At 44.8% G+C, this 137820-nt stretch overlaps 2 protein-coding genes across 2 annotated transcripts; one reads left to right on the top strand and one right to left on the bottom strand.

The window, feature by feature from the left end:
- Positions 1–18108: 18108 nt before the first annotated feature.
- SEC23IP (SEC23 interacting protein) lies at positions 18109–89514 on the bottom strand. Its single transcript, XM_082268046.1, has 19 exons — positions 89313–89514; positions 79212–79732; positions 75588–75810; positions 75171–75364; positions 74999–75088; positions 74673–74790; positions 73250–73339; positions 69846–69987; positions 67788–67996; positions 63919–64040; positions 59330–59473; positions 58077–58172; positions 55646–55816; positions 53291–53446; positions 52341–52443; positions 52058–52240; positions 51012–51171; positions 34861–34953; positions 18109–18298 (listed from the first exon to the last, which is right to left on the bottom strand). Exons 1-18 carry the CDS (start codon positions 89449–89451, stop codon positions 34872–34874), a joined length of 2943 nt encoding a protein of 980 aa, XP_082124172.1. The 5' UTR covers positions 89452–89514; the 3' UTR covers positions 18109–18298; positions 34861–34871.
- A 158-nt stretch (positions 89515–89672) lies between these two features.
- Positions 89673–131434, top strand: MCMBP (minichromosome maintenance complex binding protein). The gene is made up of 16 exons (XM_082269297.1): positions 89673–89866; positions 96464–96546; positions 106479–106619; positions 107043–107084; positions 107684–107776; positions 108007–108145; positions 110010–110149; positions 110613–110710; positions 112973–113151; positions 113229–113352; positions 113572–113689; positions 113785–113950; positions 126377–126510; positions 128769–128933; positions 129549–129637; positions 131150–131434. The coding sequence occupies exons 1-16, from the start codon at positions 89782–89784 to the stop codon at positions 131274–131276; spliced, it is 1923 nt and encodes a 640-aa protein (XP_082125423.1). The 5' UTR covers positions 89673–89781; the 3' UTR covers positions 131277–131434.
- The last annotated feature ends 6386 nt before the right edge of the window (positions 131435–137820 follow it).

Genomic DNA, 137820 nt, shown 5'->3' with positions numbered 1-137820 from the left:
TCTCTCTCACATAGTGTATGTCAGTGCGCATCTCTCTCTCACATAGTGCGAGTCAGTGCGCGTCTCTCTCTCACATAGTGTGAGTCAGTGTGTGCATCTCTCTAGGTCTCATATAGTGCGAGTCAGTGTGCGTCTCTCTCTCTCTACGTCTCACATAGTGTGAGTCAGTGTGGGTCTCTTTCACATAGTGTGAGTCAGTAGGTGTCTCTTTCACATTAGTGTGAGTAAGTGTGTGTCTCTCTCTCACATAGTGCGAGTCAGTGTGCGTCTCTCTAGATCAAACATAGTGAGAGTCAGTGTGCGTCTCTTTCACATAGTGCGAGTCAGTGTGCATCTCTCTCTAACATAGTGTGCATCTCTCTCTAGGTTTCACAAAATGTGAGTCAGTGCGTGTCTCTTTCACATTGTGAGAGATAGAGAGTTGCACACTGACTCGCACTAAGTGTGCGTCTCTCTAGGTCTCACAAAATGTGGTCAGTGCATGTCTCTTTCACATAGTGTGAGTCAGTGAGCGTCTCTCTCTCACAAAGTGTGCGTCTCTCTCTAGGTCTCACATAATGTGAGTCAGTGCGTGTCTTTCACATAGTGTGAGTCAGTGTGTGCATCTCTCTCTCTCTCACATAGTGTGAGTCAGTGTGCGTCTCTCTCACATAGTGCGAGTCAGTGTGCGTCTCTCTCACATAGTGCGAGTCAGTGTGCGTCTCTCTCTCACATAGTGTGCGTCTCTCACATAGTGCAAGTCAGTGCGCGTCTCTCTCTCACATAGTGTGCGTCTCTCTCACATAGTGTGCGTCGCTCTCCCTCACATAGTGTGAGTCAGTGTGCGTGTCTCTCTCTTTCTCTCACATAGTGGGAGTCAGTGCACGTCTCTCTCACATAGTGTGAGTCAGTGCGCATCTCTCTCTCACATAGTGGGAGTCAGTGCGCGTCTCTCTCTCTCTCTCTCTCTCACATAGTGGGAGTCAGTGCGCGTCTCTCTCTCTAGGTCTCACATAGAGTCAGTGTGCATCTCTTTCACATAGTGTGAGTCAGTGTGCGTCTCTCTCACATAGTGTGAGTCTCTCTTGGTCTCACATAGTGCGAGTCAGTGTGTGTGTCTCTCTCTCTCACATAGTGTGTGTCAGTACGCATCTCTCTCTCACATAGTGTGTGTCAGTGCGCATCTCTCTCTCTCTCTCACATAGTGTGAGTCAGTGTGCATCTCTCTAGGTCTCACATAGTGCGAGTCAGTGTGCATCTCTCTAGGTCTCACATAGTGTGAGTCAGTGTGCATCTCTCTAGGTCTCACATAGTGCGAGTCAGTGTGCTTCTCTCTCTAGGTCTCACATAGTGTGAGTCGGTATGCGTCTCTCTCTCTCTCTACGTCTCACATAGTGCGAGTCAGTGTGTGTCTCTTTCACATAGTGGGAGTCAGTGTGTGTCTCTCTCTAGGTCTCACATAGTGCAAGTCAGTGTGCATCTCTCACATAGTGGGTCTCTCTCCATGTCTCACGTAGTGCGAGTCGGTGTGCGTCTCTCTAGGTCTCACATAGTGCGAGTCGGTGTGCGTCTCTCTAGGTTTCACATAGTGCGAGTCAGTGTGCGTCTCTCTCTCTCTCACATAGTGCGAGTCAGTGTGCATCTCTCTCTAGGTTTCACATAGTGCGAGTCAGTGTGCATCTCTCTCTAGGTCTCACATAGTGTGAGTCAGTGTTCGTCTCTCTCTCTCTCACATAGTGTGAGTCAGTGTGTGTCTCTCTCTCTCACCTAGTGTGAGTCAGTGTGTGTCTCTCTCTCTCACATAGTGCGAGTCAGTGTGTGTCTCTCTCTCACATAGTGCGGGTCAGTGTGCGACTCTCTCTCTCTCTAGGTCTCACATAGTGTGAGTCAGTGTGTGTGTGTCTCTCTCTCTCTCTCTCACACATAGTGTGAGTCAGTGTGCGTCTCTCTCTCTCTCTCACATAGTGCGAGTCAGTGTGCGTCTCTTTCACAGTGTGAGTCAGTGTGCATCTCTCTCTAGGTCTCACATAGTGCGAGTCAGTGTGCATCTCTCTCTAGGTCTCACATAGTGTGAGTCAGTGTTCGTCTCTCTCTCTCTCTCTCTAGGTCTCACATAGTGTGAGTCAGTGTGTGTGTCTCTCTCTCACCTAGTGTAAATCAGTGTGTGTCTCTCTCTCTCACATAGTGCGAGTCAGTGTGTGTCTCTCTCTCACATAGTGCGAGTCAGTGTGCGACTCTCTCTCTCTCTAGGTCTCACATAGTGCGAGTCAGTGTGCATCTCTCTAGGTCTCACATAGTGTGAGTCAGTGTGCATCTCTCTAGGTCTCACATAGTGCGAGTCAGTGTGCTTCTCTCTCTAGGTCTCACATAGTGTGAGTCGGTATGCGTCTCTCTCTCTCTCTACGTCTCACATAGTGCGAGTCAGTGTGTGTCTCTTTCACATAGTGGGAGTCAGTGTGTGTCTCTCTCTAGGTCTCACATAGTGCAAGTCAGTGTGCATCTCTCACATAGTGGGTCTCTCTCCATGTCTCACGTAGTGCGAGTCGGTGTGCGTCTCTCTAGGTCTCACATAGTGCGAGTCGGTGTGCGTCTCTCTAGGTTTCACATAGTGCGAGTCAGTGTGCGTCTCTCTCTCTCTCACATAGTGCGAGTCAGTGTGTGTGTGTGTCTCTCTCTCTCTCACACATAGTGTGAGTCAGTGTGCGTCTAACTCTCTCTCTCTCTCACATAGTGCGAGTCAGTGTGCGTCTCTTTCACAGTGTGAGTCAGTGTGCATCTCTCTCTAGGTCTCACATAGTGTGAGTCTCTCTCTAGGTCTGTGTGTGTCTCGCTCTCACATAGTGCGAGTCAGTGTGAGAGTCTCTCTAGGTCTCACATAATGCGAGTCAGTGTGTGCGTCTCTCTCTCTCTCTCTCACATAGTGCGAGTCAGTGTGTGCGTCTCTCTCTCTCTCTAGGTCTCACATAGTGTGAGTCAGTGTGTGTCAGTGTGTCTCTCTCTCTCTAGGTCTCACATAGTGTGAGTCAGTGTGTGTCAGTGTGCGTCTCTCTCTCTCTCTCACATAGTGCGAGTCAGTGTGCATCTCTCTCTAGGTCTCACATAGTGTGAGTCAGTGTGTGTGTCTCTCTCTTTCACATAGTTAGTCAGTGTGCGTCTCTCTCTGGGTCTCACATAGTGTGAGTCAGTGTGTGTCTCTCTCTCACATAGTGAGTCAGTGTGTGTGTCTCTCTCACATAGTGCAAGTCAGTGTGCTTCTCTCTCTCTCTAGGTCTCACATAGTGTAAGTCAGTGTGTCTCTCTCTCTAGGTCTCACATAGTGCGAGTCAGTGTGCGTCTCTCACATAGTGGGAGTTGGTATGCGTCTCTCTCTACGTCTCACATAGTGCGAGTCAGTGTGCGTCTCTCTCTCTCCCATAGTGTGAGTTGGTGTGAGTCTCTCTCTACGTCTCACATAGTGCGAGTCAGTTTGTGTGTCTCTCTCTCTCTCTCACATTGTGTGAGTCAGTGTGTGTCTCTCTCTCTTTCACATAGTGCGTCTCTCACATAGTGGGAGTTGGTATGCGTCTCTCTCTACGTCTCACATAGTGTGAGTCAGTGTGCATCATAGTGCAAGTCGGTGTGAGTCTCTCTCTACGTCTCACATAGTGTGAGTCAGTGTGCATCATAGTGCAAGTCGGTGTGAGTCTCTCTCTACGTCTCACATAGTGTGAGTCAGTGTGTGTCTCTCGCTCTCTCTCACATAGTGTGAGTCAGTGTGCGTCTCTCTCTAGGTCTCACATAGTATGAGTCAGTGCGTATCTCTCTCTCTCTCTCACATAGTGCCAGTCAGTGCGCATCTCTCTCATATAGTGCGAGTCAGTGCGCTTCTCTCTCTAGGTCTCACATAGTGTGAGTCAGTGTGTGTGTCTCTCTCTCACAGTGTGAGTCAGTGTGCGTCTCTTTCACAGTGTGAGTCAGTGTGCATCTCTCTCTCACATAGTGTGTCGGTATGCGTCTCTCTCTCTCTACGTCTCACATAGTGTGAGTCAGTGTGCATCTCTCTCTCATATAGTGCGAGTCAGTGCGCTTCTCTCTCTCACATAGTGTGTCGGTATGCGTCTCTCTCTCTACATCTCACAGTGAGAGTCAGTGTGTGTCTCTCTCTCTCTCACACATAGTGTGAGTCAGTGTGCGTCTCTCTCACACAGTGTGAGTCTCTCTCTAGGTCTCACATAGTGTGAGTCAGTGTGTGCGTCTCTCTCTCCATCACATAGTGTGAGTCAGTGTGCGTCTCTCTCTCACACATAGTGTGAGCCAGTGTGTGTGTCTCTCTCTCTCTCACACATAGTGTGAGTCAGTGTCAGTGTGCGTGTCTCGCTCTCTCACATAGTGCGAGTCAGTGCGCGTCTCTCTCTCTCTCTCACATAGTGCGAGTCAGTGCGCGGCTCTCTCTCTCTCATATAGTGCGAGTCAGTGCGCGGCTCTCTCTCTCTCAAATAGTGCGAGTCAGTGCGCGGCTCTCTCTCTCTCATAGTGTGAGTCAGTGTGCGTCAGTGTCCATCTCTCTCTAGGTCTCACATAGTGAGAGTCAGTGTGCTTCTCTCTCTCACATAGTGTGAGTCGGTATGCGTCTCTCTCTACATCTCACATAGTGTGAGTCAGTGTGCATCTCTCTCTAGGTCTCACATAGTGCGAGCCAGTGCGCGTCTCTCTCTAGGTCTCACATAGCGCGAGTCGGTGTGCGTCTCTCTCTAGGTCTCACAGTGTGTCAGTGTGCATCTCTCTCTCTCTCTCTCTCTAGGTCTCACATAGTGTATGTCAGTGTGTGTCTCTTTCACATAGTGCGAGTCAGTGTGAGTCAGTGTGCATCTCTCTCTCACATAGTGTGAGTCAGTGTGCGTCTTTCTCTCTCTCACATAGTGTGAGTCAGTGTGTGCGTCTCGCTCTCTCTCACAGAGTGTGAGTCAGTGCACGTCTCTCTCTCACAGTGAGAGTCTCTCTCTAGGTCTCACATAGTGCTAGTCAGTGTGCGTCTCTCTCTCACATAGTGCGAGTCAGTGCGCCTGTCTCTCTCTCACACATAGTGTGAGTCAGTGTGCACCTCTTTCACAGTGTGAGTCAGTGTGCATCTCTCTCTAGGTCTCACATAGTGCGAGTCAGTGCGCATCTCTCTCATATAGTGCGAGTCAGTGCGCTTCTCTCTCTAGGTCTCACATAGTGTGAGTCAGTGTGTGTCTCTCTCTCTCTCTCACATAGTGTGAGTCAGTGTGCGTCTCTCTCACACAGTGTGAGTCTCTCTCTAGGTCTCACATAGTGTGAGTCAGTGTGCGTCTCACATAGTGTGAGTGTCTCGCTCTCGCGTATTGTGAGTCAGTGTGAGTCTCTCTCTAGGTCTCACATAGTGTGAGTCAGTGTGTGCGTCTCTCTCTCTCTCTCACACATAGTGTGAGTCAGTGTGCGTCTCTCTCTCTCACACATAGTGTGAGTCAGTGTGCGTCTCTCTCTCTCACACAGTGAGAGTCAGTGTGCGTGTGTCTCACTCTCTCACATAGTGTGAGTCAGTGCGCGTCTCTCTCTCTCACATAGTGCGAGTCAGTGCGCGTCTCTCTCTCTCTCTCACACATAGTGCGAGTCAGTGCGCGGCTCTCTCTCTCTCTCTCATATAGTGCGAGTCAGTGCGCGGCTCTCTCTCTCATAGTGTGAGTCAGTGTGCGTCTCTTTCACAGTGCAAGTCAATGTCCATCTCTCTCTAGGTCTCACATAGTGCGAGTCAGTATGCTTCTCTCTCTCACATAGGTGTCCTTTTATGAACGGGTGAATTTTTTTCTCCATTGGCTTCTCTACAGTTCTCCGGGGAAAATGATCACATCTGGCACCCATTTTATGAATCGGAGAACTTCAGTTCACCCAGGGTGATCAGAGGAGAACGGTTTTCTCGGAGATCTGTGTAGAAGTCAATGGAGCGTCTGTAATCTCGTGAGACAAAGCGAGATTACAGTAGTATGAAAATCCCTCGCGCGCTTTAACAAGCAGAGATAAATTATCACTGCTGAGTACACGAGGTTATAAATAATAGTCCCCTTACATAAATATATATATATATATACACTGAATACACACACACATACATTGTATATATATATATACACATTAAATATATATCTACATGTATGTGTGTATATATATACATGTATATATATACATAAATATGGCAGGGGGACATGATTACTGTGTTGGGGGGTCTGAACGAGGAAGAAGGAAGTCCATAATCTTCCTTTTTCCCCCTCAGTTCTCCCCCGATTCTGTCTTCACTCCCCGCTTCACAAGCTCCAGGCTGGTGAACCCGGGAGTGTGAATTCTGGCACAGATCACCAGTGAAGTGCTGGGATCGCAGCTTCATAGCCTGGCCATTTCTGTGTCTGTCAATGACAGATTCCCATGTGAAGAGATGATCAGCGGAGAACATGTTCTCCTGCGATCATTTCTGTTTCATAAACTGAGAATGATCGGAAATGAGCTGTGATCAGCAGGATCACTGCTCATCTCCGTTTCATAAAAGGACACCATAGTGTGAGTCGGTATGAGTCTCTCTCTACGACTCACATAGTGTGAGTCAGTGTGCATCTCTCTCTAGGTCTCACATAGTGCGAGCCAGTGTGCGTCTCCCTCTAGGTCTCACATAGTGCGAGTCGGTGTGCGTCTCTTTCTAGGTCTCACATAGTGTGTCAGTGTGCATCTCTCTCTCTCTAGGTCTCACTAGACATATGCCGGTTTTCGGTAATTCGATATATCGCGGTATTGCATAGCCACGGTATTGTTATTGTGGCATTTTTAAAATACCGAGTTTCTCTGTCAAGTCTGCCTGACTTGTGAATTGATACATTTCAGTGAGCTGGATGACTCATTCACTCACACAGCTAACCCCTTTCAGCATTAAGTCTCCTAACTATAAACAAAAATGATTACATTTGTATCTTTTCCTTCCCTCTGCCAGGGAGAAAGGAAGTTTAACCTCTTAAAGACTGGATCTTTTTCTGACACTTGTTGTTTGCAAGTTAAAATCATTTTTTTTTGCTAGAAAAGTACTTAGAACCCCCAAACATTTTATATATTTTTTTAGCAGAGACCCTACAGAATAAAATGGCGATTGTTGTAATATTTTATGTCACACTGTATTTGCGCAGCAGTCTTTCAAACGCAATGATTAGACTTTAATGAATAATAAAAAAAAAAAAACGTAACAGTAAAGTTATCCCAATTTTTTTTTTTTTGTTACACAGAGAATCGTGAGAGAATCGTGATCTTTATTCCAAGCTAAAAAATCGTGATTCTCATTTTGGCCAGAATCGTGCAGCTCTAATATATATATATATATATATATATATATATATATATATATATATACACACACACACACGCATAGCAGCCCACATTACATTATTATATAGCCATCAAGCAGTGTCTACAAAAAATGCAGAAAGCTTGCCAGAGCAGGAACTGCAGGTTAGTCGCATGGTGCAAAAGCAGGATGGATTTCAAGGCCACTGAATTTTAAAAAAATGCTGCATGCACCTTTTTTCTGCGGAAAATGAGGGCATAGCAGCCCGTTCAAATCAACGGGCTGCTATGCCTGTGCAAATGTGGGCCGCCAACCCGCATACATGTGAACCACCAACCCGCATACATGTGAACCACCAACCCGCATACATGTGAACCAGGCCTAAAGCAATAGTAAAGTCATTTATAAACAACACCTCCTTCAGGTTTAACCACTTCTTGACCACAAGGATTTGCCCTCTTAATGACCAGGCCATCGGATCGGAGCCGAGCGCCAGGACCAGTTATCACCAGTTAGGCCAGACACTGCTTGATGACCTATTTTAGGCCTGGTTCACAGAGTCTGTACTGACTGACTATATAATAATGTGCATAAGTGAACCAAAGCCCCTAAATTCAGCAATGAAATTGAAGTGAGGTGGAAATTTAATAATTTAAATTTAATAATAGAATACCGTGATAATACCGTATACCGTGGCAAAACCTTAATCAATTAATCGCAGCATGAAAATCTGATACCGTCACAAGCCTAGGTCTCACATAGTGTATGTCAGTGTGTGTCTCTTTCACATAGTGCGAGTCAGTGTGCATCTTTCTCTCACATAGTGTGAGTCAGTGTGCGTCTTTCTCTCACATAGTGTGAGTCAGTGTGCGTCTTTCTCTCTCACACATAGCGTGAGTCAGTGTGTGCGTCTCGCTCTCTCTCACAGAGTGTGAGTCAGTGCACGTCTCTCTCTCACAGTGAGAGTCTCTCTCTAGGTCTCACAGAGTGGGAGTCAGTGTGCGTCTCTCTTTAGGTCTCACATAGTGCGAGTCAGTGTGTGTCTCTCTCTCACATAGTGTGAGTCAGCGCGCGTGTCTCTCTCTCTCACATAGTGCGAGTCAGTGCGCCTGTCTCTCACACATAGTGAGAGTCAGTGTGAGTCTCTTTCACAGTGTGAGTCAGTGTGCATCTCTCTCTAGGTCTCACATAGTGCGAGTCAGTGTGCTTCTCTCTCACATAGTGTGTCGGTATGCATCTCTCTCTCTACGTCTCACATAGTGCGAGTCAGTGTGCATCTCTCTACGTCTCACATAGTGCGAGTCAGTGTGCATCTCTCTCTACGTCTCACACAGTGTGAGTCAGTGTGCATCTCTCTACGTCTCACACAGTGCGAGTCAGTGTGCGTCTCTCTCTCTCTCACATAGTGCGAGTCAGTGTGTGTCTCTTTCACATAGTGTGAGTCAGTGTGCATCTCCCTCTCTCACATAGTGCGAGTCAGTGTGCGTCTTTCTCTCTCACATAGTGTGAGTCAGTGTGTGTCTCTCTCTCTCACATAGTGTGAGTCAGTGTGTGTCTCTCTATGTGTGAGAGAGACACACACACTGACTCACACTATGTGAGAGAGAGACACACAATGACTCACACTCTCTCTCACATAGTGTGAGTCAGTGTGCGTCTTTCTCTCTCACATAGTGCGAGTCAGTGTGCCTCTCTCTCTCTCTCTCTCTGACCTAGTGTGTGTCAGTGCCCATCTCTCTTTCACATAGTGTGAGTCAGTGCGCGTCTCTTTCACATAGTGTGAGTCAGTGCGTGTCTCTCTCTCTCTCACACATAGTGCGAGTCAGAGCGCATCTCTCTCTCTCACATAGTGTGAGTCAGTGTGTGTCTCTCTTTTACATAGTGTCAGTCAGTGTGTGTGTCTCTCTCTCTCACATAGACACACACAAACTGACTCACACTATGTAAGAGAGAGACACACACTGACTGACACTATGCAAGAGAGAGACACACACTGACTCACACTATGTGAGAGAGAGACACACACTGACTCACTATGTGAGAGAGAGACACACACTGACTCACACTATGTGAGAGAGAGAGAGAGACACACACGCTGACTCACACTCTCTCTCACATAGTGCGAGTCAGTGTGTGTCTCTCTCTCTCTGACCTAGTGTGAGTCAGTGCGCGTCTCTCTCTCTCTCTCACATAGTGCGAGTCAGTGCGCGTCTCTCTCTCTCTTTCACATAGTGTGAGTCAGTGCGCAACTCTCTCTCATAGTGTAAGTCAGTGTGTGTCTCTCTCTAGGTCTCACAGTGCGAGCCAGTGTGCGTCTCCCTCTAGGTCTCACATAGTGCGAGTCGGTGTGCATCTCTCTCTAGGTCTCACAGTGTGTCAGTGTGCATCTCTCTCTCTCTAGGTCTCACATAGTGTATGTCAGTGTGTGTCTCTTTCACATAGTGCGAGTCAGTGTGCATCTCTCTCTCACATAGTGTGAGTCAGTGTGCGTCTTTCTCTCACATAGTGTGAGTCAGTGTGCGTCTTTCTCTCTCACACATAGTGAGAGTCAGTGTGTGCATCTCGCTCTCTCTCACAGAGTGTGTCAGTGCACGTCTCTCTCTCACAGTGAGAGTCTCTCTCTAGGTCTCACAGAGTGGGAGTCAGTGTGCGTCTCTCTTTAGGTCTCACATAGTGCGAGTCAGTGTGTGTCTCTCTCTCACATAGTGTGAGTCAGCGCGCGTGTCTCTCTCTCTCACATAGTGCGAGTCAGTGCGCCTGTCTCTCTCTCACACATAGTGAGAGTCAGTGTGAGTCTCTTTCACAGTGTGAGTCAGTGTGCATCTCTCTCTAGGTCTCACATAGTGCGAGTCAGTGTGCTTCTCTCTCACATAGTGTGTCGGTATGCATCTCTCTCTCTACGTCTCACATAGTGCGAGTCAGTGTGCATCTCTCTACGTCTCACATAGTGCGAGTCAGTGTGCATCTCTCTCTACGTCTCACACAGTGCGAGTCAGTGTGCGTCTCTCTCTCTCACATAGTGCGAGTCAGTGTGTGTCTCTCTCACATAGTGCGAGTCAGTGTGTGTCTCTTTCACATAGTGTGAGTCAGTGTGCATCTCCCTCTCTCACATAGTGCGAGTCAGTGTGCGTCTTTCTCTCTCACATAGTGTGAGTCAGTGTGTCTCTCTCTCTCTCACATAGTGTGAGTCAGTGTGTGTGTCTCTATGTGTGAGAGAGACACACACACTGACTCACACTATGTGAGAGAGAGACACACACTGACTCACACTCTCTCTCACATAGTGGGAGTCAGTGTGTCTCTCTCTCTCTCTCTCTCTCTGACCTAGTGTGTGTCAGTGCCCATCTCGCTTTCACATAGTGTGAGTCAGTGTGCGTCTCTCTTTCACATAGTGTGAGTCAGTGCGTGTCTCTCTCACACATAGTGCGAGTCAGAGCGCATCTCTCTCTCTCTCACATAGTGTGAGTCAGTGTGTGTCTCTCTCTTACATAGTGTCAGTCAGTGTGTGTGTGTCTCTCTCTCACATAGACACACACAAACTGACTCACACTATGTAAGAGAGAGACACACACTGACTGACACTATGCAAGAGAGAGACACACACTGACTCACACTATGTGAGAGAGAGACACACACTGACTCACTATGTGAGAGAGAGACACACACTGACTCACACTATGTGAGAGAGAGACACACACTGACTCACTATGTGAGAGAGAGACACACACTGACTCACACTATGTGAGAGAGACACACACGCTGACTCACACTCTCTCTCACATAGTGCGAGTCAGTGTGTGTCTCTCTCTCTCTGACCTAGTGTGAGTCAGTGCGCGTCTCTCTCTCTCTCTCACATAGTGCGAGTCAGTGCGCGTCTCTCTCTCTCTTTCACATAGTGTGAGTCAGTGCGCATCTCTCTCTCATAGTGTGAGTCAGTGTGTGTCTCTCTCTCTCTCACATAGTGTGAGTCAGTGTGTGTGTCTCTCTCACATAGTGTGAGTTAGTGTGTGTGTCTCTCTCACATAGTGTGAGTCAGTGCGCATCTCTCTCTCTCACATAGTGTGAGTCAGTGTGCGTCTCTCTCTCACATAATGTGAGTCAGTGTGCGTCTCTCTCTCACATAGTGTGAGTCAGTGTGCGTCTCTCTCTCACATAGTGTGAGTCAGTGTGCGTCTCTCTCTCTTACATAGTGTGAGTCAGTGTGCGTCTCTCTCTCACATAGTGTGAGTCAGTGTGCGTCTTTCTCTCTCTGACTAAAGCCCCGTACACACGTACTGATCGTCGGCCAAACGATCGGCCGTCTTTTGTCCAAGGTCTGTCGTGTCTGTTGAAAACTGCAAAAGACTGCACACAAATTTTGTCGGCCAACAACAGCTGACTGCAGAAGTGATGTCATGTCATGGTTAACTTTCCTTGTCTTTTTTCTTTTCTGAGCATGCCCAGTCTTGCAAATCTGCTGTCTGTCGGCCGAATTCTGTACTGACTGGCGAACAATCGGCCGTTCTGGTGTTGGCCAACAAAAATTTTAATGCCTGCACAACAGATTCTGTTCGGCCGAAAAGTCGCTGTCGGTTGTCGGAAGCATCATACTAACAAGCCGACAATCGGCCGATCGTTCGTCGGCCGAATATTTACGGCCGACAATCGGTACGTGTGTACGGGGCTATAGTGTGAGTCAGTGCACGTCTCTCTCTCATAGTGCGAGTCGGTGTGCGTCTCTCTCTCTCTCAGTGTGAGCCGGTGTGCGTCTCTCTCACATAGTGCGAGTTGGTGTGCGTCTCTCTCTCTCTCACACACATAGTGTGAGTCAGTGTGAGTCTCTCTCTCTCAGTGTGAGTCAGTGTGCGTCTCTCTCACATAGTGTGAGACAGCTGAAGTGACACAAAGGGTAGAGGCACAGTGTTATGCACTTACTGATGCAGAGAGTGACCGAGTGTGACTCTACTGTCTATTTCTGTCACCCAGAGTTTGAGAGCGAGGGACACACAGTGTGAGAGAATAAGTGACACTCTCTGCTGACATCACAGAAGTCAGTCCAGGCACCGCGTCATCACGACAATTGCAGTCGGGATCCGCCAGGTGCCTAGACCGACACCCAGCTCAGGCTCTCAGCAAGCTATTGAGAGCATGAGATGGCTGCTCTGTCCCCTCCACTGACAGTCAGCAGCTCTCTGCTCAGAGAGCTGTCAGAACCAAGCGATCGGCAGTGTTTGATCGTTCAGTTCTCAGTGCAGAAGAGCCAGGGAACAGATGCAGCATCAGACCAATACTGCATCAACTTGGGTAAGTATAATTGGAGAAAAAAAAAAAAAGCCATACATCTCTTTTAAATATCACACAGAGTGATTACCATCAGATGTTCCCAACAGAGTGCCCCTTTACATCAGTGTCCAGATATACTTCCATTTGTCCCCGTCAGAGCTGTGTGTACATGTACTATACTCACAACAATATTCCCGCAAATTCCAAAAAAGAATAATCCCAAAAATAAAAGTTTTCCGGCACTCGCAGGCGCAGAGAGCAAGGCAGAATCTGACATTTAGAGATTCTACACCCTCCACGGTTTGCCTCTTGTCGGATAATGCCTCTGAGAAGTGTCAGTCATGCCAGCTGATGGGGATATCAGCTAAAGCGGCGTTAAGTACTGCGCATGCGCAGTTTGTTGGGAGGCATTATTCGATAGAACACCGGCGGTGCAGAGGATGGTGTATATGGACAGCTTTACCCCGGATGCTTGCATGCTTAGATGTGCCTCTTTTAATCATCAACCATGTGAGTTCTAAATGTTGAACCTTCATTAAAAAGTAACCATATTGCTACACTTAGAAGCACCTCTCTTCTCTTTTATACCCTGTAGCTCCTGCTGGATTTTCCCCTTGTGGAGGCGCCCTTTGTGAATGGACATTTTATGGTTACACAACAATCACATTGTTATAATCTTTTTATATGGACTATAAACTGAAGGATTTAGAAATAAATGGTTGTGGATAGAATCATCTTAGTTTCCATTATTACTTATAGGGAAATTCGCTTTGATATAAGGAGAGTTTTGGATTACAAACATGTTTTCCGGAACAAATTATGCTCGCAATCCAAGCTTTTTACTATAATATACATACACACACACACACATATATACATACATACACAGGGCCAGTGCTTCCACAAGGCAAACTAGGCAGCCGCCTAGGGCGCATTGACACCTAGGGGCGCAGCCAGGAGTCGGCACTCTCTCTCCATCATGAATGATTATTGTGAGCTGAGGGGTGGCGGTGGGGTAGGAAGAAGGGACAGAGGAAGATGCCAGGTTTCTTGGGCAGTGGCAGAACTACCAGGCCCTGGCTTTCCACCACTGTTGGAGGGGCCCCAAGAGGCAGGAAGGGAGCCCACCAGAGTGCTGCCTGCATGATGATCCTCTTCGTCTGGAGCTGAGTGGCCTTAACCCCGGGCAGGAAGTGATTTTCTGCACTGAGCTGGTAGGCAGCCGTTCATTTCCCTGGGTTGGTATTAAGCAGGGAGCGGAGGAGAGCTGAACCTGAGCCGAAGCTCAGCACTGGAGGGCGGAACCTTTACTAGGGCAGAAGCGATGAGGCACCAGAATGGTCTGAGGAGGTTGGTGATGAAGGACATGCGGAGCTCTCTGACTGCTGCTTTTCCCTCCACCAGGAGCTGGTTGGGGCTGTGGTGAGCACTGTGGTCCAGGAGAGGAGCGTCCTCGGAGAAGGAATAAGCAGGCTCACTGTGAAGGAGGGCAGAGTGTGGGCCACTCTCTTCATACCGCCCAGTGAGTGTCCCCAGAACAGGGGATCGGGTCCCTGGGTGTTATATGGAGCATCACTGGTATGAAAGGGAATCGGGGTCGCCCAAGTGTGACATGGATCAGGGTCACTGGGTATGACATAGAGGAGTTTTTAATACCTTCCCTTTTTTTTGGGGGGGGGGGGGGGGGGCGCAGGTAGCTGGTCTTGCCTAGGGTGTAAAATAGTCTAGCACCGGCCCTGTACATACATATATACACACACACACACACACACACACACACACACACACACACACACACACACACACACACACACACACACACACACACTTTACTTTTTAATTAAGATCATGAATTTAAATGAATTTGAATTTGTCGGCCATTATTGGCACCTTTAGTGCAAGAAAAACTCAAGAAAAATATATCCGATATATCGAGGACCAATATGCACTTTCCCCGATATATCGGAATCGGCCACCAAGGTGACCGATATTGCTGATATTTCTGGAAAGTGCTGTACCGGAGTGATGCCTGCAGCTAGAGGCATCACCCCGATACCGGTGTCCATTGCCAACGGTCGGCTGTCTTGCCCCCCCTCCAGCCGCCTTCCGCGGCTCACCTAGGTCTCCCGTCACACCCGGAGACCCCGGGCAACCAGCCTGCACGGCCGCCAAAGACCCAATCAAAGCCGCATTTGGCTCTGATCGGGTCTTTATGCAAAAACCCGGAAGTGATGTCATGAGTGTCATCACTTCCTAGTACTGTCTGGCGCCAGATTCAAAAAAATTACAGTATTCAAAACAGCCAAACTTAGCGTTTTGAATGCTTTTAAGTGCAGAGGAGCGGTTTGGAGATCCCTCCACAAAAGTACCTGTCAAAAAGAAAAAAAAAAAAATATATATATATATATACCGTATATACTCGAGTATAAGCCGACCCGAGTATAAGCCGAGACCCCTACTTTTACCACAAAAAGATGGGAAAAATCATTGACTCGAGTATAAGCCTAGGGTGAGAATGCAGTGCGGCGGGCATGGTACAGGAGAATGCAGGGTACTGGCATGGTGCAGGAGAATGCAGGGTGACTGGCATGGTGCAGGAGAATGCAGGGTACTGGCATGGTGCAGGAGAATGCAGGGTACTGGCATGGTGCAGGAGAATGCAGGGTACTGGCATGGTGCAGGAGAATGCAGGGTACTGGCATGGTACCAGAGGATCCGGGGTTGTGGGCATACTACAGGAGATGCAGTGCTGTGGGCATGGTACATGTGGACCATGCCCGCAGCACTGCATCCCTCGTAGTGTGCCCGCAGCCCATGGCAGGTAGTGAAGCTGTTTCACTTACCTGTTCCAGAGGTGCCTTCATTTTAAAAATGGCGCCGCCCGGCGCCGACACGTCATTGCGCACGCGCCGCCGCTCGTATACTTTCGGCTATTCCCGGCCTCTCCCGAGCGGCGCCGGGAATAGCCGAAATTACACGAGCGGCGGCGGCGCGTGCGCGGTGACATGTATGCAACGGGCGGCGCCATTTTTAAACCTTAAACCCGTCGGAGCGGACAGAAAATTTTTTTTTTTTTTCCTTGACTCGAGTATAAGCCGAGGGGGACGTTTTCAGCACAAAAAAATGTGCTGAAAAACTTGGCTTATACTCGAGTATATACGGTGTATATATATATATATATATATATATATATATATATTTTTTTTTTAAATACTGATGCATTGGCCATGGGTAGATCAGTTCTATATATATATATATATATATATATATATATATATATATATATATATATATATATATATATATATATATATATATATATATATATACATACACACACACACATATATACATATACATACATACATACATACATACATACATACATACATACATACATACATACATACATACATACATACACACACACACACACACACACACACCAAAAAGACAGTTTTGGGCACCTTTTTTTCTTATAGGCAAAAAGCCAATATAACCTTCTTCGCCCGATATGTTCCGGTCGTCGACATTTTGGAGGATCTCTACTTACAGCGATTCTGCACTCCCATAAGTACTGTTTATAACAATCCCATACTGGAACTAGCATATTTGCTTTTAGGTTTTCAACAAAGCTTCGAAAATACTTGATAGAAGGCTTGCTGTAGTTCTTACTATTTCACATACAGCTGTTGGTTTGTACAAGGTCTTAGGCTGGCCGTACATGTTCAATTGTATTGTACAATTTTCCTTTAGATTTGCCCTAAACTATGTAGTGTAAAGGTCTGTCTAATTGGATACAATTGAAAGTTGTTTAGGTTTGACCTCATATTTGGTTTTTGGGAAATCTAAATGAAAATTGTACAAGGTAATAGAACATGTATGGCCAGCCTTAGTGAATAGCACTGATAAGGTCACCTGGACTGCGTATAGAGGGCAGGACCTGGTGCTGGTACAGGAGAACCAGTGTGGGAAACATCAGAGCTAAACCAGATCTGTAAACCATTGCAATCAGATTCCTTGCTTTGAAACCTGGACAAGCGACTGTAGGCAATAGCTAAATCTTTGTTTAATTTTTTTTTTTTTTTTATGTACAGGCGGTCCCTGGGTTACAAACCTTCGACTTACAAACGACTCCTACTTACAAACTGAGGGAGATAACAGAAAGTGAGGAGCCCTAGCCTTTCTAGCCCTAGGAAGGCAAATTTACTCCTGTAAGAGTTCTCATGGGAAAAAGGTGTCTCCACTGAAGTTACCAATCCTTGCTTCCACAACAACCCAAAATTTTCAAAATCCAGTTGTCATCAGGACAGAAAGTGAGGTGAAATCTTCTGAACAGGGGTAGAGACAGCAAAACAAAATGGTACAGGGGTGTTAACCCTTCCCTATGCAAAAAAAAAAAAAAAAAAAAAACTTAAAAACTATTCTTTTGGCTGGAGCTAAAAACTTAAAAAATGTACCTTTTCCGACTTACAAATTCGACTTAAAGCGGAGTTCAACCCTCAAAAATAACTTTTCCCCATCCGCTTCCTCTAAATTACCTGAAAAAGAATTGGATAATTAAAAAATGTTTTTTTGATTCACTTATCTTGTTTTTAAATTAAATGTACTTACCTTCCTTCCTCTTCCTCCCTCTGCCGACACAGCTTCCGCCGTCACTTCCTGCTTGCATTGACTCCTGGGAGAGGAGCGTCATCGATCCCAGGAGTCAATGCGCCTGCACCGGTGTCCCTCGTCACTTCCGAGGCAGGCACGTAATTTCCTGCTAAACAGCCTCTGGGCATGCCCAGAAGCAGTGCAGGGATGACGCACCTGCCCCGGAAGTGATGAGCAGGGCATTCTGGGACTCCGACGTCACCGAAGAGGACGCTCCGGCTTCAGCTGCCCACACCTGAGATGGCAGCACTGGACAAGACATTTTCTTTCAAAACAATTTATTAAATTTCTTGGTAAACGCAAACAGGTAAATAACAACAGGTTTACAATGACCATATAATACAATACAGAATATTGTTAGACAAGTAACATGGCCAATAAACAAAAGGGGAAAAAAAAGACAAGACATTTTCAAGGTAAGTATTTCTTCTAGAAGGCAAGTGAAACCGGGGACAGTTCAGAAGCTATCGTTGCTGAAATGCACTAGCCCTGACTGTCCTGGGAGTATTTTTATCTAAAAGATTTTTTCAGGCTGGAACTCCGCTTTAAGAACAAACCTACAGACCCTATCTTGTTTGTAACCCGGGGACCGCCTGCACCAGTTTCTCTGGATTACTGGAATTTTGGCACACACTTCAGACCAGCAATCACTAAAACAGACATGGCATGGACATTCTGTTCTTCTTATTTGGTCTCTTACTTCTGCTATAAAATAATTGGAAGAATCTGGTGGCTGAGTAAAGCAAAAAATATTTCATAACACACAGCTGACTGTAAACTGAACACCAATTATGAAGTTACGATAGGACCGCAGTGTCCTGACCCGATAAAACCAGCAGCATACACAATGTAGCACAGAGAATTGAACTCTCCAGACTGTAAGAGATCGAGCCTTTATTTCAAGTAAAATAATTTCTTCTATGCACTGTACAAGATTGGGCTCTTTTTCACAATAATAGAATTTTGTTATAGGATAAAACTATGATCACAGTTCATTCATAAATGGCCGCCTCCTTTCCACAAAGAACCAGGAAAACACGTCTTCTTCAAGCTCAGAATTTCAGCATGATCAGCAACCGAAACCTGCAACAAAGTGACTCAATAATTAGAAGCCAAAGAACAGATTCTCAAAAAGAATAAAAAATATACATACAATAAAAAACCCAGAAACCCACCAATTAAAAAAACAGCAACATAACATTTAGCTAATTGTACACGCTTCCATGAAGCAACACTTAGCAATTGACATATTCAGTTCATTTAGTTTTTAAAGCGGTATTAAACCCAAAAACAAACATTATATTGGAGTTTACCAATTCTTCGATGTAATGGCTGTGGGTTTATTTTTTTAAAGGCTTTTCTTCTATTCTAATCTGGTGATCTGGCCAGTAAATCTGTTGTTGCAGAATGTATCTGTTTACATGGATGATACGAACTAGTGATCGACCGATATCACTTTTTCGTTGCCGATACCGATATTTTGGTCAATGCATATAAGTATCGGCCGATATGTTCGTACAGTTAAAAACATTTTTTTTTTCTTTGGCAGGTACTCTTGTGGAGGGATCTGGGGGTCTAAAAGAACCCAAACCTCTCCTCTGCACTTAAAAGCATTCAAAACGCCAAGTTTGGCTGTTTTGAATGCTTGTCATTTTCTGCATTTGGCACCAGTACCCAGAAGTGATGTCATGACATCACTCCTGGGTTTTTGCACTGAGACCCGATCAGTGCCGAATACTGCTTTGATTGGGTCTTCGGCGGCCGTGCAGGCTGGTTGTCCGGGTCTCCCGGTGGGACGGGAGACCCGCGGAAGGCGGCGGGACTTCCCCTCCCTCTCCTTGTAATGACAGCCGAGCGGCTTCTCAGCCGCATCGTTGGTCATTACAAGACAGCCGACCGTCGGCTATGGATGCCAGTACCAGGGTGATGCCTCTAGCTGCAGGCATCACTCCGGCACAAGCACTTTCCCGAAATAGCGACAATATCGGTCACCTTGGTGGCCGATTTCGATATATCGGGGAAAGTGCAGATTGGCCCTCAATATATCGGCTTTACTGATAATCGGTCGATCCCTAATACGAACCTTTGCACGCTTGGCAGGGGTGCTTAAATGATTAGCTTTTATTTATTCATTAAAAAAACGTTATCCTAAAAAGAAAAGGGGCTGTTTGCTGTAACCAATTGTAAACTATGAGCTGGGGGTTGGCTTCAATTTGTTTGTGTAATCAAATTTTCTAACACATTTAATACTTCCCTCCCCCAGACTGAAAAGGCTGCTGTCTGCTGTCCCCCTTGTACTCCTTCATCCAGAGTGGTGTCTCACAAATACCGGTGCTGTGGGTTCTGGCCAATTTAACCACTTACCGCATATCAACGTACCGATACCGATACGTCGGTACACTTTGTGGGTTTATACCGGGATGATGCCTCTAGTTAGAGGCATCATCCCGGTACCGTGGTTTGAAGCAGACGGTCGGCTTTCCGTCGGTAACGACCGATGCGGCTCGGGAGCCGCTCGATCGTTACCCGGGGGGGCGGGAGGGGGGGAGACGTCCCACCGGGAGCCCCGAGCACCCAGCCGGCACGTCTGCCGGCTGGATGGAGTCCCGATGAATGCCGGAAACGGCATCGATCGGGGCTCCGATGACGTAACCCGGAGGCGGCGTCCATGACGTCACTTCCGGGTTACTGTGCTGCAAAAGGCGGCAAATTTAAAAAACGGCTGTATGCAAAAATGCTGTTTTCGGCGTTTTGCATACAGGGAAGTGTAGTGGAGGGGTCTAGGGTCTTTTAGACCCTCGATCCCTCCATAAAGTGTACCTGTCACACATATTGCTGTCACAAGGGATGATTACATTGCTTGTGACAGCAATAAAAGTGATCAGATTTTTATTTTTTTTTTTAAAACCTGTAATAAAGTTAAAAAAAAAAAAAATAATTTTGCCGCCCCCGTCACCGTTAGCTCGCGCACAAAAGAAAAAACGTATACGCAAGTCGAGCCGCAAATTAAATCGCTGTTCAAACCCCACATGTGAGGTATCGCCGCGATCGCCAGAGCATGCGCAATAATTTAAAAAAAAAGAGCTACACTCTACCTCTAAACTGGTAACCGTTAAATAAATTTAAAGCGTCGCAGATTGAGATCTCTATTGACCGTAGTTTGTCGCCATCCCACGGGGGGGCGCAATTTTAAACCGTAACATGTTGGGTATCTATTTACTCGGCGTGACATCATCTTTCACAATATACAAAAAAATGGGCTAACTTTACTGTTTAGTATTTTTTAAATGCAGTGAAATGTGATTTCTCAATTTTTTTCCAAAAAAATGGCGTTTTAAAGACCGCTGCGCAAATACCGCTTGACAAAAAGTTTTGCAATGACCGACATTTTATTCTCCAGAGTCTTTGCTAAAAAAAATATACATAATATTTGGGGGTTCTAAGTAGTTTTCTAGGAAAAAATACTGCTTTTAACTTGTAAACAAAAAGTGTCCGAAATAGGGCTGGGGCTTAAGTGGTTAAAAGGTGAAAACAGAGGGAAAAATCAAATAAAAAAAAGAAATGCAGCCACCATATCTAATGATTGCAAAATATTACATTTTTGGTATCAATGTACATTGAAAGGATTTTAACAAAAAAACTTTGTTGCAGATTCCTACCTGTTTCTGCTCTGAAGGAATAGCTTTGTTAGATCAGGTCTTGTGTAGGACTGATTGTGAATGGGAGTGACTAATTCATTACAAGCAGCTGATGCACTTTCAGGGTTCTGTTGTAAAAAGTAGCATAGTCTGTGTACCTTTAGAAGTGATTAACCCTTAAGGAGCATCCCCCCCAAAAATGATTTTTTTGCTGCAGAGGGCTAAAAACCTGAACTGTAGGTTAGTGCATTTATCTTCACAGAAGCAGGAAATGACAATTATTGGGGTGTTCTGTACACCAATTACATACAGAACATCTCCAGGTTATTGTAGTGCATTAAATTAATAGAAAAATTACAACAGCTGCAGTTTAAAAAGGAAAGGTAATTTTTCTACTGCGGCAGGGCGGGCTTTCGGTGCGAAATCACAAACCTGTACCTGATTTGACACAGGGGGAGAGCCAATAAGCGAGTCCGGTGGCCCCGAAGTTCGCCGGCACCCGACGATCGTTCTTAGGAGAGAGCCAGAACGGCGGTCTGCCTATGTAAACAAGGTAGACTGCCGTTCTGTGAGAGGGGAAGATGGAGATCTTGTGTTTCTGCTAAGCATGGATCAGCGTCTTCCTCCAGTCAAAGCAGCTCCCCCCCACTCATTGTATTGGTGTCAGTGGTCCCCATAAAGTGTCACTTAAGGCCTGTACACACGTACCGATTGTCGGCCGTAAATATTCGGCCGCCGATCGGCCAATTGTAGGCTTGTTAGTATGATGCTTCCGACAGCGCATTTTCGGCCGAACAGAATCTGTCGTGCAGACTTTAAAATATTTGTTGGCCGTCACCAGAACGGCCGATTGTTCGCCAGTCAGTACAGAATTTGGCCGAAAAACAGCAGATTAGCAGGACTGGGCATGCTCAGAAAAGAAAAAAACCACACGGAAAGTTAACCATCACATGACATCACTTCTGCAGTCGGCTGTTGTTGGCCGACAAAATTCGTGTGCAGTCTTTAGCACTTTTCAGCCGACAGGACAGCACCGGACAAAAGACGGAGCGATCGTTCGGCCGACATTCGGTACGTGTGCACGGGGCTTTAGTGTCAGATTTGTCCGCCACAATGTCGCAGTCCTGCTAAAATTCGCTGATTGCTACCATTCCAAGTAAAATTAATAAAAAAACAAAAAAAATCCATAAATATTTTCCATAGTAAGTTGACGCTTATACTTTTGCACAAACCAATAACTTTAGGCTTATTGGGATTTGGTTTTACCCCAAAAACACGTAGCAGAGTACATATTGCCCTAAATTGATAAAGAAATTAGATTTACATTTTTTTTAACCACTTGCCTACAGTGCACTTTCACAACCCCTTCCTGCCCAGACTGATTTTCAGCTTTCAGCGCTCTCACACTTTGAATGACAATTACTCAGTCATGCAACACTCTACCCATAAAAAATATGCGTCCTTTTCTTCACACAAATAGAGCTTTCTTTTGAGGGTATTTAATCACTACTGGGTTTTTTATTTTTTGTGCTATAAATAAAAAAAGACTGAAAATATTGTGAAAAAACGCATTTTTCTTTGTTTCTGTCATAAAATTTAGCAAATGAGTAATTTTTCTTCACAAATTTTGGCCAAAATTTATACTGCTACTTATCTTTGGTAAAAATAACCCAAATAAGTATATATTATTTGGTCTTTGTGAAAGTTATAGAGTCCACAAGTTATGGTGCTAATCATTGAAAATTGATCACACTTGACCACACCTGATGTACTGAAGGCCTATCTCATTTCTTGAGACACTAAAAAGTCAGGAAAGTACAAATACCCCCCAAATGACCCCTTTTTGGAAAGTAGACATTCCAAGGTATTTAATAAGGGGCATGGTGAGTTTTTTGAAGTTGTAATTTTTTCCCACAACTCTTTGCAAAATGAAGATTTTTTTTTTTTTTTTTTTTACAAATTGACGTATTAACAGGTTATTTCTCTCACACAGCATATGTATACTTGCAACTACACCCCAAAACACATTCTACTACTCCTCCTGAGTATGGCGATACCACATGTGTGAGACTTTTTCACAGCCTGGCCACATACAGAGGCTTAACATCCAAGTAGCACCGTCCAGCATTCTAGGAGCACAAATTACACATATAATTTCCTGACAACCTATCGCACTTTTGAAGGCCCTGGAGCACCAGGACAATGGAAACCCCCATAAAATGACCCCATTTTGGAAAGCAAACAGCCCAACGTATAATTGTTGAGGCATAATGAGTCTTTTGAATATGTCATTTTTTTCCACAAGTTTTTGGAAAATGTGGAAAGAAAATGAAAATGCATTTTTTTTTTTTTTTTTTACACAAAGCTGTCCATTTATGCAATATTTCTAACACATAGCATGTACATAGCAAAAATTGCACCCCAAAATACATTCTGCTATTCCTCCTGAGTATGGCGATACCACATGTGTAACACTTTTACACAGCCTAGCCACATACAGAGGCCTAACATCCAAGTAGCACTTTTCACAAAGTTGTCCATTTATCCACTTTAAGACTGAGCCTATTTTTGACACTTGGTGTTTACAAGCTAAAATCATTTTTTTTTTGCTAGAAAACTACTTAGAACCCCCAAACATTATATATTTTATTTTAGCAGAGACCCTAGAGAATAAAATGGAGATCGTTGCAATATTTTTTATCACACCATATTTGCGCAGCACTCTTCCAAATGCAATTTTTTTGAAAAAAATTCACTTTTTTGAACTAAAAAATAAGAAAACAGTAAATTTAGCCCAATTTTTTTCCATAATGTGAAAGATAATGTTACGCCGAGTAATTAGATACCCAACATGTCATGCTTCAAAATTGCACATGCTCACAGAATGGCGCCAAACATTGGTACTTAAAAATCCCCATAGGCAACATTTTAAAAATTTCTGCAGGTTACCAGCTTAGAGTTACAGAGGAGGTCTAGGGCTCAAATTATTGCTCTCGCTCTAACGATCGCGGAGATACCTCACATGTATGGTTTGAACACAGTTTACATATGTGGGCGAGCTAACGGGGGACAGGGCGCTTTAATTTTTTTTTTTTCCTATTTATTTTATTATTTTTTTATTTTTACACATTTAAAAAAAAAAAAAAAAAATGTTTTGATCATTTTTATTCCTATTAGAAGTAATGTAAACATCCCTTGTAATAGAAATAGGCATGACAGGTCCTCTTTATTGTGAGATCTGGGGTCAAAAAGACCTCACACCTACACTTAAAAAAAAAAAAATTGTTGAAAAAGGAAAAAAAAAAAAAAGCGGCCCTTTAAACCGGTTGCTAGGCAACGACTTGACGTAGCTCCAGTCCTCCGAGATCATAGAGTCGAGTGAGGGCCATCTTGCCCTCACTTGACTTCCTGTCTCTGAGGATCCGGGATCGGATAGTTTTCCCCGCTGCCGGCGGGTCCGGTAAGCTGGGAAAACGTCTGGGACGCGGCGGGAGGGGGGCACCTCTTCCTGCACCGTAAGGGTAATTCCGCGGTGAATCCGCCACTGGGACCACCCTTATCTGAAAGCCGACCGCCCGCCGTTTAAAAAAAAAAATACCGGGGTTATGGCAGCTATCTGCTGCCATAACCCCAGTATTTAGCTTTTAATGGCCGACGCATATAGTCGTTAGGCGGTCGGTAAGTGGTTGCATGTATATGGCAAACAGGTGACGATGACTGATGGGGTGACAAGTGACGATGATTGACGAGGTGACAAGGGACGATGATTGATGAGGTGACAAGTGACGATGATTGACGGGGTGACAAGTGACGATGATTGACGGGGTGACAAGTGACGATCACTGACGTGGTGACAATGATTGATGGGGTGACAAGTGACGATGATTGATAGGGTGACAGATGACGATGACTGATGGGGTGACAGGTGACGGTGACTGATGGGGTGACAGATGATGGTCACTGATGGGTGACAGGTGACGGGCGATAGTGCACGGCGGTACTGATGGCAGTCTCTGGTGACCAGTGAACTTTAGGCTATGTCCACATGTGAGCGTAGCGATCGCGGGCAGCATCACTGCGATTCTGCCCGCGATCCAGAAATCATTGCAAATCGCGAGACGCCTGTGCGTTGCCCGTGATTTGCAATAGCACCCCAAACGCTGTGCGATGTTGCTGCGATTTCCGCCTGCCGAATCGAGGTAACATCACGCAAACAACGCATGACGCCCCAAAGAAGCTCTTGTACCTTTTTTGGGCGTCATGCGATGTTTGCGCGCGATGTTACCGCGATTCGGCAGGTGGAAATCGTGGCATCACACAGCGTTTGGGGTGCTATTGCATATCACGGGCAACGCCCAGGCGTCCCACAATTTGCAATGATTTCCGGATCGCGGGCAGAACCGCGGGGATTCTGCCCGCGATCGCTACACTCACATGTGAACGTAGCGTTATGGGTGTCAATTTCTGGGCACTGATGAGGTGACTGTTGGGTGACAGGTGCAATTGGGGGGGGGGGGGGGGCTGAGGACTGTGTGGGGACATTTATTTTTGTGATTTTACATTGGGACATGTGTACAGAGCAGTAACTCACCATTTCTAGCTCTGCTCTCCTCACACTGGAAACTGTGTGAGGGGAGAAGAGCTAGTAACAGTGAGTTACTGCTCTTTGTTTACATTTTGTGATCGGCTGTGAATGGATTCACAGCCGATCACATAGTAAACAGTCACTGTCAGTGACTGTTTACTAGTGCCAGTGACAGCTGTGTTCCTAGGAAACACAGCGCCACCGACATGACCGCGCTGCGCTCCCGATCGCGCATGCGCGGTCATCTTCCAGACTCCTGTATTGTGATCGGCTGTGTCATTGGAACACAGCTGATCACGTGGGAAACAGCCATGCCCATTGGCTGTTTCCCCCCTGCCGGTGACGGGGGGTGTCCCGGGGACACCCCGACACCGGCAGGGCGGCGCGCACACGATCGCGCGCCTGCCCTGCTTTTCTGGGATCACGTCATATGACGTCTTCCCAGAACAATGGCCGCACCGTCCCGCCGTCAATTGACGGCGGGCGGGCGGCAAGTGGTTAAATTGGTCATGTTTTATAGCAGTGGTCCTCAACTCCGGTCCTCGGGGCCCACTAACAGGCCAGATTTTAAGTATTACCTTGGGGAGATGCAGACTAGAATACTGCAATCACTGAGCAGCAAATGAGATCACCTGTGATGTAATTTAGTTATCTTGCAAACCTGGCCTGTTAGTGGGGCCAGAGGACCGGAGTTGAGGACCACTGTTTTATAGCAGAAAATTAAAATGTTTTTCAAAATCGTCTGTCTTTTTTGGGTTTATAGCTGGAAAAACTGGGATTTTTGACTTACCGTAAAATCCTTTTCTCTGAAGTTCATTGACAGACGCATCTCCATCTTCTTCTTGACCATTGGGTTATGCTGCCCCCTACAAGAGTAGGACACTAGGCAGAAAAAAAAAAATCTTTACCACGCCTATGGGACAGTCCCTGCAGGTATACACCCACTCACTCTGCTATAGGATTCAGTTTTGTTGCAAGCTGTGTTAAAAAAAAAAACCTATACCACTCAGAAATAGACCGGTGGGTGCTGCATCTCTCAATGCACTTTAGAGAAGAGGATTTTACGGCAAGTCAAAAATCCATTTTTCTCTATAGTTCATTGACAGACGCCGCTCCATATTCTTCTTGACCATTGGAATGTCCCAAAGCAGTATTTGGATGAGGGGTGGGGGGGGGGGGACGCAGAAAAGCACACAATTCCCCAAAGGCTAAACTTTGGCAACCAGGTAACATGGAGCTCAACCAGGAACAACTGGAGCTCACCTAGAAAACATACTCCCTTAAAGAGAATATTTTCTCTTTTAAGCAGCAGCCTGCAAAACCTTGCGGCCAAAAGAATCATCCGAAGATGCCAACATAGCTACTTTGTAGAATTTTGTGAACGTGTGCACAGACGACCAAGTTGCTGCCTTGCAAACTTGCATTACTGACGCCTAATGGCGAAAAGCCCAAGAGGCACTCAGCGTCCTAGTAGAATGCGCCTTCACAGGGAAAGGTGGAACCTGACCCTTCAGTGAATAAGCCTGTATCACCGTCTGCCTGATCCATCTGGATATGGCCGCGGCAGACGCAGCCAATCCCTTTCAAGGTCCTTCCCGGAGAACAAAAAGAGTCTCATTTCCTGAAAGATTCAGTAGCCGCAGGGTAAACCCTAATTGCCCGAACCACATTCAAAGAATGCAAGGCAATTTCCTTGGGATGCTTGGGCTTAGGACAGAGTGAAGGCAGCACGATGTCTTCAAATAAAATCCAGAAACCACCTTAGGACGAAACAACTGATTATGTCGAAGTACCATCTTATCTCTGTGGACCACCAGATAAGGTAAATGGCAGGATAGCGCCGCAATTTCAGATACTCTGCGAGCAGAGGTAATAGCCAACAAAAAGGCTACCTTCTGTGACAGTGTAAGCAGAGGAATCTCCCTAATGTTCTCAAAGGGAGGTTTTTGAAGAACAGATAATACCAAGTTAGATCCCACGGAGGTAACAGGGATCGTCTCAGAGGAGCCATATGGCAAACCCCTTGAATAAAAGTGCAAATCAAAGCATGCTAAGCAAAAGGGCGTTGGAAAAAAAACACAGCAAAAGCCGACACTTGGCCTTTTATAGTACCCAAGGCCAACCGCTGTTCAACCCCTCTTTGGAGAAAGGTCAAAATCCTAGCCACCATAAAAAGGCAAGGATGCACCTTCAAACGATTCACACCATGAGAAGTACGATTTCCACGTAAGATGATCAATCTTCCTGGAGGTAGATTTTCTAGCCTTCAACAGTGTACGAGTCAGAAAGACCCCTGTCCATCAACACCTGGCTTTCAACAGCCACGCCGTTAAAGCCAGGGAATGTAAAGCAGGATGGAAGATCAGGCCTTGAGACAGCAGATCTTCCCAGAGAGGAAGTTTCCAAGGAGCACCAGCGACCAACCTTACCAAATCTGCGTACCAATCCCGGGGCCACCAGAATCCTTTCCACCTCTATTCTGCGCAGAAGCCTTGGCAGGAGTTTCAGCGGAGGGAACGCATAGATCACCCGATACTGACCCCAAGGAGCCACCAATGCATCTGTGGAATCGGTCAAAGGATCCCGAGACCTGGCCACAAACCTCTGTACCTTCTTGTTGAGCCAAGAGGCTAACAGGCCGACGTTGGGTGTCCCCCACTGGACACACAGCAGGTGAAACCTCCGGGTTCAGGGACCATTCTCCCTGATCCAACAACTGACGACTCATGTAATCCGCCTGCCAGTTCTACTTCCCTAGAATATGCACGGCGGAAAGGGCTGGAACAGAATTTTCTGTCCATTTCAGGATCTCGGCCACCTCCCGGGCCTCCAAGACACTCTTGGTGCCCCCTTGATGATTGAAGCAAGCCAAGGCTGTGGCATTGTCCGACTAAATCTGAACTGGACAACCCTGCAGACGATTTGTCCAATGACTCAGGCAAAACTTTATCGCTCTGAGTTCCAGAATACTGATAAGTAGTCTGGACTGCTCCATGGTCTAGGACCCCTGGACAAACAGCTTCCCAAGCACTCCTCCCCAGCCGGACAGGCTAGCATCCGTGGTTACCACGGTCCAATACAATTGGAGGAAGGACTTGCCCTGGCCTAGGACCAACCAGTGAAGCCACCACAGAAGAGCACTCTTTGTGCTGTGACTCAACCGAATCATAGTGTCCAAGGATTTTGGATCTTTGTTCCACTTGAGAAGAATTTCCCTTTGTAAAGGCTTCGTGTGGAACTGAGCAATTGGAATCGCCTCGAAGGTCGACGCCATCAGGCCTAGGGCTCGCATGCAAGTCCGCATTGAGGACAGCTTGCTGGATAACAGCAAACAAATCGCCCTCTGCAAATTTGCAGCTTTTCCAGGGGGAGAAACACCCTCGCCGAAGCTGAGTTCAGAGTCAGGACCAAACAATCCAGTTTGAAGATGGTACCAGAGCAGATTTTTTTAAATTGATGTTCCAACCGAACTCTTGCAGAGTACATACAGCGATTGTTAAGTCACCCAACAGGACTGAATGAGAGTTGCTCTTCAGAGGAGATCGCCCAGGTAGCCCAGTACCGCAATTAACAATTACCCATTGTCGCAGTAATGCCAATACTGGAGCCAACACTTTGGTGAAGACCCTGGGAACGGAGGCGAGACTAAAGGGTAACGCCACAAATGGATAATGCTCCTCTCCTACAGCGAAGCGAAGCGAAGAAAACGCTGGAGTCCAGCGTAATTAGGGATGCGCAGATATGCGTACTTGATATCGATGGAGGCCAAAAAGTCTCTTTGGTGTAGGGACGCCACTACCGTGCTAATGGACTCCATTCGAAACTTCTGTACCCGCACAAAGCGGTTCAGAGCCTTGAGGTCCAGGATTGGACGCACTTTGCCTTCTTTCCTGGGAACAGTGAACAGAACCCCTGAAAGCGTTCCTGAGAGGGAAATCGGCACAATGACCCCTTGGGACAGCATATCTGGTACCACCCCTCGTAGATCCCTTAACCAATAGGCGTAGATTGGACAGAAAGATTCTGTCCGAATGTCAAGACCTGAATTTGATCTTGTAACTCGGATCAGTTCGTGGACCCATTTGTCTTGAATCAAGGAGGTCCATGGTTCTGGAAAGTAGCGAAGATGTCCCCCTACCCCAGTTACGGGTTCAGGGCATCCCTTCATGTAGACGGGGATATGTCTGTAGATCTGGATTGGCCTGCTCTGGGCTTATCCGACCATGTCTTCTTGGAACCCCCAGAGGACCTAAATGGCTTAGATCCTTTCACCTACATGCCGGCGGCACGAAAAGTAAGCCTGTGGGCTGAAAAATAAAACCCTCCTCTATTACGTGGTTACTTGCCCTTGGAGGATTGAGGAACAGTATTCTTCCCACCTGTAAGACCCTTGATCAGTTCATCCAATCAGGATCCAAACAAGCGGTCCCCCGTAAAGGGGAGCTCTGATCGAGCCCTTTTTTTTTTTTAGGCCTAATCCGCAAACCAGCTTTTTAACCACACCATGCATCTAACAGCCCCCCCCCCCCCCCCCACCGCAGATACTCTGGCTACAAGGAGGGGCCGCATCTAGCAATGCATCACATATAAATTGTAGGGCTTGGACCATTTGGTCCGTTAGCTCTGCCAGTCCAGGATTGGACCTATTGTTTCCAGGTCACTTTTTAGTAACTTTGCCCATTCCATTATGGTCTGGGACACCAGAGTGATCATGAAGATCGGTTTAAGTATTGAGCTCGCTATCACATGTAAGTAGCGGGACAGAGACTCAATCTGTCTAGCCACAGGATCTGTAAAGACCGGGGACTCCTCCACCGGTATCACAGTAGATTTGTTCCTTCGGTGGAACGGTCCATTTTGCGGATACCACATCCGCGAATGAATAGCGTCGCTTAAAACGCTTCAACACCACTAACATTGAGACAATTTTCTCAAAAAGTTCCGGACAAGTGAAAACCTTGCCCGACTTCTGGGATTTACGAGTGGCAAATGACACCTGCGCCACTGACGCTGAAGAATCATCCGCCATTTTTTGTTTCCTGCACTGACACTACAAGTGCCTTCAACAGCGCACTTTCCCGCGCGGCTGCAGATGAGGATATGTCGTCCTCGCCATCCGAGTGCGATGACGCAGAACCCCAAGAGTGACCCGTGTCTGCGGTGGCCATATTTTCCTCAGAATCTGAGGATATAGGAGAGGCAGGGGAGGGCACAGGGCACTTTTTACTACTGGTATTTTTTAAAACCTAATCCCCTTATGGACACCAGGTTTTCCAAAACTGCCTTAAAGGCAGATACGGGCCTCGACCCGGAGGTTCCCGCAACCGCGAGGAGGGGATCTGTAGGTGAAATGTGTTCCTGGGACTCCATATGAACCCTGGAATAGTGCAGTTTCACTTTAAGAAAACTGCAAAAAACGGACCCACACCGCTACACCAGCAGTACTTCAAGTCCCAGCCACTAGCACTACAGATAGCAGAAGTAAAAAGAAGGTGTCTGTGAATGTGATGAAAACAAGATTGCTTCCAAAACTATCCACAGGACTAGAGAGATGATCAGATATAGACACCAAAAATACACTGTGATAACTGAGTGATAGTGAAAAAATGTATAAACAATTTATTAAAGCACTTATGCCTGGTGAGTGGACAAAGAACACACATGGACACAATACATAATAAAATTATAAAAACATGTACATGCAGTGGATGACATCACCACCGGACCACAATTAGAAAATTAATAATTATAAATGAAGGTTGCAGAAGGTGGAATCAAAAGGTATTGGGCCCCATCCAGGTGACTAGATATGCATTGCCTGCAGTGTTCTTGAATGAAAACCCCATGCAGTTCAAGATAGTAGGGTAGTGGTGTAGCGTACTGGGTGAAAAACCACCTGTGGAAAGTAGATGAAGCAGGTGAAACAGGGTGAGAGAGAGACCTACAGGGACCCCAATAAACATAACACCATTTGATATGGAGGAGAACAGGATCGGTCAGCTGTGCAGAGAAAGCGATCTTAACAGGAAGAGGAAGTACCTGGGTCATCACTAGAGTAAAGGCCTAGCTGATCCCAGCTGTCCAGTGTTCGGACTCTGAGAAAATGGGCCCCCAATGCATTCCTATGGGGAAACCACAAAAACATGGTCGCCCATGCATTTCAATGGGAACTTCTGCAAAATGAGATTGAACGATTCTACAGTAAAATGGCAGCCCCCTCGGCACGCCATGCGGTCTCCAGGACCCACTAAGGGGCTCAAACGATTAGTGCCATCGGGGGGGGGGGGGCAGGTCTCCTGCAGGATTAACACACACCCCCCCCCCCCAGCAGATCCACTATAGCAGCACTGGCGCATCCAAACCCCCCCCCCCCCCCAAGGACCCCCGTCGTTGACTTGAGGTAGGGACCACTACATGAGGGTGGGGAGGGAGACCTTGGGGGAGCCTGGTACATACCGAGAGGCCAGGGGGAATGAGGGGTACTCGAGCGTCCGACCTTCCCAGGGAGGGGCCCACGTCCGCCAGAGCTATGGGGGGAAACTACTCACCATACCAACGACATGGGGTGGGCGCCAATCCGGACAGACTACCTCTCCACTCGGGGTGGGGGTGCTGATGGCCAAGGAGTACGCTGCGATTCAGGCCGAACCTGGTCGTGTGCTTCCTGGCGATGTGTTTCACTCGCGGGCCAACCCCCGTCCATTGGGGCTCTGTCATGGCGAGGCCTAGCACGGGGCTATAACCTGCACACGCTCGCTGGCCGGACTGGGAGACCTTAAAGCCCCGTACACACGTACCGATCGTCGGCATACAAACGTTTGTCTTTTCTCCCCGGGATGTTGGTGTCTGTTGAAAAGTGCAAAGACTGCCCAAGAATTTTGTCCGCCGACTACAGCCGACTGCAGAAGTGATGTCATGTAATGGTTAACTTTCCCTGTGTTTTTTCTTTTCTGAGCATGCCCAGTCTTGCAAATCTGCGGTCTGTCGGCAGAATTCTGTACTGACTGGCGAACAATCGTCCGTTCTGGTGTCGGCATACAAAAATTTTCATGTTTGCAAGAAAGACTCTTGTCCGCAGAATGTGCGCAGACAGCTGTCGGAGGCACCATACTAACAAGCGTACAATCGGCAGATCTTTCGTCCGCCGACGTTTGTATGACGACGATCGGTACGTGTGTACGGGGCTTAAGAGTCTAGGATATCCAGTCCCAAACACAGTCCGGCTGTTGATTGCAGTTCTCTCAGGAACATAACTAGCTAAAAAGTGTTTTAACAAAGGTTCCCTTTAAAATAAAAAGGCAAGCGAAGACCGAAGTCCCAGCCGGGAACTAGGTCCTACTCCTAAACTAGGCAGAAACAAACTGATTCATATCGCAGAGTGAGTGGGTGTATGCCTGCAAGGACTGCCCTATAGGCGTGGTAAAGATTTTTCCTGCCTAGTGTCTTACCTGTAGGGGGCAGCATAACCCAATGGAGCTGAGTCTGTCAATGAATGATAGAGAATAATAAAAACCATACTGGTGATCAAATACCACCAAAAGAAAGCTCTATTTGTGGGGGGAAGGAAAAAAAAAAAAAGGACATCAATTTTATGTGGGTACAGCATTGCACGACTGCACAATTGTCAGTTAAAATAATGCAGTAATAAAGTAATGCCATATTGCAAAAAAATGGCCTGGTCATGAAGGGGGTTAAACCCTCCAGGGCTCGGGGTGGATGTACGTTAGATACCTACAATTGAGACATGCTGTGAATGCCCAATTCCCAAGTCAGCCTATGCTGCAACTATCGGGGCTATATGGGATTCTAATAGGCAGGGAAGTGCCCAGAATACAGAAACTGTGGGACCGATGGAAGGCGGATATTCCCTCCCTCGACAGAGAGGATTGGGAGATTGGGAAGACTCACTGGAGGATAGCCCAAAACTAGTAATCTCTTCCCGTGATAAGCCAATTTAAACCAAATTTTTACACAGAGTTTAACACCCGGTTAGGCTGAGATCTATGTACCCGGAAAGGAACGCCCACTGCCCCAGATGCCACACTCAGTTGGGGACCTACTTCCATATGTTCTGGGAATGCCCAGTGATAAAAAAGTTCTGGTCCTCGATTTTCGAAACGCTTAACCTAAAAAAACTTGATTTGTGCATACTCGCATCCCCGGAGCTGGCTCTACTGGGAATTCATGATGATGCCCAGAGACCCCACCATACGAAAAAACTGGTATCAACCTTGCTATACTATGCTAAGAAGGCTATAATCTTTAAGTGGTCCTCTTCTGCTCCACCTTCCCATTCGGCCTGGGAGGCTATGGTTAATACTGTATTGCCACTTTAGAAGCCGACTTATACAAGTTGTGGGTGCCCCTGGAAATTCGAGAAGGTGTGGCAGCCCCCCCACCCATCCCTTTTTTACCACATTCTCTATTGTATAGTTCTGGTATGCGTTTGTTTGGGTCACGGGGTGACAGGATGCAGGAGCTTCAGGCCTTGGATAACTCTCGCTGTGCAAGTCCCCTTTAGAGTTCCATAATACTTTCCCTGGGGTTAACCTGCCGCCAAACAACCACCGGAACCAAGCTGTATGTTTCTACTCATGTACTTGTATACCATTGTATATCCATGTCATAACCATGTTTATTCAGGTTGCATTCTGTCTTGTAAATTTCCCAGTAACTTTCAATAAAGCAAATTGATTGTTAAAACCTTCCGGGGCTGAAGAGTTTAAATTATAAAAAGGCAAAACACTTTTTTTTTTTTATTTGGATAGAGTGGAGATAGGATTAGTTTGTTTGCCGTCTGTACCACCTTTAGGGAGATTCATCATCAATATTTGTCATGTTTACCATGATCGCTTAAAATAAAAGCACAGAAAATTCCAAAATTTGTGGTTGTTCCCAGAAAAGGGAAATCCTCCAATGGGGACACTAGTTTCAGGTGACCTGATTGCCTTAAATTGCAGGGATTTCCTCTCAACTCCTGTTTTGACTATGGGGTAGGAAGTGAAAGGAAGTCTCTGCAATGGGACACAGATGGCTAAGTAGGAAAAGAAAAAACCCATGTGTATTAACCATCCCTTGCTTTATCCAAACTGAAAAAAGGGTTTTGCCTATAGTACCACTTTAAAATTACAATATGATTTTTGCAGCAATTGTATATGCGATACTATTGTTTTAATTTACTAGAAATTGCACAAAAATGTGGAGCTACCATTTAAGGGATATTTTAATAAAGATCAAAAAGCACCCTAAAAACAAAAAAAATCTTTATAGCATAACATACTGATGTTCATAAAGAAAAAGGTTAGCCTACCACAAAAAAAACCCAAAAAACAAATATGAGGTGAATTGTCCTCAGAACATATGTGTGACATTGGCAGAAATGCACTGCAATAAGGAAACCACAATAAAAGGAAATGACTTACTTTGGTGCAGCTTAATGTAAAAGCTGATCAGGCTGAACATTTATTGACTTGTAAATTTGCTTCAGAAATAAAAGAGCTGTGTCTTCAGACTCCCTAGAAAAAGACAAGAAATATTTATCTATTCTGATGCTTAGAATCTATAGGATGATTATTTAGGCTGGATACACACTATACAACTTCTGTTGGTAGATTTACCTTTAACTGGGCCTGCCTGATTGCATACAAACTGAAAGTGTTTAGGTTTGATCTCCTATTATATGGTTTTGGCAAGTCTAAAGAAAATTGTATATAGTGTGTATCTAGCTTTAAAGAAAACATTTATTTCCAAGAAAGCACACACAGGGGATCGCAATATACCGCAGCTATGAAAGGTCATAGTGAAATCACAAGTCAGCAATTCTTGTTTTTAATCAAACAGGTTCTTTATTGAATAAAACACAATGAAAATAATATAAAGGGAGCAAATGCAAAGACAGTATAAAAATATACAAGGTGGAGATGAGTACATAACAGTCGAGCTGAACAAATGCAATGAAAATGTGAAAAATGGTGACAAGTAGCATCGGTAGATTAACCACTTAAGCCCCGGAAGATTTTACCCCCTTCCTGACCAGGGGGTATTTTGCGATTCGGCACTGCGTGACTTTAACGGACAATTGCGCGGTCGTGCGGCGCTGTACCTAAACAAATTTGGCGTCCTTTTTTTCCCACAAACAGAGCTTTCTTTTGGTGGTATTTGATCACCTGTGCGATTTTTTGATCACGCGCTATAAACAAAAAAAAGAGCGTCAATTTTGCAAAAATAGCAATATTTTTCACATTTTTTTATATGAAATTCCCCCCCCAAAAAAAATGTAAAAATCAAAATTTTTTAACATTTTCGGCCAATTTGTTTTATGCTACCTATGTTTGGTAAAAAAAAAAAAAAAAAAAAAAAAAAAAAAAAATCGCAAAAAGCGTATTTTGATTGGTTTGCGCAAAAGTTATCGCATTTACTAACAAAAGGGAAAGATTTTTGTCTTTTTTTTAACGCGTAATGGCGGCGATCTGCGATTTTTTTTGCGGTACTGCGACATTGCGGCGGACAGATCGGACCCTTGACTGACACTTTTGACACTTTTGGGGTTACCAGTGACATTTCTACAGTAATCAGTGCTATATATATGCACTGTTACTGTAAAAATACACTGGTAGTGAAGGGGTTAACTTTATTTGGGAGAGAGGGGCTGTGTGTGTCCCTAGGGGCGTGCTTTCTACTGTGATTGGCTGTGGCTTGAGCTGTAAGGACACTGATCAACGGATCTACATAGTAGATCCGTGTGATCAGTGTTTTTACACCAAGGAGAATGACAGGTGGCTTGTTTACACAAGCCGCCTGACTTTCTCCCTCTCCCCCGCCGATCGCAGAGTGGCCGGCGGACATCGGGTCCGCCGGTCACACGCGCGGGGGGGGGGGGGGGGGGAGGTCCGTGACCACGCGGGGGAGCGCGCTCGCTCCCTAGACCCTCACAAGCTAGTGACGTAGCCCTACGTCACTTTGCCTGTGAGGGGCTGACTGCCGACGTATATCGGCGTTAGGCAGTCGGCAAGTGGTTAAATAGACAGGAGATAAAAAAAATAGGGGTACCATATAAAAGCAGTGTACATTAGAGAAAGGGCTGCTGACTCGGGGAGGCCTGGTACAGGGAGCAGAGGGGTGTTATTGGAATGGAGACTAATGCCTCGTACACACGTTCAGATAATCGGACGAAAATAATCGCTCTCGACTTGATCGCATGATAATCTGATCGTTAGTACACAGCTTTCGACAGCCAATCATCCAACAAAATCCGAAGGGACAAACACGAAAACGTTTAATCAGTACACTATGCGTCCGCTAAAAATCGATCGACAAAGACCACGCATGATCAGAAACACTAAAATACCATGGAAAAAGCCTGGCTGCCAGTATTTTTGTGTTGCACCATCTGATACGTAGCTAAGCAACCAGAAAGCTTTTCCGGAATCGTATGAAAAAAATCCTACGTTTATATGCATTGTTGAATTCGATATAAGTATCATGCAACAAAATGCGACAAAATAAGTCGTCCAATTATCTGAACGCATGTACGAGGCATTACAGGAGCACAGGAATCTAAAGGAGTAGGATGTTCAGATACACGTCTCTGGGGTCTGCAACCATCTATCCCAGAGTTTGTTGAATTTAGTAGAACAACCCCTGCGGGTGTCATTTCTTATACGGAATAGTAATGTTCACTTCACGAAGCCAGTCATTGAATGTGGGGGGCGTATCACGCATCAATCAGTTTTCTGGCAAAAACAGTTTCTCTTGTAGAAATTGAGTGATGTACTTATCCAAGCTAGTAGAGTGTCAGAGAAAATTCCCAGGAGACAAGGCTTAGGGAGCAGCATCAAGGGGGATCCCATGTTATCATGTAAGAACCAGACTATCTGTGACCAGAAACCCTGTAATTCCAGACAATTCCAGAGTAAATGGTAAAAGGTGCCCCCATCCTGCCCATAGGACATGGTGTAGAAATGTCTCACAAGTCAGCAATTCTAGATAAAGCATTTAAAATTAACTCTTACTATGTTATGAGGGGAGTGTAAAAATATTACAGAGGATGGAATCTTGAAATTATAAACGTAGAAGTATAGAGAATGAATTGTCCATAATGAGGGGACAGATGAGGAGACACTAAAGTATGAGGAGATGTAAGCATTCTATGGTGTGGTGGGACTGGTGAGGCCACACTGGAGGATGAAGTATAGCGAAAGAATACAGATCTTTTGGGGCAATTAAAGGGGATAGAGTATGAAGGATAAGATGGGATTTTTGTACTTATAAAATCCATTATTTCAGATATTTACATGGTGACAACAATTTACACAAAACTTTACATAAATTGTAAATTCATAGTTTGAAACAGACAAAAAAAAAGAAGTCTCCTGCGCTGTAAAGTGGTCTAAAAGCCTTAAAAGGGATTGTTATTGTTATAGAAATAAAATGAGAATTTACAAACATGTTATACTTACCTGCTCTGTGCAGTTGGTTTTGCACAGAGCAGCACAGATTCTCCTCTTCTTGGGTCCCTCTTTGGCTCCCCTCCCTCCTGTTTAGTGTCCCCACAGCAAGCAGCTTGCTATAGGGGCACCCAAGCAAAGTCACAGCTCCCTGTGTGCATTCAGACACGGAGCTGCCGTTCGGCCCCGTCTCCTCTCTCTCCTGATTGGCTGAGTTTGACTGACAGCAGCGGGAACCAATGACGCCGCTGCTGTCTCTTAGCCAATCAGGAGAGGAAGTCCCGGACGACTGAGGCACTTGTGAACATCACTGGATAGAGATAAGGCTCAGGTAACTATTAGGGGGCTGAGGGGGGATCTGCTGCACACAAGGCTTTTTATCCTAATGCAAAGACTGCATTAAGATAAAAAAAATCCTTCTGACTTTACAACTCCTTTAAAATTATAAAACTTTTTTTTTTTTTTTTTTAAGTTTTGGATAGAGTGAAGAGGGATAAAGACTGGTACACACAGGCTGAATGTCGGGCGGCATCGGCCAGTTAAATTGACACTGGCCGACACTTGGCCCGTGTGTATGGCAGCCGGTACCCCTGTCAGAACACAATAGCGCAGCAGGGGAGATCGCTGTACTAACATTGAATTGTTAGTACAGCCGCTCTGACCTGAGTGAACAGAAAAAACTAGTAGTGTGTATGAGGCTTTAGAAAACTTGTCATTTTTTTTTTTTGCAGTCTGTGCCCCTCTTAAAGTTATAGTATATTCTTATTTAAAAAAAAAAAAAAAAATATTATATATATATGTATGTATGTATGTATGTATATATATATATATATATATGTGTGTGCGTGTGTGCGTGTGTGCGCGTGTGTGTGTATATAGAATACTTGCCTCCAGTTGGTTTTGCAGAGCAGCCTGGATCCTCCTCTTCTTGGGTGCCTCGTTCCTTCTCCTGGTCCCTCCCTCCTATCAAGTGCCCCCACAGCAAGCGGCTTGCTATGGGGCACCCGAGAAGAACTGCAGCTCCATGTGTCCATTAAGACATGGAGCTGCCATTCAGCCCCGTCCCCTTTCTCTCCTGATTGGCTCACTATGATTGAGAGCCACGGGAGCCAGTCTGTGAGAACGCTCACTGGGAGAGGTGAAACGCGTCAACGGTGATTCCGGCCTTTCAGCAAAACGTCACTTCGGGGGTATTGGAATGCATGCGGAAGTGTGGTGGAACGCACGCCTCTTTGTTCACATTATTACAGAGCTACTGGCACATACTTGTATATGTGATTCACTTCTCTAAACATTGTAAGTGCAATTCCTTTATTCTTATGCAATTAAAGCCCAAACATATTACACTATTGGGCTATTCTTTGTCTTCTATTTTGAGCATTGGCCGCTAGGAGGTTTCCAAGAACCTGCACCCACCAAACTTACCAGCCAAAGCCTGATAGACCCCTGGGCAGTATTTCCAAGGGGTCTACACTGTCTGGTAAGTGAATTCACCTTGGGGGGGGGGGCATGAAACAAAATTCACTTTTCACAAAAATCACCTAGATATTTTGGAATTAAAGAGCACCTACCACGAACTTTCACTGGACACTTGCTTGTTTATGTATTTTTCGTAAGTTTTTAGAAAAAAAAATAATTTCTGATCACGTCAGGATTACTTTTCAAGAACTTTCACTGGACACTTGATTGTATATGGATTTTTTAGAATATTCAATTTTTTTTGGACTCTCCATGTTTGGATTTTATGGAAATATGGATTTCACTTTTTTTTTTATTGAACAATTTGTTTTATTTTGTTCACATATTGAATTTTTAATAGTCATATGTGGTAGCACTTGTCACACATTGGGGGTGTATGCACTGTGGTACTGCTATACATATTTTATTTTGAGTACCAGAATAATGATCATAGACAGGGGGGAAGGGGAACCTGTGTGCTTTAATGGATTCCAAGAAATGAATTTTATGGGTGCAAAAATCCAATTTTCTTTCATATTTACCGAAGGACACTGGAATTTAAAGACCATCAGAGCGTTTAAAAGCAGTCCAACTGAAGGATAGGCAACAGCAACACTCCAAGAGGCCCACAAAAAGCAAAATAACTAAGGATTACCTGCAGCTCAGGGAGCTGCCTGAAAGACCTTTTACCTGAAGCTGGCATCAGAAGAGGCCTGAACATCCCCCTGGCTACACAGACTTGACAGGGGGGCAGTGCCCATGAAATTTGTAGCGGCCTGCCCTACCCCAACATCTTGCGACCGTAGACACTGCCCAGTTTCTGGCTACATTTGGTGCGGTTTGTACACGCTCTGCCGCTCTGCTCTCCTGATTGCCTACACAGGCTTGGTAACCATTTAGTACCTGCTGTCCTGCCTTGGCTTCTGCATGCTGTCAATCAAGATTTTAATATAGAAGTATGCTAAGTTTATTAAAATGCTTTTTATGCAGTTCTACCAACTCAAGCTCCCGGTCTTGTGTTTTTTTCCTAAAGTATTGTAAAGGACTTTTTTTCAAAGTACCAGAGCCCTGCTCCATCATGGCATTCAGGACTCTTCCCCAGTCAGACAGGCTGGTCATGGCATTCAGGACTCTTCCCCAGTCAGACAGGCTGGTATCCATCACAAGGGTTTTCCCAAGAGATCATAAGCAGTACTTCCCTGACTCCAGAGCAGGATTCTGGAGCCACAAAGCCAGGGACAACCTAGTTTTTGTGCCGGATGGATCAGTTTGTCCTACAACTGGGACTGCATTGTTCCACAATGACAGGATGTTGTACTGTAGGGGTCTGCAGTGGAACTGGGCAAATGGGACGGCACCAAAAAAAATAAAATTGCCATCGGAGGCACCTCCAGTTTACTATTTTTATCTCTGCTTAATTACCTTTTATGAAATATACTACACAATGAAGGGATTCTTTACATTTCTTTAAATCAAAAAGCACAAGTGGATTATATGTGACCCTGACCTACCCCTAGAAGGAAGTGGCCCCAAAAAGAGGAGTTCTAAAGGCACTTTAGGTCCCAGAGGCTGTTTACTAGGTGGAGGACCAGAGCTCTCTTGCACCATAAATTTGTTGCACCAAGGGAAGAAAGAAAGAAAACACTTGGCACCATCACTAAGGACACTACTTGTTGATATTTTATGCATTGTTCCCCTGCAATTTTAATAATCAATTCAGGTATCCTCTACACACCTGGAAGAAACACTGAGCACCTTATATCACTTTTTTAGTATTGGGAATATTTAATAGAGCTTTACATATACGTTATACTCAGCACCTCTATTATGGTTATTTGATTCTTGGCACCTGCATTGTGCATGACAAGAATTTATTTATTTATAGCATTTATCCTTTTTTGGGATCTATTGCACACACAGATACAGCACGGATTGGCACAAGCACTTTATTATTTAATATTTATAATTACTTATCTATGTATAGATTATAATTTATATCCACGATTCACTGCACTTGTGTGTGAATAAGGCACATCCATTCCAGTATGGGTGTTTAGAATCATTAATTTTAGGATTGTATGAAGTGTATACCCTCTATAGCCATACCTACCCATTTGTGATAATTAACCAGTAGCAGCGCCTCATTCTACGCCTCAGCACCAAAAAGGAGGCTACCTTCAGCCCCAGAATTCACATGCAGAAGTGAAGAGTTGGGCAGCTCCTGGACTTAAGAAAGTGTCTGGGAGCAGAAAGTTTGAAGTGCTTCCCAGAGAAGAAAATGTAGATTTAAGCGGTAAGAGGAGACTCAGATATTTCACCCAATGGGTCAGGTCCAGGGCTCACTTTTAAAGGTTCAGAGCCGATCTTGTGCATGGTCTGGACAGTCAGGGTTACATTTGCCATTTGTGCCAACTGTTCCCAATATGAGGTCATCTGGGTAACCTACAAATGGGCATTCCCTGGAAGAACAACATGGCTAGCACAGGAGCCAGCACATTGATGAATACCCGAGGTGCAGAAGTAAGGCCTTTAACCAGGTTGGATTAGTATCCCTAGTCATTCCACCACAGGGACTGAGGCAATGACAGCTTGCTACAGAAGGCTCACATAGAGATCTGCTAATCTGTACAGTGACACAGTTTGGGAGAAATGAACCGAAGAAGGGCTGGGAACGAATTTCTGGCTTGTAGCCTCTGGAAACAATCTCCCACACCCTAGCATCTGAGATGCTGGCTGTCCAAATGTCTGCAAAGCATAAACCGATGTCCCTTAATGGAATGTGGAGTGCTGCCTCATGCTAAAGACGATTATCTAAGGGTCTAAAAAGGGACTGGCAACTGGTTTTGGGTTTAAATTTGGAAGTCACGCACGAGGATTACAATATAAGTAGAGAACCGACATATGGTCATCTCCCTGTACAAAATAAATGCAGCAATATAAAGTATCACACCATCTACACAGGAAGTGGTAAAATTTCAAGGTACATGAATAACATCACCCAAAATGAACAGGCGCAACGCACAACATGAAAATTTACTTTGTATAAAGTGTTGTGGCAAATATATATTACAACCCTAAGTGAAGCAATAACAAAAAAAAAAAAAAAATAAGTAATTTCATAAAAACGCCCTAAACATAGCTCATAAGTAAAGCATAAGTTAAAAAAAAATTATACATTATTATATTTTAATAATAAAAAAGATTTTTGTCTTAATGTAAAATCCTTTTCTGAGATTCACTGATGGACACGGCTTCAAGTCTTCACACCACTGGAGCTTTATGCTCTCTCTCTTTAGGAGCAGGACTAGGCGGAAACCTTTTTGGTTATGCCCCTGGGGCAGTCCCAGAGGGTATACCATCACTTCCCGCTGTAGGATTCCAGTTTGTAACAAGCAGTGTCAGAAGAACATATAACTCAACCCCAAAGAGGGGCGGGGGCTGTGTCCATCAGTGAACATCAGAGAAAAAAGGTATTTACGCTAAGACAAAAATCCAGTTCTCCCTTTCTCACTGACTGACACAGCTTCAAGTCTCCAGACCATTGGGATGTCCCAAAGCAGTGTCAACATGAGGGGTGGGGGGGGGGGGGGGAGAAAAAAAGAAAAACACAGGATTCCCAACAAGGCTAAACACAGCCAACCAGGTAACAGGAGCACAACGAGGAACAACTGGAACTCACCACCAGGTAAAAAAATGACACCCTCAAGAAGCGGAAGCCTCTGCAACCACAGTCTGCAAAACTTTGCAGCCAAACGCCGCATCCGAAGATGCAAGTACATCCACCTTATAAAATTTTGTGAATGTGTGTACAGGCGACCACGTAGCTGCCTTGCACACTTGAACCACTGACGCCTAATGACGGAAGACCCAGGAGGCATTAAAGCGCATTCTAGGAGGGTGCTTAACAGGGAAAGAAGGAACCTGACCCTTAAAGGGAGTAGGCCTGCTCCACTTGGAAATGGTCACAGCAGATGGGGCCTGCCCCTTACGAGGTCCATCCGTAAGAACAACCAAAGAATAAGATTTTCTAAAACCGGTTTAGTCACCGCCAGGTACCCCCAAATCGCCCTGACCACATCTAAGGAATGTAAGGCAATTTCCTTAGGATGTTTCGGCTTAGGAAATAGGGACGGCAACACAATGTCTTCATTTAAATGAAACCCTGAGACAACCTTAGAAAGGAACGCCTGACAGGGTCGCAACATCACTTTGTCCCTATGAATCACCAAGTAAGGTGACTGACAGGACAACGCAGCCAACTCCGACACGCAACGTGCAGAATAGCTACGAAGAAAGCCACCTTCTGCGACAAAGCAGAGGAAGAAGTTCTCAAATATTTTCAAAAGGAGGCTTTTGAAGCACCGACAGTACCAAATCGAGATCCCACAGAGGTACCAGGGATTGCACTGGAGGAGCCGGAAGGCGAACTCCCTGCACAAAAGTGTGAACCAAGGACTTCGCCGCCAAAGGAAAAAAAATTGCCAAGACGGAAATCTGGCCCTTGATGGTGCCCAGAGCCAAACGTTGATCTACACCTACTTGTAGAAACTCCAAAGAGGCAAGACACAGAAAAGGAGCAGGGAGAAACCACCCCCGACTCACCCCAAGTAATGTACGCCTTACGAACTCGATGATAAACCTTCCTGGAGGTAGATTTCCTAGCTTTCAACAGCGTATTGATCACCGACTCCAACAGCCCTCTGTCCTTCAGAACCAGGCTTTCAATAGCCAGGCCATTAAAGACAGCGACCGGAAAGCAGGATGGAAGATTGGTCCCTGAGACAGATCTTCCTCAAGAGGAAGTTTCCAAGGAACTGCTACCAGCCTTACCAGGCCTGCGTACCAAGACCAGCGATGCCAGTCTGGTGCCACCAGAATGACTGGAATTTCTACTACCTTGATTCTGCATAGCAGTCTCGACAGAAGTTGTGTTGGAGGAAAGGCGTTAAATCAGACAATACTGACCCCCAAGGGACCACCAGAGCGCCAGTGGTGTAGCCCAGAGGATCCCAAGACCTTGACAAGAACCTCTGCGTCTTCCTGTTGATACAGGAAGCTAGCAGGTCCACATAAGGGGTCCCCCACCAAAGACACAGTTGATGAAATACCTCCGGGTGAAGAGACCATTCTCCCGGAGCCAACATCTGCCAACTGAGATAGCCCACTTGCCAATTCTCTACCCCCGGAATGTGCACAGCAGATAGGGCCGGAACTTATTCTGCCCACAGCAAGATGCCAGCCACTTCCCAGGCCGCCAGAGCAATCTTTGTTCCCCCTTGACATATGCCACAGCCGTAGCATTGTCCGATTGTATTTGCACAGGGCGACCCTGCAGACGATCCGTCCATTGAGACAGACAAAGTCTGATCGCCCGAATTTCCAGGAGGTTGATCGGTAACCTCGACCCCTCCCGAGTCCAGACACCTTGGGCCAAACACACTTCCGACACCTCCCCATCCGGACAGGCTGGCATCCATGGTGATTTAGAATGGGATTGGTGCAGCGCTAACACAATTGAATCCACAGTCCATACAAATGTTCAAATGGATCAAATACAAAAGTGCAGTAAACAAAAGTTCATCAGAGAGTGCTCCAATAAAGAAGGGAAACTGTCCACCACTTCAAACTTGGAAAAAGCCCCGAGTGCAGGAACCGCCACCAAGATAATAAATGGCCTCTTACCAAATTGCAATGACCCCCATTACAAGGATCAAAGACAGCCTGTGTGATCAAATCAGTGCCCAGATCGACATGTATCGATTCCCAGTGTTCCCTCAGCAGCTCCGACCGGAACAAGTGAACATAAGGAAAAGAGGGACAACTCCAATAGTGAAGTACGTTCACAGGTTTATTCAGTAAAAGCAGAGTGGCAACTCACGTTTGCATGAAGAAATCACAGCATGTCTCGGAGCTATACTCTCAGAACCTTTGTTTCCAACCAATAAAATGGCCGCCGCGTCTCCTTGCTGGCCTCAGCACGACGAACCGCAGGCTCCTCCTCCGGCCATGCCGTCGTGCTGAGGCCAGCAAGGAGACACGGCGGCCATTTTATTGGTTGGAAACAAAGGTTCTGAGAGTATAGCTCCGAGACATGCTGTGATTTCTTCATGCAAATGTGAGTTGCCACTCTGCTTTTACTGAATAAACCTGTGAACGTACTTCACTATTGGAGTTGTCCCTCTTTTCCTTATGTTCACTTGTTCCGGTCGGAGCTGCTGAGGGAACACTGGGAATCGATACATGTCGATCTGGGCACTGATTTGATCACACAGGCTGTCTTTGATCCTTGTAATGGGGGTCATTGCAATTTGGTAAGAGGCCATTTATTATCTTGGTGGCGGTTCCTGCACTCGGGGCTTTTTCCAAGTTTGAAGTGGTGGACAGTTTCCCTTCTTTATTGGAGCACTCTCTGATGAACTTTTGTTTACTGCACTTTTGTATTTGATCCATTTGAACATTTGTATGGACTGTGGATTCAATTGTGTTAGCGCTGCACCAATCCCATTCTATATTGCTATTTAGATCTGGTATTTCTGATTCTAGATCAGGTGCTGGCTGCTTTCATTTGGTCTGTTGACTTTTTATTCATGTATGTTTTTATCTTTACATTTTAGCGCAGCAATATCCCCATTTTTATATCCATGGTGATTACAGTCCAATACAGGGGAAGAAAAGATTTTTCCCAGACGTAGGGCCGGGGAACGGAGTCACCAAGGAGAGACTCCCTCGAACCCTGACTCAAGAGGATCAGATTGTCCAATGACAGCGGATCCTTTTTCCGTTTGTTCAGAATCTCCCTTTGCTAGGTTCTGGTGTGGAACTACGCAAATGGAACCGCCTCGAAGGTGGAGACCATGAGACCCAGCACTTGCATGCAAGTCCTAAGTGATGATCGGTGGTTGGACAACAAAAGCCGAACAGCATCCTGCAGCTTCAGAAGTTTTGTCTGAGGAAGAAACACCCGGGCTTACGCCGAGTCCAGCATCAGATCCAAGTAGTCCAGCTTTGTGGACAGAGACAGTGCAGATTTCTGAAAATTCAGTGTCCACCTGAACTCTTGCAGAGTTCGTACCATAACGTCCAAGATGGCTTCTAGAGCAGAGGAAGACTTTGCACAAAGGAGAAATCGTCCATGTAACCTAGTACCGCAATCCCCTTCTGCCATAACAAGGCCAATACTGGGGCCAAAACCTTTGTGAACTCCTGAGGAGCTGAGGCGAGCCCAAACGGCAACGCCATGATTTGAAAAGTGCTCCTCGCCCACGGCAAAACAAAGAAAACACTGATGCCTGACATATATTGGAATATGAAGGCAAGCGTCCTCGAGATCGATAGAAGCCAGCAGAACTCCTTGATGAAGGAAAGCTACTACTGTGCGGATGGACTCCATCTGAAATTTCTGAACCCACACAAAGTGGTTCAGAGCCTTGAGATCCAAGATTGGACGAACCTTTCCTTCCTTCCTGGGAACTGTAAACAGATTTTAATAAAAACCTTGGAAACGTTCTGACTCTGGAACTGGCACAATAACTACTTGTGCGAACAGGTCCTGCACTGCTCCGTAGAGGCCCTGTAGCTGCTTGGGAGACAAGCGTAAGTTGGAAGGAAAGAACCTTGCCATAGGCAAGGACCGAAACTCTATCTTGTAACCGAACCAGTGCGTGAACCCACTTGTCCTGAAAGAGCAAGGTCCATGGATCCGGAAAGAAGTGAAGATGTCCCCCCACCCCAGACGCGGGTGAGGACGCCCCTTCAGGCTGTGGAAGGCTTGTCTGTGGAACCAGAAGTGCCCACTTTCGACTTACTATTCCAGGGTCTCTTGGAGCCTCCCGCAAAGTTACGAGTGGATCTCGAGCCCCTTTCCTGCAATCCAGATGGACGAAAGGGCCACTGGTGAGCTGAAAAGAAGGAACCCTGTTTACAATGAGGTTCCTTGCCCTTAGCAGCCTGCAGAAGCAATGTACGCTTGCCTCCCCTAACAAATGTAACATTAGTAAGGTATGAAAATGCATTCAGAAAAACATCCACTGCACAATGCATGATCACAGAAGTGGTGCAGACAATCCTAAAAAAAAAAAAAAAAAAAAAAAAAAAAAAAGATATCGGATTGAGGGTCCTGGGTTGAGAGGATATCGGATGCACTGTCTGGATACATCCATCCCTGTTGACCATAAGGGGCTACGTACTGCATGGCTATATGCGCCCTCCAGTGAGTTTGCACTTGATGTTGGGAAGGCAGAGTGGTGCAAGGATTCAGCAGTATTTGTTATTATCATGGGTGATTTATTTCACCATTTTACTAAAAATCACCCACTGTGTTAACCCCCTTCCCTGCCAGTGTCATTATTACAGTAAGTGCATATTTTTAGCACTGATTACTGTAGTAATGTCACTGGTCCCCCCAAATGTGTAAAAAAATGTCAGTTAGGGGTCCGATCTGTCCGCTGCAATGTCGCAGTTCCCCTAAAAATCTCAAATCACCGCTATTAGTTAAAAATAAATAAATAAAAATGACAAATCTTTCACGTAGTTAGTAGACGCGATAACTTTTGCGCAAACCAATCAAAATACGCCTATTGCGATATTTTTTACCAAAAATATGTAGCAGACAACAAATTGACCTAACATGTTAAAAAGTTTTTGATTTTTAAAATTTTTTTTTGGAAATGTTATATAGCAGAATGTGAAAAATATTGTTTTTTTTCCAGAATTTTCGCTCCATTTTTGTTTATAGCCCCCCCCCAAAAAAAAAAAAAAATCCCAGAGGTGATCAAATACCACCAAAAGAAAGCTCTATTTGTGGGAAAAAAAAGGACATCAAATTTTATTTAGGTACAGCATCGCACGACCGCCCAATTGTCCATTAAAGTAATGCAGTGCCGAATCGCAAAAAATGGCCTGGTCATTAAGGGGGAAAATCTTCGGTCCAGAAGTGGTTAAAGGTGCACATTGTTAAACAAATTGTGCAATAAATCACGAGGTTTTTAAACTTTGTTTTCACACGAATATAGAAGCTGATTGGTTTCAAAATTATGTAAGGGCATAAATACCACAGTCAAAATGGCGACACTAGCTTCCTGATGACGCATGTTTACTTGCGAAAAGTAATTAGGTCAGCGAGCGGATGACGTACTTCCGTTTCCTGTTGCAGTAACGAGATTAAGGCTTGAAACGCACGTCGACTGCATCACACGGAGAGCGACTGCACGGCCACAGAGACCGCTGGTGAGACTTAGTGCCGGTGTGCTAAAATGGAGTCGGACCCGTGAAAATTCCGGACCCTCGAAAACTTCCGGGGATGCTCCGTCACCACCAGCTGCTGCGAGCCCTGGTGCGCATGCGCACAAGGCATTTTGAAGGTCCAATGAAATTCTAAGACTTATGAACAGCTGACAGAGGAGGAGGGGCTGAGGTGGGACGAATACACCGCCGCGTCATCGAGCAAGGAACATGTTGTAGAGCGGACTAAGAGGAGGCGGGAAGGAAGTGAATACTCATACTAAACAGTAATGATAAAAAAAAAAAAAAAGAAATACTAAACATTTTTTATCATTACTATTTAGTATGAGTATTCACTTCCTTCCCGCCTCCTCTAAGTCCGCTCTTCAACATGTTTCTTGCTCGATGACACGGCGGTGTTGTAACATTTTCCCGCGGCGGTGTATGCGTCCCACCTCAGCCCCTCCTCCTCTCAGTCAGCTGTTCGTAAGTCTTAGAATTTCATCGGACCTTCAAAATGCCTTGTGCGCATGCGCACCTGGGCTCGCAGCAGCTGGTGGTGACATACACCGCAGCGGGAAAATGTTACAACACCGCTGCATCATCGAGCAAGAAACATGTTGAAGAGCGGACTTAGAGGAGGCGGGAAGGAAGTGAATACTCATACTAAATAGTAATGATAAATAAATGTTTAGTATTTCTTTTTTTTTTTTTTTATCATTACTATTTAGTATGAGTATTCACTTCCTTCCGGCCTCCTCTAAGTCTGCTCTGCAACATGTTCCTTGCTCGATGATGTGGCGGTGTAGGCGTCCCACCTCAGCCCCTCCTCCTCTCAGTCAGCTGTTCGTAAGTCTTAGAATTTTATCGGACCTTGAAAATGCCTTGTGCGCATGCGCACCTGTGCTCGCATCAGCTGGGTTATGACGTAGCGTCACCGAAAGTGACGAGGGTCCGGAACTTTCATGAGTCCGACTAAATTCTAGAACACCGGTCTAAAGGCACCAACATATGTGATTGTAGATTCATACTTTTAAATTGCAACAATAAACTAACTTAAGGAAGTTGCGAAATGATGGCTATTCTTTACTTTATCAATGCATGAGAGGGGTTATCATAGACATCGGGACCAAAGGCAAGATCATAAGGATCCACAGAGGTGTTACATTCAGGCTTGCAATTATACTAACTGCTGGCAAGTGCGTTTGATCTAGCAGATGTTGGATTTGCACAAATTGGGCAAAGCACGGCATGAGAAAAAGTTACTTTTTAGCACGTAATGAAATTCATGGACACTTGGATACTTGAGACAATTGTTTTTTATCATTCACTAATTTGTATGATTTGATATGATTTAATATTGGGAAAACATTGTATAATTATTTTTGTTTGCACCTTGTGACGGTATTAACCTTCACTGGGAGTGAAACACTGATGGTTTGGATTGATTCAAATGGGGTCATTATTTACAAGTGATGCTAATGTGTACTGTACTTCAGTGTCAGACAGGCTCCCCCTATTGTTTGTGTTTCGGGATGGAATGTGTATTCTGCCTGTCCCATTGTTAAATGTTAATGACCTCACATTGTTCTGTCCAGATGGCCAGCTAATTAGTTCAGGTTAATTCTGTTTCTGTATACAATTGCATCTGCATATGAAAATGTTATCATTCAGCCCCTGACCTGTGTGTAGTAATTTGATGAGATGGGGGGGTGTGCTCATGTGTGTACAAATTGAGTGTGTGTCTGTTCAATAAACAGTCTGTTTTTACCCCTTCATGAAGTCTCGACTCATGTTGGGGTGGGGGGGGGGATATGCTACAAGGGATTGCTATGCTCTTCATACTCCCTTGGATAATCACTAAGCTCTTGTAAGAGCTTGTTCCTGCTTCACTCTCTGGGGAAAGAGAGGTTCACCCACTGAAACCTGGAGCCTTGTCGTAGGTCCAGGGTGGGTAGGAGACGGCGAGACCCCAACCAAGCTGCGGCGGTTCATGGGGTCCGAGTTGGTTATGGTGTCTAGTGGAGTGCTTGGAGCCCTCGGGAAGCACTAGGAGCATCCGTCAACGGAGGTACCCAGTCGGGGTGCCGGTTGATCCATTGCACACCTTCATAGGTTAGCACAACTAATCACATTTTTTAAATAATAAATGTATCATGTAGATTCTTCAACGTCAACTCCCCTGTACGAGAAAGAAAATGGCAAACTCCAATTCTTAACTAGCAAGGTCTTTGATCTAAAATTGTCTGGCCATCACATCTGTTGTAAGGCCTCAGGTAACTTCTTAGTAAGTTTTTGCTTCCTTTGATGCCCCAGTGCTGGAACATTTGCAAATTAGAGAATGACCACAGACCCCTCCACATTTATAAAACCTTTGGGATAAGTGGGTTTCTACTAGCTGCCAGTGCTATGTGATGGACAGTAAGTTCCTTATCACTTGCGATACTCACCAGTAACATAGGTGGCTCTGCAGGGCAAACAAATACTCATTGAAGCTTTCAATTGGCTTCTCTTGTAAAACATAGTCAATTCTGTGGCCGCCATTCAACATGCCAATCTTAATAGACAGGTCCTCTTCTCTGCAGATCTCTGCATTTTCAAATTTCTCAGCTGAAAGAAAAAAAATCGAAGATGTTGGTCAATCTCAGCAACCGTCATGCAGAGCCCAGCCCCCCAAAGTTTGACAGCTGGCATATTTAAAAGAGCAGACGACATTAGAACCTGATAAAACAGTGATGGACTGGCTGTCAAACTGACAGCTGAGCCCTGCAGGTTAGACCAGAGCCCACATTATCCTTAGTGCAAGAGATAGATAGAACAGTGCACACTGATACAGGCCTCTATCCCATTCCACTGCCCCAGCTCCCTCCACACATGGATTTTTATACAAATAGAAAAATGTGTGCTGAAACACAGGTTTGGTTCAATTGAAGCAAGGATTTGTTTTGTTTTTTTCAGTGAATAGCAGAAAAAAGAAAAAACGTAAATATAAGGTTGTTCTCTTTATTAGAAGTTTGAGGTTACCATTTCTCAGTGAGCTTACATTTTCTACCTGGCTAAGCTCAAATTCGGCAATAGATGGATCAAAATTCGACTCGTTCAGCAGGGGCTGAATGAACGATCCATGTGGAGTCGCCCTGTTTGATAAAAAGAAAAAAGTAGGCGCACAATCCAATCTGGCTGACCCAATGAACATATATTATAATGAAGTTCATAAAAATCTCTGGTAATAGTCCATAAGTTCCTGCTTGATAGAAGCTGATCAACTTCTATCAAACAGAAATCCTGGATAACTCGATTAGCAGCTGCAGCCCTTGATCAGTGTATTCTGACAGCAGAGAGACCCACTGTCAGAATACAATGTCCTGGCGGTCGGGAATCCTCCATCCACCCTCGTTTGTGTGCCTGGTGAATTCCATTTCTTTTTTTCTTTTCCTTAAGAATTATTAATCTACGGCCAGCCTAACAATGCTCAACAAAGTTCTGTAAAGGTCACCTTCCACCTGCTTTTCCTCTTCTTCCTTAATCTGATCGGCAACTTTCTCTAGTTCTTCCTGCAGCTGAGTAGAAGACGTGTGAAATCGGGCAAATTCATTCAGCGTCTGCCAGGCCGAGCGCAAGGAACTGAGGAATCCTTGTTTCAGGTCAGACCCCATTCGGGTCAGACTTTCCTTCAACTCTAAAAGACAAAAAAAAAAAAAAAAAAAAAACGCAGGTCAGGCTAAATGTTGTATCTCTCAGACGACCTATAAGAACTGAACACCGGCCCAAATACTCACCAAGATGAAGCCTTTTCCGCCCCTTGTGATGTGGAATAAGAACAGGTTTCAGATCCAGATCTGCTAGAATCATTGGTTCCAACCGGTAGGCAACAGGATCCAGCTGACAGAGAAATAAGCATCATATAACATGGGGACTAATCAATGCACACCAATCTCCTCCCTACAGAGAACATTTGTACTATTGTAGAGATCATACACTCATCATGGTTATCATTTTTCTATGACATCAGAGAGATACTCAGCAACATAAAACACGCATCAATAGCAGCCACATTTTCTTTTTATACCTCCATTAATACCACATAGAATACAGTAATCCCCCGCTCCATCGCGGTTCAGTTTTTGCGGTCCCGGTAATTCGCTTTTTTTTTTGTAATGTTATTCGCGGGTTTTTTTGTAATGTTATTTTACTATATAAATCATTAAAAATTAAATATTTTTTGTGTTTTCCATAGCTCTTGCTATGTCTCTTAGTATCTTTTATGTGTTTAAATGAGTTTCTATTGTTTTAAAAGTGTGTTTAAAGACCTTAAAATGCTTTTACACGTACAGTGACAGTAAAAAAAACATGCCTACAATGCATTTTAATAGGGTTTTTCTATTTTGCGGAATTTCACTTTTCGCGGCTGGGTCCCGAATGTAACACCCGCAATGGAGGGGGGTTTACTGTATTCAACTACTGCCTTGTATGAGTGATCAATTAACCTCAATATGTCATTCCCTCCAGAACTGCCAGACCATGGTGCCACCTGCTGGCAAAAACCACTATTGCAATTGTTCACACTTATTTTGCCTATTTCCACTTGGCCATTGTACTGCATGTAGAGATTTTGTTCCTCCTCCCTCCGCTTGTCTTCCACAAGTTAAAATAACAAATCTTTTTCAGCTTCAAAAATAAAAATTCCATACTAACCTTGTGCCCCCTACTGTCTCCATAATGAACTTACCGGGTGATAAATATTGAAGAAGCCCCTGCAGGTAGGTAGTCTGTAGTTTTCATCAATCTTGTCCAGTCCTCGGACAGTCAAAAACATCCCGATAGGAGAGCCAAGAGCAAAGAAATTCACCAGCTCAAAATCCAGTGGATTATACTTTACCGATACCTGAAAGGAGAACAGATCCGCTTACTGCAAAGATCAGCTCAACCCGATGGCCAGCACCCAAATCAGAGAAACCCCAAACAAACCATGGAAGACCCCGAAGGACCACAAACAGGTCAAAGAGAGCTCAAAAAGGCCCGCAATACTGATCAGAGTGATCCCGAAGACCCACGTACATATGAAAAAGGACTCTGAACGGCTGCATTCAAGATTAAAACGATCCTGAGGGCCGTGTACAGAGAAGGGCAAGAAAAACAAAATATAGACCAGCGCTAGTGCAGCTTACAGTGATAAGGGGAATAAATATGATATGCATTGATAAATGAACATATGCAAAACTAACTTCTGGTAAAACGTTTAAAAACACTTTCTAGGGTGTATTGTCAAAACACAGGCTTTATCCACTTCAGCCCCGGAAGGTTTTACTCCCCCTTCCTGACCAGGCCCTATTTTGCGATTTGGCACTGCGTTACTTTAACGGACAATTGCGTGGTCGTGCAACGCTGTACCCAAACAAAATGAAGGTCCTTTTTCCCCCACAAATAGAGCTTTCTTTTGGTGGTATTTGATCACCTCCGCGATTTTTATTTTTTGCGCTATAAACAAAAAAATTGTGACAATTGTGAAAAGAAAACAAAACAATATTTTGCACATTCTGCTATAGGACATTCCAAAGATAAAAAAAATAATTAAATATTAAAATTTAACATTTTAGGCCAATTTGTTTTCTGCTACATATTTTTGGTTGAAAAATAAAAATCGTAGTAAGTGTATTTTGATTGGTTTGCGCAAAGTTATTGCGACAGACAGATCGGACCCCTGACATTTTTGACACTTTTGGGGGTACCAGTGACATTACTACAGTAATCAGTGCTAAAAATATGCACTGTTACTGTAAAAATGACACTGGCAGGGAAGGGGTTAACCCTGTGGGTGATCAAAGGGGTTAATCTATGCCTATATGCTTACTGACTGTGTAGGGGGTTCTGTGACAGGCACAGAGATCGCAGTTGTAGCTTAGCTGAAACTGCTGATCTGTCCCTGCCTGTCTCACAGAAGATCCGCCTGCTTTGTTTACATAAGCAGGAGAGTCTTCTCTCCCGTTTCCCAGACGATCACGGGAGGAAGGTGGCAATCACTGCCTCTCCTCCCGCAGCCCACCTCCCGCTGTGTCTAAACACAGCGGGAGCACGGCTCCGGCGGCACACACATGCACTCCAGTCACGTAGTACTACGTGACTGGACGCAGGGGAGCAGCATTGCCGCAGTAATATTACTGTGGTCGGTCGGCAAGCGGTTAGTGTATAGTCTTTGGGATGGATGGGTGGCCGCCAGCTCAACCAGAGCTAGAAGGAACTCTAAGTGAAAACAAGCGGAGGGGGAAGAAGAGAGCAGCGCCACCTCAGTGCAGATTAAAAACAGATCATTTATTGCACGTAGACAATGGTACACTCACATATGGATGTGATAAGCCAGCATGTTTACAAGGGTTTGTCTGTTCCACTGTAGATGGAGACTGGAGGGAGAGGGGAAGACAGCCACTGGTCCCGGCTGTGTCGGTGGCATCTGGCACTTCCTGGTGTCCATGACACCAGGAAGTGCCGGTTGCCACCGACACACCAGGGACCAGTGGCTGTCCTCCCCTCTCCATCTACAGCGGAACAGACGAAACCCTTCAAAACATGCTGGCTTATCACATCCATATGTGAGTGTACCATTGTCTAAATGATCCGTTTTTAATCTGCACTGAGGTGGCGCTGCTCTCTTCTTCCCCCTCCTACAGATAAGGGCAGCTTCCTGGCCCTGGGTACTGAGAACAACAACCCCAAGGATTACTTACAGATTTCAGTATTTCAGTGACCCAGAGCACCATGAACAGAGCAGAGTGACCCAGAGGTATCTTGTACAAGATCAGGACTCTCCCCCTCAGGTGACCAAGAATATTATTAAAGCAAATCTGTATATTAGGTGGCTATGCAATTTTTCACCCATATTGTGCAATTTCCTTTACATTTACCAACGACTGAAGTGTGAAGTCTACATTTTTCTTTGTTTACATCCAGTCAGGGAGGCTTTTGCACTAAATGGTTTTTGAGAAATACAAGGAAGATTTTCCAATAGATTGCAAAGTAAAGGGCAAAAAGAGCAGAGTAACACATCCATCAGTGTGAAAGAAGAAATGGGGAGGAAGGAAATATTTACCTGTCCAGTTCCAGTCTCAAAGTGTTCATAATTGACATGGATGGACGACACTGAAGCTCCCACTGGCAGTTTTTTTTTTTCTGGCTCTAGATTGCCGTCAGTAGCGAAGCCATCGCCTTTTTCTGGTTGGGTCTGAGAGGTCTTCTTCTCTGCTGTGGCTTTCTTCTCAACCTAAAAAATAATGAGATGTTAGGGTTACTTCAGATGGGACTTGAGTGGCACAGAATCTCCTAAAAGAAAATATAGGAACCCAATAGATTCTAATCCTGCTCAAATCAATAACCAAAAAACAAAATTACAATAAAGAGCTGCGTGTTGTAAAGTGTAATAAACAACCTATACCGTGAAAAGAAACAAAAAGGAACTACGCTCTATCATCATAAAATGCATATCACCATAGTGAATAAACATTAGTGAATAAACAAAATTAATAAAATCTTCATTTGAAAATTATAGAAAATACATAAAAATATAAAATCCCACACGTGAATAAAGTCCTCAGTGAGTATAGGAAAGCTTCTTCTCCACCATCATGCAGACGCACTATATACTCACTAGACTCGATTGACTCCGGTTCCAGGGAGTCAAAATTGCGCATATGGGAAAATCAAAAGATGTCATACATGAGGTCACAGGAATGAATTAAAACAGCTGCAGTCATCCATTCAATATGTATATAAATAGCTTATTCAAAGCTCTAGTGTTGCCATATAGAGAGAGGAAGAAATACTGTCATGGTGTAGTATTTCAAATAATTTATTTAAAAAAGAAGGTTGTATTGCACTTACATCAACGAAGACAGGGATCAGCATTTATTGTATAGGAATTGCCGGTTCACGCTCCACCTGCGTTCCAGCTGACCGGAAAAGACGTATCTCAAACATCACCTAACGCGGTTTTGTCAATCTAGGTCTGACGTCCTCAGGGGTTCTTTGAGGACGTCAGACAAACTGATGAAAGGTTAGGTGTTAGGTGGTCTCTGACATATGTCATTTCCAGTCAGCTGGGAGGAAGGTGGAGCGCAAACGAGCGATTCCTATATAATACATGCTGATTCTGTCTTCATTGATGTACTGTAAGTGCAATACAACCTTCTTTTCTAAATAAAGGATTTGAAATACTGCACCATGAGAGAGTTTCTTCCTCTCTATATGGCAACACTGGAGCTTTGAATACGCTATATTTATACATATTGAAAGGATGACCGCGGCGATTTGAATTCATTCTTGTGACCTCATGTAGGACATTTTGGATTTTCCCATAGAAGCACTTTTACTCCCTGTAATGGGGGTCAATAAAGTCTGGTGAGTGTATAGTGCGTCTGCATGCTGGTAAAGAGGAACCTTTCCTATACTCACTGAGGATCATATTCACGTGTGGGATTATATATGGACTTCACAATTTTTATGTATTTTCTATAATTTAAATGAGGATTATTTAATCATTTGTCTATTCCAGAGTTGTATAAAGTACTCCTCGAAACCCATACAGTACAAGTGCTCGATCTAAAAGTGACTTGAGTAGAAGTGGAAGTGCTCAATCAAAAAGTGACTTGAGTAGAAGTACTAAAGTATTTAACTTTTTTTGTACTTAAGTATTGCAAGTAGTTTTTTTAAAAATTTTGCTACTCAAGTACTGAAAGTACAAGTACCAGTAGTTTTGAAAAAAAAATGCTGCTCAAGTACAAGTACTGTGTTATGTAGTTATTAAAGAAAGAAGTCAAAAGTTTGAACATCATATTGTTTTTTATTATTTCAAATGCAGCTTTTATTTATACATACAGTAGCATTTATTTTCGTATGCGCTGATAATACACATGTTTTGAGCTTCATGAAACCTGCCATCTACTGTTCTGGCAGTGGTAATTTTTATAATTGTAACGAGTAACTATGCAGCACAAGAAAAAAATATCAGAGTAGAAGTATTGAAATCATCGAAAAAATGTAGTGAAGTAAAAGTGGAAGTAGGAGAAAAAAATTATACTCCAGAAAAGTACAGATACCGCCTTTCCGTACTTAAGTACAGTAGTGAAGTAGTTCTACTTAGTTACTATACATCTCTGGTCTATTCACGATTGTTTATTCACTATGGTGATATGAATTTTATGAAGTAAGCGCACGGTTTCTTTTCACAGTATCTTAGCACAATGGATATCACATTATTTTCAATGGCCCGTTCACATCAATGCAATTCAGTGCAGTGCAATACGGAAAAAGATTCCTGCAGTATTTTGGTGAAATTTACAGTGCGCAATCTGGCCTGATAGAATATGCAAACCACATCCAAAATGCAACCAAATTAACATAATTGAACTGCATATCACAGTAGTATGAACAGAGCCCAAATGCTCCCCTCCAAATACAGAAGAGAATACATTACAGGCCTCTAGCTGCACAGCAGAAGTGGTGTCTGAGGACTGAGAATCTTTTACCTTACTGGTAGCCATCTCCTCTATATATTTGGCAATCTTCTTTCTGGGTCCCAGCGGTATCCCCATCTCTTTCAAGTCATCAACTGTACACATGAGCTAAAAAGACGACAAGAAATGACAATTACACACAGCATCATTTAATGACAGACAAGCCTGTTCTCATCCACAGTTCAACCAATGTGCAGTGTGAAGGAATAGAGATTGCTGGTATTTACATCATAAAGTTCATCAGGCCTTAATACATGCCTGCTTCTAATACAGGGGGGTAGTAGTTCCTCATTCCCCCACGTTTAACATACTTGTGTTTGCAAGCTCTTACTGGCATTCAGAGAACCTACATTTCCCCTGGACATGCATATTTTCATTTTTTTCTATACAAAGGTTAACTGAAAACACCTGGATGCATCTAAATGAATGAACATGCAAATAATAAAACCATTGTAAGCATTTTATATGCAATGCACAGCACCTAGCTTCCCCCTCCGCCCACCACAACATATATGCAGGAAGATATGCAGCCAACACCTGGCATCTCGCGCACAGTTCCTGCCACTCCACACCTCCTGTGTGTAAGGCGCCAGGCTATCTGATCCCCTGCCGTGGCCGGTGTGTGTGCATCTGGCAGGCACAGCATGCTCTTCTTCCTGCGCTGTGCCCTGCTGGAGACACATCCTCCACTTAGCATGCAAAAACAGGGCGGAGCCTATTGCCCAGGGAATTCAATGCCAAGCATTAGGTTGCCTGGGCTTTGGGATTGCGCCCTAGCTCAGTTACATCCCTCCATGACCTCTCCTCAGACACACATGGTGGTGTATGTGTGTTACAAAACCTCCGCCTAAGTTGGCCATACATGGATTAAAATTTAGTCGGATCAGCAGGTCGATAAATGCATGGGCAGGCTGGTTGTGGAGAAGTTGATCAATCAACTTTTGTACAACCAGTCTGCCGTTTTTTTTCCCAATCCATCGGTGCCGCCTGACTATGGCTGGCAGCACTAATCAGTGTATTCTGACATCGAGGAAGTCTCCCTGCTGTCAGAATACCAGAACTAAGTGGGAAGGATTAGTGTGGGTGGGGGAAATGGTTTTCTTTTTTTGTTTAACCCACTGGTTAAAACAAGAAAAACAAAAAAAAAAAAAAACTAAAATTAAAAAAAAAAAAAAAAAAAAAGAAAAATACCCTGATCTAAAGGCTGTCCAATACAAGCACAGCTCTCTCATGCCAACCCATTATTAGTTCACAAGTCAGATTACCAAAGACTCCATGTCAATTTTCTCTTTGTCAAACACGGTGATGTAATCCGAAAGGCTGAGAGACTCCAGCGCCTCCTGTAGGTCAGGAAGCCCTTCTTGCGCCACCTCCGATTCACTGGACTCGCGTGAATCTGGAAAACTGCCCTGAAACAGGAGGAACCAGGACACATGAAAACCTTCAGAAAAAAGAAGCTTCTAAAAAGTAAATACAGTATATAGTATTTTCAAATGTGTTCTAAGAAAAAGCATGAAAGAAATTTGCTTGTAGCCTTTAAACCCCTCTGGTTTGCGTTTTTGGAGGAGAATTTTCTGGCAGGGAAAAAAAAAAAAAACACGCTCAACACTCTAGACCTGTACAAAAACACTCAATAGGAGTATTTTTGTCTGCCAAAAGAACTGGAATTTTTTTAAACCCAGTGTGCACGGACCCTTACAGTTATTCTTTACTGTTCCTCCTTATAAGCAATTCTCTTACCATGAAAACCACCTGCACACAATGCACACCTTACATGGACAATATCTTATCTCAAGGTTGTCAGTCAGGGAGACTCAGTGATTGCAGTGCAATACAGAGCATCCTCTAGTAATTAATCTACAAATTTCTACACTAATTTAAAATGCAACAGTAAGCATGTAAACAAAAAAATGATAAAGTATAATAATAATAATAATAATAATAACATTACACAGCAAAGCAGAAGGTCTGCTTTAAAGCTCAACTGAGCCCTTGTTACAAAATACATGCCATTAGCTTTATTGGAACAGTAAGTTAGTAAAGTCTAAAAGTGTCTGTTCCCCCCACATCATGCAGCAGAGGCAGATCGCTGCGCTGTGTCAGCAGTTGCCCTCTCTGTTGCAGTTTAACGACACCCTGTGAGTGTTTGATCTCTCTACTCAGTAAGAAGTATGGGCTTTGCTAAGTGAATGGCCCCACTAGTGACTAGATAACCCTAATCAAGTTACTTCCTCATGGTATTCATGTGAATTTTTTTAATTCTTTATCTTGAGTCTTAATTTTTATACCTCTGCTGTTCTTTAAATCATTGTCTCTGTCGAGCCGCAACGTCACATTGTAATATTGTTGGGAGCGGGTGTTGGGGTATGCATGCACATGCGTTAATGTGTGTATGTTTTCATTTGGACCCATTTTCATTTTCCCATTATTGGTCACTTGTGAGGTGAAATTGTTGCCAACCACACACAGGGGTTGATTTACTTAGAACTGGATAATGCAAAATCTGCTACAGCTATGCATGGTAGCCAATCTGCTTCTAATTTCAGCTTGTTTAATTAAGCTTTGGCAATACAACCTAGAAGCTGATTGGTTTTTTAATGTGGAGCTGTGCCAGATTTTGCATGAAAGCTGCTCGATTAATCGTTAAAAAAAAAAAAAATTGTAATCTCGTTTCAACCCCCCTCACGATCCAGCATTTCCACGATTAACGTAACAGTGCAGAGCAGTTCCGTGTTCACAGCTGTCAAATACAGCCAGGAAGATTTATCATAAAATTGCTCAGCGCTGAGATAAAGAGAAACATTGTATCATTTGGTGAATGAGGTCAGTTTAAACACTTAGGCCCCTTTCACACATGGGAGTCCTTCGGTAGACTGTTTTTCTCAGTGGGTGATCGATCCGCCGATACCCCGCTGAGCAGGCGGATGGCAGCTCAGAAAGAGCCGTCAGGTCCCCGCTCTTCTCTATGGGGGAATCGGATGAGAACAGACCGCCTGTCCGTTCTCATCCAATCCGATCCGCTGGACGGTTTGAAAATAGGGTTTCCATCCGTCCAGATTTGACAGACCGGATCGGATGTCAGCGGACATGTCTCCGCTGACATCCGATGCCCCATAGAGATGCATGGGACATCAGTTCAGATCCGCATTGAAAAACTGACTTTGCGCCCGGCAGACTCAGTTTTGCTCAGCGGAGATCGATCCGGCGATCCCACGCTGTGCAGGCAGACGGCCTGTCAGTTTTCATCCGATCCTCCAGGGTTTCCATCCATCTGGATTTCATGGACAGGATCGGAGAGCAGCTGGTGTCAGTGGACATGTCACCGCTGACATCCGCTGCTCCATAGAGGTGCATGGAGCATCCAATCAGGCCTGCCTGAAAAACGGAGTAGGTTTGTAGACGCAATAACTTTTGCGCAAACCCAATTAATTTACACTTATTGGGATTTTTTTTACCAAAAATATGTAGCAGAATACATATTGGTCTAAAATGAAAAAAATTTTAATTTTTTAATTTTTTTTTTTTTTTTTTATTGGCAATGTTTTATAGCAGAAAGTAAAAAACATTTTTTTTTATGAATTGTCGCTTTTTTTTTTTGTTTATAGCGCAAAAAAAAAAAAAAAAAAAAAAAAAACAATCACAGGAAGTGATCTAATACCACAAAAAGAAAGCTCTATTTGTGGGGAAAAAAAGAAATCAATTTTTATAGTGGTACAGCGCCGAATGACCGCGCAATTGTCAGTTAAAATAACGCAGTGCCGTATCGCAAAAAATGACCTGGTCAAGGGGGTAAAACCTTCCAGTCCTTAAGTGGTTAAGAAAAAAATTGTGATACTGTTCTTTTTTTTTTTATTATTGATGGGCAGACAAAGTCCATGGAATGCATGTTTTCTTTTTAACATTTCACTGTGTCAGTTCTGCCCCTGGCGTAACGTTGTCGTCTCATACAAGGGGCCGACGTGTGTTCTATTCAGACCCTGAGTGTGGGTATATGGCGTTCTGTTACTCCTGATGAAGCAGCAGCAGCTATCTAATGCGTGGATCTATAGTAACAAGTCCCATTGGACCTGTCTCATCATTTGTGGGACCCCTTTTCATCTATTCACAGGTTACTCATGTATATGCATCTTTCTAGGGTGTACGAAGGGCACAATATTTAGTTCTTCTTTGGGTCCTTTCACACGGCCGCTCCGTGTGTCCGCAAATCATCCTATTTTTTTGCGGATGATTTGCGGACTTTAATGTAAGTGAATGGCACTGCAGATGTCAGCGGAATACCATCCGCTGACATCCGATTTTCCTCCTTTCAGTTCTGTTCCGTTTTTTGGAACGGAACAGAACCCTATTTTTTCATCCGTGTAAAAAACGGAAAGGAAGGAAAATCGGATGTCAGCGGTGTCATCCGCAATGCCATAGACTTACATTATGTCCACATATCATCCGCAAACGGATGGGATGATATGCGGGCACACGGAGCGGATGACACAAATGTCATCCGCTCCGTGAAAAAAAAAAAAAAGTCCGGCAGCGGAGCGGCCGTGTAAAAGGACCCTTAAGCTACCATTTATAGATATTACCCATTTTAGCATTTATTTACCAGTTTGATATTCTTGGGGTTTATTTTTGGTGCAATAATCACCCGTAATTCGGATTACACTCGCTGACCTATTTTAGACAGCAGAATACTCTTTGTGAATGTTTTGCTATCCTCTTATACTGTGGAGTTGTGTGCTGGATATTGAGGTTTAAATTTTCTTAAACTTGTGTTACATGTATGTTACTTGGGGGATATCTCTTTCAGGGGATATTTTTTTTATGTTTGTTATTTTATTTACGAATAAAGTTTCTGATCTAGCTACTGTTTTTATTTATTTTACCAAGATGTTTTAACAAAGTGATAGTTTTTCTCTTAGGCCCCTTTCACACATACAGACTGTTTGTCATCCATGCATTGATGGATGAAAAATGGACGTAAATGAATGATCATCCTTTGTCATCCATTTTACCATAGGAATGCATTATTCCTATGGAAAAATGGATGACAAAAGGATTGCCATTCATTTACATCCGTTTTCATCTGCTTACTTCAATATCTGTTTTTTTGAACGGATGAAAGCCCTATTTTTCTACCGTTAAAAAAACGGATGGAACATAAAGCGGATGTAAACGGACAAACGATCAATTTTTCATCCGTTTTTGCATTGGTATTGGATGTAAAAATAACGGGTGAAAAAAAGGCAAAAAAAAAAAACAGACAAAAAAACTTCATCCATTTTGACATGACTGAAATGATGAAATGAACGGTCGGTGTGTGTGAAAGGGGCCTTAGGAAATATTTGCTTATAGACTCAAATATTTTGCCGTCCACAAGTTGCAACTGAAAAACAGGCTAATTTAAAGCGGAGTTCCACCCAAAAGTGGAACTTCCACTTTAAATAGTCCTAACCCCCTGACATGCCACATTTGGCATGTAATTTTTTTTTGGGGGGGGGGGGGGGGGGGGGAACGAGCGGGTACCTAGTTTTGACAGGTACCCGCTCCCACTTCCGCTCGGAGCGCCGCGGCGCCCTGAGCGGAAGTTCTCCTCTCTCCCTCCCTCCAATCTTCTGGGACATGTCAGAGGTGCCAGAAGATTGCCGGGCAATCACGATGCGTAGCGCAACTCGCGCATGCGCAGTGCATACCCGGCTGTGAAGCCGCAAACTGTCACAGCCGGGTGCCCACATCAGTGATGCCGGCGCCGCAGAGCAGAGAGGGAGAAGACGGCGCATCGCTGGACCGTGGGACAGGTGAGTGTGCGGTTAGGCTGGAACTCCGCTTTAAAGAACATTGCAACAGAAAGATCCAGACTTACCCAATTGTCTCTAGCGCCTTCATGCTTCAGTGCAGTGTTCACATTAGGGGGTGGGGCTTGTGCTGGGGGTGCAGCGGTTAGATCTTGCTGGTTGGACAGTATATCGAACAGAATCAGAGAGCCTAAGAAATATGGAGGAGAAGGACTAGGCTATACAGTGGGAATAGAACATAGATTGTGCATGTAACATTAACTTAAAACAAACACAGTTCTTTCATAAAGATGATCAGGATGCCCTATGTCTGTTCAGTAGCTTATCTTCTTGGATAGGATATGTACTTCAATGTCTTTTTAAATACCGGCCTCCTGGAGCAGAGGGGGGGGCAACTATATCCTTTGTGTTAGCCAAGTAGCCTGCCTCCTAAGATAGAAAATGTACCCCAATGTCAGTTTAGTACCTACCTCTTGGTGGGGATGGAGGCGTTAGGGAAGAAATTTTATTCCATACGTCTATTTAGTAGCCTACCTCCTAGGATAAGAGGGTTTCTTTAGTACCAAATTCCTAGGGGTGGTGGGGAAAAATATTCCCAGTGTCTGTTTAGTAGCCTACTAAACAGGCATGTTTCTTTAGACTCAGTTCACACCTATGCAGTTTGCTTTTTTATCTGTTTCTGCAATGCATTTTTGACACATTTTTCACAAGTTTTTTATGCGTTTTGCATTTTTTTATGCTTTTTTTGCCAATTTGTTGTTGGATAGATTTAAGAATGCAAATTGCAGCAAAATCGCAGGAAAAAAAAAAAAAAAAAAAAACACACTACATGCTTTTCTGCAACTTCTCCACTGAAGTCTATTGAACCAAAAACGTACCATTTTGCTTTAAAAAAAGTCCCCAACTAATGCTATTCGTATATTTGGAATGCTCAATGCTGTAAAGGCTTATCTTCATGGGCATGAAGTTAGATTGCATAACTGTACCTATGTACTACTGGCCATAATATCAATGTTTTATGAGTTTGCTTTCCTCTGTTATTATTATGATTTCCTTTCCCTGTTTGTTATTATCACAAATAGTCTTAATAAAAATTATTTAACAAGAAAAAAAAAAAGTCCACAACCCTTTCCAAAAAGGCAGCGGCTGAAAAAAAAAAAAAAAAAAAAAAAAAAACACACAGATTGCGAGTATGTCCCATCGGAAATTTAATATAAATAATAACCACGCTAATAAATGAAAAACAAATCTGCAGCTAAAAGTGGGATAACACCTATGGAAGACGTCGCCACGCAAAACCCGGAAAGCCGGGCGATAGTGTATCTGGCCGGCTTTTCTTTGGACATAGCGCTATTTTATCTACTGAATGGGAGTTCTTCTCCTTTTATTATTAAAGTGTTTGTTTTTACATATTACACTATGGAGGCTCTTTTATTCCCTGTATGTTAACCCTTGGATGGTTGCTGCTTATGACATATATGGTCTGAGTGCGGTATATGGTGGAACATCTACCCCAGTGACGGTCTCCGGTATACCTGATCGATACTGGCTCCTCCATCTGGACCCATCTGAAATGGAGTTGATTGGTGTTTATATTACCAATATCTGCACACTGGCATGCCTTATTGACAGATGCACCGTGGAGGAGGACTTTGTATTTCTATATACTCTATACATCGAGTGTTTCTGGGACTTTCATTACCCTTAATCATTTCGTGTTATTGTGCGTTTTTATAAATAGTTTTTTTTTTTTTTAAAAACTTTGTCACTTTATTGTTTCACTAATAGTGTGCACATTTACTTTTACATATTCATTTGGTTTTGTCACTCTATTTTTTTATTATTAAGTGTGCACATTCACATATTGGTTGAATATATATACAACTAGGAGTAGAATAAATGCAAATGAAATATCCTGCTCACCCAGCGCTAAAAGGGAACTTTATATGGTAGAAGAGTTCATCAAAAATGCACTCTAAAGATACCAGCTGCCACTATACATAACACAAACATAAAAAAGGAAGGTGCACTCTTTAAAAATTTTCAAATAAAACTCCCCACGAGTCCACTAGCGGCGCTCACGGTGTATTGTCCACATACACCTATATCTTATATAAGTAAATAGAATTCCTTGTGAATGAACTGCTTAGATAGATGCTTCTAGATACAATTCAGCGTCCAAATGATAGTCCATAAAAGTGCATCAAACCGCATGCATATAAACTGCAGGATACAAGACCTCCACCTCACCACAGTGCACGCCCAATGGTAATGCACTTACCAGAGGCGGCTTAAAAATAAGCCTGTAGTCTTAATCACGGAAAGATCCTCAAAATCCCGGAACCGGTGTAAGGTCCTCTCCAACTATAGCAGGGAGTGTTTAACCGCTCACCAGGATGTGCATGAAAATGAATGTCAGAAACACATAGTGTAATCCCGTTTTACCATTTATTTCAGAATAAAATCAAACATTAATCCCTTAGGAATTGCACTCACATGTATAAATAGATTGACAAACTTGTAAAGAAAAACTTGTATTGCAAGTTACCGAACCATCGATTGTCAAATCCCGTCTGTGTCTGCAAACCGCCAGGTACCATGGATGGATGTCTTCCGGGTGTGACGTCAGACGTTGCCGGTAACTATGGAAACCGCGTGCTCACGCCCTAACGTCGACGCCCTCAGTTGAAGTCCGTGATGACGAAACGCGTTACGCGTGAGCACGCGGTTTCCATAGTTACCGGCAACGTCTGACATCACACCCGGAAGACATCCGTCCATGGTACCTGGCGGTTTGCAGACACAGACGGGATTTGACGATCGATGGTTCGGTCACTTGCAATACAAGTTTTTCTTTACAAGTTTGTCAATCTATGTATACATGTGAATGTAATTCCTAAGGGATTAATGTTTGATTTTATTCTGAAATAAATGGTAAAACGGGATTACGCTATGTGTTTCTGACATTCATTTTCATGCACATCCTGGTGAGCGGTTTAAACACTCCCTGCTATAGTTGGAGAGGACCTTACACTGGTAATTTATTTATTTATATATATTTGGTCACTTATAGCGCAGCTTTTACTTTATGTCCCATAGGAAACCATGTTAAATGGACTGTAGTGCGTTTCTGCAAAAAGTATAAAAAAAAAAAAAAAAAAAAACACACATAGGCGGTGAACCAAGCCTTAATACCCACTTCCTAGGGGTGGTGGGGAAACCCTCTGTTTAGCAGCTTACCTTCTATAATAGGACATGTACCCCAATGTCTGTTTAGTACATACCTTGCCTCCTAGAATAGGACATGTACCCCAATGTCTGTTTAGTACATACCTTGCCTCCTAGAATAGGACATGTACCCCAATGTCTGTTTAGTACATACCTTGCCTCCTAGAATAGGACATGTACCCCAATTTCTGTTTAGTACACAACTTGTCATGGGGCGGGCAGTACTATATTCACTCCTAAGAGGTAAGCTGCTAAATAGACAAGTACCTTAGGGGAGAGATTAAAACTGGAGCACCCCAAATTTGGTGCAGCTGTGCATAATAGCAGCTTATAACTTCAGCATGTTCAATTAATCTTTGACAATAAAAGCCGCTGATTGGTTTCTATATAGAGCTGCACCAGACTCAAGTTTTAGTAAACTCCCCCCCGTTAATGTCTATATAACACGTTACCCCCCAAGCAGGTTTTATGCCCCAATGCCTATTCAGTACACTACCCCTTAGGAAAGCTGCCTAGCCCAAAATCTGCTCAGTACTACAGCCCCCTAAAGTAGGTTTATAGCCGTCTCTCTGCTAGTAATTAAGACATGATAAGCCATCATGATCGTTCACTGGAATAAATACTGGCAGACTTTCAATCAACAATCTAGGCTCCTCATTAAACACAAAGCATTCACTACAGCTGGCACATAGCAGGCTGGACCACTTACCTAAACTGTGACCAGCCACAGACACCCTTCCTGTAAAATCTGGGTTTCGGCTCATAAAGAGTTCATACAGCCGGTTCATCTCCAAGCTGACTTTGTCTATGATGGTCTGACAGTAGGTGGGACTGTTGTAGAACAGAATGTCCAGGAGGGTCTCATTGGTGAAGTGTCGAAGACGTGCAGTACTTGGCAATGTAATTTTCTTGATCCTCCTACAAAGACAGAATAGTGCAGCCTCTTACTAAAGCCGTAAAAAAAAAATACACACACTACATAAGCTTTAATGAATCAACCACTTCAGCTCCAGATTTACTTCATGACCAGGCAATTTTTTGCAATATGGCACTGCGTTACTTTAATTGACAATTGCGCGGTCATGCAACACTGTACCCAAATAAAACATATGCCTTTTTTCACAACTTTTGGTGGTATTTGATCACCTCTGCGTTTTTTTGTTTTTTTTTTTCGCTATAAACAGAAAAGGACTGACAAATTTGAAAAAAAAAAAATCAAAATTTCTTCATCAATTTAAGCCTATGTGTATTCTGCTACAAAAAGCCCAATAAGTGTAAATTAATTGGTTTGCACAAAAGTTGTAGCTTCCTCAAACAATATATATTTCTATAGTTTTTTTTATTATCATTATACACACACACACTTTTTTTTTTTTTAATTTACTATTAATGGCGGCGATCAGCGCCTTATAGCGGGACTGCAATACTGCGGCAGACAAAACACTGACACTTTTTTGGCAACCAGTTACACTAATAAAGTGATCAGTGCTAACAATATGCACTGTAACTGTACTAATGACACTGGCTGGGAAGGGGTTAACATCAGGGGTGATCAAAGGGTTAATGGTGTGCCTAGCTAGTGTTTGTGTACTATGGGAGGTGCTTTTAATAGGACAAGACATGAATCCATGTCCCTGCTTTGAGACACATTATCCATGCCTTGCCTACCGATGAAAGGGCAATCTGCCTTGTTTATATAAGCAAATTGCTGTTTTGCCTCTGTACCAAATGATTGGCGGGTGTCAGGGGACATTGAGTCCACAGTACCCGCTGATCGGCTCCCGTTGTGTAGAACCACAGAGGGAGCTAGCTGGCGGCAGCCTGCATTCGCACCCGCTACCTGGAAGCGCAGGATCAGTATATCTGCTATAGGGCAGTGGGCAAATGACTGACAGTATTTAGAACAAGGACCGTGAATGCCAAACAATGTGTTGTATCCCAGGCAGTCAGATTTAGCCCAACACAAATCGGACTGACAGGTTGTTAGGTTGTGTTATTACAGAGGACGACTCGGCAATCATGATACACCTTGGCAACAATGACAAAGTTAAGGGAAGGTAATCAAAATTAAATTTATGGCAAATAGGAAATTAACATGAAACCAGATCCCCAAGGTGGAGCTTTCAGAATTACGGTCAGTGCCCCAAACCATACCAGAGAGACAGCGGGAGGTCAGGGAAGTAAATGAGTGGCTGAGCAGTAGGAAACGGCTGTTCCAGGAAAATTTCCAGTCTGCTATATGCTCTGCAGTTGGGCCTAGCTGTAGGTTAAAAATATCTTAACCTAAACAAAAATGAAAAAAAGTCACTGATTTTTTTCCATTCATTTTGTTTTCAGGCTAAAAACATTTTCAGCAGGTACAGAAAACACCGGTTGATTCTCCCTAAAACGTATTGCCCTTGTCACTTCTTGTGAGATTAAAAGAAAGCACACAAGAATCATCTTTATCATGTAACCTTGTAATCCTATTAATCTCCCATGTAATAGAGATGAACCAAGGTTAAAGTCCAGCCTGTGTGACAACCAAGATTACTGCAAAAAGAAAATTAAAAGGCACGATAAAAGAAAATGAATGCATCCACCACATCTAAGAACTGGCAAGCTGCAATTACATTTGTTTTGGGTTTAGATATACTTTAAAATGGAGAAAGCATTTGTGTGGGGAAGAGTACAATTCTCTGCAACGTAAGTTGGTGTTTCTGTTCTGCTATGAGGCCTCATGTGCCCACACTGGAGAAACGCATCATGTACGCTGAACATTACTTACCTGTCCACACCAGTGGCATCACCATGGAGGGCACTATGCCAATGGACTGGCAGGAACTCCACACGGCGCACCTTGCCCTCTTCCACTGACTTTCTGAAATGACTTTGCAGCAGCTTCAGGGAGATTGCTCTGAAGTCATCCACTGTGTAAGAGAAGGAAAAGATTACTGGGGGGGGGGAAAGGGGGCAGTTATCAATAACCATCCTCCCGTACCTCACCACTGTAAGATGAGGAAAATGACTGCTAATTCTCCCACTTCAAAGTCAGAAACCCCCACCAGTAAACTTGTCTCTGGCTAGTGATTCTAATGCCTCGTACACACGCATCGATAGATGGCCGTGAATTTTCAGCCAACGTCCGATCGGCTGATTTTCGGCTTGTTAGTATGATGCTTTCGACAACCGACTTTTCGTCCGAAAAAAAATCTGGTGTGCAGACTATAAAATTTTTGATGAACGTCAACCGAACGGCCGATTTTCTGTCAGTCAGTACAGATTTCAGCAGACAAAAATCTGATGAGCAAGACTGGGCATGCTCAGAGAAGAAAAAACACACGAAAAGTGAACCAGAACATGACATCACTTCTGAAGTTGATTTTTGTTGGCCGAGAAAATTTGTGTGCAGTCTAGAGCACATTTCAACCAACACAACAACACTGGACAAAAGACGGCCGATCGGTCGGCCGATAATTGTTGCGTGTGTACGAGGCATACGTTTTTGAGGATCGGCATGTCAGATAGGCAAATCATATTTTCTGGGGCCATCTGGAATGACAAAAACCAAATCACTTACCCATTTACAGAGCACTCCAGTGCGGTCTCATAACCTCCCCAGCGGCCAGCTTCAGAGGTGAGGAGAGATTGCCAACAATGCCTGTGCGGGGGCATAACCCACACTGGCTTAGTATGGGGCATCTGTTGTTGGCTGTCCCTCCTCTTTACCTGAAGCAGCCAATCATGTAACTGGACCAGTGTGCCCTGTGAATAAGTAGAAGGATCTTCCTTTCACAGGGTGGTTACAATAGGAATAGGGGTTAGAAGGGGGTGGGAGCAAGTTTAAACTAAGTTAGTAATAGTCTGAACTTCAACTTTGACATCACCTTGTTACAATGAATGACCACAAACAACCTTTGAAAGATTAGGCCTCCAGTATAGACACTCTCCTCAAAGAAGTGATGGCAACAAGGAAAAGAACCTTTTAGGTGAGACCCCCCCTGCATAAAGATCTTAAACAGTGAGAGGTCAACGGTCTCTGAACAGAATGGAAAGAGCAGAGACTTGAATTTTGATGATACTGAGAGACAAATGCTGGCCCAGACCCCCAACTGCAGAAAGAGGATTTGTACTACACAGAAACTACTGGAGGGAAAGACCCTAGATTCACACCAAATATTCCCTCCGCATCCTATGAGAGATCTTCCGGGAAGTGGACTTCCTAGCCATCTCCAGCTTAGATATAATCCTTTTGCTTAAAAACCGCACTTTACCAGCCAGGTTATTAAAGCCAAAGACTGGGAAGCAGGATGGTAAACTGGCCCATTGGGACCGTAGAACTGGGTGATCTAGCAGGGCCCAGGGTTCAACCGCTAAAAGTCTCACCAGGTTGGTGGTATACCACATCCACCTATACCAATCTGGAGCAATAAACATTACTGGAGTTCCAGCCAGCTTAATCCTGCAGTGCAGACAAGACTTTTTCCAGGGGAGAAGAGCATAGCTCATAGTACACTTATACTACAGAGCCACCAGTGCTTTCACCAGGGAAAATCTGCACATGGATACAAATCTGTGCACTTTGTTGTTTAATATGGAGGACAGGAGATCCACATACAACTTCCCCCACCTGTAACACAGGCACTGGAACACCTAGGTACAGACGTGGCTGGCTGAAGAAGTCTGCCTGCCAACAGTCTATGCCTGGGATGTATATGGATTACAAGGCTAGAACAAAGTCTGCCCAGGACAGGATGTGCTTTACCTCTCTTGCCACAGCGAGACTTCTAGTTCCATCCTGACAGCTTAAAGCAGAACTTTTGATAAGAATGAAGGTTCTTTAACAAAAGTAAATACTATAAAAATTCCACATTAATAAAATTTATGCTAGAGTGTTCTGTAAATTGCCTCTGGCATTGCTTCTGTTTCTTCTTCTTGGAGGCCACCATTTTGTTGAAGCCCAGAGCAGTAATTTCCTTATTGCAAACTCTCCCCCTCCATTTCTCTCAAACTATGTCACTTTCTGCAATTCAAATGTGTGAATTTCCAGCACTGATTGCATGTCTTGGCTCAACTAGAGGGGAAGGCTGCAGAAGTTTTTACAGTGCTGAAGTGCCAAAAGAGAGACTATCAGGGAGAGAGGACTCTATCCTTGTAAGTTTAACTCCCCCTGACAGCAGAATTTGCCCTGTCAATCCAATTCTCATGCAACAGTATAGTTTAGCGGCTTCTGGATTGAAGAAATTGAACTTTTTTAAAGACAAGAGATGGCCGGATCCACAAAGGGAAAAAGCTACGTCCGAACAAGGTTAGCACCAAAAAGATACAAATCCAGTCAGCGCTTGGGGGGGGGGGGGGGGAGGGGGGACATATACTGTACGTAATCCAGGTGCTTCCAATCTTTGTACAGAATTACTGGAAAAGTGAGTGAAAAGGGAATGTTTTTATGACTTTAGGGGCCCATATAGGACCCAAGGCCTGAAAAAGCACTGGTAGAAGCAACAAGCTGATCCTCTAGCTCCAGAATATTGTGCACTGTGTCAAAAGAGTCTCCTTTACTACAGCTGAAGGTTTAATTAAATAAGTTTCTTAGCTTTTCTATTTAAAAAAGTGAAAATAGTTTTGTCTTTTTAAAATTTTAAACATGCAATTTACAATACTTGCGTCGTTTACATTTTCTGGAGCTTCTCAACCTTGTCTCTGCAACAACATAGCCGCTCTTCCTCATGTGCAAGTGAAGAAGGCTAAACTTTTCACCCATAAAACGTTTCGCTCTCCTCCAGGACCATGCTTCTGTACTTCTCTGCACACCCAACTCTCTGTCCCCCCCAGCATGTCTGGTCTGCATCTCCTCCGACCCCCATAAACATCCTCTGTATTCCCCCCCTCTACCCCTCTTGATCAACATTCTTTGTACTCCACTCCTCTACCCCCCCTCCCAGTATACCACCTCTGTCCACTCCTGAAAAACCTACTCTATGGGTCCTCCCCTTCTTTATACTCTTCCTATAAACCACCTCCTCTTTACTTGCCCCCCTCACATAAAACTCTGTATTTCCCCTTTGCTGATCCCACCCCACACCTCCTGTATAGTTCCCTTCTCTACCCTTCCCTCAAACTGCTTCTGCCCACCCCATCTTGCTCTGCTTACCCCCACTCAGAAGGTTAAACCACCTAATGAAGGTCACTCACCACATTCCACCATACTTCTGAAGCGCAAATCACACACCGGCCCAATCCCATGCACCATGAACACCAGATGATCGGCTTGCGGAACCTCACCTGCAAAAGAACACAATCTGAGAACCACATCTCCAAAAATCATGTGTCCTACTGGGCACAACTATCAATGCCACACAGCATCTCCCACCCCATATGATGGACTCTTGTGTAATGCCTCAAGTGGTGAGAAAACCCATAATCTGTAAGGATTAAACCCCAAACCACCCATTCACCTACCTACACCACAAAACATGAGTAGGGTGGAAAGGGTACTGAGTAAGAAGGTACTGCAGGCAGCACCAAGGACAGGATTTGCATTTCAGGTCATAATGTAGGGCAAAGTCCCCATAGCACTGCCAACAGACCACAGCAAAATTTAGTATGACAAAGGCTCAGGTCCTCCGTCTCAAATCGACAGATAGCAAGCCCTCCTCAGGAAACTTCCAACCACATCTCAAGCCAAAGACAATTTTTACTGGCATCTCCGCATAAACTGACATGGCACAAGATGTGGCCAGCTTCTCTATTTTGGTCCAAAATACTGTTTTAGTTGGAAATTTCAGGAGGCAGCTGAAATATTTCTCTTGTGAAAGCTGCATTTAAACTTAATTGAACTAATTAAAAATTAGCATGGCCGTATTCTTAAAGAACAATCACCAACCCTGCTCCTTTTCTACATCAGGCCTTGCACTGATGCAAAACTTTTTTGGAGGGGGGGGGGGGGAGGCAATAGTGGCATGGGGTTAGAAACACAATCAGTTTTTCAATGGTGTCTGTATCTATTTTGTAGAGCCACCTTAGGTGTCCTGGTAATCATTGTCAATCTAAAACATAGAGCTGTCACCAGAACAGGAAGAGGGGGAAATAGGGATCCCCTTCCACTGGGGACCCCCTGTTCCCATGACAAATGTCCAAGAAGGGAAATTCCAACACTTTGGAGAGATTCCCTCTCCAAAGTGTGGGAAACCTTGATTCATGTAAAGTGGGGAATGTGAAGAGAATCTCCTTGCTGGCACAAAAAAAAAAATGTAATACAAAAATTTCCGTCTGTCCATCAGTACAGTATATTCTATTTTTGCAGTTTGGTGGCTGCTACACTATATTCTTGGTGCTTCCTTAATTACCGAACATTCAGTACAGGTATTTCCCCTGACACAATCACTGTGTTCTCACAGCCAGGTGCTTGTAATGGAAGCTTAGCACTGCCTATATAGAATTGCTGAACATGAATGGATGTCATTTACTGTCTGCAAGGTAACTCCAGACTGCCTGACCCCAAATGAATGAATGAATTGCCCCTCCATCACTGACATCATGCGGCTCAGTCTCTATGGCCCTTCAATGTTCTGTCTATACAGACAACCACTTGAGGCAGTCCCTGCAGGCAACGTACCATCTGGAATTTCATCGTGGTCATCTATTCCCCTCTTCACCACTCGTGGCCTGGACTGCCCATCTTGTGGGGTCCCCCACTCATCCGGAATTGCTGACTGCTGAAACTGGACGATCACCTGCAAAAGATGACACCAGGTGAAAGGTCTGAGATAAAGAAGGGGCAGACCTATAAGCCCTATATCTTAAGACATCCTGGATCACAGATACCCTTAAAAAAATGATACTGTCCACAGAAGCTCCAGCGCAGAATGTGCACCCTGGGTCTTAGGGGATTGCCAGCTCTGCACAATGTGAAAAAAAAAAAAAAAAAAAAAATGCACCCACCTTGGGGTTGTGCATAATAATGGTTTCACCACCCGGGAACTCCAGCCTTCGATGCCATTGATTGGTAGTCACTGCCTTCTTATACTCTGCCTGAAATGAAAGCACCACATCACATTATACATACATTTCCCATTTAGGATCTCCAATAGGCCAAAAGACAAGATCCGTTTACCTCTAGCCTTTCACTAAAATCCTCAGTGTATGGTACAAATCGGCTGTCTGAGTCTCCTTTGTAGAACCAAGAACACCGTCTGACCTCCAAATCCTCCTCCTCCCAGTAGACTGCTTTCATCTCCCGATCATACAGGCAGACATCATACCGCCCACCGGCTGTACTCACCACCACACTCTCAGGGTCTGGCTGGACTACACAGGAAACAGAATGGGATGGCAAAGTCAGTGGAGACAAACTCCTGCTGAACTATGAGCACAAACTACTTCTTTACCCAGATGAATGGGAGGTAGTCTCTCTGGACTCAAGAACTATCAATATGGTTATGGATCCAACATGGCCGATAGGAAAATCAGTGTGCATCTGTGCTCAATAAAACGGTCATTTTAGTTCAGTAAGCAGTGAGGAATCACTCACCGGAGTTGTACACCTTTTCCAAATTCGCAGAGTCGTACATGCTGAACGCCGACCAGACCTCACGTTCCTCCACCAATTTACAGAAGAACCAGTGAGGCTGGACAGCCTCATACAGGTTGGGCACAAAGTGAGCCACTGCTGGCACTGTGGGAGCAGCAGGCCTGACACCGGGGTACGGTTGTGTGGCTGCTGCTGTCATGTATGGGGTCGACATTGGTGGCGGCTGAAGACAAAAGAAAAAAAACACATTTATTGATGATCATAAAGATAATAAAACAAACAATCATTTAATAAAACAGTCTCATATTTCATTCCAACACTGGTTACCCAACAAACAGTTCATCCAGGAACTATAAAGCCAACTTGGAAATCTCTGCTAGGGGAGCCCAAAATGGCCAGTAGGATGCCAAGAAAACATTTTTTAAAGTGTAAATTTAATCAAAAAATTATGTCCTGCTAGATCTCTTCAGGTTGGCCCCTTTTTACAGGTATATCCATGTAAAACATTAAAAATAAGTGCCTACACTGTTAAAAATCCTGTAAAGCTCTGGTTTGCACATGCTCAGTTGCTTTCCATTGTTTGTATTGTGCCAACAATCAGACCCTCTAGTGGCTCATCTGCTGACAACCTAAAGATTTACTGCTGTTCAGGGGTTTTGGGCTTCAGCAAAATGGCAGCCTCCAGCAAGAAAAAACAGGAGCAATGCTGGAGGCAATTTACAACACACACTAATTTTAGCAGGATAAATACTAATGTGGAAGGGGCAAAGTTTTGCTTTAAAGGAGAAGTTCACCATCTATAACAGGTTACACCCACATTCAGTGTAAAATGCATCACGTTACTGGTGAAGCAGCCCCCACATCCCACCAAGTCCCTGTTGCGACAGCCAAACGGGGATCTTCTCCACTTGGCGGCATCATTTATTCAGAGTTCTGTGAATGGGGGGGTACTACAACTACCTTCAGCCATTGCCGCCAACAGTTTGTAGTTCTCAAAGAACTAAAAGGGCAACGATGAGCACTCTAGGTAGTCCACTGAATCTTCCAGTCATTCAGTAACTGCCTGCCAGTACGAGGTATGGGCAGACAGTTACACTGACAGTCTGCAGGAGCCTGGGATTGCACCTGCAATTTGCTGATCATGGGTGCAATACTGTAAAGGCTCCTCAATTTAAAATTAAAAAAAAAAAAAAAAAAAAAAAAAAACAAACAAACAAAGTTTACCTTCAAAAAGATGTGCATTTATTTTTATATTGTTTTTAATTTTAAAAAAGGTGAACTTATCCTTTAACCTCCCTAGCGGTATTCCCGAATGTGGCTCAGGGCTAACTTTCAGTACCAAAAGCTGTAACCCCGAGTCACACTCAGGATTACCCCGCAATGTAACTCCCCTTCCCTGCGATCCCCCGCCATCCTGACAGTCTCTCCCCGCTCTGTGCACGGCCGATTCCCGGCACTTGCCTTCCGGTTCCCTTCCCTGCGAGCATTGCGACGCAGTGGGGTGGACCCAGTGGCAAATTCAAAAGTGTAAAAACACTAAATGACATGATACAAAGCTGTGATCCTAATGGATTACACTGTATCATGCCATTTCACCACAGGATTGCACCTGGTGACTTTCCAGTGCCCTGCCAGTGCTTTTCCAGTGCTTTGTGCCTGGAAAATAGAGAACGACCATGGCGTCCTAAAATCATTCTTTTTGCACAAAAGCGCTTTTAGACGAACTCGAAAACAGCGACGGCGAAACTGAGTTACTTGAAGAACTGAGCGATATGAAGAATCATTTGATATACTTCCCAAATGCCACAAGCTATGTGCCAGAAAGAGACATCAGAATCGTCGCTGTCGTCACTTTCCGTACCTGATGACGAATTTTCCCACGAATCGCTATCGCTCAGTTCTTCAAGTAACTGTTTCGCTGTCTCCGTTTTCCAGTTCGTCTAAAAGCGATTTTGGGCAAAAAGAACGCTTTTTGGACGCCGTGATCAAACTCAAATCAAGGCACAAAGAACTGGAAAAGCACAGGCAGGGCACTGGAAAAGTCACCAGGTGAAATCCTGTGGTGAAATGGCATGATACAGTGTAATGTTAAGATCACAGCTTTGTATCATGTCATTTAGTGTACTTACATTTTTAAAATTGCCGCCGGTTCCACCCCCCTGCGTCGCAACGCTCGCAGGGAAGGGAAGCGGAAGACTGTTGCCGGCATCTGCCGAGCACACAGCGGGAGGATGGCGGGGGATCGCAGGGGAAGGCGAGTTTTAAAATGTAAAACAGATTTCCATGCAAAAGAATGTACCGCTTTTAGCACAGAAATCTGTACATAATCAGACCGCCAGGGAGGTTAAAGGAAAAACTGTTCTCATCCCCATAGTCATGAGACGAGAATCTCATATCCATGGTATCTCTAGGTGAAACATTTATGTTAGAAAACCCATCTCACCTGCTACCCCACAGAGATGCTGGAAACACTGGGCCAAGCTCAGACACAAATGTCCTTGTAGTAAGCCAAGCTGGACACAAATATTCATTCATCAGCAGTGTGAGGTGCAGTTCCTGGAATGTTTGCAACTTTGGTATGAATTTTCTTAATATTGGACGGTAGCTCATCAGTATCAGCCCAGATGGGGGATTACTAAACTAGCTCAATGTTGTCAAGATATATGGCTCTTTGAAAAGATCGCTGACCTGAAGATAAACACGTGGGATTTGCACAAGAAGATGGAATTCCTCTATTGGGCTTTTTCAAACTTTTTTTTATTACTAGACGGCTGGACTTATGACATCTGTCACATACGGACGGGGGACACGGCGGCCATCTCTTTGGTTTGGTACCGATCTATGCCCAATATAGGAGATTCCATATGACATGCTCAGTTGATCTCGGCCAAATGTAAGTTGCCAATCGTCCTTTTACGTACAATAAAATTGAGTGAAAGTATTACGCTATAAGAGTTGTTTCTCTTCACATGATTGGATAATCCCTGAGGGATAAGCAGGATCGATCGGTGGAAGTTATTTGAGAGGTCTCCCCTGATGTGTACCCAATATTGGCTATCCTGTAATCTATGATCCCTGTAATAAGGATCATAGTGATCTGGTAAGAGGCTGATTTATTCCTCATGGTGGTGGCTGTCTTACACCTGGCTTCTGATAGTTGAAGATCTGCATGTGTATGCTGTTGGGGAACAAGCACCTACTCTGTGGAATCTCTTTTTTTTGGAATGATCCATTTCTGACTTATGGACTTTATAAGTTATCCTTTCTGAGATATTCTAACGCTACACCATTTTATTTATATGCTGTTTTTGATCTGTTTCTCTCATTCAGGATCAGGTGTTGGCTGCTTGATCGATTGTTCTATGTTTAGCAATTGCATACACTCCCACTAAGCGCAGCAATCTCTCTGTATTATACATCAACTTACCCCTAGGGAGCAGAACAATTTGATCAATATACAGTTATCAACCCATGAACCATTAAACATACAGTAGACTGAATTGTAGGGTTTGTACTGCAAAAGGGCACTGGTCACCCTCACACAATGGGTCACCTTGTTGTATTTGAAGGATAACCCTCTCCATCTATAAACACTGTCCTCCTGTGTGAGTACAAAGATCTTACCGGTGGCAGGGAGCCAGTTGAATAAACATTAGGTGGAGCCAATGGAAGAGTCTGGCTAGTTAGCCCCATGGCAAGGTCCTGTTGGAGCTGAGGAGGGGTCAGGTAAGGATTAACCCGGCTGCTCAGGGTATTGTGACGGTAGGGATTATAGCTAGCCTGGGAGGGGGCAGTGGGAGGGACAGAGAAGGTGCTCGGGGGAGGGCAGATGGAACCTCCACCCACTTCACTAGGAGGCGGAGGAGTGTTGGAAGGATATGGAGACATGGTCCTTGGAGGGGTTATGTTCTGTCCATTCTGAATTGTGGAGGGTAGTGGCACCGATGCTGGAGACCTGGAGAAAGCGGCAGGACCTGATGTTGAAGGTGCTGTGGACACATGTGTCTGCCCAATACTGGCGAATGGATCATTAGAGGTGGTCAGACCCGTCGTCTGTGAAAAATAACTGAAGGTCTGTGGTGCACTGTGCAAACTGGATGTCTGTCCCAAGAAACTGTCCTCTTCCCCCACCTCTACCGACTCATCTGCAACTGAGAGAGACGAAGGTCAGAACAGCACATGCAGCATGGACAACACTGTATATACCTTGGGATGGCGCCCAAAAATGGTCTATTTGGGGTTGATTTACAAAAACTGGGGAGTAAAAAATCTGGTGCAGCTGTGCATGGTAGCCACTCAGCTTTTACAATTAAGTTTTGCCAAAAACCTGGAAGCCGATTGGTTTTAAATGCAAAGCTGCAGCAGATTTTGCACTCTCCAGTTTTGGTAAATCAAACCCCACATGTTCTTATGCAATGTATTAAATACACTAATACAACGAATACAGGAGAAATCCAACCCAACGTGCTACAAAGTGCCAGGAGAATAGGATACCCACAGCATGCTGTATGTTTACAGGGGACAGTGCAGTCTACAGGGAGCTATAAAAGAATAAATAATACAGTGTAATATAGATTGGGGGGTGTGGGGCAGTATACAAGGAGAACAAAAATATGTACAGTAATGTACAACTGTCTTAAAAGGATTCTAAATCAATTTTTTAAATAACAAAAATGTCATACTTACCTCCAGTTGTTCAGGAACTACAACTCCCATCATGCCTAGTCATGTCTGTGAATGTCAGGTATAACAATGCCTCATGGGGTATGTAGTTCAGCAACAGCTAAAGGGCTGTAGTTTGGAGAGCCCTGGTGTATGGTAAAGCATTCAGCTTCATGCACATGGGTGCTTTTAGACATACAATGTAAATTGCAGGCACATTAATGCACCTGGGATACACGGATGCTGCGTTCAGCTGCTTATAGTAACAAATAGCTTATGTGACTTTACGGCACTACTGGTGAGAACCCGTGCATGTATATGGCTGTATAATCCTGGACGCAGATGGTCTGTGTCTAGGGGAATACGGCTTTATAAAAGGCAAGAGATTATGGAAATAGAGGTGTAAACCCTCATACAGCCATTCTTTAATATATCTGTCTATCCCGGGCACAGAAATACGCACGCAATTTACATTGTATGCCGAAAAGCGTTCATCTGCGTGAAGCCTAAGGCACTTGTGAAAAAATACTGTAAATAATGGCAAGAGTTTTTAATAAATCAATAAAGTCAAGTAAACTGAATAAAACAAAATAATTCATCTTTGGCGTTACCGCCATTTGTCTTAGGTATGCTTGAAGGTCATCCTGTGGTAAGTTAAAAGAATTCACTACAAAAAAACTAAATTTTTTTGTGTTTATTCTACATTTCAAAATTAACCCATTTGAATAAGTTTAGATGTATGTAATGCCCTTTAAAAATACTTTTACCAATGGAAACTTTTATTTTATTCTTTGCAAGGAAATACCTTTTTTTCCTTCTTTATTCATCCGCACTTCCGGGTCCGGCTGCCTATAGGCGATTACGTCACTCGGCGATTCGCAAGGGCTCCTGGGATGTATCCCAGCAGCCCTTGCAAATCGCCTAGTTATGAAATCTTGCATTATTACACCGGCGCCAGCTGTACTCGGATGTATTGCATAGAGTCTGCGCTCCGTCCCGCCTCCTCAGTGAGCTCTACGGGATGTATTGCTTTGAGTCCGCACTCCGCTCCGCCTCCACCCCCTCTCAGTGAGCGCTACGTGATGTATTGCTTTGAGTCCGCGCTCCGCCTCCTCTCAGTGAGCTCTACGGGATGTATTGCTTTGAGTCCGCACTCTGCTCCGCCTCCGCCCCCTCTCAGTGAGCGCTACGTGATGTATTGCTTTGAGTCCGCGCTCCGCCTCCTCTCAGTGAGCTCTAACGGGATGTATTGCTTTGAGTCCGCACTCCGCTCCGCCTCCACCCCCTCTCAGTGAGCGCTACGTGATGTATTGCTTTGAGTCCGCGCTCCGCCTCCTCTCAGTGAGCTCTAACGGGATGTATTGCTTTGAGTCCGCACTCCGCTCCGCCTCCACCCCCTCTCAGTGAGCGCTACGTGATGTATTGCTTTGAGTCCGCGCTCCGCCTCCTCTCAGTGAGCTCTACGTGATGTATTGCTTTGAGTCCGCGCTCCGCCTCCTCTCAGTGAGCTCTACGGGATGTATTGCTTTGAGTCCGCGCTCCGCTCCGCCTCCTCTCAGTGAGCTCTACGGGATGTATTGCTTTGAGTCCGCACTCTGCTCCGCCTCCGCCCCCTCTCAGTGAGCGCTACGTGATGTATTGCTTTGAGTCCGCGCTCCGCCTCCTCTCAGTGAGCTCTAACGGGATGTATTGCTTTAAGTCCGCGCTCCGCCCCGCCTCCTCTCAGTGAGCGCGGACTGATAGCAATACATCCCGTAGAGCTCACTGAGAGGAGGCGGGGAGGAGCACAGACTCAATGCATTACATCCGAGTACAGCTGGTGCCGGTGTAATAATGTGAGATTTCGCAACTAGGCGATTTGCATTGGCTGCTGGGATGTATCCCAGCAGCCCTTGTGAATCGCCGAGTGACATAATCGCCTATAGGCGGCCGGACCTGGAAGTGTGGATGAATAAAGAAGAAAAAAAAAAAAAAAAGGTATTTCCTTGCAAAACAAAAAAAAAATAGTTTCCATTGGTAAAAGTATTTTTAAAGGGGATTACATACATCTAAACTTATTCAAATGGGTGGAACTCCAATGAACTATGGAAGCGCTCATCGGTCACCTCACAGTTCACTGAGAACACGAGCAGTCTGCCACAATGGAAGATGGTACTTGTAGTTCATTTATTCACAGAACCCTGTGAATTAATGAAGTGGCTGTGTGGGTGGAGCTAAACATGTTGCATCCTAAATATGGGTGTAACATGAACTTCTCCTTTAAGCATCTAAGAACTCTGATGGTCTTACCCAATTTAGTCTTTGTAGGAATTTCCAGACTGGCTCCCCATCAGGGTTGTGTGGACACCAAATCTGTTGCAGGCATCCCGGTTCCTCTTTTTGCTGCAGATAGCTTTATGATTCAATGACAACATGTGTTTGGGGATATTGTCATGCTGCAGAATAAGGCCTTGTTGACATGGGTGCACCATGGTGTATGCCTCTGCGGGGGCCATGTTTGCCTGCATGGGGATGCACAGGTGTTCCACGCATCCCTGTTCAGGCAGTCCTATTCCTATCAACCTGGACTCAGCAGCTGCCATGAACTTGTAAGAACTACGATGAGAGGACATTTACTGTATATATGTATTATTTTAAAGGTACGTCAATCAGCAAGGGGTTAGGGCAATGATTGCCTGCACACTGCTCTGCGATAAAAACGCATATGCATTTTTGCTGAGTTTCTGGTGCATTTTCTGGGTGCCTTGTACCAAGCATGCACCTGCAAAACTTGAACATGCGACTCAAAAAATGCACCAAAAATGCAACCGTGATGGGTTTTCCATTCATTTCAAATGGAAGGGGTGTTTTTGTGCGTTTTGTAACCACTTGCCGAAAAATCACGTACAGTACATGTATGCGATTGGCTTTAAGTGGTTATACCTGCAGCTGAATGCCAAACCCCAGTATTTTATTTTACAGTTGGAGATGCTCTTTTATCTAAAAGCAATCCTAGCAGCTGATTAGCCGCTGGACTGCCTCTACATGCGGCGGGAGGAGACGCCCACCTGCGCCTCTCCAAGGGCTCCCCTGTAATCAGGAAGCCCAGTATCAGACACGGTGGTGCTGTTGGATCATCATAGAACTGGACGAGGACCAGAAGAAGGATTGAAAAGCCTCTGGTCAGTACGATTTCATGTGCAGCTTGCCAACATCTGTGCGACTGTATGCAAGTGGCATATGAAATCGCCAAAAATAGTGTAGGAAACTTTTCAAAATTGGTAAACAGTTTTATACATAGGGTGCGACTGGTCATGAAAACAATGTCAAATTGCATGACCAGTCGCACTTGTGTGAACGAGGACCTAAAGTGGACCAAAGCGCAACGATTTAAAGCAGAACTAAAGTTGGCAATACTTACCTCTGCATCAGTGGTGTGACACCTGTAAGGTCCCTTGTTGAAATCTTAAAAGCTTCTTCTGGGTGTCAGTCTTTGACCATCTTGATTGGCCAGCACAGGAGGACATCACTGCTGCACGGGGGCTCAGTCATTCCACATTGGCATTGTGCCAAAATGGAAACTGAAGACTGCAAGCAGATAGGTTTATTTTACTGCAGAAAAGACATTGCATGTGTAGGCAAGAGCCCGTTTGCTTGCAGCTTTTTAATCTTACACTTTAGTTCCTCTATAATGGTTTCCTAACCAACCACTCCCATCAAGAAATGCCATTAATGGCAGCTGCCACAGTTGCTTGTGATCTCAACCCAACCGCCACACCAAACGGCTGATGTTGTAACCAAATACAGATGCAGCACCATAGCAACTGCAGAGCAACAAATAAGATGGCAGCTTCCTTGGCTATGAAGGACAGGAGGGTTTAGTTCCCGCTTTAACCAGTTATGGACTGCCCGTTGCAGATATACTGCGGCAGGCAGCCCCTCCTGCGCGAACCAACGTAGGGGTATGTTGGTCGCATACCTGGTGCTGGGGGGCGACCGCGCGCTGCCTCCAGCATGCTCTCCCCCCACTAGGCAGTGGGGATCTTGATGCACGGGGCCAGCGGCCGCGATTGCTCCCCGATGAGAGAGGACGGTCAGCTGTTGTAAACACAGCTGACCGTTCTCTCTGAAATGATCACAGAGCGCCTGTGATCCTTCTATATAGGATAACAGGTCTCTATGATCATTTCAAAAGCCCCCCCCCCCCCACAGTTAGTAATTACTCCCCTAGGCTTACATTTAACCCTTTGATCACCCACTAGGTTAACCCCTTCCCAGCCAGTGTCATTATTACAGTAACAGTGCATATTTTTAGCACTGATTACTGTAGTAATGTCACTGGTACCCCCAAAAGTGTCAAAAATGTCAGTTAGGGGTCCGATCTGTCTGCCGCAATGTCACAGTCCCGCTAAAAATCGCAGATCGCCGCCATTACTAGTAAAAAATAAAAGAAACAAAAATGACAAATAAATCTTTCCCCTAGTTTGTAGACGCGATAACTTTTGCACAAACCAATCAAAAAACGCTAATTGGCCTAAGAGGATGAAAATTTTTGATTTTTAATTTTTTTTTTTTTTAAATGTTATATAGCAGAATGTAAAAAAAATATATATGATTTTTTCAGAATTGTTGCTTTTCTTTTTGGTTATAGTGCAAAAATAAATAAATAAAAAAATTGCACAGGTGATCAAATACCACCAAAAGAAAGCTCTATTTGTGGGGAAAAAAATGACATTGTTTATTTTGGTACAGTGTCGCATGACCACGCAATTTTCCGTTAAAGTAACGCAGTGCCGAATCGCAAAATAGGGCCTGGTCATTAAAGAGCAAATCCTTCCGGTCCAGAACTGGTAAAAGAACTTAAAGCCTTACCCCAGGCAATAAAACAAATGATCCCATACAGTGGAGAGGTGCACATCCTGGAAGGGTTACTCGCTCATTTTATCTTACCTGATCCACGGCTCCCCTACACTCCGGTGGTGGACTACCCCCTTGGGCAGATCACATGCGTTATTATTTTTTTCCATTGGTCACCAGTCAACCTAAAAACGCCTGCACAAAAACGCCTGTAAAATGCCCGAAAAAATGCCCATAAAAACGCCTGTAAATAGCAACGTCAAGATGTGAACGTAGCCTTAGGGATCTCAGGATCCTAGCCTGGTGGAATGTGGGGGGTACAGAAGCTGTATGGAGCGGAGGATCAGGGAAGTAAATCTTTTATTGTTCCCCCAGACATAAACAAGCAAACAATCTATACATTGCAGACACATTCTCACTGCAAGGGATCATTTATTCACCCTTATTTGGGCTTTAAAGAAGAGCTCCAGGCTCCTTCAATAAAAAAAAAAAAGAATTAAAATTCAGCAGCCACAAATTACTGTATCTAGTGACTTTACTATTCGGACAATTACCTGTCCTGGAATCAAGCAGCGTGTTCACCTTAGTCGATTTAACAGGTGCCGCCATCTTTGCTATCAGAGTCGGTTCCCTATTGCGCACAGCACAGGTGGAGCTCCGCCACAGGTGGGAGCTCATTCTGTTATACCAGCCCAGCCCCCCCCCCCCTCCTTTCCCAAGGAGAACTGTTAGAAACGGAACCTTCTTTTAAGGTTTCATTTTTGGCCCCGCCACCATTCCAGCCTAGGGGGAGAGGGGTACCCGGCCCAGCACCCTCCTGGAATACTCCCATCACATCTCCCAGGTGCCTGCAGGCTTGGCATACAAAGCTGATAGTGGGAGGCTCCGGCACATCATTCAAGCTGGGCGGCTTTAAACCATTTAAAGTGTCTTAGTGGATCTGTTCAACAAGTGCAAAAACTACCTTTGGATCCTGACAGAAATCCTGTGCTGCCCTGCCCAGATCACTCTCTGTAAACTGCAGGACACATCCCTCCTTAGTGCTAGTCCTACGGTGACAACGCTGCATCTCCATAGATACCATGCAGTCAGTGAGTGTTGTCACCATAGGACAGGAAGAGTGTTTCTGGCAGGATCAACAGATAAAAATAAAAGGCATAACATTTCTGAAAAAGGATGTAGACAATGGGGGGGAAGGGGGTGATTTATATATTATATAGGGTGTATACAGCAGGGGAGGGGTGTAGTACATAGTATATAGGGGTATACAGAGGGGAGGGGTGATATATATATTATATGGGGTGTATACAGAGGGGAGGGGTGATATATATATTATATGGGGTGTATACAGAGGGGAGGGGTGATATATATATATTATATGGGGTGTATACAGAGGGGGAGGGGTGTAGTACATAGCATATTAGGGGTGTATACGGAGTGGGAGGGGTGCTGGATATATTATATTGGGTGTATATAGAGGGGGGAGGGTGATGTATATATTATATAGGGTGTACACAGTGGGGGAGGGGTGATGTACATATTATATAGGGGTGTATACAGAGGGGAGGGGTGCTGGATATATTATAAAGGGTGTATACAGAGGGGAAGGGGTTGGTATATATTATATAGGGGTGTATACAGAGGGGGAGGGGTGTGGTATATATTATATGGGGTGTATACAGAGGGGTGATATATACTCTATATGGGGTGTATACAGAGGGGGAGGGGTGATATATATTATATGGGGTGTATACAGAGGGGGAGGGGTGATATATATTATATGGGGTGTATACAGAGGGGGAGGGGTGATATATATTATATGGGGTGTATACAGAGGGGGAGGGGTGATAAATATTATATGAGTTGTATACAGAAGGGGAGGGGTGATAAATATTATATGGGGTGTTTTCAGAGAGGGGAGGGGTGATATATATTATATGGTGTGCATATAGAGGGGTGATAAATGTTATACGAGATGTATACAGGGGGGGGGTGTCATTAATTTTTTTTTGTGTGGATACAGGGGGGTGGGGTAATATATATTCTATGGTGTGTTTACAGAGGAGGGGGGGGAAGGGTGACATATTATATGGGGTGTATACTGACAGGGGGTGATGTATTATATGGGGTGTATACTGACAGGGGGTGATGTATTATATGGGGTGTATACTGACAGGGGGTGATGTATTATATGGGGTGGATACTGAGGGGGGGTGATGTATTATATGGGGTGGATACTGAGGGGGGGTGAAGTATTATATGGGGTGGATACTGAGGGGGTGCTGATGTAGTATATGGGGTGTATACTGAGGGGGTGCTGATGTAGTATATGGGGTGGATACTGGGGGGGGGGGGTGATGTATTATATGGGGTGGATACTGAGGGGGGGGGTGATGTATTATATGGGGTGGATACTGGGGGGGGGGGGTGATGTATTATATTGGGTGGATACTGAGGGGGTGGTGATGTAGTATAAGGGGTGTATACTGAGGGGTGATATATATTATATGGGGTGTATACTGAGGGAGAGGGGTGATATATATTATATGGGGTGTATACTGAGGGAGAGGGGTGATATATATTATATGGGGTGTATACTGAGGGAGAGGGGTGATATATATTATATGGGGTGTATACTGAGGGAGAGGGGTGATATAGATTATATGGGGTGTATACTGAGGGAGAGGGGTGATATAGATTATATGGGGTGTATACTGAGGGAGAGGGGTGATATATATTATATAGGGTGTATACTGAGGGGTGATATATATTATATGGGGTGTATACTGAGGGGGGGTGATATACATTATATGGGGTGTATACTGAGGGGTGATATATATTATATAGGGTGTATACTGAGGGGTGATATATATTATATAGGGTGTATACTGAGGGGTGATATATATTATATGGGGTGTATACTGAGGGGTGATATATATTATATGGGGTGTATACTGAGGGGTGATATATATTATATAGGGTGTATACTGAGGGGTGATATATATTATATAGGGTGTATACTGAGGGGTGATATATATTATATGGGGTGTATACGGGGGTGATATATATTATATGGGGTGTATACTGAGGGGTGATATATATTATATGGGGTGTATACTGAGGGGTGATATATATTATATGGGGTGTATACGGGGGGTGATATATATTATATGGGGTGTATACGGGGGGTGATATATATATTATATGGGGTGTATACGGGGGGTGATATATATTATATAGGGTGTATACTGAGGGAGAGGGGTGATATATATTATATGGGGTTTATACTGAGGGAGAGGGGTGATATATATTATATGGGGTGTATACTGAGGGGTGATATATATTATATGGGGTGTATACGGGGGTGATATATATTATATGGGGTGTATACTGAGGGGTGATATATATTATATGGGGTGTATACTGAGGGGTGATATATATTATATAGGGTGTATACTGAGGGGTGATATATATTATATAGGGTGTATACTGAGGGGTGATATATATTATATAGGGTGTATACTGAGGGGTGATATATATTATATGGGGTGTATACGGGGGTGATATATATTATATGGGGTGTATACTGAGGGGTGATATATATTATATGGGGTGTATACGGGGGGTGATATATATTATATGGGGTGTATACGGGGGGTGATATATATTATATGGGGTGTATACGGGGGGTGATATATATATTATATGGGGTGTATACGGGGGGTGATATATATTATATGGGGTGTATACGGGGGGTGATATATATTATATAGGGTGTATACTGAGGGAGAGGGGTGATATATATTATATGGGGTTTATACTGAGGGAGAGGGGTGATATATATTATATGGGGTGTATACGGGGGTGATATATATTATATGGGGTGTATACGGGGGTGATATATATTATATGGGGTGTATACGGGGGTGATATATATTATATGGGGTGTATACTGAGGGGTGATATATATTATATGGGGTGTATACTGAGGGGGGGGGTGATATATATTATATGGGGTGTATACGGGGGTGATATATATTATATGGGGTGTATACGGGGGTGATATATATTATATGGGGTGTATACTGAGGGGTGATATATATTATATGGGGTGTATACTGAGGGGGGGGGTGATATATATTATATGGGGTGTATACTGAGGAGTGATATATGGGGTGTATACTGAGGGGTGATATATATTATATGGGGTGTATACAGATTACATACCAGTGGGTACAGGTCCAGTGACTGGGAGGAAGGGGAGGGTGAAGCTGAGCTCCCCGGTGGAGAAGAGCAGGTTGTTGTTGTTATTACTGCCTCCAGTTGTGGCCCCCGGGGGTCCCCGGCTCCCTCTCTTATCCGCCATGTTGCCCTGACACGGCGACTCCACGTCTCCAACCGGATTCGGCAAACTGACAGCTCCTCGTCCAACCAGCAAACGTCTCAAGGTCTTTTTCCCCGCCCACCTATGTTTTTCAATCCAATAGATGCCGAGTGATCCTTAGCTCAATCCCCGGTGTGCATGTGATTCCGTGGCGGATACGGCAGCCAATCGGAACGCTGCTGGTCTGTCATGTGATTTTTTTTGCCCTCTGCCATCCACAACATGGCTTCCGCCATACAGCCTTTGCTCCGCCTTAGTTCTAATGACGACATTTTCCCGCCACTGGCTGAGTAGTGTCTCGCTGTGTGGAGGATGCTGCTGTCCGGAGGAGTCACGTGTCCGCCCGGTACCGGGGACTGGATTGCAGAGCCGCTCCGCTGTGTGCAGCGGCTTTACGGTGAGCAAGAGGTGCTTTTCGTCCTCGGTGCCCGAGGGTTGTCATGGTAGTGACTGGTTCCCGGCCTATTAAACAGGAGAGCGTACAATATTATTATTCTTAGTATACAGGATTTAAAGCGCTGTACAATATACAGGAGGGGGGGGGGGGGGGTATGATGGCAGCACAGTCCAATAGGGGGGGTGCACATGGAGCGCACACTACAACATGGTGTCCGGGTGCAGTCTGCGCTCCTCTTCATTATACACAGATCAGGGCTCATTAGAACTCTGATAGTGGAACTATATACTCACCTTGGCCATACTTTCCAGGGCCCAGCTTCTTGGGGGGGTCCTCAATTATGTACAATGAGCTGTGCATGCGCGACCCACCTACAGGGTGGATAGGCAGGGATGTCATTTTAATTAAGCCCCGGAAGATTTTACCCCCCTTCCTGACCAGGGCCTATTTTGCGATTCGGCACTGCGTGATTTTAACGGACAATTGCGCGGTCGTGCGACGCTGTACCTAAACGAATTTGGCGTCCTTATTTTCCCACAAACAGAGCTTTCTTCTGGTGGTATTTGATCACCTGTGCGATTTTTTTTTTTTTTTTTTTTTTTTGATCATTCGCTATAAACAAAAAAAGAGCGTCAATTTTGCAAAAATAGCAATATTTTTCACATTTTTTATATGAAATTCCCCCCCCAAAAAAATGTAAAAATCAAAATTTTTTAACATTTTCGGCCAATTTGTTTTATGCTACCTATGTTTGGTAAAAAAAATCGCAAAAAGCGTATTTTGATTGGTTTGTGCAAAAGTTATCGCGTTTACTAACAAAGGGAAAGATTTTTGTCATTTTTGTTGTTTTTTTTTAACGCGTAATGGCGGACCCTTGACTGACATTTTTGCCACTTTTGGGGTTACCAGTGACATTTCTACAGTAATCAGTGCTATATATATATATATATGCACTGTTACTGTAAAAATACACTGGCAGTGAAGGGGTTAACTTTTTTTTGAAAGGGAGGGGCTGTGTGTGTCCCTAGGGGCGTGCTTTCTACTGTGATTGGCTGTGGCTTCAGATGTATGAAGAGTGATCAACGGTTCTACATAGTAGATCCATATGATCATCCTTCATACACAGGGGAGAATGACAGGTCGCTTGTTTACACAAGCCGCCTGACTTTCTCCCTCTCCCCCGCCGATCGCAGAGTGACCGGTGGACATCGGGTCACACGCGCGGGGGGATCCGTGACCACGCGGGAGCGCGCCTCCGGCGGCGCGTGCTCGCTCCCTAGACCCTCACAAGCTAGTGACGTAGCCCTACGTCAGTTTGCCTGTGAGGGGCTGACCGCCGACGTAGATAGTCGTGCGGCGGTCGGCAAGTGGTTAATGGAGAAGGGACAAAGTGTTTACACCCTTGATGACACTGCAGTCAAGCCATCAGACCGTTCCAAATTAGTGGTCATGCTATCAGACAAGTTTTTTTTTTGTGTTGGAAATTGTAGACGGAAACTTTATTTGACACAATACACAGCAGATTGTAACCTATAAAATAATTATTACACAGATGCGTCATTCACCCCTCCCCCCCCCCCTCTACCATATCTTACAATACGGTGGGATTTTACTGTGGAGATTTAAAGATACAGAGCCCCAAATATCAGCCCATTGACTACAAACTGACATTTTCGCAAAATACTTCAAAATGGGTCAGAAATAAAATCTCCCATTGGACCAATACGTTTACAATGCAGATGTGTCATACACACCCCTCTCTACCATATCTTACAATACGGTGGGATTTTACTGTGGAGATTGTCTGTATCTTTAAATCTCCACAGTAAAATCCCACCGTATTGTAAGATATGGTAGAGGGGGGTGTGTATGACACATCTGCATTGTAAACATATTGGTCCAATGGGAGATTTTATTTCTGACCCATTCAACAATTTTGAAAAAATCTCAATTTGTAGCTTAAGGGGTGATATTTGGGGCTCTGTATCTTTAAATTTCCACAGTAAAATCCCACCGTATTGTAAGATATGGTAGAGGGGGAGGGGTGAATGACACACTTGTGTAACGTACCACAATATTACCACAGTATTTTTCTCACCACAAACAGAGCTTTCTTTTGGCGGTATTTGATCACCTCTGCAATTTCAGATTTTGCACTATAAACAAAAAAAGCGACAATTTTGCAAAAAAAAAAAAAAAACAAAACATATTTTTTACTTTCTGCTATAAAACATTCCCAATAAAAAAAAATGTAAAAACAATTTTTTTTTTTTATCAGTGTAGGCCAATTTGTATTCTGCTACATATTTTTTGTATTTCATTAGTAATGGCGTTGATCAGCATTTTTTAGCGGGGCTGCGACATTGCGGTGGACAGATCGGGCCCCTAATTTACATTTTTTACACTTTTTGGGAACCAGTGACATTAATACAGTAATCAGTGCTAAATATTATGCACTGTTACTGTATAAATGACACTGGCAGGGAAGGGGTTAATACTGGGGGTGATCAGAGGCGTTAATGTGTGCCTAAATATACTTACTGACGGGGGGGGGGGGGAGGGTTCTGTGACAGGCACAGAGAGATTGGGGTTTCAGCTTAGCCTGTGTGACAGAAGACTCACCTGCTTTGTTTACATAAGCAGGTGGGTCTTCTGTCAGTTTATCTGATGATCGCGGGAGGCCGGTGGCAATCGCTGCCGCTCCTCCCGCGGCTCTGGCGGCGCGCGCCTTGTGCATGAAATCATGTAGAACAATGTGATTTTGCACAGCTGAGACGCTCGAAGTTCAATTTTCTTGTACAACTTTCTGTTAGAGTCGGTTCACACTAATCCGACTCAGTCGCCCCGACTTCGGGCGACTAATAAAGTCGCCCGTGCAGCGCGGCTTGCAATGACTTCTCATTATAGAAGTCAATGCAGGTCGCTCTGACTTTGCCAAAAAATAGTGCAGGAACCTTTTTCTAAGTCGGAGAGACTTGAGTCGCTCTGATTAGAAGGGTTCCATTGCACAGCATTGGGAGCACAGAGTCGCCTGACAGGTCGGGTTAGTGTGAACCGGCTCTTAGATTTACCACAAACCGCATAATGTGAGGTTAAAGCTAAACAACACTTTCACTTGTATCCGATTAGGCCGGCCTTCGTACTACATAGTTGAAGGTAAATTTCAAAAAAAAATTGTACAGATCACTTTCATAAATGCCAGTGCCATGCATAGTTGAGTGGTTGGCATAGCTAAATGGTGTCACCAACTCCCAACCGTGCACAAAGCTGGGAAAGGGCTTTAACTGATGCTTTTATTTTTTTCTTCCCCCGTTTTTTGTTCTTTTTTTTTTTTATTATGGTTTTTATATATATTTTTTTGAGAGATATATATATATATATATATATATATATATATATATATATATATATATATATATATTGTGTGTGTATATATATGTATGTATATATATGTGTGTATTATAGTGTGTTACTGGGCCTCAAACCTGGGATTATGAACTGCGTGGAACAAAGCCTTAGGCCAGATTCCCACTACTGGGAAAGAGTGAAATTTGGGACGTATGCTCAGTGTGTGTTGTTTTTTTTTTTTTTTTTTTTTGCTGTTTTCTTGAAGCGCCCGAAAGATGCCACATGTAGGACCTTTGGTACTCTTTCAGTAAATGCAGTAAAACTGCACAACCTAATAGCAGTCAATGGGACTGCAGCTAAAAATGGTAATAAGCGGCCCATACACTCATGCTGTGGCCAAAATCTGCACACCAGTGTGGACCTGTAACCCCTGTGTATTATAGCCAACGCCTAAGACACAAGGTATAAAATCCCCTTTTATTTTCTATATGTGGATTAAGCACAGAGGCCGATGGCAGTTATTTTTTGAAATGTACAAATCTGCTTCGTTAATGCGAAACTAAACCCTTCTATCCTTTTCAGCTATGGAAACTTCCATTGTGGCCTCTGTTTGACCTGCAACTGCCATGGTGCTGCACATGTGAACAGTTATGACTCCAGACAGTTGATGATTTGACAGTTTGGTTGGGGACATAAGCAAATGTGACAGGTACATTCCTAGCATTCTAGGAATGTAACTTTTTTTTTTTTTAACTAATCGATAGGTTTAGTTCCACTTTAACCACTTGCCGACCGCCCCACACAGACTTACTGCGAAAGGGCGGGTCCGCTGCGCTTAAAGCGGAGTTCCACCCTGGATTTTTTTTTTTTTTTTAATTCCCCCGGGACAGTCAGGGCTAGTGCATTCCACAATGGCTAGCCTCTAATCTGTCCTGGGTTGCACTTACCTGTTAGGACAAATACTTACCTTGCAAACGTCTTGTCCAGCGCTGCCATCTCAGATGTGGGCAGCTTGAAGCCAGCGAGATCCCCTTCGGCGTCTTCTTCCGCCTTCTTTGGTCCCACGATGCTCTGCGCCGGCCCCGACATCACTTCCGGGTCGCGCGCGTCATCCCTCTACAGCTTCTGGGCATGCCCAGAAGCTGTTTAGAAGGGGATGACGCGCGCGACCCGGAACTGACGTCGGGGCCGGTGCAGGCGCAATGATTCCTGGGAGCAATGACGTTCAGCTCCCAGGAATCATTGCAGAGCCAGGAAGTGACGACGGGCCGCGGCCGAGGAAGGAAGTAAGGTAAGTATTTTTTCTTCGCTACGAGGTAAGTAAAAAAAAAAAAATATGCGATTATCCATTTCTTTTTCAGGTGACCCGGAGCGAGAAGATGGAGGTAAGTATAAAAATAGGGTGGAACTCCACTTTAATCGCGTAGATCTACGTATTTATGTGCACTCTGTTTTGGCAGCATGCACTGCCGGAGTCGCACTCCCGCTGTGATTAGACACAGTGGGAGGCAGACTGTGGGATGAGCAGGCTCAATCGCCGCCGGCCTCCCGTGATCTTTGGCAAAACTGACAGGAGAGCCGCCTGGAATGTAAATCGTGCAAGATGGCTCTCCTGTCAGTGACAGGGAAAAGATTGTGTGATTCATCTAAGCTGAATCACTGATCTCTCTGCCTGTGTCCAACCCATCCCCCACACCGTTATTAAAGCGGAGTTCCAGCCATTCACTCACCTGTCCAACGGTCCAGCGATGCGGCCGCCCGAAGCCTCGATCCTCTCCCTCGGCGCCGGCATCACTGCTGTGGGCACCCGGCTGTGACAGTTTGCGGCTTCACAGCCGGGTACCCACTGCGCATGCGCGAGTCGCGCTGCGCGCCGTGATTGGCCGGCAATCTTCTGGGACCTCTGACATGTCCCAGAAGATTGCAGGGAGGGAGGGGGAGAGGAGAACTTCCGTTCAGGGCGCTCCGAGCGGAAGTGGGAGTGGGTACCTTTCAAAACGAGGTACTCGCTCCCCTCCAAAAAAATGACATGCCAAATGTGGCATGTCAGGGGGTCAGGACTCCCTAATGCGGAAGTTCCACTTTTGGGTGGAACTCCGCTTTAAGCACACCTAGGGAACACATTTAACCCCTTGATCACCCCCAGTGCTAACCCCTTCCAGTGTCATTTTTATATAGTAACAGTGCATATTATTTAGCACTGATCACTGTATTAGAGCCCATTCACACTGGGGCGACACGACTTGCCGGGGCGACCTGTGAAGTCGCGGTGCACCGCGACCTCGGCGCGACATGCACGGACTTCATATCATTGACGTCAATGCAAGTCGCCTCCAGGTCGCCCCAAAGAAGCTCCGGACCCTTTTTCTAAGTCGGAGCGACTTGTGTCGCTCCTATTAGAACTGGTCCTGCGCTAATCAATGGCAGGCGACCCACCGCGACTTGTTAGGCGACCAAGTCACCTGACAAGTCGCGCTAGTGTGAATGGGGACTTAATGTCACTGATCCCCAAAAAGTGTCACTTAGTGTCAGATTTGTCCGCCGCAATGTTGCAGTCCCAATAAAAATCGCTGCTATTAATAATAAAAAAAATAAATAAAAAGTCCAGAATTCTATCCTGTAGTTTGTAAATGCTGTAACTTTTGCGCAAACCAATTATATACTTTTTGAGTTTTTTTTTTTTTTTTACTAAAAATATGTAGCACAATGCAAATTGGCCTAAACTGATAAAAAAAAAATAGATTTTTTTTTATTGGGAATGTTTTATAGCAGAAAGTAGAAAATATTGGTGTTTTTTCAAAAGTGACACTTTTTTTTTTTTTTTTTTTTTTATAGTGCAAAAACGAAAAACCGCAGAGGTGATCAAATGCCACCAAAAGAAAGCGCTTTTTGTGGGGGGAAAAAAAGGACAGCAGATGTATTTGGGTACAGCGTCGCACGACCGCGCAATTGATAATTAAAGCAACGCAGTGCCGAATCGCGAAAAATGGCCGTGTCATTAAGGGGGTAAAATGTTCCAGGGCTGACGTGATTAATGTGGCAACGCAACTTTTGATAGTTTCCTGCCAGGAAGCTTGGTAGTTGCCCGAATTGTGTGGGACTTTTCTAAGCTGGCAACACTTTATATAGAAAATGTATCTTTGGGGAGCAATGCTGTTCTGGGATGGAGACTTTCTAGAATTGTAGGGATAGGACTATTCCAGCACTATATGTAGAGGATTGTCATTTTTCATACATTTTGTGTTTCAGAGGAAAGTGGGGCTCTTCCAGGCTGGGAACAGAAGGTGACAAATTATTTTCAGGAGAAGATAAAGGAGAATCAGTCATGCTGGGTAAGTAATGGCACGTGTATTATATTAATGATGTGTGCTGAGAATGTGAGCGCCAGCTGCCAGACTGAGTCCTGGTATACGGGGCTATAATTATCCATGAAATATGCTTTTGATGAAAACCTCACTGTAGCCATAGATAGACTGGCATTAATGTTTTAGTAGAGAATATACAGGGTAGTCAGTCTCCTGGGTCATGCAGGGTTCCTGCCTCTCTTGTGGTGCTTTTCGGCTGCGTGGAACCGAACGATTTGGCCCGCTTTTGTGCTTTTCCACTGCTAGTACCGCATGGTATGGTGTAGGAACGGTATGGTACGGCGGCGCTTTTCCACTGCATGGAACCGAATGGTACGGCTCTCAAAAACAGTACCACCTCGATTGTGGTTCCAAGAGGTACCATACCCGGTACCATATCCCACAATCCTTTGCATGCAGTCACTACTAGCCACTGATTGGTCAGGGAATCTCACCCACCCCGTTGTTATCCCACCCACTTAACTTTAGTACTACTTTAGTGGAAAGGCAAACCATACCGTACCGAACCGTTCCAACACCATACCATGCGGTACCAGCAGTGGAAAAGCAAACCGGACCAAGCAGGGCCTAGTAGAGCCGAGCCGGTACTTGCAGTGGAAAAGTGCCATAGTTGGCTGCTCAGCTTTCCCAGAGGTGGTTGTTGGTTTTACAATATTTGCAAAACCATAGTGACTTTTATCTTGTTAAATGTGTGGCTCTGGTATGGGTATGTGACTGGTGAAACCCAACTTGAATATATGTTCCTAATTAATGACACCGGCCTTGGAGAAGGAACAACACAAGTAAATGGAGAAGACAGCACACCCCAATATAGCTAGGAGAGAGAGAATCAACTAGGAGTAATTAAAAATAGTTCATCTTTAGACCCGTTCACACTGGGGCGACCTGGTCGCCTGACAGGTCGCTGTAGGTCGCCTGGCATAGAGAAGCTGTGGACCCGTTCTAATAGGAGCGACACAAGTCGCTCCGACTTAGAAAAAGGGTCCGGAGCTTCTTTGGAGCGACCTGCATTGACTTCAATGTTATGAAGTCTGTTCCGGCCGCTCCGAGGTCGCGGTGCGAGTAGCGTGCCGCGACCTGTGAGGTCGCCCCGGGAAGTCGGATCGCCCCAGTGTGAACGGGGCCTTATTGTGAAATAATTATGTCAGTATCATTTTTTTTATCATTTCACAATAAAGATACTATTTTTAATCCTAGTTGATTCTTTTTGCTGCCTGAAAACCCCTGGGGGTATTTCTCTTTCATGACACTGGGGGGTATTTCTCTGCTTCATGACACCGGCCTTATCCTATGTATTGTGTGCAGACTCTGCTGGGAATGTCGTCGTCTTTTTTTTTTTTTTTTCCTTGGATACAATGTCCTTTCAGGGATCTTCGTACCTACAGTGAGGGGAAAAAAAGTATTTTATCCCCTGCTGATTTTGTGCATTTGCCCACTGACAGAGAAATGATCAGTCTATAATTTTAATAGTAGATTTATTTTAACAGTGAGAGAATAACAAAAATATCCAGAAAAATGCATTTAAAAAATTATAAGTTGATTTGCATTTCAATGAGTGAAATAAGTATTTGACCTCTTCTCAAAACATGACTTCGTACTTGGTGGCAAAACTCTTTTTGGCGATCACAAAGGTGAGACGTTTCTTGTAGTTGGCCACCAGGTTTGCACACATTTCAGGAGGGATTTTGTCCCACTCGCCTTTGCAGATCCTCTCCAAGTCATTAGGGTTTTCCCTAAAACGTCTTTCAGGACAGCACCTTAGAGAGATGGCTCCTCCCTCTCCTCATCAGGAAACACCCCATCCACCAGATTTTAAAAGGAGGCTTCTCCCACCATTCATCAGTTTTTGTGTTTCCTCCGGCCGAGGAACACCTCTGTGGGGAGCTGGGCTCTTAAGGTGCTATCCTGAGAGACCGGGCTTCCTACGTCCACCTACCCTTTTTTGGAGACGATTGCTTCTCCCATTCACGCGACCGACTGCAGTGCATGGGCTCCTTCTTCCTCTTCAGTGCTCTAGGCTGAGTCAAGACCCCGCAGAGCACAGCCCTGGGAAGGCATCTTGGAGGAGCGGAACGATTTTTCTTAGGTCCGCCGCCTTTTTTTTTTTTTCAAAATTGCCGCCATTTCTCCGGATCGAGTGACGCTCGTCCGGACCGGAAGTGAGGTTCCGGAAAGGGCAGCGTTCTGCAGGGGGCGTATGGCGTCATTTCCGCCGGACGCAGAGGAAGAAGGGAGGAGCAAGCTGGTGCCTTATTCCGGATCCGGTCCAGTGCAGGTGCGCTTTGGTCTCCGGAACCGGTACCGAAGCCACGGGTGATACCGCTGCCAAGCGATGGAAGCTTCTTCAGCGAGTGGGACAGGCACAGGCACCAGTAAGGCCCAGGTAAGGGGTATCTTTATATGGCCTATCTTACTGTGGGGTCTCTCTCCATCCCTTTTATCTTTCCCCCCGGTGGCTGGGGGCCTGTCAGGGCACATGGGACTTCCCTTTAAATGTCTTTCTGTGCACCTTTGGTGGCCCTGAGAATCAGGCTGACTTTTAAGAAGCATGTGTATGTTTTCCCATTCATGTCTTCCAGGCTAAAAGCTCTGAAACTGTTTTCAAGAGAAAGTGTCCTTCATGCAAAGCAAAGTTGTCGGAAAGTTGGAAAAAGACACTTTGCCAGGGATGTATTGATGCACTAGTAAAGGAAGAAGCATCTACAGTTTGTGGCGATTTAGTCGCATCTGTAAGGAAGGAATTGGATGCTACCATCCAATCTTTTCGGTCATCCCTACAGGACCCTGCCCTGAGTCAGCCATCAGCCTCACTGTCCTCTCAGGGTTCACAATTGCTTCCTTCGGTGGGGACAGAAGGGGTTCCTTCCACCCAAGGAGATAATTCCCCCTCGCATTCCAAGGAGGATTCAGAGGAAGAAGAGGAGGGAGGGGCACACAGGCCCACTAAATACAAACTATCCTTAGAGCAAGTGGATGGTCTCCTGAGGGCAGTTTACATCACCCTGGGTCTAGAGGAGGAAAAGAAGGAACTGTCCCTACATGACAAAATGTATGCAGGCTTGGAAGAGCCTAAGGGCCGTATCTTCCCAGTGCATCAGACCATCTCAGATGCAATTAAACATGAGTGGACTGATCCGGAAAAGAAAACCTTCTTCCCTAAAGCCTTTAAAAGGCGATTTCCTTTTGATGAGGACCCAGGAGCTCCCTGGAATAAGATGCCAAAGATTGATGCAGCCTTCTCCCAGGTTTCTAGGTCAACAGACCTAGCATTTGAAGACATGGGAATACTAAGGGATCCCATGGATAAGAAGATGGACCAGCAACTTAAGAGATCCTGGCAATCCATCATGGGGAGTCTGAAACCTGCCATGGCAGTAACCTGTGTGTCCAGGAATTTGGAATACTGGCTTAGCCAGCTAAAAGCACACATCACAGCAGACTCACCTAAACAGGAAATTTTGGATTCCTTTTCCACGCTCTCCACGGCCATAGCCTTCATTGCCGACGCTTCAGCAGAGTCAGTGAAGATGACAGCAAGATCTGCAGCTTTATCCAACTCAGCCAGAAGGGCTCTTTGGTTAAAGACATGGCCTGGAGATACAGCTTCTAAAAATAAGCTGTGTGGACTTCCTTTTCAAGGGGATCTACTATTCGGGCCTGGGCTAGACTCTGTTCTAGATAGAACAGCAGACAAAAAGAAGTCTTTTCCTGTGAAGAAGAAACAGGCAGCAAAGAAGCTTTTTCGACCTCAAAAAGCTCAGCAAAATAGCAGACCCCAGGAGAAGAGAAGAAACTGGTCGACACAAAAACCCAAAGGGAAAGGAGGTGTTCTCTTCCATCCTCCTGTGTCAACCAACAAAACACAATGACAAGACATTGCCGGTGGGAGGAAGATTGAGGGAATTCCTCCCCTATTGGGCAGCCATAACAGAAAATCAATACATTCTGGGTATGCTGTCCCAAGGCTACAACATAGAGTTTTCAGAGACGCCACCCGAAAGGTTCTTTGTCACAAACCTCCCAAGAGATGCAGAAAAAGCCCTGGCTATGATGGACCTGTTAAAGGACCTGAGGCGACAGGGAGTTGTCTGTCCAGTTCCAGTGGAGGAACAACATCAGGGATTTTATTCCCACATATTTTTGATAAAGAAACCATCGGGGGATTTTCGTCTTATACTGAATCTGAAACCATTAAACAGGTCAGTTCTGTACAAAAAGTTTCGAATGGACTCAATTCTTACAGTCAGAACCCTGTTAACAAAAGGATGCTTCATGGCATCAATCGACTTAAGGGATGCTTACCTACATATCCCTATTGCCCCTCACTCACAGAGATTCCTAAGGTTGGCAGTAAATCTGGGAAAGGAAATGCTCCATATCCAATTCAAAGCACTCCCTTTCGGGCTATCATCCTCCCCTCGTATTTTTACGAAGGTAATGGCAGAGTGTCTAGCTCCCCTCCGCCTTCAGGGAATCTCTGTGGTGCCTTACCTGGACGACCTGCTTTTCTTTGCCCCGTCAAAGGAAAAACTTCAAGAGGACCTGCACAAGGCAAGAGGTCATCTAGAAGCTCTGGGATGGATAGTGAACATCAAGAAATCGAATCTCACACCGGCTCAGCGGGTTCAGTTCCTAGGGTTTCAGTTATGCTCTGTGGAACAAAGAATCTTCCTACCAGAAGACAAACAGGTCAAAATACAGAATTTGGTAGCAAGGCTACAAACAAATCAGTGGTGGTCGATCAGAGAGATCATGTCAGTCCTTGGAAACCTGACTGCGTCAATTCCAGCTGTCCAATGGGCAAGGCTGCATTTTCGACCACTCCAATATTTCCTCCTCAGAATCTGGGATCACAATCCAGAGACTTTGGACTTAAAGGTAAAAATCCCCACCAAGGTCAAGAGGTCCCTTTGGTGGTGGAGAAATCGGATAACCTTGTCTCAGGGTTTGGCCTGGTCCTTCCCGGCAGACCAGAGGTTAACAACGGATGCCAGCAGGTGGGGGTGGGGAGCCCACTGGAACCAAAACCTGGCACAGGGGGTTTGGTCTCAGACCGAGACAAGAAAATTCTCAAATTGGAAGGAATTAAAGGCAGTCGGCCTAGCCCTAACTGCCTTCTCTCAAAATCTTCAGGGGACTCATGTTCAAGTCCTTTCAGACAACGCCACTACAGTGGCATATCTAAACAAGCAAGGGGGCACAAGAAGCAAAACCCTACAGCTTTTGGCAACGGAAATTCTGCAATGGGCGGAAAGGCAGTTACTTTCCTTGTCAGCAATCCACCTAAAAGGTACACTAAACAGTGTGGCGGATTATTTAAGCAGGCAGAAGATCCGAGAAGCAGAATGGAGCTTGAACCCAGAAGTCTTCATGTTGATAACCAAGACTTGGGGAAAGCCAGAGGTGGATCTGTTTGCAACGAAAGAAAATGCAAAACTTCCACTTTACTTCTCACTCCACAGAAACGACAACTCTCTGGGAGTAGATTCCCTGGCACATCCCTGGAGGTTCAGGTTGGGGTATGCCTTCCCCCCCTTCCAGCTCATTCCGTTGGTATTGAGGAAAATCCAAATGGAAAGAGCCTCAGTGATCCTGATCACACCTTATTGGCCCAAAAGGGTTTGGTTTTCGACTGTCCTTCAACTATCAGTCAAACCTGCTTTTCAGCTCCCTCTTCGTCAAGACCTACTGCTTCAAGGTCCAGTCTATCATCCAGAAGTGGAAAAGCTAAAGCTCACCGCCTGGTATCTGAGGAGCAACTGCTGAAAAGGAAAGGATTTTCAGACGCATTAATTGCTACTCTACTTTCCAGTAGGAAAAAAGTCACAAGGAATATATATGCAAAAGTTTGGAAGACATATAATACCTGGTGTGAATCGAAAGATCAAAAATTGAACAGTATTACTTCAATTTTGGAGTTCCTACAGGAGGGCGCAGGAAAAGGTTTGGCAGTAAGTACCCTCAAGGTACAAGTTACAGCCCTGGGGGTATTCTTGGAAAGGCCCATTTCTTCAGAATCTTTAATCATCAGATTCTTCAGGGCCCTTACCCGCTCCAGACCAGTGCCTGTCAGAAGCTTCCCCAAATGGGACTTGTCGGTGGTCCTTCAGGCCTTCACAAAGGAACCTTTTGAACCACTAGAAACGGTTACACTAAAAAACCTTACCCTCAAGACGGTCTTCTTGGTGGCAATAACATCAGCAAGAAGAATCAGTGAATTACATGCTTTATCAGCTATCGAACCTTTCTTGTCCATATATCCAGACAGGATAATTCTCAAGACGGATCCAGGGTTTCTCCCAAAAGTAGCTTCAACGAGAAACCGCTCACAAGAAATTGTGTTACCTACCTTCTGCCCTAATCCATCAGGAGATAAGGAAGAAAGCTTTCACTACCTAGATGTAAGAAGGGTTCTTATACACTACTTGGAGGTTACTAAAGAGTTTAGATCATCAAACTCTCTTTTTGTTCTTTTCTCTGGCAACAAAAAAGGTCGCCAGGCATCAAAAGGATCAATAGCCAGATGGCTCAGATCCGCTATTTCAGAGGCTTACTCCCAAATGAAATTGTCTCCCCCACAGGGGATCAGAGCTCACTCTACTAGAGCGTTAGCCACTACATGGGCAGAGAAAGCTGGTGCCACTCCAGATCAGATCTGCAAAGCGGCTACGTGGTCAAGCTACTTTACATTTGCAAGACACTATAGGTTGGACCTTTTGGCAGCTGAAGATCAGGCTTTTGGCAGAAAGGTCCTGCAAGCTGTGGTCCCTCCCTAAATTGAGTAAGTCTCGATAATCCTCTCTAAGGTGCTGTCCTGAAAGACGTTTTAGGGAAAATTCAAGTTAGACTTACCGGTAACTTGTTTTCCAATAGTCTTTCAGGACAGCAGGAGGATCCCGCCCTATTGTATAAAATGTATTGCTGTGATTAACCATATCTGTTTATGTGTTCCAGCATGGGCCGGAGGTACTCTTCTACAAACTGATGAATGGTGGGAGAAGCCTCCTTTTAAAATCTGGTGGATGGGGTGTTTCCTGATGAGGAGAGGGAGGAGCCATCTCTCTAAGGTGCTGTCCTGAAAGACTATTGGAAAACAAGTTACCGGTAAGTCTAACTTGAATTTTTAGGCTGACGTTTGTTCACTCGAACCTTCAGCTCCCTCCACATATTTTCTATGGGATTAAGGTCTGGAGACTGGCTAGACCACTCCAGGACTTTAATGTGCTTCTTCTTGGGCTCTTTTTTTGTTGCCTTGGCCGTGCATTTTGGGTCATTGTCATACTGGAATACCCATCCACGACCCATTTTCAGTGCCCTGACTGAGGGAAGAGATTTGATGGTACATAGCCCTGTCCATCATCCCTTTGCTGCGGTGAAGTTGTCCTGTCCCTTAACAGAAAAAACACCCCCAAAGCATATTGTTTCCACCTCCATGTGTGTCGGTGGGGATGGTGTTCTTTGGTTTATAGGCCGCATTCCTCCTCCTCCAAACACAGCGAGTTGAGTTGATGCCGAAGAGTTTAATTATGGTCTCATCTGACCACAACGCATTCACCCAGTTCTCCTCTGAATCATTCAGATGTTCATTAGCAACTCCAGATGGGCCTGTACCTGTGCTTTCTTGAGCAGGGGGACCTTGCAGGCGCTGCAGGATTTCAGTCCTTCACAACGTAGTGTGTTACCAATTGTTTTCTTGGTGACTATGGTCCCAGCTGCCTTGAGGTCATTGCCAAGATTCTCCTGTGTAGTTCTGGGCTGATTCCCAAACGTTCTCATGATCACTGAAACTCCACAAGGTGCGATCTTGCATGGAGCCCCAGACCGAGGGAAATTGACCGTTATTTTGTGTTGCTTCATTTTGCGAATAATCGCACCAACTGTTGTCACCCTCTCACCAAGCTGTTTGGCAATGGTCTGGTAGGTCTACAATCTTGACCCTGACATCCTTGGACAGCTCTTTGGTTTTGGCCATGGTGAAGAGATTGGAATCTGATTGCTTCTGTAGACAGGTGTCTTTTTATACAGGTAACAAGCTGAGATTAGAAGCATTCACTTTAAGGCCCCTTTCACACGGCTCTGTTCCTTCGATGGAGCCGTTCTGCTCAGCGGGGAATCGATCCGTCGGAGATGGAGGTGTCAGATCCCCGCTGTTCTCTATGGGGGAATCGGATGAGAGCGGACCCGCCCGTCCGTTCTCATCTGATCCGCCAGACGGATGGAAAATAGGGTTTCCATCCGTCCGAATTTGACGGATTGGATGTCAGTGGCCATGTCTCCGCTGACATCCGCTGCCCCATAGAGATGCATGGGGCATCCGTTCAGATCCGCCTGAAAAACTGACAGGCGGATCTGAACTAACAACCATATGTGTGAAAGGGGCCTAAGAGAGTGCTCCTAATCTCAGCTCGTTACCTGTATAGAAGACACCTAGGAGTCAGAAATCTTGCTGATTGATAGGGGATCAAATACTTTTCACTCATTAAAATGCAAATTTAATTTATAATTATTTTGAAATGCGTTTTTCTGGATATTGTTTTTGTTCTGTCTTTCACTGTTAAAAAAATCTACCATTAAAATTCTAGACTGATCATTTCTTTCTCAGTGGGCAAACGTACAAAATCAGCAGGGGATCAAATACATTTTTCCCTCACTGTACCTAATCTTTGCTGTTACATGCCAACTTGCTCAGACTGTATTGTTCTGCCTCCTGTTGATATGGGTGAGAGGGCAGAGGGACCAGATGCTTTACGAGAAGTATACGAAATATATAATACTGTGTAAACCATATTGTACCCCCAGAACATGAACAGATTGAGTCCAAGGTAACCAAAGCTAAAAAATTGATCTCGGCAGTGAATATTTTGGGGAGAGAAGTGGTGCACATTGGGACCTGCTGAGATCCGGTTGTCAGATTTACATGTTTGTGGTCATTAGTTCTACAAATCCTTGCCACTTATTACTAAAGTGAGGGTTTTGACCCCAGTGGGTGCTTCATCTTCTGGTTATTACAACCTCATCTGAGATTTTCCTTCACTCTCTGTAACAACGGTCACCAGGACAATGTCTCAGTAGATCAGTGTAAAGCTAATCGTAGATAAGTCTTATTACATTTTCGTTCAACTAGCAGGTTAAACGCAAAAAATCTGACCTGATTTCCCCTGTCTATACATTCGAGGTGGATGGGAGAATACTCCTGCAATCTCTTTGTACTCTGACAACGTGGGGACTTTGCTTCCATCAAAATACATTGATCAGCACTGCAGGTAATAGTCTGAAGTGTTGATCCTGTGGACATTTTCCAACAGGCTGGTTGAACAGAAGTCAGTAGGTAGATTGACGTCAGTTTAACCACAGTGCCCATACATGGATCAGATCTAGCCAGTCCCTGCTGAAATAGCCAAATTTCAATTCATGTATGGCCAGCTTAAAGTGGTCCTAAAGGCAGAAGGTTTTTTATCGTAATGCATTAAGATAAAAAAACCTTCAGTGTGCAGCGGTCCCCCCTAATACGTATCTGAGCCCATCTCTATCCTGGCATGTTGCATGAGAGCCTTGGTTGTCCCTCCTTTTTGGCTGAGACATGGCAGTGGGCGCCATTGGCTCCGACTGCTGTCAATCAGTGAGTGAGGGGATGGGGCCACGCCACTGCTCCGTGCTCGGCTCAGGACCGGAGAAGAGGGGGAATGGGGCTGTTCTTTCTAAAGCCTCTTCACAGCGCAGGTAAAGTAGAACGTGTGTGTGTGTGTGTGTATATAGATGAGAGAGAGAGAGACTTTAATATGTTTTCCATAGCAAAAGTAAAGGTGCACTACCGCCACAAATAACTGTGTGCAGTCATGGCGGGGTTGGTTGGCTGTGCAGGCTAAAGCCACTTTGTGATGTGATTTCTTGTCTTGCAGGTCCCCAGTGTGAACGATGTCCCCCTGCACTACCTGAAACCGAACAGCCTGGTGCGTTTCCGCTGTATGGTGCAGGACATGTTTGATCCGGAGTATTACATGGGAGTCTATGAGACGGTGGACCACAGCAACAACTCAAGGGTGAGTTACAGCCATATGAAAGGGGTTGTTTAATATCGGCACACCTTTTTAGAAGACATAAATTATATTGTATCTGGGGGAAGCATGTATAAAACATTCCACCCTATAAATAAGTTTGGTCACTCTAGTGAAACTGTTCTGTTCCTTGAAGTTTTTGGCCTGTTGCCAGAAATAAAACCCACTTCAAGATTACCGGTAGCAATTGAACACAATGTTATGTGATGTCACTTTGGGATGCATGTTAGACACTCATTACAGACTTTGATTCTTTATCTTTTCTGACCAGTGTATGTTCATCAGAAAATGGCTATGGTGGATGGTGGGGAAAGTTTACTTTGTGTTGTCTCTCGCTGACCATAAATGCTGCATTATCTCACAATATACCTCTGTGGCCTTCCTAACGAGCACCATCTTTATTTCCAGGCTCTGCACCTCGGCAAATACCGGGATGTGGCAGATTGTACGGTGAGTTTGAGAGAGAATGGTCAACCCAGGAATTTGTGAGGACTGTTGGTACGTTTAGGTGACCCCGGAAATTATATAAGAGTACTGTCAGTGCATCTGCGTGACCCCAGGAATGTATGAGAGGACTGGAAGTACATCTAGGTAACCGTGGGAATTGTTTTAAGAGACTTGGAAACGAAAGAGGGTGCACCAGCCTAGAGCATTACCTTTTTTTAAACTTTTTTTTTTTTGATAAAAGCAAAATTGATGTATACATGCAAACCGTGTTATAAGCTCGTCACAGGCAACCAAAGACTAGGTCACCCGGTCGACTGTACACCCTGCTTGTCTCAAGCAAATAGAGTCTGTATCCAACAGTCTTATGTGTTTCGAGGGTGTTCCCTTTTTTTAGAGCCAAAAGTGACCCCAGGATTTGTGTGAAGACTGACAGACATCTAGGTGTCCCTGAGAAATGTTTGTGAGGACTGCTGACATATCTAGTGGACCGTGGAAAAGATCTTTGAGAACTGTTGCTAAATTTTTTTAGCCCTTTACTGATGTGATTTTTTAGAAGAGTTTCTGTTTAGATCTTTGTTCTAACTATTGTCATTGTGTTGCAGCCACAACAGGAGGTGGATATAAACTCCTCCCGGACAGTCACTGCAGAGCGGCAGACCTTTTACTGTGTGCCAGTTCCAGGAGAGTCCATTTGGGTAAAAGAGATATCCTTTGCAAGTCCCTAATTGCCCTCGGTCTATCAGAGATGCTAACTGTTCTCCCCTCCCCAAGCTTGTGTCTCCTATCAGTTCTCACTGTGTATACCTAGAAGTGTATAACACAAGGAATTGATCCTATGTCTGCATTATCGGTGTTCATTGGCTGCATTCTACACACCTTTACTAGATGTTGAGGTGTCTGCCTAGAAATTACAGCTGTGTTTAAGTTTCCTTATCAAGTTCACATCTACAGCAACTCCAGCCAGGCCAAAGTTACCCCCTCCACCTCCTATGTCCCCAACCGCCAAAAACGCAGCTACGATGAGGATGATGAACACTCTTCTACCCCCAGAGAACAGCACACAGGTAATATCTCCATTGTCCCTACTACAGCAATCTCTGACTGACCAATACTGTCCTTCCTTTGACTTGAATTCCCCAAATAGACTTTACAGTGCATCCAGAAAGTATTCACAGCGCTTCACTTTTTCCACATTTTGTTATGTTACAGCCTCATTCCAAAATGGATTAAATTCATTATTTTGCTCAAAATTCAAAAAATTATACCCCATAGTGACAATGTGAAAGAAGTTTGTTTGAAATCTTTGCAAATGTATTTAAAAATAAAAAAAAACTATAAAATCCCATGTACATAAGCATTCACAGCCTTTGCCATGACACTCTAAATTAAGCCCAGGTGCATCCTGTTTCCACTGATCATCCTTGAGATGTTTCTACAACTTGATTGGAGTCCACCTGTGGTAAATTCAGTTGATTGGACATGATTTGGAAAGGCACACACCTTTCTGTATAAGGTCCCACAGGTAACAGTTCATGTCAGAGCATAATCCAAGCCAATGAAGTCCAAGGAATTGTCTAGACTCCAAGACAGGATTGTATCAAGACACAGATCTGGGGAAGGGTCCAGAAAAACTTCTGCAGCATTGAAGGTCCCAATGAGCACAGTGGCCTCTATCATCTGTAAAGGGAAAAAGTCTGCAACCACCAGGAATCTTCCTAGAGCAGGGGCCGCCCAGCCAAACAGAGATCGGGGTAGAAGGCCCCCTAGTCAGGGAGGTGACCAAGAACACCAGCATTTCTCTGTGGAGAGAAGAGAACCTTCCAGAAGAACAACCAACTCTGCAGCACTCCACTAATCAGGCTTGTTTGGTAGAGTATGACGGAAGCCACTCATCAGTAAAAGGCACAGGACAGCCCATCTGGAGTTTGCCAAAAGGCTCCTGAAGGACTGTCAGACTACGAGAAACATAATTCTCTGGTCTGATGAAACAAAGATTGAACTCTTTGGCCTGAATGGCAAGGGTCATGTCTGGAGGAAATCAGGCACCGCTCATCACCTGGCCAATATCATCCCTACAGTGAAGCATGGTGGTGGCAGCATCATGCTGTGGCGATGTTTTTCAGGCAGCAGGAGCTGGGAGACTAGTCAGGATCGAGGGAAAGATGAATGCAGCAATGTACAGAGACATCCTTGATAAAAACCTGCTCCAGAGTGCCCTGGACCTCAGACTGGGGTGAATGTTCATCTTCCAACAGGACAACGACCCTAAGCACACAGCCAAGATAACAAAGGAGTGGCTACAGGACAACTCTGTGAAAATCCTTGAGTGGACAAGCCAGAGCCCAGACTTGAATCCGATTGAACATCTCTGGGGAGATCTAAAAATGCCTGTGCACCGACCCTCCCCATCCAACCTGATGGAACTTGAGAGGTCCTGCAAAGAAGAATGGGAGAAACTGCGCAAACAGGTGTGCCAAGCTTGTAGCATCATACTCAAAAAGACTTGTGGTTGTAATTGGTGCCAAAGGTGCTTCAACAAAGTATTGAACAAAGGCTGGGAATACTTATGTACATGGGATTTATTTTATTTTTTTGTTTTATGAATTTGCAAAGATTTCAAACAAACCTTGTAGAATTTTGAGGAAAATAATGAATGTATTCCATTTTGAAAATAAGGCTGTAACACAACAAAGTGTGGAAAAATTGAAGCGCTGTAAATATTTTCCTGATGCACTGTACATATGCAATTACACTACATGCAGTGTATGGTTGCTCTTGACTTCTCACCTTCTGGGAAAAGTTTCATTGTGTTTGAAGGTTGATCAATGATGACTTTAAAAGGATCTGTTATGTAATACTTGTGTGATATTCTGGAGGATGAGGTAGAATTTTCTGTCCTGATCTGGCCTTGTCTGTATTTCTCTTCAGATGTGAGTGAGGCAAATATTCCAAAAAGGCAGGAGATGGAGTCACAGAAGAAGCCAAAGGAAAGTGCCCCAGCCAGCAGTGCTCCTCTGGATCTCAATTTCCCCCTCCCTGGGGAGAAGGGACCAGCATGTCTAGTAAAGGTAAATGTGACACACACTAGGGGGGGGACATGTCCTCCAAGACCCATTGAGTGAAGGAAGGGTTGTGTAAGCTCATTTCCATTGGCTCCTGCAGCAATTCTGTATGGTGTGAACATGCAATAGAGTGAGGGGCATATTGCCTGTATCTACTGATGCAGAAACGCCATCATACAGAACAATGATCTAAATTACATTCGAGAAATTTATAGCAGAGTGGTATTTTGGGGGTTATTGCTCCACCCACCAGTAGGGCTCTCGCTGGGCAAGCCCTCAGGAGATCACAGTGGTGATGGACCAGACAATGGCTGTCTCTAGCGAAGCAAAACAGATTGGTGATCTTCCGATCTGCTGGACTTGATGGGATCAATAGATGCCATGCTGGTCTGTTGTATCATCCGTGCAGAAAGCATTTGCCTTTTGGATGCATCACTGTTTTTTTTTTTTTTTTTTTTTCCTTTTACAGGTGTATGAGAACTGGGACAGTTTCAAAGTGAATGATGTTCTGGAGGTGTATGGGGTGTTATTGGTGGAGCCATCCCTAAGTGCCATAAACGAGGACAGGTAAAAACATGACTGACCCCCTGCCAAATGAGTTATTTTCCAGTAGCACATCCAGGAGTTATCATTCCAGTTATGTTACATAGCTACAAAGTTAGGTTGAAAAGGGACTATCCAGTTTAACAACAAATGTCTATTTAAAAAAGAATACATATATTGAAAATCTGCATGTAAAGAACCCAAAACTGACCGAGGATGCCTGGAAAAAAAAGCGCATGATAGTGTGGTCCAATTTACTCCCAACAGGGAAAAAATATTTCTTGGTACCCTAAGGCAGTGGTCCTCAACCCTGGCCTACAGGGCCCACTAACAGGCCAGATTTTAGGTATTACCTTGGGGAGATGCAGACTAGAGTACTGCAATCACTGAGCAGCAAATGATATCACCTGGGATGTATTTCAGTTATCTTGCAAATCATGCCTGTTAGTGGGCCCTGTAGGCCAGGGTTGAGGACCACTGCCCTAAGGCAATGGGATTAATGATCTCCAGTGTTATTCATATTTAATAGTAATTGGCATTTTATATTCTCTGCGTTTTTATTACCTAAGCTGGCTAGAGCTAGCTCTTGTGTTCTAGTATTTTCAGCTTGTACCTGGGTTGTCTAGTATTTTCAGTAGGGTTGCACCGATACCGGTTTTTATCTGTGAGTACCGATACTTTGCAGTGCAATTTGGGTCAATACAAAAAAAAAATGGTGCAAAGAATCAAATACGATTTGAACAGGAATGCTGTGTGATTCCTGTCCGAATAGCATACGATTTCCCCCACTGCTTGTGTATATAAAAAGGGAAATGCGCCATCTAGTGGACAGTTGAATAAAAATGGTCACCGTGCATATCTGGCCAAATGCAAAATCTACATAGCTGTCCCAGTCCCGCCAGTGATGGCAAATCACGGCCACTGGAGGCGAAGTTCTGGGACCCCATGGATTTAGGGCAAAAGTGAAGTCAGCTTGGGAGTGGGCCACCTCTACATCTCCTCCAGACCTGTGAGCACCTCTAGCAGCTGAGATTTGCTATCTAGGGTGGAACTGGGACACCTTTGCATTGTGAGGGACCCCCGTACTCCTGAGGAGTATGTCCGATGTATGAGCTCCCTTGCCTGGTGCCAGGACAATACCCGATCCTGCAGCCACCCAGTCACTAGTCAGGACTTAGTGTAGGATGGATAAAAGCTTAAGACCTTTATTGAAGAACTGACACAAGTATATACCTATATCTGGGGACAATCCCTCCATATTTACAGAGACACAGGGCGGTGTAAACTGTCCATGAGGCACAGGTACATTCAAACATTTCAACAAATCTTATAAACCCTAACTGGGCGTGCAGCCATCTTTGTCAGTTGGAAGGACACTTGAGGAAACTTTCCCTTTTCTTATTCTACCTCTGGTGTTCATGCTTGGAACATGCATAATACAAACAGGGTGGGGTAGCGTAAGTGACGGGCATTAACCCCATAGGCCCGGCTGGAAGAAGCAAGGCTGCCTGGTACCTTAGGAACATGGTACAGCGTCCACACTTTATATCTGAGCAACGAAATTCTGTATGGCCAGTGACAGCAATGTTCTGTCCAATGTCGGTGATCTAAATATGGACAACCTGGCTGGTTTAGGGGGCCGGTATCCCAGTGAAGAAAAGGGAGGACAGATGCTAAATGGGACCGTTACTGTCACATGCAGATTTTGCATTTGGCCAGATATGTACTGTGAGTTCAAACATTTTAATAAATTGCCCACTAGATGGCGCTTTTCCCTTTCTATGCAATCGCACGCACAGAAGCAGTGGGGAAATTTCATGCAATTTGGACAGGAATCGCACCACATTCCTGTTCAAATCGCATGCAATTCTTTGTAGTGCGGTTTGTGCTCATTGATTTTATATTGACGCAAATTGTATCACAGAGTATTGGTTTCAGTATTGGGAGCATTTCCACAAGTACTGATACTAAAGCAAATGCTTGGTATCGGCACTGCTATTGGTGCATCCCTAATTTTCAGCTTGTGCCTGGGTTTTACTATGCGCTGATGAGGTCTAGTATTGTAATGTCAGCCCACCTTTGGGTCATCAAGGATTTCCTGCTCAGCCCTGGGTTAGTTTGCCCTGACTTGCCAAATTGGCTGAGAAGGTCTAGTAATGTAGTGTCAGCCTGTCCCTGGGTTGTCCCATGGTGTAGAAGATCTAGTATTGTCAGTTCACCTCTGAGCCAAGTAGTGCAATTTTGTGGAGACTAACAGGCAGTGAATGTTATAAATTATATTGGCAGGGATTCTCTCTCTGCGTGGTTGGACCCTGCAGACAGTATGGACACTGTGGAGGAACAGCGAGTACACAGTCCACCAACTTCTCTTGTGCCGCGGATCCACGCCATCATTGTCCAGAAGCTACATCACATTAACCCACTAATCCCAAGCTCTGTCTGTGCGACTGATGAAAGTAAACAATGTGAGTGTTTGGTCTGTTGTGGGGCACACGATTCATATCACTCCACCGTCCTTCATTGTCATCTCTGTCCCACACAGGTCTGGCCAGCTTCATGGCAGAGTTGTCCTCCGTGCGCTCAGAGCTTTTAGGCTTTTTGACACACGCTATGCTGGGGGACGGCCTTGCTGCGGAGTATCTCATCTTCCACCTCATCTCCACCGTGTGAGTATTTATGTATGTATTGTCCATGACAGCACAGTGTGACTGTGGCAAAGTTTTTCTTTTCTTTGTGCTCACCATGTGGGCCTATCTTTTATTCCATTATTTGACCTGCTCCATGCACACTCCTGACATCACACCCAGGACATATCTGACATTGTGTAGGACTGCTGGCATCATCCAGTGTGGAGACACCTAATCTGAATGCAATTCGTTTGTCAGGTACGCTCGAAGGGATGTGCTGCCGCTGGGGAAATTCACTCTGAATCTTAGTGGCTGCCCGCGGAACGGCATCTTCACGCAACAACTGTATCGCGTGGTGCAGCAGCTGGTGCCTACAGTAAGATGGCATCTATTTTAGATACATAGATTTGATAAATGTCAGTTGCCTACAGATATGCCCGGTTGTATTAATTTTTTTTTTTTTGCTTGCAGTCTTATTACCTCTCGATGACCATTGAAAACATGAACAGCTTACGCTTTATCCCCCAGAAGGATTACACTGCCAACCGTCTGCTAAGTGGCATCCTGCAGCTGTCATCTCACACATCACTATTGGTGGATGAAACCTTGCTGGAGCAGGGTCAGCTGGACACCACAGGTCAGTGTAGTGTAGAACTAAAGGCAAAAGTTTATTTTTTGCAATAGGAAGGGATCAGAATGTCCAGTTTTTTTTTTTTTTTTTTTGCGGTCTGTTCCCCCATTGGGGACGTTCACCTGCTCACTAATTTGTCTTGTTTACTCTTATCATTGAAAGTAAAAGAAAATTCAAAATTTTGTGGTGTCCCCAAAAAAGTAAGAGCGGAGGAATCATCCAATCGGGTCACCAAGAGATTCCCTTATGTCAGGGATTTTCTCTCACTTCGGTTTTGGCTACAGGACAGGAAGTGAAGAGAGATCTCCCTATTGGGACAAAGAGGACAAAAATTTTACAGGGGTTAGAATCTTCATCCAAAATGTAAAAAAAAAATTGCTTAAAGTTCTACTTTAGTGTGCCCATAGATTCCCTCATTGCCATCACTTGCATCTACCTCCTCTTGCATGTCCCAGCATTGTTTTTATGACCTATGCAGGCAGGAGACAAAATGATGATTGTTCTTCATTTTGAGCCCTGCACACTGCTGACTAAAGAATACCTTTTCTCAGGTCGCCTTTCAGGACAGCACCTGGAGAGAGCGCAGCTCCACCCAATCCACAGGAAACACTGCAAATAAAAACTTCTCCTCTTCCACCATGCCTCAGTCATTTGTGTTTCCTCTGCCATGGTGGAAGCATTGCAGGAGCGATGTGGAAGGGCTGCACTCTCTCCAGGGGGAGAGAGGGATTTGTTGCCCATTTTTTTGTTTGCTGTTTCAGAGACCATCCCAGCTCCCCTCCCTGGAGTGTCAAAGGGGGGTATGCTCTGGAGCCATCTCACCTCGTTCGCTCAGGGGAGCTGAAACCCATTGGAGGTCCGGTCCGGGTGTCAGAGGTCTGCGCTTCGGCCGGTCGGCAGGCGGGGAGTCGCTTTTGGCATTCAAATCTCCCGCACTTTCGGACTCTGATCCCGGGGACGCGCGGCGTCACTTCCGGTGGACGGGACTTCCGGTGGGGGCGTGGCGGCGATAGCTCCAACCGCACTGCACGCAGGGGTCAGAGGCAGGTCGCAAGGTCGGCGCTTCCGGTCCACAGAGGAGGACGCGGGAAGCTGTATTTAAATCGGAGAGATCTGCCAGCAAGCTGCACTTTCAAACAAGCATGGAGGAAAGGTCTGCAGCAACGGTGGAAGCAGACACCGCCAGCGCCGGCCAAGCTCAGGTAGGAGAGGTGCAGTGGTGCCTCCTTTTTCTTTACCATGTGAACTTTTATTTTGGGGTTTTCTTCCTTCCCTCCTTTGGAGCCTGCCCTGTAGACTGAGTAACTGTTCCCAGTCTGACAGGATATGTATGCATCTGGGAGTCTTTCTTCTGTGGTTATTGGGGTTTCATGGTGGCTTTTTCTTTACTAGGTTAAAGCCACAGTGAAGACAAGAGCCCCAGCATCAAGGAAATGCCCTTCATGCAAAAATCCACTCAGAGATTCCTGAGTGAAGCCACTTTGTAAATCCTGTATTGCTGATCTGGTGAAGGAAGAGTCTAGTCAGCAGAATAAAGACGCCATGGATAAAAGGGCAGATTCTCTCCTTAAAAAGGCTTGGGATTCCTCTACGTCCAGCCTTAAGCCGGCCATGGCCTCCACTGTGGTAGCCAGAAATCTTGAGTGCTGGCTCGAACAACTTAAAGGGCATGTGGAGACTGGAACAGCAAGGAAAGATCTCCTGGATTCGTTTCCGCTGCTCCTAAAGGCAGTAAAGTATATGGCCGATGCTTCTGCTGAATCCATTAAAATGTCCGCCAGGTCAGCAGCCCTTGTCAACTCTGCCAGGAGGGCGGTCTGGTTGAAAACCTGGTCAGGTGATTCAGCTTCTAAGGTGAAACTCTGTAGTTTACCTTTTGCCGGTGACTTGCTTTTTGGGCCAGAATTGGAAGCAATCCTTGACAGGACGGCGGATAAGAAGAAGGCCTTTCCGTTAAAAAAGAGATCGCCTCCTAAAAAGAGATTTAGTTATGTTCAGCAAACCAACAGAGGTCGTGAACAAGATCAGAGATCAAGATGGGCCTCCCAAAAAGGCAAAGGGAAAGGTGGAGTCCTCTTCAGACCACCTGACCAGGCCAATAAAAGCAAGTGACACAGTCTTCCAGTGGGAGGAAGACTGTTATGGTTCCTCCCACGTTGGGAAGAGGTATCCGCAAGCCCCTTTGTGAGGAATATAGTGGCTCAAGGATACAGACTGGAATTTTCAGAGACCCCTCCAAGCAGATTCCATGTTACTCCCTTTCCAAGGGATCCAGAAGAGGCTTCCTCAATGAGGTCTCTTTTTACAAGAGCTGATTCAACAGGAAGTGATTATCCAAGTCCCCGAGGGGCAACAAGGCCGTGGGTTTTATTCTCAGATTTTTCTAGTGAAAAAACCCTCAGGCAAGTACCGAATGATCCTAAATTTAAAGATCCTGAACAGATCAATTCGGTACAAGCACTTCAGGATGGACACCATCTATTCAGTGACCAAACTGTTGTCCCCAAACTGTTTCATGGCATCCTTGGATCTGAAGGACACTTGCCTGCACATCCCAATAAATCAGGAGTGTCAGAAATTCCTAAGGCTGGCGGTCAATCTGGGGGAATCGGTCTGGCATCTACAATTCAGGGCCCTCTCCTTTGGCCTCTCATCTTCTCCAAGGGTGTTTACCAAGGTAATGGCGGATGCCCTAGAGCCGTTAAGGCTGAGGGGTATTTCAATTGTCCCTTACCTGGATGATCTGCTAATTTTTGCAGAGTCCAAGAGCCAGGCGTTGGTACACCTTCAGGAGACTCAGGACCACCTAGAAAGTCTGGGGTGGCTCATGAATTTGGAGAAGTCCAGCTTGATTCCATCTCAGCAGATAAAATTTCTGGGATACAGAATAGATTCGGTCCTCCAGAAGGTGTTTCTACCTCTAGAAAAGATCGAGAAAACTCAGAACGCAGTTGCTCGATTACAAACCAATCATCAGGTTACTGTCAGGTCGGCCATGGCAGCTCTGGGCTTGCTTACAGCCGCTATCCCTGCAGTACAGTGGGCAAGGCTGCATTCCCGTCTTCTCCAGAGAGACATTCTGCAGAATTGGTCATACCCGGAATATCTGGAGAAATCCATCAGAATCACCACGAAAGCAAAAAGATCTCTGTGGTGGTGGAGAAATTCCAGAAATCTGGAGGAAGGTCTGCAATGGACTTTCCAGACGAGCAAACGTCTGACCACGGATGCCAGTTCGTGGGGCTGGGGAGCCCACTTGGAAGGTCGGACAATGCAAGGAACATGGTCCAAGGCAGAGTCCAGGAAATCATCCAACTGGCGGGAGTTGAAAGCCATCCTTCTGGATCTTTGGTCCTTTCAACAGACAGTCAAGGGCCATCATGTGCAAGTTCTGTCAGACAACATGATAGCGGTGGCCTATGTGTTAAAGCAAGGAGGCACAAGAAGCAGACAACTGTTAGACCTGGCAATACAGCTACTCTCCTGGGCGGAGAAAAATCTAGCCTCTTTGACAGCGGTGCATCTGAAGGGGTCACAAAACCTTCTAGCAGATCTGCTGAGCAGGAAAAAGGTGTTGGAATCAGAATGGAGTCTGAACCAAGAAGTATTTTCGCAGATTGTGAAAGTTTGGGGTCTTCCCCAAATAGATTTGTTCGCTTGTCAACAGAACACCAAAGTCCAAAGATTCTTTTCCCTACAAAGGGAGGATCAGGATTGGGGCTTGGATGCTCTAGCTCATCCATGGGACTTCCATCTGTCTTACGCGTTCCCTCCATTCCAGCTGATTCCGTTGGTTCTCAAAAAATTCAGAGAAGAAAAGACCAACTTGATTCTGATCACACCTTATTGGCCAAAGAGACCTTGGTTCGCTCTCCTGCTGAATCTTGCCTCAGAACCTCCCTGGAGACTTCCGTACAGGAGAGATCTTTTGACACAGGGGAACCTAATGTATCCAGAACTGGACCGCTTACAACTGACAGCGTGGTTACTGAGGAAGACCTCTTAAGAGCCAGAGGCCTGTCAGAAAAAGTGATCTCTACCCTTCTCTCCAGCAGGAAGAAGGTGACTAGGGATATTTACTTAAGTCTGGAGAAAATATAACTTCTGGTGTTCCAGCAAAAATTTTGAATTAAAAAATTTAGTTTCAGTGCTTGAGTTCCTCCATGAGGGAATGGAGAAAGGACTAGCAGCGAGCACTCTAAAAACGCAAGTTGCGGCACTTTGTTATTTTCGAAAAAACTTTGTCCCAAGAGACTCTAATCATTCGATTTTTCAAGGCATTAGCCCGCAATAGGCCAATAGCCCTTAAAGTATTTCCCAAATGGGATTTGACCATTGTGTTACAAGGTTTGACTAAGTTTCCTTTTGAACCTTTAAAAGAGGCTTCTCTGAAGAATTTAGTTTTGAAGACTATCTTTTTGATAGCAATAACCTCTGCCAGAAGGATCAGTGAGATCCAGGCCCTCTGTTTCAGACCCTTTTTTTGACAATGTTTGCAGATCGAGTAGTCCTAAGAACGGACCCAGCCTTTCTTCCAAAGATTGCTTCATCTTTTCATAGATCACAAGAAATTGTCTTACCAACTTTCACCTCAACTCCTAGTAATTCTCGGGAAGAATCCTTTCATACCTTGGACGTGAGGAGATGCTTACTTCAGTTCCTCCTGGTAACTAAGAAATTTAGAAAGGCAAATTCATTATTTGTCATCTTCTCCGGGTCCCGTATAGGAGAAAAAGCATCAAAGAGCACTTTAGGCAAATGGCTCAGATGGGCAATTGAACAGGCTTATGTAGCTCAAGGAGAAGAACCTCCAGAAGGCATCTTGGAGCATTCTACAAGGTCTGTGGCAACCTCATGGGCTGAAAGGGCCGGTGCTTCGCCTGATCAGATCTGCAAGGCAGCTACCTGGTCCAGCTATTCAACCTTTATTAGACACTACAGGTTGGATTTGTTGTCAGCTCAGGATCAAGCCTTCGGCAGAAAGGTTCTGCAGGCAGTGGTCCCCCCCTAAGTGTAAGTTACTCGCTTATCCTCTCCAGGTGCTGTCCTGAAAGGTGACCTGAGAAAACCTTAGTTACTTACCGGTGACGGTATTTCTAAGAGCCTTTCAGGACAGCAGCAGCTACCCCCCCTTGGTTTTGTTTATAATATAATTTGTAAATGTTTGACCTGTGGTAGTTTGTTTTCCAGCATGTCGGAGGCTACTCTGACTGAGGCATGGTGGAAGAGGAGGAGTTTTTATTTGCAGTGTTTCCTGGGGATTGGGTGGAGCTGCGCTCTCTCCAGGTGCTGTCCTGAAAGGCTCTTAGAAATACCGTCACCGGTAAGTAACTAAGGTGTGTTTTTTTTTTTTTTTTTTTTTTTGATACCTCACAGGACACAGGGGACTTCATATTCTTGACAACTTCAGGTGAATCTGCACTGGCCAAAAAAAAAAAAAAAAGTCTGGAATAAGCTTAGTTTCTCTTTCGTTCATTGACAGACACAGCTCCTGATTCTTTTTAACCATTGGGTTTTACTGCCCCCTACAGGAGTCGGACACTAGGCAGGAACAAGCTTGACTACACCTATGGGCAGTCCCAGGGGGTATATACCCACTCTCAGCTATAGGCACTCAGTTTTTTTCCTGCCTAGTCAGAAGTAAGCACCTAGTTCCTTGCTGGGATCTCTGGTCCTGGCAATTTTTTCATGTTAAATTGAATTATTTTTTTTTTTTACTCCTTATTTTGTTCCTGTGAGAACTACAGTCAAGTGCCGAACTGGCTAATATAGATCCTTTGAGTCACCCCCCCCCAGTCCGGCCAGCAAGCACGTGCAGACCTCAGCTCCGCGCTAGTTCAGCCACGACATAGCCCCACTGGAAGTGAGTCGGCCTGCGAGCTAAACGTCTCACGAGGACGCATGCAAACTGGCCTGAGTTTGCAACGTTTCCTTCTGGCCGACAGCACCAACATTACTATGGAGCGGTGTCCTGTCTGGAGCGGTGCCCATCCTGTTCCTGGTGTGGTAAGTAACTGAACCCCCACTACCCCAGGAGGGTTTTGGGGTGGACGTGGGCCGCTCCCTGGGATGGCTGGATCCCTAGGTTCCCTTCTCCCCCCCCAGCCCCTCTAACATTTCGGTCACTGTGGGTCCTCTATGGAATGCCCAATTGTTGATCAGCATAGCGAGCACTCCAGGAATCACTAAAGTTGCAAAATAGGCCGGAACTCCACTTAAAATAAGCGCTGGTGGATGCACTGTTTGTGTCAGTGCGTGAAACTTTAAAAATGGAGGTTGCAGCTGACCGCGTCGGGGGCACTGGTTCCTTTTGGCACCCACAGACCCTCCAAAGTGGCAAGGGCGTTCCTCTTTCCACTTGCCTTGACAACATTGTCATAAACAGTGGGGTTGTCCAAAACGCAATGGTTGCTAGGCATTTTTTTGCTTGCAGTATCCTTGAGGATTTACGACATAAAAAGTGGACGGTCCCACCTGTAGTAGACTTGCTAGTTTCCAGGTCAAATTGAGTTCATCCCAATTAAGGAGTCCCCGACCTTTTACAGGTCCAGCAATTAAGAGGGCGAATGCTCTGGCCTGCCATATGTGAGCTGTGGCTAGTTCGTCAATTAGGATGGTAATTACGATTGCCCTGGTGTTGCGGACTTTGACCGAGTGGGCTAAGCTTTTACGCCGGGACCTGAAGGGAGAAGAGCTTCCCCCTGTCTTTGCGGAGCTGGCGGACCGGTTAGTCCAGGGGCTACAGTTTCTGTGATACCTCTTTGGATGCGGCTCCTTTGATTTCTAGGCTGTCTGTATCCGCAGTGGTCCTTCGACGTATTGTCTGGCTGAAATGCTAGTCTGCTGACCAGACTTCTTCTAAGACCTTATCTGATCTCCCTCTTGTAGGGGGTCGCCTATTTGGAGCTTCCTTGGATGACATCGTTCAGGGTCTCATGGGGGAAAGCGTACTCTTCTTCTGCAGGTTACTAAGGGCAAGGAGCCCGGTCTTAAATGTGGGCCATTCTCCTTGGCTCCTAAGCGGCCTCTTTGGCTCTCAGGATCTCAAGATTAGGTCTCAAAAGTCAGGGCCTCCACCAGAGGTTCCAAGAGGACCTGGTCTGGCAAGCCACGAGCAGGCTCTTCCAGACCTGTGGACAAGGCTGCCTCTGCATGAAGGGGCGCCCTCACCCGTATCTGGGGTGGGGGGGGGGGTGTCTTCGCTGGTTTCCAGATCCATGGACTGCCCTGGTACACAGGTCAAGTGGGTCCGCAAAAGTTATTCGGTCAGGCTACAAGATAGTCTGGTCTTGTCCTCCGGAAAGGTTTTTTTCCCTTCCAACCTGCACTTGTCCCCAGATCACTTATGGGGTCTCTATGGGGCAGTGCCAGACATGTTATTTCAAGGGGGATTGTTCTGGTTCCGACTTCGGAACATTTTCAAGGGTTTTTTTTTACTCAAACCTCTTTACAAACCCTAGGAAGGAAGGCGTCCAATTCTGGACCTCAAGGCGCTAGGCTTCTTTGTGTGAGTACAGAAGTCCTGCATGGAGTCCATTTACATGGTAGTGGCGTCCCTACAGGGAATTTCTTCTCACTTTCGACATCAAGGACGCCTACCAGCACATTCTAATATCTGCTGGTCGCCAGCGCTTCCTCCGTTTTGCCGTTGATGAGGAGCATTATCAGTTTGTGGCACTGACCTTTGGTCTCATCTCCGCAGCTCGGGTCTTCATAGGAGTGTTGACCCCAGTGTTGGCATTTTTTGAGTCAGTGGGGGATCGCGGTACTGGGGTACCTGGACGATCTTCTGTAAGCGGAGTCTCTGACTGTTCTCATGGACTATTGGATATTTCTCTGTGAACTCTGAGTGAGTTTGGTGGGATCCTGAACATTCAGGAGTCTGCTTTTGGTTCTTTCCACAAAAAATGGCCTGTCTGGCTCTAACTCTGGACTTGGCCTCAGCCAGAGTGTTTCTTCCTTGGGAAAAACTACAGAAGTTGCAGGAGGCAATTCAGCTTCTGTTGTTCAGCAGTCAGTCATCCCTCTGGTCTTGCATGCACCTGCTAGGCCATGATGGTGTCCACCCTCGAGGTGGTCTGTTTGCACAGTTCCACACAAGATCTCTGTTAAAGAGATTCTGGTGAAATGGGTCAAGGATCCACGGTCTCTAGAGGTGGCTTCTCTCTCGCACTTTTACAGGGAAAATCCTTCTCCTCCTGTACTGGACGATTGTCTCCATGGATGCCAGCCTGTCTGGGTGGGGAGGCTTCCTCAGCACAGAAATGCTCAGGGTGTCTGGACTCTGGCACAGCCCAGACTGCTGCCGATTAGTGTACTGGAACTCAGAGTAATCAAATTTTGCATGGCTCATTGGACAATCGTCTTCAGGGCTATCCGGTACAAATTTTTTCAAACAGTGCCACGGCTGTGGTCTGTCAATCACCAAGGAGGCACAAGAAGTGTCCTGGCGGCCCGGTAACTAGCCGGCATTCTAAGGTGGGTTGACTGATTTGTTCCTGCCCTCTCAAACTTCGGGCCACAACTCCTGTGCAGAATTCAGGCAGAAGGGATTCCTGTCATTGTCTAATGGCTCACAGACTGGTCTCACTGGTCTTGGTATGCCGGTCTAGACGGCTGGTCGCCGATGCTCTTTGGGGACTTCCTCTCAGGGAGAATCTGCTGTACCAAGGACCAATCTTCCATCCTGCTTTACAGTCGCTGGCCTTAACGGCTTGGCTGTTGAAGGCCAGGTGCTGAACGGTGGAAGTTTGAATCTGTGATTCCTACACTGTTAAAAGCTGGGAAATCTGCCTCTAGGAAGATCTACCATTGTATGTGGAAGATGTACATTGCATGGTGTGAGTCTCTTGGGGTTCATCCTTGCTCCTCCTCTTAACCTTTCTTTAAACGTGGTGCTTTGCCTCTGTCATTCCTTCCTAAGGTGGTCTCTGACTGTCATTTGAACCTCCTGAAGGAAACTGCCTTTCATGTCTTGGATGTTGTCCGGTCAATTGGGGGGGGGGGTGTACCTGGCAGCTACGGAGTCTTTTAGGAAGTCAGACTCTATTTGCGCTCATGGACGGACCTCAAAGGGTTGTCCGCTTCCTCTGTGACCATTTCCAGATGGATCAGACAGATGGTGATTCAGTCCTATTGCATCAGGGGTCAGGTTCCTCCTTTCCCTGCACTCTACAAGGGTGCTTAGTGTCTCCTTCATTCTGTCTTCAAGCGTCAGTGATGCAGGTTTTGCAAGGCGGCCACCTGGTCGTCGGTGCACACTTTAACAAAGTTTCTTGTAAAGTGGTTGTGTTAGTATCTGTGGATGCTTCTTTTGGCAGCAAGGTTTTGCTGGCTGCGGTTTAGAGGACCTTGTCCTCTTTGAGGGTGTTTTTTGTTTTTTCAGGTGAGCTCCTGTTGTTTATTGTTGAGCTCTGTTACCTGGTTGGCTATGGTTAGCCTTGCGCATTTTTTCTGCTGTTTTCCCACCCCTCATGTTTTAACACTGCTTTGGAATGTCCCAATGGTTAAGAATCAGGAGCTGTGTCCGTCAGTGAACGGAAGAGAAAATTGGATTTTTGACTTACTGTAAAAATCCATTTCTCTCATGTTTGATGGACACAACACCCCCCCCCCCCCCCCCCTCTGTGGAGTTGTAATTCTTCTGACACTGCTTGTAACAAAACTGAGTGCCTATAGCTGAGAGTGGGTTTGTATACCCCCTGGGACTGCCCATAGGCGTAGTCAGGTTTTTTTCTGCCTAGTGTCCTACTCCTGTAGGGGGCAGTATAACCCAGTGGTTAAGAATGAGGAGCTGTCTGTCAATGAAGCTAGTGATGCTTAAAGTGGCTGACTTAAAATGATACTAAACACACACTGTTTAATCTACATTGTCCCTTCTCTTTCTGTATGATGGCACTGTAATTATTGTAAATAAAAAAACCTAAGTACTTTTTCTTTTTCCCCTAATATACACCTGTCACATAACCCAGCTCTTTCCCAGCCTGTCTGCAGGGAAACCAATACGGGAGGAGCGTCTAGTACTCTGCTGGTCACATGTTCAAAAAATAAAAATAAAAATCTAGTGACTATGGGACATTGCCACCAAACATGATACATAGTACCCATCTGGCCACAGTATTGAAAAAAAGTGGGGGATGCCGACGGGTGCATCTTTACAACCCTGGTCAGGCCTAAATGCCAACGTAAGTGTTTAGTAATTCACTTCAACTAGAGTTGTGCTAATATACTTAGATTGGCAAGACATTGCTTATGCTCTGTCGGATAGTTCAGAAGTGGTATTCAAGTCCCGTTCCCATTGAGTCATGTAAGGAAGCTTAGTGGTTGGGTCAATAAGGGTAGCGTACAATGTAGATACCTGTCGCCATAAGAGGCCCCTTGTTTGAAATAATTCAAAAGTTGAGTGTAAGAGGTCCATCTAACAAACTAAGTTTAGATCGTACAAAAGAAATAAGTTGAGTATAACCCAGAGGGGTGTAGATCAATACACTGTTTTTAAATTGTCATACAAATATAAATTTGAAATCAAGCTTTAATATTTTGTGGAAGTAACAGGTTTCTGCCCGTTACAGGCTGAGTCACACCCCTCCAGCCTGTGTCGTAGAATAGGAGGATGAAGCCTCCATCAATCTACATGTAATATCCCACCCCCATTGTATTTAGCTTGTTAGTGGGCATGGAGGAGGAGGTGGGGGCTGTGATTTACCATTGTGTATACGCCTGCATATGTAGTATTTTAGCAATAATTTTTTTTTTTTTTAATGAATTACAAAAATATTTTTGAAAAATGCTACAAGCTGTTTTCTCGCTGATTTGAAAGCTGTAGATACTGTTTCATAAATAGAGCCCTGTGTCACACCAGTTGTTTAAACTACTGAACTTTTACAACTTCACTTTTCGTCTCATAAATTTACCCTTTAACCACTTTAAGACTGGAAGGATTTGCCCCCTTAATGACCAGGCCCTATTTTGCGATTCGGCACTGCGTTCCTTTAACGGACAATTGCACGGTCGTGCTGCGCTGTACCCAAATAAAATTGACCTTTTTTTTTTTTTTTTTTCCACAACTAGAGCTTTCTTTTGGTGAAATTTGATCACTTTTTTTTTTTTCACAATAAACGACAGTTTTGAAGAAAAACAATATTTTTTCACATTCTGCTATATGAAATTCTCAAAAAAAAATGTAAAAATCTAATTTTTTTTTTAAACATTTTAGGCCAATTTGTTTTCTGCTACATATTTTTGGTAAAAATCGCTAGAAGTGTAATTTTGATTGGTTTGCGCAAACGTTATCGCGTCTACTAACTACAGGAAAGTTTTTTTCAATTTTGAGACATTGTGGCGGACAGATCAGACCCCTAACTGACATTTTTGACACTTTTGGGGGGACCAGTGACATTACTACAGTAATCGGTGCTAAAAATATGCACTTGCTGTAATGACATTGGCAGGGAAGGGGTTAACCCTGTAGGTGATCAAGGGGTTATATGTGAGCCTAGGGGAGTGATTCTAATGGGGGGAGGGGGGGGCATGGCTTCTGAAATGACCATAGACATGTGATCCTATATAGAAAGATCATATGGGCTCTCTGACCATTCCAGGGAGAAGAACAGTCGGCTGTGTTTACAACAGCCGACGTGTTCTCTCTCAGCGGGGAGCGATCGCAGGTGTCAGGCGGCAATCTGAGCTGCCTGACACACGCATCGGCTTCCCCGCTGACGATCGGGGGCAGGAGTGCGCCCGGCTTGCGCTTGCCCCCTAGCTGCCACCAAGCAAACAACGTATCCATACGTTTTGCCTGTACGAGCCACCCTGCTGCTATAAATATAATATATATGTGTGTGTGTATGTATGTATGTGTGTGTGTGTGTGTGTGTAAGTGGTTCAATCCCTGAGAAAGCGGCCACGCTCCCATTGATGTCAGGACTTGCATTTAGCTTTAATAAAAATGAACATTGCACACAGCAGCTCTACGTTCTTCTGGTATGTTTCAGCCTCCTAATGAGATTTGTTGAACTTTTATTTCCCTTTATTTTTTCCCACGAATTGTTGTTTTTTAGGGCTTTTTTATTTTATTATTTTTTTTCCATTCTTCTGCAAGGTGTCTGACATCCTTGCTGATCATGGCTTGTGTGTGTCTGTGTTTTTGTAATCTTTCATTGTAAATCTAGATACAGTATATGCTTTTAATGTAGTTTATTTTTTTGTTTGAAGTGGTGCTCTCTGGATGTCCTCATCTTACACTGTCCTTTTGCATTCTGTTTGTCCCAGGATATCCTCCCCCTGTATTACTTTCCTCTTTGTTCTGATTGTCTCGTTTAGTCCTGGTTGTTTTGGATTTCCCTATTTTTTACTGTCTGTCTGGTTTATGTCTTTCAGTTGCTGACAATTTTTCTTTTGTTTTGTCTCATTTGTTCTGTCTGTTCATTGCAGGTGTCCGCAATGTCACTGCGCTGGGTAATGTGATCACCTGGCAGAAAGTGGATTACGATTTTAGTTACCACCAGATGGAATTCCCCTGTAATATTAATGTGCTCGTCTCCTCGGAGGGCCGATCGCTGCTTCCAGTAAGTCTCATCTAATTTTATTTCCCATGGACATACAATGGGTAACATGGCAGCTACCTCTTCACTAGGCAGCGTGGATACTGATAATGCCCATAGTGAGATTCAGCGTACTGGCCTCTTTGGGTAGCTGCTTCGGCCAATCAGAGGAGCTATGGAGTACCGCAATGGTCTGATAGAGGTCTGATTTAGAGCTTTTTCTCTTTATTTCTATTTATTTATCCTAATACACAGTGGTGAGTCCACATATAATTAAATATACAATTCCTGTGCCACATTACTAATTCTAATTGGGACACCAAGGGGCTCATTTATAAATATAAAAAATAATAAAGTAAATATCGCTGTCTGCCCTGTTATACTTTGCATACCGCAGCCCAATGCAGCTGCAGGCTGTGGAATGTGTAGCCCTTTGGCCTTGCTTTGTAGCAGAGGGAAATCTGTGAATAGTAAGACTCCTCCATGCTTTTATTTTTCCAACTTTGTATTCCTGAAAGTGATACTAAACCTAAAAAACTTTTTACCTTTAATGCATTGCTTTCATGAAGATAAATGTTTTCAGTTTCCTTGTGCCCCTCTTCCCCTGTATGAAGAAGAGAGCAGCGCTGTGCACGGCTGCATCTGTTTTCCCCTTTCTTCCTCTTCACACAGCATTTGAGCAGCAACAGAACCCATTGGCTTTTGCTGCTGTCAATCAGAGTTGAAGCGGAAATGTAGGCAGGCCTAAGTCCCGCCGTGAGTCTATGGTGCACGGCTCCATAGATACACAGGTCAGGAGCGAGCACACACCACGTGTCCCCCTTAGCAAACTGCTTGCCAAGGGGACATAAAAGAGAGGAGGAGCCGAGATTGCCGCCGGGGACCCGAGAAGTGGAGGATCAGGGCCGCTCTGAGCAATACAACTGGACAAAGCAGGTAAATATAATGTTTGTTTGAATTTTAAAAAAAATATAGACGTTAACACTTTAAGCCAGTGGGGGCCCATCATACACATGTAAAGCACATTGGTGGGCTCTAAATGTGCCAAGGTATTTTTTTACATAGAAAATAAAAAAACACTGCGCTAGAGTGAAAAAGAAAGATGCCAACACTCAGTCAAGATACACACTCCAAACAGATAATAGAAAAGCAGTGCTAAAATGATTCCAAAAAATGATAAATATGTGAAAAAAATTATTAAATATAAACAATTGATTTTTAAGAGATAAACAGTCATAAAATCGAAAAAATATTGAAAAACCTATAGGTTAAAAAAATGATGTCCACAGAAGCAGATGCACAGAAAAGTCTTTCTCCTAACTCCATGTAAGAAAAACCCACAGGTGAAGGAGGGAGTGAATGATAAACCAGAGAGATGACCAAAAATGATCCCGCTTCACACCCAATCTGAGTGTAACACAAAGTGCTTACCAGAGGTGAATGACCACTAAATTATAGGTGGTCAAACCGGACATAGAGAAATTAGGTCTCCCTCAAACCATAAAGGACTCCATCCGCTCACAGTATTCCAACGATACTCGGAAAACAAAAACCAGAAAGCGCTTCCATAGTGCAGTAACAACAACCATTTTATTGGAAAGAATATACATTTGCACTTACACGATTCTGTGGTTAAAAAAAAAACCAGCATAAAAGCACAATCTGAACATATGGCAGAGATTTGGGGTGTTTCTACAGGCTTCCCTCCGGGTTCACTTAAATAGGGCTAGAATATCTTGCTATATAAACCAATCACCAAGTTTATCCCGGAAATCAAACTATGTAATCACTTGCCGACCGCCCGCTGCATATACTGCAGCAGGCTGGCTCAGCTGCGCAAATCGCCGTACCTGTACGGCGGTTCGCAGGAGCACCCCCACTATGCAGCGGGGATGCTGATCAACGGGACTGGCAGCACAGATTGCTGCCGGGCACCCGCGATCGCTCCCTGCTGAGAGAGGACGGTCTGCTGTTGTAAACACAGCAGACCGTTGTTCTCTCTGAACTGATCAGAGCGCCTGTGGTCCTATATATAGCCCTATTTTCTGTGTATTTACCCCAGAAGCATCCATATTCTCCTGTAGGCAGCTAAAAACCACAATCTATGAATTCCTGTGTCACTTACCATAAAATCTTTATTTTGCAGTAAGTACAAAGATCCAATTATTACATTTCTGAACATCTTATGTACACTGTCATTAGTCACCCCCCTCCCCTTCTCATTCAGGACTCCTAACTCTTGTATGTAGCAGTTTTTTTGAGTTTCCTATTTTTCTTGTCAGTCAGACTGTCAGATTCACTTGAAGCCGCAGCTGGTGCCCCCCAATATGGAGCAGTATATGGAGGCTTTGCTGTCTGCTGTCCAACCATCCTTGCTCAACAAGTTCCGCATCTACCTAAGCCTTCTACGACTGATGGACTACAGTATTTCCGAGGATGTTACCAAGGTATGAGAAATCGCGGTAGAAATGGGAGCCCTTAAGGTGGTGGGTGGAGCAGTTGTTAAACTCACAGCAGCTAGACATGATGGGTACACTGGAAAGATGTGGGCTTCATGGTTGTCATCCCGGTACAGAATTCGCTACCCAAGGGTATCGTGGATCTTAAACAAAGATGCAGTGTAGGATTTCAAACTTCGCTGGCTGCATGCTTGTTACAGGCAAGTTATTCCAGGAGCCGCAAGAAAACACTCAAGCATGTGCAAGCAGAGGCAGCATCCATATTTGTATACTGATAGGTTCTCTTTGATGTGACACTTTGTACACATAATTAGACTTGTATGGTGAGCTTGACATTGATCTGTTTGTGGAAATATTACAATACAGACAATAGTCAGATAAGTCTGTTAATATACAGCTTCCCCCTATAAGGCCAGGTGATAGAAATCTGATTTGTCTTGCATGCTAAAAAAAATGTCAAGTTTAATTCTATAGGATGTGTTATTGGAGGAGCGGTTTGGTCCCAGAGTGGGTTCAGCTCTGGCAGTTCATTTAATAACTTTCTAGATCTGTTATTCTCTTTATAATAGAACTGTGATTTTTTTATTTCATTTTTTTTCTCAGTCTGTGGAAGATGATTTTGTGGACATGAGGAAAGATGATCCTCAAAGTATGAGTGCTGATGACCTGCACAGATTGCTGCTTGTGGCTCGGTAAGTGTGCTCAATTGCCTCATCTTCCAAAATGTGATCTCATGAAATTTCACATCCTGTCAGTCTCCATTATGCAATCAGATAGAAGATGTGTAAGTTGCACACAGTTACTCTCACAAGGAGCTTGGGGCTATAATCAATAAGTCCACTCGAGTTGGTATGAACTTCAAATAAAATCAATTTATTAGTCCCAAATTACAAGATGAGAACCACTGAAAAATGACTTTAAACATGGGTACATTACCACAAAAGAGCCCGCCTGGCTGACCCAGAGATGAAAGCCACATGCCCAGGTCGATGCCAATTGGGAGACTAATCCTGCAGCTGATGGATAGCACATCAATGGCATGTATTAAGGGGGGAGGGAGGAAGTTGGGGACCGGGTGCCTGCAAACCGTAGAAGGATGGCCGCTTCTGTGTCACCTGCTGCTGTTTGTGAGCCATAGGGTCAGCAGACCGGATGACAGGGAAGCCAACAATAGCCTGCTGTCCTCAGTCTGGGCAGAGGACAGGAGGGAGGGGGCAAGCCTCCAGCAATGTAGAGAGACGCCAGGCACTGCAGCCTAGAAATGACATCACTGGTGCAGGTCCTGGCGGGGAATGGTGAAAAAAAAAAAAAACACTGACTCTCTCCGTAGACGCTGCAATCCTGGGCCCAGGAGAGAGGTGGGGGGGGGGGGGGGAGCCGGCACTGTGTGGTTTGAGCTGGCAAGAGCAGTCCTGGAGTTGGTGTCATTGGCTGCGGGCTTGCTAGTGGTGCAGGATCAATAAAGCGGGCAAGGAGGACCTATGGGTGACAACCAGTTTCACTGCAAAGAGCCTTATCAAGTAATGTCTTGATACGACTTGCGAAACTACATACGGTCTGCCGCTGTAAACGGGCAGACCACTGTTCTGTCACTTATGCCAATGGCTCCTGCTGCTGTCTCAGCCTATGAGGGAGAGAACTGGATTGAGGGGTCGCAGATGAGTACTAAGGGGGCCTTTGCACTCGGAAGGTTTTTTTTTTATCTTCATGCATAGAATGTATAAAGGTAAACCTTCAGCCTTTAGCACTACTTAAGGTAGGCGAGCAGCCCATTACTTGCCTGAGGAGGTAGTGGGGGAGGGGGCCAAACTACGTTCTGTGTCTCTTATGGACACACAGAGCAGTCTTACAACCAAGTGCCCTCAGAGCAAGGGGGCGGATTGAGGAGTGCTGGCGGGGGTACCCCAGAAGAGGAGGATCTAGGCTGCTCTGTAAAATCATTACACACCGAAGGTAAGTATGACATGCTTATTGAAGAAAAAAAATCTGCACCTTTTTACAATCCCTTTAATAAACATGTTTGAAGATTTCCACACACCTCTGATATCAATAACATATAATTTTGGGACTGTCTACCTTATGGGTGTTGGCCCTCCTCATCCCCAACCCCCCCCCCCCCCCCCAATTCTCAAAACTTATGTGCAGAATTGAATTCTGTGTGGTGGAGATGGGTGATATTATTGGGATTTTCTTGTTCTTTTTAGGTTGCTTTCACTCAGCTCTGGACACAGATCTCTTTCCCGGGAGAGGTGGCACAAAGCCAAACAGCTGGAGTCACAAAGGAAAAGTCGTCTCCAAGACCAGAAACATTTTGGTGGCAATGAACTTTAATTTTCATTTTATTGCTATGCTACATTCCAAGAAGGGTGGGCCTGGCCCTTTTCTTCACCAGGGGGCGCCTCCTGTCTCCATAAACTTTTACAGAAGTGTCCTTGTCAGCTTGCTTTTTCATAGATGATATTTTTTGATATTAAAAGTTCTAAAATATTTGTCTGTCTGTTATTTCCTCAGAACCCCTAACTGGCCATATCAGTAGGACTTGCCTGGAACTCTGGGAAAAATTAAAAATACACATAGGAATTTTTTTTTTTTCCAGTAGTATTACCACAGCAGTTTAGTTTGAGGCCCTCCTCCCCCAGAAACCGTTTTATTGCCAGTGTTTATCCTGGCAGGAGGTCTGTTTAGTATCCATTGAGGGACATGGAAATTCAATTACTGCTGGGTTATACTGCCACCTAAAGGAGGGTTTAGACTGTGACAAACAGTGGCAGTGTCTGATATAGTCCCCTCTCCCAGCATGGCCTTTGTTTTTGCTAGTGTCCCAAGAGGCTCAACTTGTTTGAATCTTAAGTCTAACCACCCCCCCGCCCCCAACAACTTTTTTTTTTTTTTTTTTTTGGTGTGTTTTCATTTAAGATTTTTCTATGAGTTGTTTGAGCTAGTCTTTGCACACGGAATAGTTGATCTTCAAAATTAGCTTTGAAGGTCCTAAACAGACCAATCGAGAGAAGTCTATCTGAGGGCTTGCTTAGAATGTGTCCTTTGGGCATTGTGTTGTGGTGCTGTCAGGAGCCGTGTCCTTGACCTGATCACCTCCAGCCATTCTAACTTTTACCAGCAGCTGGTTTGAGTATTTAAGGCCTGGTTTTGTGCCTTCAGCTAAGTTGTCCCCACTCTGCAATGTGACATGTCATATCCCAGAAACTCTGCGTTTATTGGATCTTTCCAGCCTACAAACCACTAATGGTAGCAGTGCTGCCTTCAATGCCATATGTGTACTTCCACGTCTTCCTCTGCAGAATCTTTATCTAAGGCAGAACACTCTTGGGCAGCAGGCAGGTCAGCAACTTTGTCTTATGTTGGGTCTTTAGAGTGGTTCTAAAGCCAAAACTTTTTTTTTTCTTAATAAAAATTACACCTGTTATAATTACCTGCTCTCTGTAACACAGAGCAGCCCCGATCCTCTTCTTTTCGGATCTCTTTCCTGTGTTCCAGGCTTTCTCCCCTTCAAGCAGTGCCCCCAAAGAAAGCAGCTTTACCTGGGGCTACTGCTGCATGTGCATGCCCACTCCTGAGCCGCTGCTCTTTGTTTCCATAAGATGCATATAGCTGTGGCTCCCCCCCCCCCCCAAAAGCTCTCCTCATTGGCTGTACTTGTCAGCAGTGGGAGCCAATGGGCACCTGCTGCTCTCTTGGCCAATGAGGAGAGGGATTTCCAGGACAGCGTAGTCTCTTGTGCACATTGCTGGATTGGGGGGGGGGGGGGCTGCTGCTGCTGCACACAGGTTTTTTTCCTGAATGCACGGAGGTAAAAAAAAACCTTCAGTCTTTACATTGCCTGCATTAGGTAAAAAATTTTTTCTAGATTTCCCTCTGTGAAGGGTAGGAGAGGGGAAAAGAGATCTAGCACTGTGCACAATTGCACCTCCTCTCCCCTCTTCTTCACACAGGGACTTGGGCCATTGGTTGCTGCTGCTGTCAATCAAAAGGGGGGGGGACTAAATTCTGGTGTTTGTGTCTCTCTCTCCCTCTCTCTATGGAGTGTGGTTCAGTAGCCACACACTGTGTGCCCCCAGAACAAGTGGCTTGCTATGAGGCTACATGGAGAGGAGGAGCCAAGATCTACTACTACTGGGGCCCTAGAATTGGGGTTTCAGGGGCTGCTCTGGGGGGGGGTTAACATGTTTGTTTTTTTCTAAATCATGTACCTTTAGTAACACTTTAAAATCCGATGATGTTGCAGGTGGCTCGTGTTTCTTCCAAGCCTAAAGATTCTTGGCTCTTATTGATGCAGTGTATACCACTTTCATCCCTGAGGATCAGCTGGTAACGTTCACCATTGCTGTTATCAGTCTAACCTTTTTTTTTTTTTTTTTTTTTAAAGGGGGTCCCAGGACTGCAAGGCCTTTCCAATGTCCCTGCTGTCTTTTTTTTATTTAAATTCATATGACCTGGTAGACTTCTGTTAAGTTTCCTTTGAAGGATGCATCAGTATGTTAAGGATTTCATTGATAAATGATTAGAGATTCTAGCTAAAGCCCTGTATGCATGATCAGAAAATCCTATGACAAATACCGCTTTCGAGGGGATTGTACAATAATCTGACCATTAGTACACAGCTTTCGAGAGCCGATCATGACAATTCATCTGATATTATCTGAAGGGACAAACTGCAAGCTTTTTCTTGTACAATATCAGATTGTATGACTTGTTTTTTATCAGCACAGTTTTTGCCAGAAAATACATTATGGTAGATTGTCACTTCTGATGTTTTTTTTTTTTATTATTATTATTATTCGGTCTATGGGAATTTTTGTACCTTTTTAGTAACCTCTTCAGTTTCAAAATGCTACTGGCAAGCAAAAAAGGTTGAATGATCTTTGGTCTAATTTTTGGATTGTGTGTACAACGGGGGTGTAAGACTTTGTTCTCGCCCGCAGGCCCAGCCTTAGCTGTGATTCTAGTTTTCCAAGTTTAGTTGAATAGACTAAAATCATAGAAGGGAATTTGATTGGTTTCCAAGGCAATCACCTGCTTAAAGAACAGTTACAGCTCAGGCTTACAGTCCTGAGCTACTGTGTGGACAGGTTCCTGGGTTTCTCAAGCCTCCTCACATTAAATATCATCATAGATAAGATCACATCACCCTGCAATGTAAATAGGATTATTCTAATTCACATGTGATCACATGTAGACTTTGAGGGCTGCACAAAGCTGGAGGATCACAGGTGTCCCTACGGGTATAAAGAAAGTGGGAGCAGGCATCAAGCAATAATTTAGAAGCGTGTATGTACGACGAGTAAGACTCAGCCCAAAACTGACCCAGTGCTTCAGATGCGGATATGGCTGCATATACTTTACCTCCTCTGTGCAGTTGGTTTTTCTCAGAGCAGCCCGGATCCTCTTTTCGTGTCCTTCGATGCTGCTCATGGTCCCTCCCTCCTATCATAGTGCCCCCACAGCAAGAAGCTTGCTATGGGGGCAGCTCTCTGTGTCCATTCAGACACAAACCTGCCGTTCAGCCCCGCCCCTCTTTCTCTCCTGATTGGCTAACTGACTTTGACAGCCGTGGGAGCCCATGGCGCCACGACTGTGTCCTACCCATTTAGGAGGGAGAGTCCTGGATGCATTAAGATAAAAAAACCTCCTGACTTTACAATTCCCTTAAAGAATCAAAACGGAAGATAAAGTTAGGGAAACGTCATTCCTTAGACACAGGAGAGTGGGACCAGACTGAAAGCGGAGTTCCAGCCATTTCACTCACCTGTCCAGCGATGCAGCCGCCAGAAGCCTCGATCCTCTCCCTCGGCGCCGGCATCACTGCTGTGGGCACCCGGCTGTGACAATTTGGGGCTTCACAGCCGGGTACCCACTGCGCATGCGTGAGTCTTGATTGGCCGGCAATCTTCTGGGACCTCTGACGTGTCCCAGAAGATTGCAGGGAGGGAGGGGGAGAGAACTTCCGTTCAGGGCGCCGCGGCGCTCCGAGCAGAAGTGGGAGCGGGTACCTGTCAAAACTAGGTACCCGCTCCCCCCCAAAAAAATGACATGCCAAATGTGGCATGTCAGGGGGTTAGAATACCCAAAGCGGAAGTTCCACTTTTGGGTGGAACTCCGCTTTAAGTCAGGTTGCTTTTACATCAGCGTTTTGCCTGGAAAACATTCTAGTAAAGCAAAGTTTTTTAGAATAGTTTTCATGCTCATTTAGTAAAGATAAGACAAAGTTCTAATTGCCTCCACGGTTAGTATTCACATAGAGAATGATGGTGGGGGAGGGTTTTTTCCCCCACTGAACTGGAATACAAGCTTTAGTGGCATTAAAGTGATTGTAAACCTAGTTCTGCCTCCTCCTGCCTGCCTTATTGTGCCAAGTGTCCACATAGCAAGCCTCTGGCAATACTATTGCACGCTCGCTCCTGAGCTGGGCTTTGTGTGGCCATTGCCTAATACTGGCTATGATTACAGCTGTAGGTGGCCAAGCATCCAATATTTTTAGAAGATGGGTCAGCATTTACAGCCCACAAGTGTCTTTCTGAGGTTTCCTTTACAATATCCTTTTATACTTTATGTCCTTTTTAAAAGCTTTGCTTGTACACTTGAAAAGTCTCAAGGAAGTCCCACCAATCTGCAATAGATTGAGCAGGAAACATTGTGAGGTCGGGTTTTCACAAGTAGCCTAGGCAGTTTCCTGCCTTTAGGATATATTTTGGGTGTCGGCTAGCTGCCACCTCATCTTGAAAGAAGAACCACTGTAGCCTCTGGTCTAGTTGTTTCAGGCTCTATTCACACTAATGCGTTTTTTTTTTTTTCATGCTTTTTGCAGAAATTCAGGACATTTTTTTCAACATGGGTTCCTATGAACACATTTACATCAATGCATTTTTGTGTGTTTGGAAAGGGTCAGGGACTTTTCTTAAATGCAAAGCGGTGCTTTTTGGTTCAATAGACTTTAATCGAGAAGCTGCAGAAAAGCATGTAGTGCATTTTTACTGCACTTTTACCATGATTTGTGGTTTTAAATCTGTCCAACAACAAATCCCCCCCCCCCAAAAAAAAAAACATAAAAAAAACGCAAATCACTGTAAAAAAACGTGTAAAGCACAGCAATAAGCTCTACAGAAATGTTCAAAAGCGACATGCATACGTGTGAATCGAACCTTAGTCCCGGTTCATACTGGTGTGATGCGAGAAACCCTGCGATTCAGTGCTGGTTCCCGCATCGCACCAAAATTACACTGAGATCTGCAAAGTGCAGGGGGGTGTTAATGTAAAGTTAATCACACCCCCAGATTGCAGTGTGAGCTGTGAAATGGTGCAGGAATCAGATCGCATAGGTGTGAACACCCATGCAATCCGATTCCAGTGCGAACCAAAAAAAGGGTCCTGCGCCATTGTGGTGTGAATGCAATGTGATTTCAGCCACACAGTTTCTATGGCTGAAATCGCATCGCACAGCATTGCGGTGTGAATCACATGTGATTGCTGGCATTGCACTAGTGGGAACCGGCACTTACACCACTGAAATTTCTTGGTAACCTACAGTAAAGGATCTTGACTGCAGGAGTGTATATGCCCTGCACCAGGCGGGTGGACACTAGGCAAAAAAAAAAAAGGGGGGGGGGGGGGGAAGATATGGTCTATAGTCCCTTCTGTACAGGGGAAGCTTAGTGTCCTAGAAGAACCTGTTGCACAGGAAATACATGCACCAATCTTGCAAAAATGTGCATTTATTCTTTTTTTTGCATTTCAGCCTGCAAAGCATTACAACTGCAAGCAGGTGCAGAGCTGGAGGAAATTCAATGGACTACAATTGTGGTGACGTCACCACACATGCTCTATTAAGACCACCTACAATTTCTCTTCTGCTGTGCAAGATGGGACTTGTAGTTTTTTTTTCCCAGTCACAGATTCCTGTGAATGAATGATGCGGCTGTGTATATATATATATATATATATATTACAGTATTTGGAATCCACAGGTGCCAGGTACACCTACCATCAAGGTATGTATTGCATTTTTCTGTATGTCCAAAGAAGGGAGCTCTTTTCGATTAGGGGTTTGGATTTATACACCTGGATTTGATAACATTAGCAATCCCTCAAGAAATAGACATCAGGCACTTCTAAATGAAGTGTTTCTACAGCTGTAGACATGGCCTTGATGGCATGCTACTATAACCATTCGGTAATGTGGCTTGTATCCCGATCCAGGGCTCTTCCTGTGGATGCTGTTGTCCCGTGGGTACTGTATTCAGTACTGCAATATATCTCAACCAGGGTGCCATCTGGGCAACCCGAGCTGCCAGCATCATAACACCCAATGATGCTCTAGGATCAGGATGCATGGAGTAATTCCATTGCATGATGGTGGCCAGCTCACCTGCACCATGTCACTGCATGACTGATTCAGGGTAAGCATACATGGCCTCCCCTTGCATGCAGGAGAAGAGGGATGTCTGCCTCCTCCATCCCCCACCCTCTTCCTTGCTGCTGGTGACTGGGGCCATTGTGATGGAGGAACTCTGGCGTGAAGTTAATTTTATCGAGGCCTTAATTGTCCCAGGCTCAGGTTTCCCATTAATAAGTAACATTTATGTATTTTTTTTTTTAGATTGGGGTACCAAGACTGAAAAAGGTTGAGGAACACTGGTCTAGTGTATGGAACTAACAGCCTTCTGAAGGTTCTTGATCCTTCATGGGAGCAAAGATAATGTGTGTGTTACACCTCAGCGAGCCATTCTAGCTCCTTTACTAAAACAGTTGAGAATGTTGACACTACAACCTCTACAAATATTCACTTTACTAATATAATCCTGTGAAAAGCAAATTCTTCTCCACTTTGATTACTCATGTAGGTGCTTTTCTTTATTTTACA

This window comes from Pelophylax lessonae (genome assembly GCF_965119305.1).
Source record: "Pelophylax lessonae genome assembly, chromosome: 9".
NCBI lineage: Eukaryota > Metazoa > Chordata > Amphibia > Anura > Ranidae > Pelophylax > Pelophylax lessonae.
Note: the sequence above shows the minus strand (reverse complement) of the source record. Positions and strands in the feature narration are given on the sequence as shown.

Bases quoted from the DNA above. Each gene is read 5' to 3' on its own strand.
- SEC23IP (XM_082268046.1), bottom strand. From the start codon at position 89,451: ATGGCGGATAAGAGAGGGAGCCGGGGACCCCCGGGGGCCACAACTGGA. The intron at 75,811-79,211 runs GTAAGATCTTTG...TTTTGTCTTCAG, and splicing joins CAACTGGCTCCCTGCCACCG to CCGCCACCAATGTCGACCCC. The intron at 75,365-75,587 runs GTGAGTGATTCC...TTTCCTGTGTAG, and splicing joins GGAAAAGGTGTACAACTCCG to TCCAGCCAGACCCTGAGAGT.
- MCMBP (XM_082269297.1), top strand. From the start codon at position 89,782: ATGCTGCTGTCCGGAGGAGTCACGTGTCCGCCCGGTACCGGGGACTGG. The intron at 110,150-110,612 runs GTAAATGTGACA...TTCCTTTTACAG, and splicing joins GACCAGCATGTCTAGTAAAG to GTGTATGAGAACTGGGACAG. The intron at 113,353-113,571 runs GTGAGTATTTAT...TTCGTTTGTCAG, and splicing joins TTCCACCTCATCTCCACCGT to GTACGCTCGAAGGGATGTGC.